Source organism: Manacus candei, unplaced genomic scaffold, assembly GCF_025592945.1.
Source record: "Manacus candei isolate 608988 ecotype Guabito, Panama unplaced genomic scaffold, ASM2559294v1 h1tg000011l, whole genome shotgun sequence".
In the NCBI taxonomy this organism is placed as follows: Eukaryota; Metazoa; Chordata; class Aves; order Passeriformes; family Pipridae; genus Manacus; species Manacus candei.
In genome coordinates, this window is record NW_026138059.1 from 23,222,414 (window position 1) to 23,342,704 (window position 120,291).

At 40.1% G+C, this 120,291-nt stretch overlaps 2 protein-coding genes and 2 long non-coding RNA genes across 5 annotated transcripts; 2 read left to right on the forward strand and 2 right to left on the reverse strand.

Moving 5' to 3' along the window:
* Positions 1-25,082: 25,082 nt before the first annotated feature.
* On the forward strand, positions 25,083-70,066 carry TTK (TTK protein kinase). Its single transcript, XM_051778070.1, has 24 exons — positions 25,083-25,110; positions 27,863-27,954; positions 29,228-29,306; positions 42,185-42,329; positions 42,564-42,789; positions 47,478-47,584; positions 51,224-51,367; positions 52,790-52,898; positions 53,023-53,098; positions 53,180-53,280; positions 53,817-53,916; positions 54,603-54,726; positions 57,407-57,570; positions 57,662-57,798; positions 59,308-59,434; positions 60,556-60,648; positions 62,406-62,563; positions 62,654-62,805; positions 64,013-64,137; positions 64,454-64,534; positions 66,467-66,643; positions 67,206-67,296; positions 67,512-67,609; positions 68,084-70,066. Exons 4-24 carry the CDS (start codon positions 42,185-42,187, stop codon positions 68,171-68,173), a joined length of 2,625 nt encoding a protein of 874 aa, XP_051634030.1. The 5' UTR covers positions 25,083-25,110; positions 27,863-27,954; positions 29,228-29,306; the 3' UTR covers positions 68,174-70,066.
* Positions 70,067-71,296: 1,230 nt separating this feature from the next.
* Positions 71,297-75,467, reverse strand: LOC127466797 (uncharacterized). 2 transcript variants are annotated; one of them, XR_007902860.1, is made up of 3 exons: positions 75,401-75,467; positions 73,194-73,291; positions 71,297-71,393 (listed from the first exon to the last, which is right to left on the reverse strand). It is a non-coding gene; the product is annotated as an uncharacterized LOC127466797 (long non-coding RNA). The 2 variants fall into 2 exon arrangements; XR_007902861.1 differs by having other exon boundaries at positions 73,194-73,351; positions 75,401-75,464.
* Positions 75,468-100,127: 24,660 nt separating this feature from the next.
* On the forward strand, positions 100,128-105,612 carry LOC127466786 (nuclear receptor subfamily 0 group B member 2-like). The gene is made up of 2 exons (XM_051778064.1): positions 100,128-100,751; positions 105,264-105,612. Exons 1-2 carry the CDS (start codon positions 100,145-100,147, stop codon positions 105,515-105,517), a joined length of 861 nt encoding a protein of 286 aa, XP_051634024.1. The 5' UTR covers positions 100,128-100,144; the 3' UTR covers positions 105,518-105,612.
* On the reverse strand, positions 105,431-107,967 carry LOC127466799 (uncharacterized). Its single transcript, XR_007902863.1, has 3 exons — positions 107,859-107,967; positions 106,330-106,544; positions 105,431-105,546 (listed from the first exon to the last, which is right to left on the reverse strand). It is a non-coding gene; the product is annotated as an uncharacterized LOC127466799 (long non-coding RNA).
* Positions 107,968-120,291: the final 12,324 nt, after the last annotated feature.

Sequence of the window (120,291 nt, forward strand, 5' to 3'; positions counted from 1 at the left end):
CACTTTATGTATGGTAAAACCAAGCCTAGAGAAAAGTGATACCAGTTCCAGCTCTTTGGAATGGAAGAGAGCAAAAATTTTGGGATCTCCCCCAGGTTAGCTAAGTCTTGGCCACTCAATGGTATAAACCTGTGGTTCACTGGTCTTTCCAATGCCGTATTCAGACATGATCGATTAGAGCATGAGCCTATTTGGAATGAACCTGAAAATCCACTAGGTAGTTATAGGCAAGAGAGATACATATAAAACGTAGCATTTCCTACGCTGTATAGTGAAATTCTAAATTTCTTACAAAGCGTATGAGAATTTTCTTGTAAGTTTTCATGCAGCGACTGCTTTAAAGCTTTCAGTTGGCAGGGTTCTCAATAGAAAATTTTATAGCAGTAATGTGTATGTATGTGTGTATAACGCGATGATATTTGAAGAGAACGAAAAAGAAAGGAGCAGAAAATGATAACACAACATATGAATATTTAGTTGTTGAAATCAGAAAAAGAGTCATTGCTTTGTAAAGGACCTTGCTAGTATCATCTATAACCTCCTGTCCACACTTGGCCCAAGTTGCCATGCATCCATTTCTCCCTCCTGTATATAGGCAGGGAAATCCCCAGGGAGGACTGCTGTGTAGGCGTACTATGCTTCCTGCTGGGATTTGCGCTGCCCATTACAGGGTGTTGTGGCACTGGGCCTGGTGTTAGCTGCTGAGCCATCCATTCTTAGCTCAAGAGGCAATTAATACTCAGGAAGATTTTACCAGGATTACAAAGCTCTGGTGGGAATGAAGTCACCTGTCCCCAAGGTAAGAGTTGCAGCTCTACACGGCAGCTAAATGGACTCCCAAAAGGGAAGGTGAGACCTTAAACTGTCATGTTTTTTAAAAGACCGCTATTGGATAAGAGTAGGTGCACAAACTATGCTCATTTTATTCTGTGTGCACATTTTATCAACTCCGCGTCTAGCCACAAATTTTTATTTTGCCTGAGGTCTTGTCTCAAAATCTTATGTCTTACCTATGTAATAGAGCAAAATGCGTAAAACCAAAACCTGGGAAGCCTGACACTGGAAGATGATCTATCTGTTAGATGCAGAATTAAAGTATGCCTAAATGACAAAGACCATCCAAATAGTGTAATACCTGCCCCAAACTCACAGGAACAGAGGTGCTCATGGACAGAGAAGAATAACTCTGTATCTAAATTACTTCAAGAATTCACGAACCAACAGTTGGAACAGATCCTCAGCTTGTACAAATGAACAGGACTCTCTGGAATTCAGCGAGTCTTTACAAACAACTATGTTGTGTTGTTTACGTCAACAGAAATATACTACTCGCCTTTTCACTGAGAAAGTGGCAAATGTGAGGGAGGCCAAAGATGTTGCCCTAAAAAAACACAGTATAATAGTTCTATTAACATATTCTGAGAATCAATTTAATAATAAATGTCAAGATAATTTTTTTTAAAATTAGCTTGCTGAATAATAAAATTTGGTTTTATTTCTGCCTAGCTTATTCTAATAACAAAAGCACTGGGCTTTTTTGGTCTAGACATAGTTAGTGATCGGATTTGAAGATGGAAAGCAAAAGAGAGGAGTAGCGATATCAACTCTGAACTGCAAAAGAGAGGACTTCAGAGGGATTCTTGGTGTGCTAGTTCCCAGGAGCTCCTTCTTTGAAAGACAAAGGAGCCCAGGAGAGTGAGTCTCAAAGCACAAGAAGAATCACAGGACACAGTGCATGGGTAAGGAGGCCAGACTAGCTAAATGGGGAACTCCTGCAGGGCTTAGATGGAAAAAGGAAGCCTATGGGAGATGGAAGAACAGATAGGCTGCTCAGAAGGAATACAGAAGGAATGCCCAAGTCTGCAGTGATTGAATTAGGAAATCCAAAGTTTAGCGAGAGTAAAAATTGGTGAAGGAAGGGCTTCTCTTGGAAGGAAAGTAGAAAGAGGAAGACTAAGGCCAAGTGGACAGGAAAGCTAGTGATGAAGGAGACAGAAAGGCTGAGGTTTTTATTCCCCAGTTTTTACTAGCAACATCTGTTCTCAGGCTTCCCATGTGTTTGGTGGAATGCAACCAGTGTCAGGGGAAGACTGAGTTAGGGATTTCTTAAGCAACTTAAATACAGAGCCAAGCAGGATGCATGGCTGATATCACTGCAAGGCTGTTCTCTATCTCTTCAAGAGGTTGCAGTGATCAGAAGTTCCCAATGACTGCAGAAGCAAATGCCACACCCATCTTCCAGAAGGACAAGGTGGAAGAGCTGGGGAGATAGAGACCAACTGGCTTTACTTTCATTCTTGTGAAGGTTATGGAGCAATTATCTGTAATGGTATAGCAACTAGAAACTACCCTTATGCCTAGAAATCACTTACACCTACAGCAGAACACAGCCCTTGCCATAAAGGCCTTGCAACATAGGCTTGGATAAAAATATTTTATAGGCAAGTGAGATTTTGGCAGTTTCAAAACACTCTGACATGCCTGTATGAAAAATGCTTCGGCCATGGGAGGGAAGGCTAGGGAAAATGACCTCTGGGCCATGCTCTGGGTAGAGGCTGCCATGAAATTATTCCTGTATAGGTATAGTGAGCTATAACAAAGAATCACTGATCTTACTGATGTTTAAATAGGTACCTGAGGTGATGCTACCTCCTTCAGCTCTTCCTACTCCTCCTCTCCTTTTTCCAAACGTGAGCTCAGCTTTGATGTTAAGTTTAAATAGATTCTTGCTGCGTATTCAGTTTCTGGGTTTAGGGCTTGCCATGCATTCAATGAAGAAACCTGAGCTCATGCCTGCAGGACTTGGAGTTTCCAGAGTTTCCAGGTGATTCTCCTGCGTCTTGTCTGTACACTTAATAGCACAGTGTAGCAACAACCCACATGTACAATGATAAAGCTGGATACACACTTGTATGACTTTTATGAGGCTGTCCAACTTGATTTAAAGGGTATGGTAGGTGCAGAAGAGGTGATATTTTAGCCCTATCATTCTTATGAATAAGTAATAAATAGTAGCAGTTGATTGATCAAAGTGGTAAGTCTGTGCTTAATGTCCCTTTCCTTTGCACACCTGCATATTTTCTATGAACTACTCCAGGTTTCATAGCCAGTGGGGAGAAACAGACACTTGCAGAGGAAGATGTGTTCTACTGCCCTAGATAAGGAAGATGTATTCTACCACCCTTAGATAAAAAAAGTAATTGCCTAAGGTTTTCTGTGTCTATCAATAATATATAGAGTCTAGAACAGTGACTAGAAGGTGTTAGGTGACTACTCTTATGTATCATTTAAGTACACTTCACCCATTCTGAGATGGTTTATTCTCTATGTACATACAAGCAGAATGTGCTGTCCCAATATGAATAATAGGAATATTTTTCATGTATCTATCTCATTCACCCCAGGATATCCTCTGTTTATAAACATCAATTAGTGTGGCTTTATAACAATCTCATGAGGAAAGAATTGCCCCCAATTTAGAGATGAAGAAATGCAGCCATAGCATGTTTAAATAAGTTGTCCCAGGTTGCACAGAAAACCAGTGGCATAAATGTAAATACCAGAGGATGTCTCACAATCATAGCCCAAAGATAAGGTAATCATAAGGTGTGGTTTCCAAATCAATACAAACATATGCTCGCTTCCGCCCTATTCACAGTAAATAGGTTGAGGTGTGGTGTGCACAAGGTAATTCCTGATGAGTTCACATCAGTCATACACTAAGCTTGGTATAGATATAGCCAGACCAAGGACAGAACGACAGGGCAAGGGTCAAATACCTGTTCCACATACTTGACATATTTTTGTGTCTGTATGATTCATTTATTTTGATTCTGCAGAATCCAATCTTTCAGCAAAGACACACAATTTGACAGCAGCTCTGACGAGAAGGACTAGGGAGTACTGGTGGATGAGAGGCTGGACATGAGTTGACAAGGTGCACTTGCAGCCTAGGAAACCAACCGTATCCTGGGTTGCATCAAAAAAGTGTTACCAACTGGTCAAGGGAGGTGATTCTGTCCCTCTACTTCCTTCTCAAGAGCCCCCACCTGTGTCTAGCCCTGAGGTCCTTAGCACAGGAGCGGGTCCAGAGGAGAGCCATAAGAATGATTAAAGGGATGGAGCACCTCTCCTATAAAGACAGGCTGAGAGTGTTTGGGTTACAGTCCCTTGGCAAGGTTTCAGAACAGCTGGGAACAAAACTAGTTGGTTCAGGCTGAAAGCAGGACTGGGAGTATTTTAGGAGTTTGCTAGTGTAGCTGATTTCATTTCAGGAACATGAACATTCCCTGCTGCCAACTTATTATTGGGAACATAGGTATCTACTGATGCGAGGTTTTGTTCACACCTTCAGTGGGCTTCATGTTACTACTCCTGAGCTTGTCTTCAATACAGATTTGCTGTATATTTTTCCCCACACCACTCCTCTCCCCTCCTAGCTTCATTCCCCTACTGCCATTCTTGTCCAGCACTTATTTGCCTGTATGAACCTACTGTCATCAGTGTGTTTATCACCAGAGCTGCAGGACAAATCCTGTGCAGTTAACTCTCTGCTTTGCCATATGGAAGCAGCAAACACATGGGTACTTCAAATGTTGCTAAATTAGTCTCAAAATATTATTCACACATGTTTTTATTCTCCCTGCTTTTTTTAGCCTGTCACTCTTCTATGTACTGGATAACTTCCTAATGAGTTGACATTTGCACAATGTTTCACTTTCTATTTCCATCTGTCCCTCTCCATTTGCTACACAGTTCATCAGTTATGCCATGCAACAAAATGCCAAGTCACCTTTCCTGCTGCTATCCGGGTCATGAACTAGAAGGTGTTCTGCTGAACGCTACAAGTGCTGGACTAAGTAAGAGCTGTGGAAATGTCTTAGAGAATGTATGGCTGGAAAAAGGTCCACTGATCGTTTTTGCTGTTGTCATGGGTGAGTTGTAATAGAACAGCAAGACACTCCTGAATTTCGTTGCAGTATCCAGCTTTACACACTGGATTTACTACTGTTTTACAGCTATGGATTGTATTTATCTTTGTGTAAAGATGGAAGAAGGAGCATCTCTCTTGCACCACTTCTCTTTTTTTCCCTATCCCTGGGAAACTATGTAGGATGGAAGAGAAGTGATTTAAACATACAAGTAGAGGCTCTTTTAATCTGTCAATTAGTTAGCTCAGTTGGTTAAAGCATGGTGCTAATAATGCCAAGGTTGTGGGTTCAATCCATATATGGGCCATTTACTTAAGAGTTGATCTTGATGATCCTTGTGGGTCCCTTCCAACTCAGCGTATTCTGTGAAGATCCGTCTTTGTAATCAGCAGAAATATAAGAGATATAGCTATACTAAGGAAGAGTACCCACCTCTTCTGATATTTTTGTAGCTCTAACCTAGCAGCAGACTGAGACAGATTAACTAACACTGAAAAATTGTCCCAAATGGATAGACTGTGGAACCCAGTACAGTTACAGTCTTTGGCTTTTGCCATTTCTCAGCAAGCTTTTTCTGACTGAGAGGGGTGTGGAAAGACATGTGAAACAATTTGTTTTTTGGAATTCCTGTCATAGTTCAGTTTCTTTTCATGCTTGTCTAAATTTTCCCTGTAGCTGTCAAGGGACACCTCAGACTACTTCATACTGGGGGAATTGCAGTGGTCAACCAGGGGCTAGTGACTGCTTGTTTTCAATGGCAACCTCCCTAACACATGTTGCAGTTCATAATACACTATTGAGTCACAACAGTGACTAATGAAGAAATCTCCTTTGCATTAACAGATGGAATTATGCTTATCTTTCCATAGTTTGCTTGTTTTCAGTTTCCGTTACTAATGTGTTCCAGGGCCTACTGAGTGTGAAGCAATAGTGAAACCATTTCTGGTAACACAATCATGATGCCATACTATGTTTTATTATTATTTTCCCTAGCAAATCCTCCTTACATTTTCCCAGTTATTAAAGGTCTTTACTAACTAATAGAGAAAAATAAATTCTTAACAGAGAACTGTTTGTTTATTTTGGCCCAGACTGCTTCAGAGCAGACTTCCAAATGCATATTATTCCAAATAGGAATAGATGCATGTCATGTTGATAACAAATCCTAACTAGGCTTTATTTGCCTAGAAAAGAAGAAGACATTTTCTACTACTTCTCTTAAAAATATTTTCTGTTGTTCAGCATATACTTCTGGTTTTGCATATATATTTGATTTTGTTGATATATTGGCTAGCTACTCTTAAACTCTGATAATGTGCTTGGAAATTTAAGGACAAACATGTTGTTCCACCCCAAACTTTTCTTATAGGTACAGTCTATAAAACCAGAAGTCTCTGATGCACAACATCAAATCAGTCCTTAACAGAAGAGTGGATATCCATACCACACACGACCCACGGTTGCCTGGCATTCCTTCATTCCTAAGCCACGTCACCCTGCAATAAGGGATGTGGGAGCAGGATGCATCCCTCATTTTCCCTGATTGCCTCCCCTTAGCCTTAGAGGGAGGAGATAGGATTTCTGTTTCTGTGTGCCAGATTTACAAGCTGAGTATGTATGGAGATAACGTATGCAATCAGAGCCTGCCATTATCTTCTCAGATAATGAGAAGATAACATGGGTAGTGTGTAAATGCTTGCTATGTAAGCTGCAGAATACTGCAAAGACATGGCCAGGATGGAACCCAGGTATTTCCCTCCACATTGACATTTTCACTTCACCCTGCACATTCTTCCATCATCCTGCAGTCACCAGGCACCATGCTAGGAGCAGGTCAATGGGATTCCTTGCAGCAACTGTAAAATCACATGCTTTATGATTACCTTGTCAGTAAGGGAGTAAAGTTTCTGTTGTCCCAAAAAGCAAACATCATACTTCTTTAACAATGTGACAATATATACCTTTGCTGATACTTCTTATATCCCTGGAGGTGTTCAGGTTGGATGGGGCTCTGAGAAACCTGGTCTAGTGGAATGTGTCCCTGCCCATGGCAGGGAGTTGGAATTAGATGATCTTCCAAGTCCCCGTCCAAGCCAAACCATTATATTATTCTGTGATTCTATGATATGTACACATACTCATGTTGAGTACCACTTGAGAATGATGGAATAGCAGCCTCAGCACTTCACTTTCCATGTGTTCATTTGATGGGCAAATAACATGTGGTTGAGTACCACCAATAACCTTATTGACTCTTGGAAAGTCCTATTCCAGACAGCTGCTATTTCAGGGATATTTGAAGAATTTTCCCATAACCAGAAGTATAATTTCAAGGCCTGACTTTGTATGTGTGGCATCTGACCCCTAGGGAAAGGGAGCACACCACATTTGTAGATCCTCATGATCAGAAAGGAAAAACAAAAGTCAGAGAGTCTACAAAAACTTACCTCCCAGACTTCATGGTGGTACATTTTTACAGAGAAGTTTCCCTGCCCTGGAACTAAGTTTCTCACTTCCTATGCAAATTAGTTATCATGAACAGTTCATTTTTCCAGACTTTTCTGGAAATGGTTCAGAGGGGTTTGGGGGAATCTTTGGTGGTCTTAATCCCCGCGTTCCACTGGCCTTTGGTCAACAGTCCATGCCTGCTTCTGGACCTCATTCCTGTGCTTCTGTTGGACTGTGTTGTGCTTAACTCCAAGAGCCAGAAGAAGGATGTTTGTCCCAGAAAAGTGCTGCCCTACCTCCATATGGCCCCTTGTCCAGCCACATCCCATTCTTTCTCACAGAATGTTCTTATCAACAACCCTTGGCTCGCTCCATAGCTATCTGGTTATCAGTATTTGAGACATACACATTAGCCCCTTATCTTCTTAGGCTTTTACAGTACAGTGCTACTCTAACAAAGTCATTTAAAAAAGAACAGGAGTGAAACATGTGGCAGTAGAGCTGCACCTGTATGCAAATAAGAAGACAAATGCAGGTAAGGAAATGGATGGATGTTTCTGTTTGGGAAAAATGATAAGAAGTCAGAGAGAATAAGAGTATAATTTTATAACGTGGACTTGGGAAGGAATTCTCTCAAAGAGGATGGGATTGTTTGAGAAGACATGAATATAGTACTTCCAAAATAATGCCAAGTGATAGAGGCCTCAGATATGTGTGTCATGGAAAGCTGATGAGAATTCAGTGTGGAAAAAGGAAAAAAAGATGAACTAATGGTGAAGTTATTGGACCAGGCCTCAGGATTCCACGTGTTATTATAGGCGTCTATATATTTTTTACCTTAAGGACAAGGTGTGCTATTACAGTTCCATTATGATGACTTTCAGAATCTTGTTAAATCACCAAAACGTTTGCATATGGGGTCTCATTGATGTTGAGTCTTTTCAGCATTATTCAACTGTGACGGGAGCTCGGCCTTTTTGAACTGTTCCACCATCTGAGAGGAAGTGCACAGGTAAATCTAATTGTAGCTTCTCTTATGAGTGCACTACAACCACCTTTCTTAGAAGTATGTTAAAAAGGGACCATAGGTGAATATTCAGTTTATTGCTTTGGAACTGTTCTGGAGTTCTGGAATTCTACAGTTCTGTAATGTAGCTTACTTTCTTCTTCCTTATTGCTTCTTATGAAAAAAAATTTTGATAAATACGTTATTCCACAAAAAGCTGTGTAAGTCTTGCAACTATTATGTATTTTCTGTTCGACAGAAAGGTCATATCTGAGAGAACTACCTCTCAGAAGTCTCATTTTAAAGCTATCTTTAGCAAATTCACCATTTAAACAGATGGACCAGAGAAGACATGAGACTAAGATGCATAGTGGTGAAAACGGGTTGTGATGCAAAAAAGAGTTCCCCAAAATACTCGTGTCATATGAATTACACCTCCTATACAGCAATGCAACTCAGTCACTCAGCATATGGCAAGTCATTTAGGAAGCAAAATGTAACTAATAAACATGACAATGCATTTTATAGTTCTGGGAAGTTTATTTACAACAAAATTAATCCCATAGTCCATGTTGCATTTTTTAAAATGTAGAGCAATGTACATACACAAATAATTATTCCAAGATGACAAAAAATGGATGTAATTTCATGGTAACTTCATTTGTACAAAAATTATATTGAAACACTGATGAGTAGGAGTTTCAAAATGTTCAGTGTTTAGTGGGATCTCTTCTCCTTCTGATGAAATGAACTCATGTTTTACTAGATTGCTTTTTCTGATCTATCTTTCATGCACGACATGTTTTTAGTTTCCATCTAATTGTGCTGTTCGTGCCTTGACAGCAACCAGAGATAATACCTCCGCCTGACTGGTATTCTTCAGAGGTACAGCATCAACCATGCCCATCAGCACAGACAGTACTTTTTGAAGTCTGACATTGGTTTTGGCCTCAAACTCAGTCAGGACCTTTGTAATTAATTATTTCATAGTTTTAAGTCAGACAGGACTGTGAAATTTACATCTGTGCTGATATATCACCACTAATGCATTTCATTGGATCACCTTTGTATTGAGACAAATAAACTTTTGACAAAAACATTCTTTCAGAGTAAATTTGATTCAAAGATGATTATTCACAAATCCTCTTGAAAGCTTTACTTCAGTGCTTGTGCTCAGTGCTGTGCTTTGTCTCCAGTTCCATCTTCCAGACACTAGTTCCTTGGAACTTTTTCCTACTAGAGACCACTGTAACAGCCACTTTTTGCTCCCAGCAACAATAGAAACAGCAACCAAGCTATCTCTCAAACATATTTTCCCCCTCTTTAAATAACTAGAAAGGAATTTCGTTCAGGTGTGAGATATTTTTGTGACTTTTTTTAAAATTAAAGACTCATTTTTTGAGATGAGGATTCTTTGCTCTTGACTAATATGAGACTCACCAGCACCATGTGAAAGTAAAATCATGTCTGAGCTCCTACTCACTAACCACCTGATTTTTATACATGAGAATTGAATAATTTGCTTTTGCAATACCATCATAGTTTTAAGTTTTCTGTCCTGAAAATCCATATAAATCTCAGAGTTTTCCAAGATACATCAAGGTTCTGTAGCAAAGAAGACTTTCTCTTGGTGGAGGAGGATCCTGTTAGGGACTATTTAAATAAACTGGAGAGATGCATTGGACCTGATGGGATGCACCCACAAATACTGGCCAATGTCACTGCAAAGACACTATTAGTCTTTGGAAGGTAATGGCAATGGAGCAGGTTACTGAGGACTGTAAGCAAGCAAATGTCAATCCAATCTTCAAAAGGGTTGTGATCCTGCTTTTTCCTTGTTCCTTGGGTCTGGAACTTCATCATCCCGTGGACGCTGCAGCCAAGCCTACCCTCAACCTTCCCACACCCTTGTTTGTAACTATCAGATCCAGCAGAGCATGTCCCTTCATTGGCTCTTTGACCAACTATACCAGGAAATTGAAATCAGTGCACTCCAGAAATCTCCCGGATTGCCTTCTCCCTCCAGTAGGTATTGTGGTGGTTCAAGAACAGAACAGCAAGTTTGACAACAGATGGCCAGCAGTAATCTAGAGATCTGAAGTTCCCATATGTCAGCTACTCATCAGTATCTCCCTATGTGTCTACTCTCACCTTGTGGTAAAAGTGAGCTCACTAAGAAGTGATCTATTTACCATGTTCTTTGGAGATTAAACCAGACAGTAATGCATGGTAACACAGGCAATTATGCTAAATTCAGATCCTACCTTAACCCACAGTAACTAGCTGATACATTCATCTCTTCAATTTACCTTCGTGGTATTAATGTGACCACATATGGATTCTTATCAAAAGACATGCAAGATAAAGACTAGGGCAAACCCAAATCTGATGTTATTGGTTGCCCTGCCAGTCTTCTGGACAGCTAGTATAAAGCATTGTGGTATTTTTAGACATGGGAATTCAGATTCCAATTAAACAATCAACATGGAGTATAATGTTTCATATGTGAGAAAATTTTGCTATGTCTGTCTAATGTTGAGTGAGAACTAGGCACATTTTTTTAAGGTGGTTGTGGTTTTTTTGGTGAAGAAATGCAATAAATCAGGAACTCAGATGCCATGCACTTTCCTTTGTATCACTCATTGATAGGTCAGATTAATTGCTAATTCTAACATATCTCAGTTACTTCCTCTGCACATTTTTCCTCTAGCTCTGTCCTTTATCTCTGCTGCTACCTTGTTGAACACTCAGGCAATCTTCAATGGGTTCAGTACTTTCTAAACATCCACTGGGATTAAAGATATTAATAGCTTAAAGTTTCCAACATAATTCTTCAAACAGTGTTAAACTTGAAGGGTTCCTGACTGGATTCTCTATTTGGAAGACAGACCTTGCATTGCTTCTTGGCTTTATGGGATCTTCCTTTTTGACAATCAAGATATTTCATTTCATCATAATTAAATTCCCTTCTTGCTACTGCAGTCAGGAACAAGCTTTTCAAACTAGTTTTCATGCAGAGTCTACATAAACATACACTGGAGTACCACATAGCTACAGCGGCATAAGGAACCTCTTCAGCAAGAGTGAGGCTAGAGTGCCAATGTCCTACTAAGTGATTACTGTAGTCAATAATCAAGTTTAGGCCCACACAGGTAGGGTCTAAATGTGACTGTACTCCAGTTTTGAAGGATTTAGTATCAGCTGTGTTAAGACAATGGTCTTAAGGTCTGTAAGTGCCTATGGTCTTCAAGTGCCATGATCTTGAATTTCAACTTCTCAGGGCATAAAGTAATAAACTGGACAACTGTTTCTCCACTAGACAGCATCAGAAATGTGCAGTGCCATGATGATCCCTCTTCCATTACTCTTGCATTTTTCTCCCTGGGGACAAATCCTCTTGTGATGTACTCTTAAGGATGGAATAACTGTTTATTCACGTCTTTGCTTTTAAAAATAAGTTTTGTTTTGTCTTGTCTTACCTCTGGGTATTTATTTCATGCACAATGAAAACAAGTGTTGCTGCAAGATTACCAGAAGTAGGTCAGCCCTTGCACTGAGCCTGGGGTTACCTTGGCAAGTAACCACAGGAAACCTCTTGGTAGCATAATCCACTGCCTCCACTGGCCTGTCCACATGTTTACCCACAAAAGGGGTGGACAGCAGCATTGGTAAGTACCACTGTGTGGGCTGTCCTCTGGCTAGATCAGTTAACCACAGCGCTGATAATCATAACATCAGCAGTAGTCAGGGTTATACAGTGAATACAAAATACACTGGTTACTGGCCCACACTGTACTGCCATGTCTTGACTGCTATGTTACCTCTGCTTACTGGATTAAACCTAACTCGTACATGTCTATTCATGCTACTCACACACACAGTGGAAAGCAGGGGGGACAAAGCCTTCTAATAGTTTGTTGGGTTTTTTTATCAGTATTGTGTGTCTGGACATTTGCTAATTGATAATTTCAACTCTCATACCTTTGATTAAATCACTCTTGGTGGTTGGTTCCTTTGTGCCGTTAATCTATGGGTTAATTTTTGAGTAACCTCCTTCCTGAAGAAACCTTGGGAGGAGATGTTGCTGCAGTGAGTTAACAAAAGTACTGTCTGCTACTGAAACCATGGTTCCTTCCCTAATTTTCTGCTTCATCCCATCAATTAGAGAAGTGCACAGCTCAGCCTGCAAGATCTGATTCCCAGGGAAATAACCTGATTTTTCATTATCAACCACCTTTCAAACCTGTCAGGACACAAAAGAGGAACTGGCTCTGTACAAAATTATCATCATCTCTTAAATTAGTCAGATTCTTATGGAGAAAGCAACACCTTCTATCAAGCAGTAGTCTGTACCATGCTATATATCATAGGTATTCCTTAAAAAGATGCTATTTGGGTACCAGAAGTAACAGTGACAGCATGGAGAACCATGCAGGATAGTGCATGGCTTCTCAGCGCAACAGTTCTCAGTGTGGGAGCCCATGTTGTTCTCTGTTCCTGCTCTTGGACTGCTTTCAATAACCAGGTTAGCTCATTTAACATGAGTTAAATTAAGAGCTCTAACAAGGATGTCCTGAGGTGGATCTTTTGGCACTCATGCTGGTATTTACAGCTGTGATAAAAATCAGTTACATATTTATTTCTAGTAATAAGATCTTAAAATGTACCTCATGTTTGGCAGGCTTAGATCCGTTTTTTCTCTTCTAAATATCTCCCGAGGCTCCGTCCTGGGCGATCTGCCTAGTAACAACTTTCACTCGCTTTGCTTTGCTGTGTCATCTTGAATCACATTTTCAGCTAAAAAAGTCAGTTCTTTTTGTGGGACAACATCACAATTTTAGCCCTTTTTAATAACTTAGTACTGAGGACTAGACTGGCAGTGCTGCTAAGTCCTTAAAACCATTGCTTTGGAAAGACACCTAGAAACTCGCATTCAGCAGTACATCCTGAGAACTGGATGTCAGATCACAGTCACAGATAATTTAAACAATCAGTGACTGAGTAATATTCTGTGGTAAAACTGTGCTCATAGCAGGAAGCTGCATTGCAAATACCATAAATTGATGCCTTTAATGAGAGCAATTATAAGAAAATTTAATCAAATTCATAATTTCAAAGAAGGGACAGATTGAAGAAAGGGACTGAAATGCGTATCTCTTGGAGTGTCACAGAGAAGACCACCCATAGCCCTCTCAAGAGAGGAGGATACCTTCCTGTTCTTTCTCTTACTTAGTATTCAGCCTCTTCTCCCAATTAACAAGTGATAGGACAATAGGAAACAGTCTCAAATTGCACCAGGGAGGTTTACATTGGATACTGATGAAAATTTCTTTACCAAAAGGGTGGTCAGGCATTGGAACAGACTGCCAGGGAAGTAGTAGTGTCACCATCCCTGGACGTATTTGAAAGGCATGTAGATATGGTATTTAGGGACATGGTTTAATGGTGGACTTGGCAGTGCTGGTAATGGTTGGACTCAATGATCTTAAAGGTCTTTTCCAACCTAAACAATCTACGATTCTATGACATTTTCCTTCAGCTTCAATTTTGATTTCCTTCATGCTTTACAGAAACAACATTTCAATCAATTTTGAGTCTGTTCTAAAACTTCAGTTTGCTTCTCTTTTGCTGAAGTTTAAAAACGGTTTTTTAATTCCATCAATGGAAACAATTCCTCATATTTCAAATCATACCATTCTTCACTGTTTACATGGTCTCATGAAAATAAAAAAGCTCTTTACTTCTGTGTACTGGAAGGTATCTCAAAAACAGCCAAAGAAACATTCACTTCCGTTAAACACTTATCTTCAGTTGACCAAAGTTTTCTTTTTTCATTAAAAAGAAAAGAAGCCTTAATTTAAAACCTATCACATTTTAAAAACTTGCAGAGGAAATATTAGTGATTTTCTTGAAACATTAAAAATCAAACCACAAAATTCAGCTCCAGGGAATTACTGACTCTTTTGAAGAAAATAAATTGAGGGAAATAATTTCATAGCAGAGACAATGAAAGAAAAGAGTTTCTACACTGTGCCTTTTGTGGAGAGTGTTGATGAGATTATTTGTCTGTATTAGTGATTAAAAAACTATCTATGTAACTTTAGCCTAAGTAGTATCCACAAGCAGGTATTTTTCTAAGACTGCAACAGACAGTTTGTATCTCGGGTTCTGTCTTTCTCCCTGGCAAAGTCTGATTAATCCCTATTTCCTATATGGTTGGAAACAACAGGCTTCTCTTTCTCAACACTACTGATGGATAGTAATTACAATGTACATCCAAAGAGTGCTCAAGACAATTAACGACATGATGCAACACAAAGTTGACCTATCTATCGTACGAGAATCTGTTGCTACTGCATGTAATTTTAAATATCAGTCCATCTGAATGTTATGGTAGGATACATTCTTACTTCTTGTCTGGTTTCATAAATAAAATTAGTTGAATTTTGTCCCTATGCAATTTTTTACTAACTGCCTACATTTTTAAATGTTTTTCTAAACTCTTTCCAATTTGTAAGTAAGTTTGTGATAACATAATAACTTTGTGATGAGGTGGTGATCAGGAGCTGCCATATGCTTTTGACGCAATCTGTCCAGGGCTGCAAAGAAAAAGAAGATCAGAAAATCTGAATCTGATCTCTCTGCTAATTCTGGCAGCAAAGATATTTGAAATCATGTCCCTGCCATCCTGGCTGAAATGTCAGGCTTCTTCATTAGCAGGTCATTAATTTCTTGTATCGTTGTGGTTTGTGCATGCTCAGAGTTCATCTAACATAGGAAAATCTCCTGGTGAAATAAGCAGATGAATGCTTTGTGTCATTGGAGTCTTCCACTAATGCTGAGTGTGAGACAAATGTCAAGTGCTGCATGTTATTATAATTTGAGTTGTTTTCTCATTATTATCAGCAAAAACAGTGAAAACTGTCAAGGTAGAAAACAATTTACCCATTTCCAGGGATAGGAGATGATTTTGAGAGTAATTGGCCTTGAACATTTTGGTCATGCTTCTAGAAAAGGGGTGAATCAGTCTGAAATACTCCATCCCACTGCCTCAAAAAGAACATGTATTTGAGGTGCATTACCTCAGTGGAGCATCCTGCTTTCACTGGGATTAAAGAAGTGCACTGCATTCTTTATCTGCATTATGAAAGTGATGACCACCAACAAAAGAGGGAGAAATCAGGTAAGGGGCGAAAAGCAAGATTCATGAGAACTCTGTCAGAGTTCAATTGCTTAAAATGGCAATTGCTTTGGGGGGCAGTTATGACATATTAAGCTCTTGTGTAACATCACCTATACTTCCCTTGCAGCCTTACTGATTGCCCACTTAGTTCTTAGTTCTTTTTGAATGCTTACAGGTTTGTTGTTGTGTTTTTTTTTTGTTTGTTTTTTTTTTGTTTTGTTTTTGTTTTTGTTTTTGTTTTTTTTTATAATTTTGTTTTCCATTCTGGTTTTATTTTGTATTTTTCTAAGGTTGTTTTATTTTACTTATATTCCAACTCCTCCCATTCACTTACCAATTTCACTACTATTTTATTTACTTCCGTCTTAAGGTCATTAATGAAGATAGGTCAGAAGTGCAATCTCCGTGGCATAATGATACATTGTTTGGATGCATTGATAATTCAGAGGGTGGAGTATTAATGATTGGATACTTAAATAGATTTTGAACCCTACTTCTTCTAGTCATGAGGTGACACTTTGTTCCAGTACAAATATATTATTATTATTATATATGCAACAATAACAGTAACTGAATTTACATATTTATAATACTATCTTTCACATGAGGAACTGCAATGATTACAAATCCATTATTATCATCACTTTTCATAGATGAAGAAGAAGAAAAAAAAGCAAAGTTCTAAACCCTAGCTACATGTCAGTAACACAGTGGAAGACATAAAGAAAACACAAGCCTTTTCCCTACTAGCTTTTTGTCAGGTCAGTTTTCATAAAATTGTTGAAAAGGAATGCTAGGAAAAGAAGCAGCTGGCAAGTAACAGGTGGCATAGAAATAGGGTCATAATTACCCCTGAGGGGCAGAGCAAATATTTCTATATGTTGGATTTGTTGTCTGAAGACTCTGTTTAAGCTTGTTAAGGACCTTGACTGTGCCTTCTCGGATGTAGTTATCCTCAAAGACTTTCCAGTTCTCTAATTCTCTAATTCTACTCTTTTTCCCAGTAGATGATTTTGGAAAAATCAACCCTTCTGTTTTTGTTGGTTTTGTTTATTTGTTTTAGAATTTTTTTCTGTTACTAAATATCACAGTAACATTGGCTTATGAAGCTGCATATGAAACTAGCCTGATAAGAAATGACTTCTTGGCTAAATATTTAGAAGTCACTTCATGTCCTTCTGGATAAGAGTATCATTTAGGTTACCCAAATCTAGATCTTGACATCACTTTTTCAGGACAAAATTCACAATTATATGCAGTATCTTTTCTTGCTTTCACTGGTTGTGGTAGTTACCAAAGGAGACTTTTAACAGTTTCAGTGATCTCAGGAGTTAACAAAGTCTGTGGAGCACCACGACCAACATTTTATAGATCTCCCAGCCTTCTGAAGACCCCACACAGCCACATGGACTCAGGAATTAGCAGATACAAATCTTTACCCTATTTTCTCTGCAGAGTCCTACGATCTGGCAATAAACAAAAGTGGTTTGGTATTAGTCTTTTTTTTTTAGATGCTGAAACAAGAAGTGTCTGATATCATAACATGTGGGTCATATTACAGCTATAATGTTGATTGCTGTTTAGGTGTCTATTACAGCTCTTTTGAAAGGTACATGTTAAAATGACTGATACACATTATTGCGTTATGGCCACCTGCTCACTGAAACACTCTAATAATGCAGTGAACAATGGTAATATGTTGTAATAATAACTTTAAGCCCTGATCTGGTATTGCAAACAAATGCATCTTTCACTCATGCACATACTTAAATTTACTACTTCGAGCTGCCCAAATAAAACTACTTTTACTCGGTCTTTCTGATATTTTAAGCATTTTCTCCAAAACCTAACAACAGCAAAGTCTCAATTCAGTCATTTATGAGGAATGATGTTAAGAACAGATGTTGAACGAACTCAAGTCTCGGATTTCTTAAACTGGATGGCATTCACAGGTTATATCTCCCTGACCACACCCCTTATTTTCATTAAAAAGTAAATTGCAGAGCTTTCTAAGGGAGAGGCAAAAATAGGTTCAAGTTTCTCTGGTTGCACTTAAGCTAATCACATAGAAACCACATGCAGTCTAAAGGCTGGGCAGAGGAACTCTGTGCACTTTCCAGGCAGGTGTCAGAGGACTTTCCCAGTACAACTGTGTCTTTTCTGAACTGGATTCCTTCCATGTCCAACTGGACCAGAATGTAGGCAGAAAAGATTCTAATTTGTGACTATCTGATAATTGGCCTAAACTGACTGCTTTTGCCAAAGTTTTAATCACAGAAGTAGTAGTCAGTTTTAGACGTCAAAAGTCTGATTTAAAGTTTCACTAAGGAACTGAGTACCAGCCAGTGTAGCAAGTTTAAAAGGTTTTATTAATAGTTAATACATACTAGCTAACATTTTTAGAAATATTCAAGAATGCACTGATATAAAGTGTAGTGCAGTAGATATGGGAACTGTACTATGCTTAGCTGCATAAAATAGACTCTCAAAAGGAAATTTCTGACAGATATATATAAAAAATATGTTGTCTTCTGTTCTTTTTACATGGACATCCAACAGAACCTATGGAGCCAGCATGACCCAAAGCTGTGAACCTGCACAAGTGCCTTTTTACAATTTCTCAACTCTGTTCTTTTCCAGTTATTTCCAGCCCACATAAATTTGTAACTCAGTTTGGTCATATATGAAATAAGCTGCTGAACAACACCAGCTGGATCTGATGAAATCAAATCAATGTGTACAGCTGGGTATTATCCTCCTACTGGAGGTACCACAACTCTCATATCATCACGGATTTCCTGTGTGGCCTCCTACATATATTGTACTGGCCAGATAACAGAAACAAAGCACAGGGGAACTCCAGCTGAAAAGTTGTCCATGGCAGATTAGTAATTATCCAGTATGCAGATGAGCAATCATCTACTGTTTGTTGTACTCTGTGCCAATCTGTAGAAGCTGACACTATAATACGTCTACAATTATCACTGCTTGAAGTGGCTATATCTAATAATACGCTTTTCCTCAAAGATTAGTGCAGCTATTGAGTACTAAGGAAATCCTCAAATGAGAAAGTTCATAGTGTGCTTGAATTGCTATTGAGATCTCTGGGGTTGATCAACAGATGTGTTTTGGGCATCCTGTATGATGTAAGGTATGCCACTTACTTTCCCGCAACTTAGTTTTACAATATAAGATGTGAATAATACTTCTCAGCCTTACATATGTGCCAAATACAAAATTCTCAGATGCTTTCAAGGCATTCTGATGAGATGGCGATGCACAGGAAAGCATCTGAAAATGAACAGGCACTGATAGGATGAAAATGGATATCTGGACTGCATTAGCAATTCATCATTGAGATGTACAGGCTGCCTTGTTACTTCCCAGGGGTGTAAGTTAAAAACCTGGAAAGCAGGTGATCAACTGAATTAAAGACATCTAGTTTTTAACTTAAATGAAATACAGATCACTCAGTGAAAAAGTGTATCCATGAAAGCAGGAATCTAGTAACAAATTTGGTTAGGAGATACAGCAGAGGACAGAATGAGGACAAATGGTACTGCCTGTGGAATGAAGCAGTTTAGAAAGAATTCATTTTACCTTATTTAATTGAGTGCAAGTTACACATTTAGACAAAGACGGCTGTAGATATTCTCTCAATAGTCAGCTGAAAGGAAGAAAGATACCTCCAGAGAGTCTCTCACCTCATCTGCAGTTTGAAAGGTTGCAGGGTTAGACAGTCTCCCCTGTGCTGGCTGCAAAGGGAACACGGATCACCAGCTTTGCCTAGTTATCCACCTTTCAGATAGTTCAGAGGAAAAATTAACCGTACCCTACTTTTTTCTTAAGTAATAGCTAGAAGCCTAATGCTAGCAGTTATCTTTTAATAATGAACAATCAGACACGCACCACTACATGAGTGAAAATGTGTCTTTATTATGAAAGAATATATACATATATATATATATATAATACATATAAAAAAGAAGTATAACTAACCCTATTTTTCAATTTTTGTAGAAGTAAGGGGGTCAGCATAATGGCTACCTTGGACATCCAAAGGGCAGACTTCGGCCTGTTTAGGAGCCTGGTTGACGGGCTTGGGAGCAATCCTGAGGGCAAAGGAGTCCAGGAAGGCTGGACATTCTTCAAGCAGGAACAAATAGGAGCAGGCCATCTCCAAGTGCTGAAAGATGAGCCAGCAGGGAAGTCTGGCCAGGCCAAACAGAGACCTTTGGCTGGAAATCAGGGTAAAAAAGAGAGTGTATCACCTTTGGAAGAAGGGGCAGGCAGTTTTGGAAGACTACAGAGATGTCATGAGGTTATGCAGGGAGAAAATTAGAAGCCCAAAGCCCAACTAGAACTTAATATGGTTATTGACATAAAAGACAATAAAAATGTTTCCATAAATTCATCAACAAAAGGAGGGCTGAGGAAAATCTCACAGAATCTCACAGAATAGGTAAGGCTGGAAGAGACCACAGTAGATCATCTGGATCAGCCTCCCTGCTCAAGCAGGGTTGTCATAGAGCACATTGCACTGGATTGCATCGACTGTTCCTGAATATCTTCACTGAGGGAGACTCCACAACCTCTCTGGGCAATCTGTTCCAGTGGTAGTCACCTGCACAGTACAGAAGTTCTTCCTCATATTCTCCATTCTTTACTGGATGAGGTGGGAACATAGTGACAAGGGATAAAGAAAAGGCTGAGGTACTTAATGCCTCCTTTGCTTCAGTCTTCAATAGTAAAACCAGTTGTTCTCCAGGTACCCAGCCTCCCAAGCTAGAACACAGCGACCAGGAGCAGAATGAAGCCCCCATAATCCAAGGGGAAACAGCAACTGCTACACCAATTAGACATGCACAAGTCTATGGGGCTGGATGGGATCCACATGAGGATACTGAGGGAGCTGGAAGAGGTGCTCACCAAGCCACTTTCCATAATTTCAATTATTTATCATCATGTATTGTAGGTGTTCTGGAGCTTTGCCCTGTTCCAGTGCAGCCTGGATCAGTCCATGGCAGATGGTAGGGCTGTGTTTCCACTCCTGGGGCAGTTGAGTCCAGGTGTACTGGACGCCCCTGCAAGTGAAAATTAACTGTGTCCTGCACTCTGCTGACAGGGGACTGAGAAAAATGCATTAGTTGTGACATACCTGTTGGCTGCCTTGGACTCTGGTTCATATTGAAGTTCCAGCATGTCCAGTATAGCAGCATTCAGTGGTGGTATGACTTCATTCAGGCCACAATAGTCTATTCTTAGTCTCCATTCTCTGTTAGACTTTCACACTGGCCACATGGGGCTATTAAAGGGTGAGTCCTGCTGACCACTCCTTGGCTCTCCAGCTGACAAATCAGCTTATGGATGGGAATCAGGGAGTCTCGGTGCAATATTGCTGCAGATACACTGCAATGGTACTGATCAGCACCTGCTGTTCTTCAGCCTTCAGCAACACCACAACAGAAGGGTCCTCTAAGAGACCTGGTAAGGTAGACAGCTGCTTCCTTACCCTCTAACTCTAGACCATTGAACCCATTATCCCAGCATCAGAGCAGCCAGGTGACAATGTGCTCATCTGGATGACAGCTGAAATCTTTGCATACATCACTCAGGGATAGGGATCAAGTGGTTACCTCTCGTTCTTCCTTTTCCTCCTGTTCTTGTGGTAACTCTGCTTTGTCCTTCTTTACTAAGTGAGCTTTCATGTTCATTTCTTCTTGTGTATAGGGGCAGCTGATACCAGCATGGGTTGGTTCTCAGGTTCAGCTGCAGTGGCAGTCACAGGGGTTGGATTGGCCGCAGTGTCTGTCATTGGGGTTGGGGTAACGATGGTGTCTGTTATTTTTTTTTTCTGATCCAGAGACTTTCTCTTCCCCTGAAGGGTACTGAATAGGGATGAACAGGGCTTGGTAGGCATGGGCCCTCCAAGGAAAGGTAAAAGGTTATAGTTATTAATAGCTTCCAATAGATGGCTCTCAAAGTACAGTGATGACAGCAATGCTGAGAACAAATACCAGATTAATTTCACAACCAGCAATTCTATCATATCATAAGCCAGCATTACAGAGTACAGCAACATGATAATCATAGCCTGGTTCCTATGGGTGATATACTGCAAGTAAAGTATTACAAAATGCAACTTTGAGAACAAGCACACCAACTTTGAGAGCAAATAAATCAATATTGTGATCAGAGACTATTAAACTAACATAACAAATGCTTATAATGAAATTATTCTAATGCATTCTAGTCAGATTTGTCATTATCTCAAGACATCATGCCTCATGTTGGGAGCCAAAAAGAACTGTTAAGGACAGTCAGGGTTTAACCCTGGATAGCAACCAAGCACCTCACAGCTGTTGCTCATCACCACCCCCCACCCCAGCCTCAGTGGTACGAGTAGAACTGGGGAAAAAAAAATAAAACCCATGGGTTGGGATAAGAGCAGTTTATTAATTGAAATATAATAAAATAATAATAATAATTGTAATGAAAACAAGAGATATGACAATAAAATAGAAATAAAATCTAAGAGAACCAATTGATGCAAAATATGGTTGCTCACCACCTGCTGACCAATGCCCATCCCATCCCTGAGCACTGATCCAGCCCTCCCAGCCAACTCCTCCCACTTTATATACTGGGCATGATGCTCTCAGGTGTGGAATATCCCTTTGGGCAGTTCAGCTCAGCTGTCCTGGCCATGCTCCCTCCCAGCTTCTTGTGCACCTGCTCACTAGCAGAGCATTGGAAACTGCAAAGTTCTTAACTTAGGGTAAGCATTACTGAGCAACAGCTGAAACATCAGTGTGTTATCAACATGATTCTCCTACTAAATCCAAAACACAGCACTGTACTAGCTACTAGGAAGAGAATTAACACTTCCCCAGCCAAAACCGGGACAATGTGGCACTTAGGGACATGGTTTAGTGGTGAACTTGGCAGTGCTTGGTTACCGGTTGGACTTGATCTTAAAGGTCTTTTCCAACCTAAATGATTCTATGATCTTCTCCATATCTCTCTCCTGTGCAACTGCTAGCTGTCTTTTGACAACCGCAGACGTTTATATCCAGTTAAAGCAACTCGTCTGATAGATTTTGAACATTATTTGAGAGCAAGATTTCTTAAGCAGCAAAGAGAAAGAGAAGAACAAAAAAAGAACAGAAAATGTGAGAACAAGAAATAGTTATACCAGGGTTAAGAAGATTCTGATTCCCCAGGAAGAAGATGTTGTTAAGAAACTCTGCGAGACCCATACATTCCAACTGATAAAGAATGTTGATCAATTCTTGAACACCAGAGATACATCTCTCCTGAGTCCCCTGGATTCCACAGTGCTCAAGGTAGAAAGTATCATTGGATTACCCAGCTCGATCTCTTCTTAGCACAGTTTATAAATTTTCATTTAGTAGCTCTACTAATAATCAGAGTAAGTTATGCTAAATGTAACATACTGTACCACAAGTCTTAGCTTAACTGTGAAAAAAAAAAGTATGCATTTCTTTCCAGAGCTTATCACCTGTCATTGTTTAAGAATGGCACAAATCAGGACATCACCGCTTTTCCTATTTCTCAGCTTTTTGCATTGTCCTTGCACCTCCTTTTCTCTGTCCCAGTCTCCTCCAAATACAGAACGTGCTTCTAATTCCTTCTTCTCCACTGGTCCCAGTTTTGATAAATTTACATTCAAATCATGTGATCTCATACTTCAGTGGCGGTGGTATTCTTGATGTGGTTATATAGGTGCTCTTCTTGTTGTATGTACTTCACAAAAGATGACTTTTTCAAAATATTCCACTTCAAATACTTTCAAGTTTAGCTGTCCCTCACACAATTTCTCCATAACCACATGTGAGATCCAGCCAATTTTCACAGTGTGATCTGTCGCTTTGATCAGCTGCTCACAGTGTTGTGTTCAGCAATTTCTCATTAAATTCTCTGGATTTCCATCTCCTCTCAGTCTACCTAACCTCCAACCAGGACCTGGTCAACAGCCCAATTATTTGCCTGCAGCCTTAACACCATCTTTGTATCAAGTTTAAGGAAAACATTTTAAACCACCAATATAATACGTCATGGATAGAGCCAATCCCTGAGGTATCCTTCTGACATGAACAGCTTAAACACTTCTTATTGACACTTCTCATTTGGAATCTGTTGATTGGCCAGTTTCTACATGAGTACTTTGTGTGCATGCAAATCTGTTCATTTTGCAGACTTTCAGCAAAAGAATTTTATCAGACAACACAGAGAAACACAGGTACAATGCTTCTCTTTATTTTATGGATTGAATGTGTCCATCAATACAGAAGAAAAGTTTACTTCCCAAGACCAGTCACAAAACATGCATCAGTAATCAAAGAAACGCCATGGGAGAAGATCCTCTGATAAAACTATTGTTCTATATTTCTTACTAAAACCCCCCAAAAACCGACCAAAAATGTGCATATGCAAGGAGGGGTAAGGCAATGCTGAAAAAATATCTCAAGCAACCTCAGATGAAAGTAAGAATTACTCTAGGCTTAGTATAGAAACACTGCATTCCATGGGATCCTCCATTACATTCTAAATTAGGTGTTTGGACTCAATTTCTCTGCTGAAAAGTCTCTTTTTGTTGACTGTAGAGTGATCTTATATCACTAGATTAGACAAGATACTTAAAATCTAGATAAATAAAGAGGAATAAGATAAACTTCAGTTAAATACCAGTGTAGGTATCACATTATCAATACATCATATGTGGTGTTTATGGAAAGCTAATGATTAGCAACCAATCGAATCAATAAAGCATAAACACACATTTCACTGGTTTTTATAGTGTACTATCAATCTTGAAAATATTATAAGTGTAATATTGAAAATACTGTAAGCATCAGAGGACCCACGTAAAGAATACAATAATTATTGTGTACAACCAGAATGCAAACCAGAGAGGCCGAATTGTTCTACTTAGTGCGTCTGCATTACTATAATCCAAGAAGAACGGGACAGCTCAGAGAAGGAGCTGCTTTTAGCACCCTTAGGCACACTGCAGATACGGGATCGGCTTATGAAGGATTCCTCGGAGGAAAAGGTAGAGACGTCACCTTAAGGAGCTGGTCAGGACACACAACGCCGCTGTTCTGTTACAGCTAATGAAGCTTCAAAATATAACCTGCCATCGCTAAAAGAGGAAAGCTTTCTCAGACACATAGTTCAATACGCTCCAGCTAACTCCTTTCCGTGCCCTGCGCTTTGCACCCAAAACCTCTCCGTCCCTAACGCGCCTGCGCACGAACCTCTCCCGCTCGGACCCCACAAGGCGCCGGGGCGGGCGGGGGCGCGCGGCCTCTCTCCTCCAATGGGGGAGCGTGTTTCCCTCCCGTGGCCAATCAGCGCTCGCTTCCCCCCGCTCTGACCAATGGGAAGAGCGCTCTAGGGGCGGTGGTCACATTCGAACGGAGAGCGGCGCGCGCAACTCTCGGCCGCGGGGAAGGACGGCCGGGCTGGGCCGAGCAGAGCAGGGCACAGCAGAGCAAAGCACAGCAGAGCAAAGCAAGGTATGACCGGCCGGGCCGGGCAGTGGGGGGGTAAGAGCAGACAAGCCGGCGGAGAGGTATAAGAGCCGGGCCGGGCCGGGCCGGGGAGCGCAGCAGGGGGCTGAGGGCGGCCGGGCCGCGGGACAGCGGCGGTGCTGATATATCGGTGGGGCTGCAGAGGCACCGGGCAGGGCCGGGCTCCGCGGCACACCCTGGGGCTGCGGCCCTGCGGGCAAGGAAATCTGGTGTGTCTGTTCCCTTCCCGCATCGCTTCTGCCCGCGGCCTTTGTTTATACCGCGGGGCATCACCTGCCGCGCTGCTGCTAAGCCTCTCCCTGACCAGCCCTGTTTTGCATATTCGAGTTTTATGTTTTCTGTGTCCGACGTTAGAATTTAATGCTTTCCTATTTCTTTTCATAGGTAGTGTTACTAATTTTTTTTAAATCGATGGTGTTTTCTCTTAGCATTGGGTGGTTTTGTTTTCCTTTTAAGAAAATCCTTATTTAGGACTTGCAAACAAAATCAAAGATAGACTATATACTTGTGTAGGTTTTTTTTTTTAAAGCCTGAGTAGATGCTTCAGAAACACCACGATTCTGTGTATTTTGGGAAATAGTTGCTGAATTAAGGAGAGGCTTCTTGTAGTGGTTGCAGTAGAAGTGAGTTATCAACGCTATCTAGGTGGGGAGCTAATTAATACCTTGTAGAATCCAGTCTTGGGATCAGGGTGGTATGTGGGATCATGGTATATATGTGGTATGAGGGAAGTTGAAGTTGGAGAGGATTTGGAGGGCTTTTCTGCTCATTTGAAGTCATGTTTTGGTGACTGCTTATGGAAGAATTTAGCTTGTCTCTTTCTTATAACCAGTTTTTAACATCTGTCTGAAGCAAGGAAAAGTTGAAGGATTTCTTTCATATGCTTACCATTTTAATTTGCTCTTTAGAATTTAGCCTAAAAGCTTGTATGGTTTAACAAGGTCTTCTGCTTTCGTGGCTCCCATGGGTTTTTTAAAGACATTCAGCAGTGTAAAGACTGCTCCTTCACATCATTAATAAATACTAGCTTCTGATGTAATATCCACAGAACACTATTTGATAACTGGATGGATGCTGTGTGTTTCTGGAGATGGTTGTATGTTGTTCTAGCATGTTCCCATTCTTGCTTTGAACCAAGGTGATAAGATCCTGGAGGCAGGAACTTCTAAACACTGAAATGTCCATATAATAGACCCTGATGTTCAGGAAGGGTCCTTGATAATACTGTAGTGTATTTATGTGATGTTGTTGTAACTGCACTTGGAGATAGTTCTGCTTCCTGTAACAGACAGGATTTCCTGTACTACATGCAGGAATATGTACCTTTGCTTAAGTGATGAGCACTAGTAAATGATTACTGGAATATGCAAACAGAATAATGGAAATACTGTAGAAAAAGGTGGCCACGGTGAGTTTTCTCTTGTTTGTTTGTGATAGGAAGGGAAGGATAGTGGGGGGGGGGGGGGGAGAGGGTGTCAGAAAACATATGCATGGCTAAAGTTCCTGATTTTGAGGAAAAGGTGTCATTTCACCTCCTCTACATAGAGGACTTAAGTCCTTGAAGTTCTTCATCATGTAGTATCTTGACAATAGTAGATGTTTTAATCAGGCCATATGAACAAAGCTAAACAAATACTTAAGGTAGTGGTGTAGCTACAATGCTGTGAACATATAAAGAAAATATAAGTAATAGGATAATGTTAATTTCTTTTACTAGGCTGATCAGTTCACTTGGAGGATAAAAGCCAGGTAAATAAACTCTTGGACACTTGGTTAAAATTCTTACTGCCCTCTATACTTCCTTGGATAGACAAATGCAAAATATCAGTGGATTCCAGGGGTAAGAACAGTGTACCTTTTTGTTCAATAACTAAAAAGTGTTTTTGTACTTTCTTAAAATTTGCATTTGGTGAGAAACTGCATTTGGAGCTTCATTTGGAAACTGAACAAATAGTGAAACTGTTTCAAGACTGGATGCTATTACTTCTTTTTTTTACTCAATAAATATTTTTGAGTGTGTTACACATGAAATCATATGACTAACCTGTACTACCACTTCATCCATTTGCAATGTATATGGCTTTTTAGTATGTCTTTTGGCTCCTTGTTTAGTGGGTCTGTGTGAGGGGTTGAAACTACTACACTGTATTTAGAGGTAGTTCTGTATCTTCCTGATCTTTACATACATATTCTCCATTTCTTGGTTCCCTGTCCCTAACTTTGTCTCTGGATCTTGGGTGTGCTGCAGTGTAGTTGTTGCAGTTGGAAGCTCAGTTCCTGTTGAGTGTGTGTGTAACAGCCTGTGGCTGTTTTAGGTCTTTGCTGTCTTTCAGATTTTGAACACACAGCCCAGTGAAATTGATGGCAAATGCTTTCTTTAAAGGTAGTTGTGCAACAGATTAAGAAAAAAAGGAAACTCTGAATACTTGCTTGTGGTTGAACTTTGGCATGAGTAGAAAGACTACTGGCAAATCATGACAATACACAGGCAAATATGCCATTAGTGTATTTTTTTAATCTCCAAACATCATAACAAGCTGATACATTTAGAAGTGCTTGCCCTCATTCACAAAGTAATCTTCAAGCTTTTTTGTTCTGTTTTTATTGCTATATAGGAATATTTTTACTGATTTAATGAAAACTCTGTTTCTGGGATGTCATAAGCATGAGGCAAGATTACAGGGTGTACTGATTCATTTACTTTTCAATGTCTAACTATTCAATTTCTGAAACACAGGCACTTCTTCAGGATTGGAGAGCTGCCTTTCTTGGGTCTCATGGGATCATCTGAGGTAGTCTGACCCTCATCCACCTTACCTTTTTGACAAGGTGTCATGGTTTGAGATAGCCCCGAAATCCAATTCCCTAGCTCTATTCCCCCTCCCACATCTCAACCTAATGTGAGATGGGTTTTTCCAGACAAAAAGTGGGGGAAAGGGAATATATTACAATGACTGTACAAATAAATACCATATCCCATAATACACACAATCACAACTATCTCTACCATGACATATGTATTTACAATGGATCAGATCTCTTCTCTCCTCCAAATAAAAGTCCAGGAGGGAAAGAAGGACAGATCCCTTCCAGTCCTTAAGCAGCAGCATCTTCTAAGGCAGCGATCTGTCTGTCCTCTCCACATGCAGCAGCTGATAGCTGGATTTCTGCCAGCACTCATGAGGGAGGTATCCAAGCTCCCTCGGCCCCCTTGACGCAGGCAAAGGGGTCTTCCGTGGGCTTCGTAACCCCAGACAAGGTCGTTTCACCACGTCATATCACAAAGACACAGGGGGGTCTCCGTGACGGTCTGGTATCTCCAGGAGATTCAAACTTGCAGGACCTCTGTGCCCTGTCTCTCAGGCTGCCACCGTGGCAGCAGTGCGAGGCGGGGGGGAGCCAAGGTCAACTCCCCCTGCATTCCATCTGGCCATCCCGGTCCAGCTCCAGGATGTCTTTTGAGCTTCTTAGCTCCTCTCTCTCTCTCTCTCTCCGGTGCTGCATGTCTAAAACTCTTCTCCTTAATAGGAGTCCATCTCCCTCTTCTCCAAGAGGGTCTCCAAGGGAGTTTTGGGAAATCTGGTATCAGTCTTACCCCCAGAACTCTGTCTCTCAGCTGCTGGCTCTCTTTCTCCTCGGCTCTCCTTCCAGGAGTCTTCTCTGTGGTGCTGCATGTTGTTCCTGCTGCTCCTCTGGTTCAGGTTCTTATCTGTCCTGGCTCTTAGCCAGTCTCTGGACGCTGCATCTCTGCTTTCTGCTCTGTCTCCACTGCCCAGGGTGGAGAGAAACATCTCCCAACAAACTACAAACACTTAGCCCAGTCTAACACTGTTCCAAGTCTCTGAAGTCCCCCCATCTGGGGCTGGGGGGGACCCCAGAGGGCCCAAGGGGCTCAGAGCCCCTACCTCGTGGCTCTACAACATGGCCACCTCTCCAACAACCAAACTACAACTCATCTCTTCCGGTGAGCTTGTGATATGTTTACATTTTTGCAGGAGCGCCCATTGGACAGAACTTCAAAACTTCCAGGGGTTTCCACCCCTTGGGGTCTACCACTTTTCTTAGCCTCTGGGGGAAAACAAAGTCCAAACCACTACACAAGGCATATCCATTCTTCAGGAAAGATTTTCTCCATAGTAGTGCACATTGAACCTTGAGCAGTTAAGCAGCACACTGGAAATGTAAGTTTGATGCATACTGTTGCGACTTTAAATCAAATTTATGTGGAAATTTATTTTTCTTTTTGTCTACTGTATTTGGCAAGCTATAACTGCAGGAATAATGAACCTTTGACATTGGTGAGTGTGCAAGTTTCGAGCTGGCTTCCCACCAAACCCCCGAAACTCGACAACAGGGACCTGCTTCCCAGAGAGGGAAGAGAAAAGAAAACGACCCAAACAGCCAAAGCTATAGCAAAAATATATACATATATATATTTTACATATGAGACAGATACACACAACGAGAATACCACACACCACAACTCCAGAAATCCCAAACAACTCCCCAAAAAGGGAAGAGGGGGAGGGAGAAGGGAGGAGGACAAAAAGGGGCAAAGACCGAGCAAGTCAACCAGCCAACTGAAGGCAAACTAGCAAAAATCTCACCACTTCCCTTCGAACAGGCAGGATGGCTGGACACGGCCCAGCGCTCTCCCGTCATGCGTGGTAGATAACAGCAGTCGCTGTAGGCCTCGGCTCCAGATAAGCCAGACCGAGACAGGGACGCACGGTTCTCGAACCTCGCCGGAAAGGAAGAGAGCGAGGTCCCTCCTGCTGGCTTTATTTATACCTCAAGTTACGTAAAGGAATAGCATGGAATACTTCCGTGATCACTTTCCTAGTTCCTTCCTGGTTATAAGCTGGTCTCCAGGAAGGCCTAGAGTGAAACCACCACATTCTCCACCCCTTATTCCATACTATTCCTTTACGTAACACCTGTATATTGTGTTCATCTATATCCTGCGCATATAAATATATACACATATACATATATATATATATAGTTCTTGTTGGTCTCTCGGCGCAGTTGTCTCGTCGTTGGAAAATCAATACCGATGTCAGTTCAGTTCAGTCCAGATCTTTGGTCTCCTCAATCACAATTACAGTTCTGATTTATGGCTGTTTCATCACTGGATACCAGCATCAGCTTAGTTCAGGTCTCTCTCTCTCATCTGGTGACTGGCTTCCTGTAAAAACACAACTCAGGACATACAATTAGTTTTTCCCCAAGGCTAAATTTCCTTGAGGCACACTGGATGACTCCATCCTTCCTCATTATCCACCACGTATATCCTGGCCCTTGAGCAAAGACAATCCCACGAATGGGTTTGTCTTGGTCTGAGGCAGGGGGAACCCAAACAGCTTTTCCTAGCATTCCCCTCAAATGGATTGCTGGAACTTTATCTCCATCAACAATATGAAGGGATTCTGCCTGTGCAGGGCCAGCTCGATTGACAGAAGCCCTGGTGTTAACTAGCCAGGTAGCCTTGGCTAAGTTTTTGTCCCAGTTTTTATAAGTTCCTTCACCTAGCGACTTTAGAGTCATCTTCAACAGTCCGTTATATCTCTCAACCTTCCCAGCAGCTGGTGCGTGATAGGGAATGTGGTACACCCATTCGATACCATGTTCCCTCGCCCAAGTGGTGACTAATTCATTTTTGAAATGAGTCCCATTGTCCGACTCAATACATTCTGGGGTCCCATGTCTCCACAGGACTTGCTTTTCAAGGCCCAAAATGGTATTCTGGGCCGTTGTGTGGGACACTGAAAAAGTCTCTAACCATCCCATTGTTCCTTCCACCATGGTAAGTACATAGCACTTACCTTGGCGGGTCTGTGGCAGTTTGATATAATCAACCTGCCATGCCTCTCCATACTTATACTTATCCCATCGTCCACCATACCACAGGGGCTTCAGTCTTTTCACCTGCTTAATAGCGGCACAAGTCTCACAATCATGGATAACTTCAGAAATGATATCCATGGTTAAATCCACCCCTCGGTCTTGTGCCCATCTGTGGGTGGCATCTCGGCCCTGATGACCACAAGCATCATGGGCCCATCGAGCCAGAAACAGCTCTCCCTTCTGCTGCCAGTCTAGGTCTACTTGTGACACCCCTATCTGTGCAGCTCGGTCCGCTTCTCTGTTGTTATTGTGTTCTTCATTAGCTCGCTTCTTGGACACATGGGCATCTACATGGTGGACTCTCACATTCAGACTCTTCACTCTGGCAGCAATGTCCTGCCACAAGTCAGCAGCCCAGATGGGTTTTCCTCCACACCTCCAGTTCATCTTCTTTCATTGGTCTAACCATCCCCATAGGGCATTGGCTATCATCCACGAGTCTGTGTAGAGGTAGAGTCTCGGCCAACCTTCTCGTTCAGCAATGTCCAGGGCCAATTGGACGGCTTTGAGTTCTGCAAATTGACTCGACTCGCCTTGACCCTTGGTGGCTTCTGCCACTCATCGGGTGGGATTCCAAAGGATACTTTCCACTTCCAGTTCCTTCCTACAATACGGCAAGAACCATCAGTGAAAAGGGCATATCGCCTTTCTTCATCTGGCAGCTGATCAAATGGCGGAGCTTCTTCAGCTCGGCTCACTGGCTCTTCTTCTGCCAGACTGAAGTTCCCACCTTCAGGCCAATTGGTTATGATTTCCAAAATGCCAGGGCGATTCGAGTTCCCGATTCGGACACGTTGCGTAATCAAAGCGATCCACTTGCTCCACGTGGCATCGGTGGCGTGATGTGTAGGGGGCACCTTCCCTTTGAACATCCAGCTCAAGACGGGTAATCGGGGTGCCAGGAAGAGCTGTGCTTTGGTGCCAATTACCTCTGAAACTGCTCGTATACCTTCATATGCTGCTAAGATTTCCTTTTCCACAGGGGTGTAATTGACCTCAGAACCCCTGTAGCTTCGGCTCCAGAAACCCAGTGGTCGCCCTCGCATCTCGCCAGGCACCTTTTGCCAGAGGCTCCAGGAGGGACCTTTATCTCCAGCTGCAGTGTAGAGTACATTCTTTACATCTGGTCCCGTTCTGACTAGTCCAAGAGCCATGGCATGTGCAATTTCTTGCTTGATCTGCCTGAAAGCTTGTTGTTGCTCAGGACCCCACTAGAAATTGTTCTTTTTACGGGTCACAAAGTAAAGAGGGCTCACAATCTGACTGTATTCTGGGATATGCATCCTCCAGAAACCTGTTGCTCCCAGAAAAGCTTGGGTTTCTTTCTTGTTTGTGGGTGGAGCCATTGCTACAATCTTGTTGATTATGTCTGTTGGTATCTGGCGTCGTCCATCTTGCCATTTCACCCCTAGGAATTGGATCTCTCGGGCAGGTCCCTTGACTTTGCTCTTCTTGATAGCGAAACCGGCCTCGAGGAGAATCTGGATGATCTTCTGTCCTTTTTTGAAAACTTCTTCTGCTGTATCCCCCTATACAATGATGTCATCAATGTACTGGATGTGTTGGGGAGCCTTACCCTTCTCTAGTGTGACCTGGATCAGTCCATGACAGATGGTTGGACGGTGTTTCCACCCCTGGGGCAGTCGATTCCAGGTGTATTGAATGCCCCTCCAGGTGAAAGCAAACTGTGGCCTGCACTCTGCCGCTAAAGGAATGGAGAAAAACGCGTTGGCAATGTCGATGGTGGCGTACCACTTTGCTGTCTTGGACTCCAACTCGTACTGGAGCTCCAACATATCTGGCACGGCAGCACTCAACGGTGGCGTAACTTCATTTAAGCCATGATAGTCTACAGTCAGTCTCCACTCTCCATCAGACTTACACACAGGCCAGATGGGGCTGTTGAAGGGTGAATGGGTTCTGCTGACCACCCCTTGGCTCTCCAACTTTCGGATCATTTTGTGGATAGGGATCACAGCATCTCGGTTTGTCCGATACTGTCGTCTGTGTACAGTTGTTGTGGCTATTGGCACTTCCTGATCTTTAACTCGCAGTAATCCTACAATGGAAGGGTCTTCTGAAAGGCCAGGAAGGGCAGACAATTGCTTGGACTCCTCTTCAATCACCGTGGCTATACCAAAAGCCCACCGGTACCCTTTCGGGTCCTTGAAGTATCCTCTTCTTAGGTAGTCCATACCAAGGATGCAAGGGGCTTCTGACCCCGTCACAATGGGATGCTTTTCCCGTTGGTCTCCCGTCAAGCTCATGTCCACCTCTACTACTGACAATTCTTGAGACCCTCCTGTCACTCCAGAAACAGAAACAGTCTCGGTACTCTTATGCTCCGAAGGCATTAAAGTATACTGGGCTCCAGTATCTATCAAGGCCTGGTATCTCTGAGGATCCAATGTGCCAGGCCATCGAACCCACACAGCCCAGTAAACTTGGTTATCTTCTTGGTCCCTTTCCTTCTCCTGGCAGAAGGCAGGGCCCCTCTATTGGTCTTGATCAGAGCATTCGTCGTCAGAGTCTGACTTTGACTTCTTAGACTTTTTGCCGTTGTCGAAGTGGACCTCCATCTCCTTGTGCCTCAGCGATCGCAGTTTCTCTTCTAAGAAGTCTCCATCTACTACATAGACAACTTTCTTGTCAGTGTCCTTTCGCTTCAACTCCCTCACTCTGGCTTCAAGCTTAGAAGTGGGTTCACCATCCCACTTCTTCATGTTTTGTCCTTTACTACGAAGGTATGCCCATAGTTGGTTACGTGACCGACGCTTAGAGTTCTCTTTCCTTCGACGTGTGAATGACAGGGATCGTGAGCGAGATCGAGACCAGGATTGAGGTCTAAGCCGAGGTCGTCTTTGTTGATCCCGCCGTGATCTTCCCATTGGCCTTTCTCTGTAATCTCTATACCTTCTGTCCTCTCTGTCTCTAAGGTCGTCTTCATATCTGGAATATTCATAATCTCTCTCCATTCTTTCCCTATCGTAGGTGCGTCGGTACAGGGGATCGAAGGAGTCTTCCATATTTTCCTCTATGGTTCTTATCCAAGCACACATAGTGTCCACGCTTGGTTCCTCCATCTTTGGATTATATACGGGTATCAAGCAGGAAATATATGGTTTAGGGGCACCTTGAATTACCTTTTTCCACATTGGTTGCGTGCAGGGAACATTCTCAGGAACTTGGATGTCATAATAATCTGGATCAGAATAGATGATCTCCAGCATGGCCAATTCCCGTAGGTATTGGATACCTTCTTCTTCAGTCCTCCACCTTCTTGAAGAACTCTTCAGGGACTCCTTAAATGGGTATTTCACTCTCACCGTGTGGAGGATTCGGAGCCAAAGACTGGACGCCATTTTCTCCCTTCCCATTTCTTGCTCTATCACAGGGTCTCGAGCAATGGATCCCAATTGTTGTGCTTCATCACCTTCAATTATATGACTATCAGCTCCCTCGTCCCAACATCGCATCAGCCAGGTGAGGGCTTCTTCACCAGGCAAACGCATATAATCTCTCCGTAAATCTCGAAGCTCTCTTGTGGTCAGTGATTGTGTAATTTCACTTTCTTGCATTATTTCTTGTCCATCTCTCCCACGTAGAATCTTTTCCACCTCTCTCTTTACTCTTCCGCTCCTACGTGGGACTGCTCCCACCTCCTCCCTATATCTCTCATGTGGAGGTGGGGACTGGGCATGCCGTGGGGATAAGCTTCTATATCGTTCGTGGCATGGAGATGGACTTCTACGCCATTCACGCCGCGGAGTTGGACTTCTACACTGTTCATACCGTGGGGATGGACTCCTACGCCGTTCGTGATACCCAGCGGGTGGAGGTAGTGAGTAATCTTTCGTGTGCTGAGATAAGGGCTTCCTCCTCCAATCATTCACACCTCCAGGAGAAGGTTGGGTCTGAAGGGGTAGGAATAATTCTCCCTCTGATTGAGGGGGATGCTTTGGCTCCTTCTTTGCATCTTTTGTAACACTGAATGTGTAGTCAGGATATAAATCATCAAGCAACAATATACCACCGGCCGTTTGTACTGTTGCTTTCTTTTCTCTTGATACTGCTCTATATTCCTTTGGGCGTGCCCCTAGTTCTTTTGGACGTACTCCTTCCCGTGTAACCGTTTCTTCCTCTCTGGCAGCTGCTTCTTCTCCTCCAATCGCTCCTTCCTCAGTCACAGCCACTTCTTCCTCTCTCGCCGTCGCGCCTTCATCTCTTGCTGTTGCTCCTTCTCCCATTGCTGCCGCTCCTTCGTCCATTGCGTCTTGTGTGGATTGGATAGGTTCTTCTGTTCCTTTTTCTTCTTCTTCTTCTCTTTCTTCTGTGCGTTCTGGTTGCGGAGATGGGTCCGTAAGTTCCTTGATCTCCCTTACCCACGTCTTCTTCTTCTTAATACGGGCAATGATGACTTTCCTGTTCTTAGCTTGAGTCCCGGTTCTAGTGGATTTAGTAGAAACGGCATTGACTTCAAGTTGTGTTTGGACCCCAACTTCTGTGGACCTAATAGGACATCACTGGTTTCAAGTGGCGTGGTTTGGGTTTCTGTGTCGACCTTAACCTTTTGAAGGTGGTCTATGGCAGCTCGATAAGCATTAGCCAGGCCCCAGCACAAAGCGGAGAATTGCATATTCGGATCTTTGTAGGAAAAACACCCTTCTGCCAAACAGTGGGCCATCTCACCAGAATCAAACATTTGTTCTGGTGTGAACTCCCAATTAATGGGGGGTGACACATGTCCTACTAATCTACCGAAATCTCCCCAATCTCCATGCCACCCGGGGACTGGCCTGTCTGCAGCCCTTTCCAAAGTTCCAGCGAGTCCCTTTGAGGCGTGATCTTTCCTACAAGAGGGAAAGCAATACAACACCATTCTTCCAAGTTTAAGGAGCACTTCCAGTACCTTTATCAATGACAGTACTGTTGCAACAAAATTTATATAGTAATTAGAGCCGATTCTAACCATGGGGATCCCCTTTACCAAACCTTTGATGTCAAAATTAAAGAATGGAAGCAATTCGTTCCATCCATCCTCAAGGTCTGGACGTCTCCCTATAGGGTAGCCTAAAACAGGTATAAAGATGGCTAGAATAATAAGGCAAATTAATGAAACAGCTATTGTTTTTGTTATTATTTCTTCTTGATCCCAAAATAACCCTTTGTTTATATAAACAAAGTTTTCTTGGCTGCTTTCCCAGACTCTGGCAGTGTTCCCAGACCTGTTCCCAAAACAATAGATTGGTTTGCAACACAACACCGAGCTTGGCTGTCTTCCCGGAAAACGTTTATCAAAACAAGCCAAACTTGACCAAAATATCCCACTTCTGACACCAAAAATGTTGTGCAAGTTTCAAGCTGGCTTCCTGCCAAGCCCCCTGAAACTGGACAATAGGGACCTGCTTCCCAGAGAGGGAAGAGAAAAGAAAACGACCCAAGCAGCCAAAGCTATAGCAAAAATATATACATATATATATTTTACATATGAGACAGATATACACAACGAGAATACCACACACCACAACTCCAGAAATCCCAAACAGCTCCCCAAAAAGGGAAGAGGGGGAGGGAGAAGGGAGAAGGACAAAAAGGGGCAAAGACCGAGCAAGTCAACCAACCAGCTGAAGGCAAACTAGCAAAAATCTCACCACTTCCCTTCGAACAGGCAGGATGGCTGGACACGGCCCAGCGCTCTCCCCTCACGCGTGGCAGATAACAGCAGTCACTGTAGGCCTCGGCTCCAGATAAGCCAGACCGAGACAGGGACCCACGGTTCTCAAACCTCGCCGGAAAGGAAGAGAGCGAGGTCCCTCCTGCTGGCTTTATTTATACCTCAAGTTACGTAAAGGAATAGCATGGAATACTTCCGTGATCACTTTCCTAGTTCCTTCCTGGTTATAAGCTGGTCTCCAGGAAGGCCTAGAGTGAAACCATCACAGTGAGGAAAATATAGTCTGTTTAAAAAAACAAAATCCATCTGGGTATTGTTAGCAATTACAGTTGTAATGAGAGGTTGAGGTATTACTGAACATGAAGTAACTTTCTTTTGGTTATCTTGGTGCTTCAGGTTATGGAGAATCTGACTTCACCTATACTTGGAGGGAATGGGTAGTGTTCAAGGACAGATCTCTAAGGATATTCTCACCCACAAAGAGGAGATTGGAGTATCTGATTCCCCGTAGTCCTTTCTACTGTATTTTCAAAAGGCAAAACTGCAGTGTGTGCCAAAATTTTCCTTATGAAATGAATAATTGTCATCTTTAGAATGGCACGTGGACAGTCTTTGCTATAGTAATCACGTACATAATTTTTAGCAGCATGATCTCCAGAAGATGGGGCAGTCTACAGACCCACTCTCAGAACAGCCTAAGTTGACTCTTAGGGAGAAACAGATATTAAAGGAAGTTCCAAACAAGTATTGAAAATTACATTGAATAATTAATAATGAATTAATAATTTCTTTTTGAAGATAAATGAGGAGAGCTTTTTTTTTGTCTCAGCTCAGAGAAATAAAAATTGTATTTCAGATACTACTATTTAGCATATAGTCTCTAGCTTTCATAATTATTTTTTTCTGTACAGGTCTTACTTGCAGCTATATTTGGGGGGATGCTTGCTTCTGCTTTACTTAGACCACTGAAAATATTTCATTTTGTAAAGGAAGGGACCATTTTCAGAACTTAGTGCATTTTTTACTTTTCTGCAAAAATATTCAAGTTAGGTCTTAAATGTCTCTCCAGACTCTTAAGGTGCTAAGACATCTTCATAGATCGTGCTTTTGCCAGATTAAGTCTTGGAGTTCACACAAAGAAACTGTACTTTGAACCTGCAAAACTTCTATATAGACAAGAGCAGGCTTAATATTCTTGGTGTGCCATTTCTAGTACAGGATGAACATGAAATATGGCTACTATTGCTAGATAAGCAAGCTCTATAAGCACAATAATCTTTCTGATTTATGATCTCTGCTTGTGGAAAGCTGAGTGGTGCTCTTAAAATAATGCCATCTTGTAGTGACTAATGCTCTAAAAATTAATTGTCAGAATTCCTGAGAGTGGTGCCTGGTTTCTTTTTTAAATAGTGGGGTCAGAGGTGAATGAACTTAATTTATCCCATTCAATTCTTTCTCTATCAATAATTCGTCTAAAAGTAGATCTAATGTTTCTGAGCCTTCCGGCAACTTTTCGTCGACCTTTTATACCCGAGTACCAAAGGAACAATGACCAACAATTCACTGTAAAACTAAACTTACTCTTTCTTTGAACCTATTTAATTTGTCCCAAGTGCATTACCTTCCCTGTTTCTGGGCCCAGCTTCCCAGTAATCAGAAAGTCAAATCCCCTGGATATGCACTTCATTCACCAGTTTTTAATATTACAGTTCTCGTGATCATTAGGGGCATGGAATGTTGATGTTGGAAAAGCTGTGATCAGTGTAAAAAATTTTGATTGTAACCAAAAAGGGAAGTAACTGCATCTCTGTAATAGATTGCCAGATGTGCATAGATGGTAAGGAATATAGAAACTTATGTTAATGGTTTTTAGAATATAAATATATTATTGTGACTGGAAGGGGATGTAAACTGGGAAGGTGTTTAAATTATGAAAAAGCTTGATTGTGCTGCATCTGTTTAAATTACTGAATTTTTTTTTTCCTTTCACTAGCTGTGCAGAAAAAAACCTGCAAACTTTCCATGTATCCCCAACAGGTGTTTTACTGTAACAGTGGTTTTCAGCATTTATTGATTGGTGGAGCTCTCAAGTCTTCTAATGTAGTGTTGGACAATTATAATTTCAGTATAGTTTAATTTGCTGTGTCTTTGCTAGTCCGTGTTGATCTGAATCTGTCACCCTTATAGTCAACAGATCCCTCCTGAGTACCACTGCACTATGATATATTAATTGAGACTTGAGAGTGAGGAGCATAACACTTCTTACATTTTAGACATGTTACAAACTGCAAATCTAGATTTAAATTACCATATGATAGCTAAGTTACTCTTTCAAAAGACTCAGAAAAAATCTTCTAATTTTTCCAAAATACCAAGTTCAATGATACTCACTGTTACCTTAACTTTGTTTTTTCATCTTTTTGCCAACATTCTTTCTTTTTCAATGCGCCACAAGAAACCTGTGTGCATCCCACCCTGTTTTGTAATTAGGTAGGAACTTCTAAGCTCTTACCTAGTTAGTTTGTTCTTTAGAAAGAATCCTGTGTCTGGCAGACATTCCTTTTTTGTCGTAATATCTTTTCACACTTCTGTTACACTTTCAAGATCGTGACTCTCCATCCTTGTGGTGAGACAATCCCTAGGTCCTCTTACTGTCACAAACTGTGCAAACTAAGGCTGTAGATGAACAGGTTATCTTTCAAGGTATGTATTTGTTTTCTTACTGATAAAATTTATTTATCCTGAAATGTCTTCAAGCAGAGATGTGTAGTTCATCCCTGTCTCATCACAGCCTTAATGAATAATTCTGGGTAAGCCTAAGCAGAATCGTTTCCTTTACTTCATATGTAAAAACAGTGGTAACTTTCAAATATTTGTCTGTCTTCACTGCTAACCATGAGAGCAGAGGTTTGGAGTTGAGTATTCATCTTTGACTTTGCCCATTCCCAGCCAATTTTGTTCACACTGCTCCAACACAATTTTAACTGCACTGAAGCTTTCTAAGTTAGTGTTCAGATTAATTATAGTGAACAAATTTGGGAGTCAAAAGTAGGCATACAGAGAGGTTTGTATAGCATACCTATCAGTGAGGAAAACTATCTTTTTTTGTTAGCAAGCTGCCACCCATGTCAGCGATGCTATTGTGACTTTTGAAAACGTAATATAACTTATTCTTTTGGAAATATGCACAAGAGTGCTCTTCCTGAACAGAGACACTATAGGAAAGTTAACCATACATAGTTTTGTCTTAATGTTCCTATTATTTCCTTTTGTAAGCCTCAAATTATTCCAATTACGTGTACACACTTTATACTAGTTGACAAAGTTCATGTTTGCCTTAGAGTTCTCCCAGCCTGCACATATATCTATCTGCACAGGCTTTTCACAGGCTTTTTATATCTTTGTTTCATAGAATCATAGAATGGTTTGAGTTGGAAGGGGGGATGCCATGGGCAGGGACACCTTCCACTAGACCAGGTTGCTCAGAGCCCAATTTCACCTGGCCTTGAACACTTCCAGGGATGGGGCATCCACAACATGTGGATGAACAACATGTTCTAGTATCTCACCACTCTCATAGTAAAGAATTTCTTCCTAATATCTAATCTAAACTACCATCTCTCTTTGAAGCCATTCCCCTTTATCCTGCCACTACAGGCTCTTGTAAAAGGTCCTTCTCCAACTTTCTTGTAGGCCCTTTTAGGTACTGGAAAGCTGCAATAAGGTCTCTCCAGAGACTTCTGTTCTTCAGGCTGAACAACCCAGCTCTTTCCTACTGTTTTCATAGCAGAGGTGCTCCAGCCCTCTGATCATAGTGCATTCTGATCAAAGGTATTCTGAGATCATAGTGTGGCCTGGGAAGGGGGATGCACCACCACATCGTCTTCAGTGCCCTCCTCTGGATCTGCTCCAGTAAGTTTATGTCCTTCTTATGTTGGGGTCCCAGAGCTGCTGGCCACAGTATTTCAGGTGGGGGTCTCATGAGAGCAGAGTAGAGGGAGAGAATCATCTTCCTCAGCCTGCCAGCCAAACTTCTTGTGATGCAGCCCAGCATACAGTTGACTTTCTGGGCTGCAAGTGCACCCTGCTGGGTCACATTGAGCTTCTTGACCACCAACACTCCCAAGTCCTTTTTTTCAGGGCTGATCTCAACCCATTCTCCACCCAACTTTTCTCATCTTCTGATTACTGTCTTCTGGCTAGCTCTCCCCTCCATCATCAGTTTTAGTTTCTGAGTGAATTATATTTCTTAATATAAAGCAGACATTTCAGCTGTCTGTCAGAATTAATAAAAAAGTTGAATATTATTTATTACAAGCAATGTGGTATAGTAATTTGTTATATATCCCTACTGGTTCACTTGTTTTCAGCGATTTGTCTTTATTTGTGTAATCTCTTAGAATGAATCATTTTGGATAGACATCTAGGTGGTAAAATTTTGCAACAGCAAAAGAGAACTAGGACAAGGAACGATTTAAAAATGCTTGATTTAGGAGCTAAGTGGCATAAATAAGTGTACCACACGTCAATAAGTGCTGCTTCAGAGATGGATAATGTTAAAATTGAGATATAACAAGAATGAACTGATATTCTTTATATCAGTTATACATTTATTATGCTAAATAAAAAATATCATGTCTGTTACTGAGCGAAACTAATACTAAAATGAGTGGTAAGTATCTCTTATGTCTTGAAAGTTATTTCTACGTAAGTTATATCTGTGATGGAAAAAAATAATATTGTTAAAATTTCAATTTTATAGTGTTGAATTTTCTTTCCCTATGAAAAATGCTTCTTTAAGGGAGGTGTGTGTGTGAGAGGTGACACATCTAAGGTACTCTAACCCAGCCTTATGGATGCCATCAAATGAAAGTCTGTCCTTCTTGCCTTTCCTTCCCCTTGTCCATATGCTGACACAGTTGAGAAAGCAGAAGAAACATCAAGCAAAATGGTAAAAGCTCTTCCCGCTTTTTATGTAGTTTTCTGTTGGGATTTGTCCCTGAACCAGGTCACTGTGAAGTCTGAAGTGCTCATTCTGTTGCAGTTTATTCAAGTGAGGTAGTAGGAGTGTATAGCTGGGAGGAGGACTGTCCCTTAGCCAGCCTAATCTACAGGTTCAGGATGTACTTTAATGCAATAGACTCAAAACTATTTCAGGCAATCCATCCTACCCCCCATTTTGTTCAAACACTGAATGTACCTTACTGGTAAGGGCTACTGTGTAACATGGACTAGGATTTGGGTGGATCAGTTAAGAACCAATTCTTTTTGTTCATCAAAGTTGTCTTCTGTGAAGGGGTTTACTCTTAAAACTACCATGACAAAAGGCTTAATAGATAGAATATTTGTGACATAATGTACTTGAGTCTCAAGCTGCAAATTATACAGGAGAGGCTTTCCCATGGTAATTCCAGTGAAGGTGAGCTACAATAGGGTTCTTTAGTAACTTCCCTGTTTTTTTTAACCTTGTGTCTGCAGATGGAGGAGGCGGACCTAAGTGAAAGAGGATTGCCGCAAATTGCATCAATCATGAATAGAGTTAGAAACTTGAAAAACAAATACAGAAATGAAGACAATATCACAGATGAGCTTAACTGTACTAAAATCTCAGCTGATACAACAGGTATTTGGTTTTGTTATTCTTTTGTCATTCTGGCAACAGATCTTAACTTAGACTGAGTGAAAAGATTTAGCATTCAGTATTAAGGACCACAGAGTAAATTTTGTTCCTCTTTGTTTCTTAACTGCGTTGCTCTAATCTTGTTTAAAAAATAAAATCAGTAATTGTCTTGTGGGATAGTATTTTCTTCCATTCATATTTGCCTTTTTAATCAATCATTTTTTGTTTTTATGTCAGATAACTCTGGAACTGTTAATCAAATAATGATGACAGCAAATAATCCAGAAGATTGGCTGTGTTTTTTGCTTAGACTAGAGAAAAAGGGTGTTCCTCAGATGGATGTTAGCCTACTGAATAGACTCATTGGTCGTTACAGTCAAGCGGTGACTGCATTGCCTGCAGAAAAGTACAGTGAAGATGAGAGCTATGCTCGCATCCTTGTGAGATTTGCTGAGTTGAAAGCGTAAGTATAAATTTTCAATATAAGAACTCATTGTTCTGTGCTTGAATTATGACAAAAATACCTTGTTTTGTAAGTGGTTTCTGCAACAAATTATCTTTGAGTGTGTATGTCTTCTTATTGGCTGTTTGAAACTGAGCAGCTTTGGTGAGTCAGCTTATCAGTTGTCTCCACAGTGCTTGCATTTTTTGTATATGCTAATAAGCATATACAAAGATTGTTTGGAGCTGTTTGATTTAGAGGTGTTAATACTTTCTTTTTTCTTGGTTCTATATGTAAGGTACATGGGAAAAAGCAGGAGACTATGTTTTTTCAGTTTTATACTACTATGCTTTCTCCCTTGCTAGTACTCAGCGCAGTTAAATTAAATTAGCTAGGTTAGGATAGGAAGAATGTCTCAGAACATTGTTCTGTACTTCCATACTTGGAAAATTAATTTTGATTGTAGTCATTTATTGCTTTATTCAGTCCAGACTTGAACAGTGTGGTTGTTCAGATGTGTTCAGACGTAATTTAGGGCAGGGTTATAATGTGATTTTTTTCCATAAGGGGTTCTTCTGAAATATCTTGAAATATCATTACAGCAAATGTTTTGATGAAGAACTGTAGTTGAATATTGCAGCAATATAACAATTATTGCTTAGCAGGTAGTCTTCCAGTGAACATGGCTAGTCTTTTTCTTGTATGTCCTTCCTCTATTTGACTTTTTGGCATGTGGCTTTGTCTTCCTGTATAATTTCTACTCTTTGTACTGTCATTTACATGGGTCTTGCTGCATCACTGTTTACTAAAAGCGTACAGTGGAAGTAATCTGTTGAATCCCCTGTTGAGAAACAAACAGAACTGAATAGTGGCCTTCTTGTGAAACCTTAGTATCTTGAAGAAGTAAGGTGTTTATGTGTAATTGGAATAAGGAATCTCTTCCAGAAAGACTCCAAAGATACTGAGAGATAGCATTCTTGTTTAAATGTTAATTACTTTTCCTCAGAACAGAAACTGTGTAACATAGACTTCTGGATCATACTTTGTGGAATTTCTTTTCCAGAATAGAAATTGGAAGCTCTTATCCAGTCACATCTTTTATCTCGTTATAGGAGAGTTTAAGTTCAGAAAGATTATTTCCCTAGTCACTTGGATCTATTTCCACTTGATCCTTAGAACATGGCTGAAAAGCAAATACTTCTAAGGTGTACATAAGAGTTCAGTATTCTGTGTGTTGTATTGCAGAAAGTAAAACTGAAGGTGCTGTCAGATAATATGTCCAGTTAATATGTATGTTAATGTGTCAGTTTGTCTAGCACTATGTATTTTGTCTGTGCTTGGTTTTAGCTCCTGTCAAAGAAAATCCTGTCATCTCATGACTTCCTAGAGTGCTTCTGGTTTATTTTTTTAGCTATTGCAAATAAAGCAACACTAATAGGTGCTCTGATGATGCTGCCCTTGGTGGGAGAAGAAATATGCTTTTCAATAGAGTTCTGCTTGCTGTTCCCCCACATGTTCCATCTAAACAAGGTGGAAAAGAAAGTCAGCATCAGTGGCAGTAGTTTGAGATTTTGGTGTCTATTGCTATCAACATTTTCTTTGATCATAGAATCATAGAATGTTAAGGGTTGGAAGGGATGTTAAAGATCACTTAGTTCCAACCCCTTCTGTCATGGGCAGGGACGCCTCCCACTAGACCATGTTGCTTAAGGTGTCATTCGACCTGGCTTTGAACACTTCCAGGGTTGGGGCATCCACAACCTCCTTGGGCAACCTGTTCCAGTATCTTACCCACCCTCATAGTACAGAATTTCTTCCCAATATGTAGCCTAAATTTCCCCTCTTTCAGTTTGTACCCATTATTCCTTGTGCTATCACTACAGTTCCTGGTGAAGTGCCCCTCTTCGACTGCTCTATAGCCCCCCTCCAGATACTGAAAGGTTGCTATGAGGTCTCCATGCAACCTTCTCTTCTCCAGGCTGAACAGCCCCGATGTTCTCAGCCTCTCTTGAGAGGAGAGGTGCTCCAGCTGTCTAATTGTCTTTCTGGCCTTCTGGATCCCTTTCCCCACCCACGACGTGGGGGAGCCCAGTTCTAGTTCCATCTCCATCTGAAGAACCATTCTGACGTCTTGAGGGATGGGGAAAGGGAACTCCAGCGCCAGGGGTTTCTCAGGCCCCAAGCCTGGAGGGGAGAGGTGCCCTCTCCTCCCCCCAGCACCCACGTAGTTCCATGGCAGGCACAGAGACAGCACACCGGCATGGAGAGGAGGCAAGAGAGAGTTTATTGTTGGGGATGTTACATTTATAGGGTTTAGGAGGATTCACAAAGTAACCAATTAGAAGTTTCAAGGGGTTTACAGAAACACCCAATCACAGGAAGGGGTTAACAAGGTCCAATGGGAAACACCTTAGGACACCTTCCCAGGACATTCCTGCATGGGAGATAACAGTTGCTGTGGGGGGTGTTGGGAAGAAGAAACACGTGTTTGCAAAGAGACTACCAAAAGCCATTTTAAGACATGTTTAAACAAGTTTCTCATCAGATTTAGTGCTGCACTGACCCTTGTCTGGACTCTTGCCAACAGATCCATATCCTTATGCTGGGGGTCCCGAAGCTGAACACATTGTTTAAGGTGGGGTCTCACAAGAGTGGAGTAGATGGGGAGAATCACCTCTTTTGACCTGCTGGCCACACTGCTTTTGATGTAGCCCAGGATACATTTGGCTTTCTAGGCTGTGAGTGAACGTTGCCAGCTCATGCTGAGTTTTTCATCAACCATCACCCCCAAGTCTTTCTCCACCCAATGAGTAGGTGTGAAATTGGATTATTCCATTCTTGGCACTGGACCTTTATTGTCCTGGTATCTTCTCTAGCTGCAGTCTGCTTTGCCAGTACCTTTTGACCAATTATGATAGTAAGGTTGTCTGAAGAACCTTTGAATGTACTCTGAAATAGTCAAAGGCAAACAGTGCATCTGTGTCTCATCTGTATTGTACATTAATCATGCCAGGCCTGCTCTCACATAATGCTTCTGACTATAGCACAGTGCCACCAAGTGTGTGGCACTTGATGCCTATTGCTAGTGCATTGGGTCTTGTTCTTTGTATTGCTATCCAAACTGTTACTGCTTTCTATTGGAACTTAAATTTTAACATAATCTTGGAAAGTGAATGTAATTCATGTTACAGCCTTATTTCTTTGGCTCAGACTGCCTGTAGATGGGTTGTTCCATGCCTGTCTTATTGCTTTGGGTGATCAGAGATGAGTTCACTAAACTTACTGGAGTCTGGTAACATGCCTAAACTATGATAGATTATCTCATTCTTAATTCCACAGAATTCTGCTGAAAATACGTTCTCTTTTGTTTTTCATGTTGTATTTTTCTGTACTTTTATTTTGAATCATTATCATAAATCTTTTCCTCTTCCCACTTTTAAGTGGTACCTTTGCTTACCTGTTGAGGCAGGTGGAATTTTGAAAAGAATTCCTTTATCTCTTGATTATGGATGTTGCTAGTAAAAGTGTTATGCTCTTTTTTTTAATAATATTAAAAAGGGAGAGTGAGTTTGTTGAAACATAAGGTTAATTTGTTATTTCATAGTGAGGTAGGTTTAGGCCTTTTGTATCTTGATTAGTATTAACGTAGGCTGTAGTTCTTCTAGAATATTTAAATGTTGGTGTACTGTGTGTGAGCACTATCCTACTTAGCAATCTATAGCTGAATGTAAAACTAGGATTAAAATTTGGTGAAAATGAACAAACTATGCAGTGTGAAATATCTTATCTGGACTTTGTGGCTTAGTCTCTACATTTTGAAGTATACCATGCTTGCCACTGCTTCTTCTGGCATGTCTGCAGAAAATAGACTTAATCCACATTGTGCTACCGAATTTCACTGATGAGACTGTGTTGTCTAGGAGTAGGGGGAAAACTGAGTTACCTACATCTGGTAAGGAGTTGGTGTTCCCACAGAACCCTTAATAGAGGTGGTTATTGGATAAATGCTCTCATTGTGTCCTGGTTTTCTGGTCCTATGGTATTTTAGATGTACCTGCAGAAATAACTTCTTTCAATGACCTACATCTCTGCTAAGGGAATCTGACTGTTTGGGTACAGTTGCAGAGGCTCTTCATTGTAGAACAGCTCAACCTCTAGCAGAAGTTTGTAGTTCAATATTGATTTTATGTAAGGAATTGCTGCAGGCTATAACTAGTAGTGTATATAATGTTTCTTCTGACTTGATTAATATGATACATTTTTGCATTCTTGGTATTCCTAAAGCAATCTCCTTGTCCTCTGCCTTGCAACCTCCTTGTATAGGAGTAGTTGTGTCTACAAGAATGGTGATGTTTCTCTGGAAGGGCTACAGGTGGGTGTTCTGTACTGGTTAGTGGGTGCTCCAAGGGAAAATATCAGCATATTTTGAGGCATTATATAAGCAGTAACAAGGAATGAGTCCTTCAGCTTTCTCTTCTGGGTTTGAACATTTTCTGGATTTTTTGAAAGGTTCAGCTTTATGTATTTCAATTATTAGCTTTCTAAGGTTTGTTGTGTATTTGTAGTACGCTGATTGTTCTAAAGGAGAGGAAAATCTTTAGCTATAGATGGTTTGTTTTTCCAGAGTTATCTAAAGCCATTATTCAGCACATGGAACTTGTTTCTCAAGCTCTTCACCTTTTATAACTATTAATATGCTGTCTTTACAGTCTTCAGGATCCAGAGGAGGCACGGGACCAATTTCATCTGGCCAGACTGAACTGCAAGAAATTTGCTTTTGTGCACGTGGCTTTTGCACAGTTTGAGCTATCACAAGGTGTGTAAAAAAACTTGTTTGGTGTTGCTGTTCTGTGTTATTCTAGGTTTTGTTGTCATCAACTTCTTCTCTGTTACATTATTTGGAAGGAAACTGGTAAGTATTAAATCAGAAAGGAAAAAAAGTTGGATTTTCTTTTTTTGAATGAAATTTATTGAGAATGTGGGTTCATTTTTGAATGAAAATATGCACACTGTTCATGATAGTGTTTTCTCCTTTTTAGAAATAACTTTCAAACAAGACGAAAACTGTCAGTATTTTCTCTTTTTTTAGCTTAGATCTTGCAGTGGAAGGTTTTTGAATAAGGCTGTTGCTGCATTGAAGAGCGATGCTCAAATTTGGGTGATGATTTCCCTTTAGATACTTTGTTTGCTTATGGAACAAATTCTGTCTTCTTCCAAACAGCAACTGTAGATTCTTGATATGTTTTTTATTAAACCAGAATACACTATCAATGTGCAGTTTGGTTGCCTGGTACTTGGTAGCAAGGCTGTGTTGCCTGCCGGTAGGGTATTTTTGGGTTTCTTTTCCTTCCATGGGTGATTTGAACAGTGATCTCTGTCACCCTGTTTATTTCTTCCTTTAACATCTTGCTCTATACAGAAAGACAAGCACATCCCATTAAAACTGTTTTCTTATTTGAAAAGAAAAGGCTTGGTGGATATATCTTAATTTTTTTTTTTGTGATTTGTTTTTCTTTGTTTGTTTGGTTTTTTTTTGTTTTTTTTTTTTTTGTATCATGCAAGCTGTTGTATACTGCCTAGTATGAGAACTCCCCAAACTTAGCTACAATAAATAATTAAATGAAATTAATCTGCCTATTCTACACACTGGATTCTGAATACATTTTACATTTTTATTTCTCTTCATTTACTTCTGTTTATTTTCCACTGGTAGTGGTTTTCTCTATAAATTTTTCACTCCAGTACTATTTTTTAACTGTATTTTAGGATACAATTTAGATGTTCAAAGGTGTCCCATGACACAGAACCATTTTGTTAAAATCAATAATAGATACTCATTTATCCTCTCACATCTTCCAGTTTTTCTTAACTGATAAGTTTATTTGTAATGGAGCAGGACAGTCTGTGGAAACCCTCCTCAAATACATGCTATGTAAAATAATTGATGGAGGAAGTTTACTGAATATGACTCTACAGGATGGGGAGAAGACAAAAATTTGCATATTGTGACTTGAAATTACAGTCTCTCTGTTTCACATAAATCAGTTATCTGACCAGTCTTGTTCTAATATAATCTTGTGGTATTGAACTTCTAAACAGTATTAAATAAGCTAATTGTTGCTTAGTGTAGCTAATAATTTGCTTAGTGAGCACTGTATGTTTATTTAAACAGATAATAAGACACTAATACTGCAATAATAAAGATATTGTTAAATAAGTGTAATAAAACCTATTGTGTAATTTAAGTGTAGAAATATTGCTACAGGTTACCAGTGACTAAATTCATCCTGTAGCTGTGGGATGTTTTCATGCAATAGTTTATCTTACTTTGACAGCAAGTAGTTAACGTAAAATGAAGTCCTAATCCCAAAGGAAATAAACCAGTTATGATTGGCTTTGTATCTCCAGTGTGCTCTCTGATTTGTATCTGTTACCCTTGAGCTGATCTAGGTGTCACTTGGAAATGTGTATGAAGCTGTAGTGTCCCTGCTGGGTGCTTCAAAGAGGATTAACGGAACATGTGATTTGTACAGTGTTACTTAAGAGGGCCCTTCCTTTTTCACTGAGTGTGTCCAGCTTAGGCCAGAGGGAAAGGAGGAGAGTAGTGCTTTGTTGCCTCCTCATCCCAGTCATTTCAGCAGTGCTTTGGCACACCTGTCAGTATTTCCCTTTGCATTAAGAATGAAAAGTTAGTTGTACATTCACTTCCTTGGCTCACAGTTTTGCTCCAGATAAAGCTCAAGTTGTTATGAAATCAGAGTTGGCAAATTGATGTCGATTTCTTAATAATTGAATATTGATGGTCCGAAAATGGAGTGCCATTTTGGTTTGGGGGTTTTTTTGTTACTTAAATACTAACTACCATTTCATTTAAATAGGTCAGATGATGATCTGTCTTGTCCTTACTTGGGTGACTTGGGTAGTATACTTGAAGCAAAATTTGCTGTGAATTGGTCAGAACTCGTAACCGTAGATAAAACTCTGCTTTTGGCTATGTAAAATGTTATGCTAAGGTGGATGAATCAGGCTTTTGGTATGTGGCAAAGTGGACTGATTGAAACTCAGAAATACTTCTGACTTTACTTTTGTGCTTTGGATCCTCATCTGTTAAGGGGGATGAAGCAGTTAATTTTTCACACGGGTGTTGGTGTCACGCTCTTTCTTACTCAATGAGACATATAATAATAGGAGGAATTACTTTCGAGTAGCAGGTCTTGTTGAAGCAATGTGTGGTTACTAAATATAGCCAAAGGTAGAACCACAGAATGCTGGTTAAGGATTCTTAAAGCCCATGCACTTGCTAATGATTTGCGAGAAAAAACAGTGTTTGACTATATGGTTAAAAACCAAGTTACAACAAATAAGCACAAAATAGATTTAAATGGAAGCATAGCCAATCTAATTTTGGTGTTTCCTTGTTTTGGTGTCTGACATCACCCATTTAGTATTCTTAAAATAGGTTACTTAAAGCATGAGTTCTTAATACATACACTGCAGTTCCCCCAACCTGAACTGCAGGCAGCATTGACATCTAACTTGAGTTACTGGTGGGGTTTTGAGTGCTGGAGACATGGTGCTCTTAAATATGCTACTATATAATATTAGAAATAATTAAGTATAAATGTATGTGGTACCGGTAAGAACAAAGTGGCTGATGTTCTGCTGCTTTGAGATTGAGGAAGAACAGCATTTGAGATTTCAGGGGCATTGACAGCTGTAACAAAATATTGCATCATTTTGCACTGATGCTCTTTAAACCAGGGAACATATTATGGTTGCACTACTCTTCTTTCCTTATTTGACTTTTACTTTTTTTAATGGTTGTATGCATACGTGTAAATTGACGGCTTCTGATATGTTTTATTAAAACACTCCCTTTTCCCTCCCAGCTCTCTTCAATGTTATCTGCTTATGGCATTTAGTAATGTCTAAAATTGTAATGAAACCGTATCTTTGGTTTTTCACTCCTCTTTTCTTAACTGTAGTGCTGCCTGGAGTAGTGATGTTTTATTTAATAGCTGCTTTTAAATTTGGTTTCTATTAAGTGCACTAAAGATGTTTTATATATGTAATAAAATTTTTGTGTGGTCAGATCTAAATGGGAGTTCATAAAAGTTGTATTTCCTTGCCGATACTACAGAAAAAGTGGATTTTAGAATATTTTGTACTTCCTTACAGTTCCTGTAACACTAAAAAGTACTGAAAATGCATATTTTGTGACGTGGTGTTCAACTTAATGTGAAAAATTGACTTACATGATTCACTTTTAACTTGTTCCAGGCAGTATCCTTAAAGTGAATATGTAAGGGGAGAAGTGCCTCATGAACAATGGCTTCATAGAATGATGTATATATAAGATAGCATGAATATAACCAGCTCATTAAAAAACAACATTGCCCTGGTGTAATTGTTTTTCACTTACTTGATTTCTAACTCTGTGTTTCTTACTACTTAGAAAATGAGAAGAAGTGTAAGCAGATCCTTCAGAAAGCTGTGGAGTACTCTGCTGTTCCACTAGAAATGTTGGAAACCGCTCTGCAAAACTTTCATTTGAAAAAAAAGCAGTTACTTTCAGATGAGGACAAGGAGAATTTAGCAGGTAACTGCAGTTTCTTAAAATATTAGTTGAGTTTATACCTATTGTAATATTAGATTGGAAAAAAATCTGTAGTGTTTTTCCCTTCCAGATAAGAACTCAGAATCTGCTATTGTCTAATAAACAGATATATTTATTTATCTTATCAATCTTACTCCATCAGTACTCTTTTTTATCTTCAGTGCAGTGATAGTAGTTCCCAGTGGCCATGGGATAGTGGGTTCTGTAATTCTGCAGAGGGTGTTCCTCTGACTGTCATTACATATTTGTAGTTTGTAATAGAGGCTTACAGCTGGAAGTGTGAAATAAGAGCTGCTCTTGGTAGAGAAGAAATAGAACTGAAGCATACAGACTGAACCATACAGATAGATTACTTGGAGGTGTATCTTCTGACACACTGAGGAAGTGCTGGTGGTCATTTCAGTGAAGTCAAATCTGGGAAAAATAATCCATTTCAACTTTATTTTACATACGGACAAAACCTATGTGTTTATCAGTACTAAAGTGCTTGGCTATATCGTAAAACATAACTGATCCTGATTGCTGGGTATATAATTCAATAAGGGAATAGTTATCTATTGAAGTTTTCAGGAGATAAATTTGTTTGGAGTGGAATTGAACAAAACACGTGGTTTGACTTAAATACTGAAGTGTGTGTAGCTAACTCTTCCAAGAGTGTTGTCAAACACTTCCATGTTTTTGCATTGTATAAGGACAGAATGTAATTTCCTTAGGGATATATTTTCACAAGTGTGGTTTGAGATTTGCCTGTCTCCTATTGAACCAACCTCTGAGTGAAATGCTAGTTGGGCACAGGGAGAAACTCAAACATTTAGGAACAGTTGTAATATTCAGATATAGTACTAGTTTTTAATCAATTTTATTTTCTGTCCTGTTCCATTTTAGCTGAGGGAATGCCTCTGAGAGAACACATGGCAAAACCCTGTGTGCCAATTAGGAAGCAGTGAACTTTGGGGCAAGTGTAGGCTTATTTAGTTTTTCACCTACATGAGCTTGTAACATTAGGTATTTTTGTAAAATGCTAAATCGTAGCTGAGTTATTTAGAGATAAAAATTCAGTATATGTTTTATTTTCACAAAACTCATTAGTAATGTAAGCAGGAGTTGAATTGACACTTCATTATAAGATTAATGTGCAATTTCATATAACTTTTGCCAGAACTTCAATAACCAAGCAAGATTTTCTACTGGATTAACATGGGGCTGGTGAATGAGCTGAATGCTTGATATTCCCTGACCTCACACAGCTCATAAAACCACTCTCAAATTTGCTATCAATGAAATCAACTGATTTAATTTAACCCAAATAATTGCTTAGAACAATTCAGTTGAATTTACCTGATATGAATTAGGGATTATTCTCAAGTGTCTTAATCTGAACGATTCTAACTATTTTCCTTACAGTATCAAGCACACAGGAGTCTGGGCTTCAGAATATAGTTGGAAATCACAGAAGCATAAAAAGGAATGATTCTGGTGAAAATTCTTCTACTCTTAACAAACTTTTTTCTGGGTAATGTCTTGATTTCTTATTTAATTTCTTAAAACGTAATTTAAACCAAAACCAAACATGCACACTACAGTGTTGTTTGTTTGGTTTTGTGTTTATTTTGTGTGATTTTTTTTTTTTTCTTCAGGGAAGAAAAGTCCCAGGAACTTGGTGCTCTAGTTAATTATCACAATCCATTGAGACCACTAAACAAATCTAACCAGGTAGAACATGTAATGTTTTCTTAAAAATCTTCAACTCTTCATTCTGCTTTACGCACCTGATAGCATTCCATTTGCTCTTAGACTTGCCCATTTGGGAGGGTTCCTGTTCAACTGCTGTGTGATGATGGTGATGATGTGGAGAATTCAGATGTCATCCCACTTACAGCTAGTGTTATGAAGAGGTATGGTTGTTTGGTTTACTACAGCACAACAGATTTTAATACTCCTTATCAAGATTGGTTTATTGGTTAATGGAAATGTCAAATGCTAAGAAGGTTAAAATTGACCTGAAGATACTAGTCAAATAGTCATTATAGTTGCAAGAGATATGGCAGTATAACCTACTTCTGATCTTACTACTCAGATTCCTTGTATGAAAGCATACAAAGATAAATTACTTGTTCCAACTAATCAGCAGGGTCAAAAGAAATGGAGATTCAGGCAAAAATAAATTTTGTTCAAAATATCTTCATCTTTGCATATTCCAGTTTTTAAAATTAGATAAAAGATAGTCTTGTAACTTTCAAAATATTTTTAAATCCTCATTTTTAACAGACTTCTTTGTATTGTTTCTCACTTCTGTATTAGAGTAGACCTGCTTTTCTGTATATTTGAAGCTTGTAGCCAAATGTCTTCACACAACTGCCTTTTTCATCTAGTTCACAAAAAGGCCACTGTATGCTGGCGTGTGTTGTAATTAACAATGTTACTTCAATAGGCAGACGTCCAGCTCCAAATGTACCGCCTTTGTTGCGCCTCTTCCACCATCGGAACCAAAATCTGATGGGTGTGATTCATATGACCTGGGAGACTTACAGGTAACTTAAATATCTTTAAAATATGTATAAGGAACTCATTCTGGCTGTCCTGTGGTATTAGAAAGAAAGATACAACAACACCTTTTTCAATTCAAGAAAGAAAGAAGGTATAACTTCCTTTGTTGAGTAATGAGTAGTAGATAGAAACCTTCATTTTGGCTTTTAAATTTGAAAACTATTATGCCTAATCAGGCATTAAGAAAGAGCTTTCTCTAAACAGTACCTCTGATGGGATAGTGTTAGAAATCATTATATGATTTGTGAAGAGGGGATAAGCAGATTTTAACTTGACTATGGGAGCTCTTTCAGATGTTGTCACAAGTTTTAGCATGAGAAGTACTCCATGTAATGAATTCCATTTAACTGAGTTTTTAAGTGCTTTGTGGAGCTGTAAATTATGGCTTTTGATAGAGGTTAGTTTTCAGCTATAACCTTGCATTTTCATGTCCCATATCCTCATTTCCCAGAAGAAAATTCCAGAATAGAAAGCATTTGGGCCTTCATTACAGAAACTGGATTATGGAAATTCAGAGGGTTGATGTATTTCAAAGTAGCATCAGTGTTTTCTGAAGCATATTTAAAGATGCTTTGTGACGCATCTCTCATTTAATTACCATAAGAAAACGTCTTTTGGATACTACTCTTGAGTTCTTTGATGCTTTTAAGATGCTTTTTATGTTCTTCAGTCCTTACAAGAAAAAGCTTCCTTACAGTTGCAGCTGTTGAATGAGGACAGCTTAGAAACTGCTAACAATTCAACTGTAACTCTCAAACCCGAAGTGGATACCAGTCTTGTGAGGAAAAGAGAAGGTAACTATTAATGAGATGTGTGAGTAGTTTGAAATAGAAGAAGCATTGAGAATATGCTGTCCTGTATTTTTTAAAAAAATTCTAAATAAAATTAATAAATAAATTGCTAAATAAAATGTTTTTCAAAAAGCAGAAGTTGATCTGATTGGAATTAGATTATTTAATTAAAATTTGGCTTTTGCATGGTATCTGTGATAGTTTTGGGAAAAATATAACCCCAAAGCCCACAAAAATCCCAGCTGTGACACTGTCTAAAACTGGAGTGCTGGGCTTCATGTAAAATGCCAATGTATAGTGCTAATTCACTATTTCCTTACCTCTTGCAATACATATAAGAAATAGGCATCAAAATAGCAACAGTGCAAGCTTAAGATTTGCCAACCTGAGAGTGGTGTCAGGAGTGTCAAATTACAGTGCTAATTTATATTACAAAGAAAAAAGTTAGAAAAATTCAAATGAAGGACTATAAAATCCTTGAAAGGTCTGTTTAGTTTTTAATTTTGGTGGGTTTTTTTGGAGACAGGTTTGCTTTTCCTATGACTTTTCTTGTGTATGCTCCTAGTTTACCCTATAGATGCTATAGATCTAACTTGGTTTGTTGAAGCTTAATCTTGAGATGGTTTTGGCTAAAGTAAGCTTAAAAAGGTGAGACATTGTCTTTCACTTAAGAAGGTGCAAAACTCCTACAATTCTCTATGAATGCAGAATATCTGCACTATCTGTTGTTTTCAGCACTCTTCTTTCTGTCTGTGAAACTCTAGGTAGCTTTTTCTGCTGCTGTTTATGTATTGGAGACTATTTTCTTATTTTAGGATTGTTCATGTATTTGAGTTACTTATTTCTACTTTAGTCAGCCCTTTCTTGTGTTTTTCTTGGTTTCATCTGTTAAGTGTCTGTTGTCTTTGGTCAGCTTCACTGCCCCATGCACATTTACTTATAAATTTTAAATTTATGTCACTTTGAGCATTAACTTGTGTAATACTGTGTTTTCCTCACCTGAGTTTTATCACAACATAGGCATACATCTTAATCTTTGGGCTAAGTGTACATTAAGTAATTTAATGTCATAGTTACTTTCTTATGAGGATTCTCAAAAGTATTAAAGCACTTTGTCAAAAGGCAAATTGCCCTTTTTTTTCCTATATCCTGCAAAAAATCCTGAATTATTTTCACCTTTTTTTTTCCTTATACTCAGTGCAATCCAGTTTGTTAAATTATATTGCAGGAGTCCATTTGTTTGAAAGAATGACACTTGTACTAAAAAAATGTGTACTCTTTAGAGGCTTATTAAATTTCAGTGTCAATCAAATGTACTATTAACATTTTTAATTACTGTAAATGCTTTTGCTTTAAACAGGTTGATTCAACCTTAACTGTACTATCATTTTTAGAATTTTAATCCTTTAAAGAAATCTAAGTTCTACTATCATTTGAATGACTGAGATATTTACTGCATTATTAACATACTTTTGGGGAATTATTTTAAAGTTCTTTTAAAAAGAGGCAGTTTGGTTTATTGTGGAAATGAATACTTCAGTAGATGTTGGGTTATCTAATGCATAGATTTGGATTATTGTGTGAAGTCACCTTATGACATACAAATACGGTTGGCAAAGAGACCACCTTACATTGTGATCTTTCTGGGAAATTTTATGACCAACTCAGATTTATAGCAAGTATTTCAGGGCTAGAAAAGTTCAGAAGGTTGCTGCTAATGATTTTCCACCAGCACCATGCAATATGGAATGCTTGTACTGATCTTTTACAGTTACTTGCTACTTCAGCGTTTCATCAGAAATCTAGTTCCCTAAAGTGGCTTTCTGATCCTGCTGAAGAAATTAGGTGAAAATGTCTAATGTTGTAAGAGTTGGATTTAGGATTATGTATATGTACGTATGTATTGTAGGAAAAAAAAAATATTTCATTTGAAAAATAGTGATCTTCAAGTTCAGTGTCCCCTCAACCTCCTATTGAAATATTTCTAACTGACTTGGATTGGGAACAGTTTTCGGGTTCAGGTCATACTTTCTCTGTTTGTGCTTCATTCAAGCTTCCAGCTGAAGTGCACTCAACTGCTCATCATGGGGTGCTGTTTTCTAGTCATTTGAAAATAAAACTGAACAAGCCTGTGAAGGGACACGCTTAGGCTGTGCTGTTTGCAGCTTGCCCTGTAATCTCCCACCAATGCAATGTCCTGTTACCTCTGCAAAAAGAATCATGAGGTGGAGCATGCCACGTCCCTTTAGGCTTCTGGCTTCAGTCATTGCACTGTGTTATAGGCTGCCTATTGTCACAAGTAACAGACTTCTATCTGGAAATGTTGCAATAAGCTTATCTTCAGTGCTTTATAAACCTGCTCAGTGCTCCAGGATGTTGTGGTACAAATTGTTAACATAATCATATTCTGTGTGTTGGTGAAGGAAACAGTGGTATCTGGTACTGTCACAGTAGTATCTTAAGGTTTTGAAGAAAGTTGCCAGGTTTGTACACTGAACTGAATATGAATCCTGAAGATTATAATAATATTTTTTAGTGTCTGATTCCAGTAAATCATCTGTTTATTTTGATCTAGAAAATGGGGTAAAATTGTTCTAGAAACTGTGGGATAAATCTGTTAGAATCTGTTTCAAGTATGAAATATCTAGTCTTTTTAATAATCTATTGTGGTTTTTCTTTCCAGAAAATAAAGTTCAGTGTCAGGAGCAGAAAATACTAGAGTCCAAGAGACTGGAAAGTCAACAGCAAGAATCTAGAAAGCAGTTAGATCAGATTAAACTAAACTGTGTTAGCACCAGAAAAAAATGGCCAGTTCAAGAAGCGTCACAGAAAAGCTGCTATAGAGAGGTAAAGTAACAGGAATATGTCGTGCATGTAGCACCAACCTTCACGTGTTGAAGAAATTAAAGAAATTAAAAGCTTGCTTTGTCCTTTGTAGAGAAAACCAATGAACCTTGAACAGTCTGGTCATCCCATTTCAAAAGGATTATCACCACCAGATCCTGTTTCTAAGAGAAGTGATCCATCACATGTTCGGGGAACACCAAGCACCACGTCTCATGACTATATGGCCTGGTAAGCCATGTCTCTGAGCTCCATGCTCATGAAGGGTAGGTGGTCTCTCGAAAGACTTAAGCAGGTTTTAATGGGGTTTCTTAAGTTTTTCTGTTCAGATAGCAAACATTCCATGTGCTTCTGTGAAGTGCCTGACTTTGAGATTCAGGTCGTATTTAGGGACCTTTGCCTTCTCTGTCAGCTTCTCAGTATTTGTATGTACACCATCACATCTGTGAGTAGAGCATTTACCTTTCTCTGACCCCTACTATGTAATGCTTTCTTTTAGATGACTTTTTTTTTGACTGACAAGCCTTCTAGCTTGATAGCTCTGTATCAGTCTAGTTCCCATGATGCAAGTGTCTGAGGGTTTTTAAAAATACTGTAAGGAATCTAGAGGCTTGCAGAATTAAGCACTTAAACAAATGCTAGTATTTCCTAACTTATCTATGTGATCTTAAATTGTGCATAAACCCCTATGCCTATGTTGGCAAATCTTTATAATTATATGATTACTTACTATTTTCATAAGTCTCTGGGATGAATCATTTAGGTCAAAGTTGTATGCTGAGTAAGCACTGTTCTTGTTGGTAGGACCTGTCTCTGTAGCTGTAGAATTTAGAATATATGTAGGGAATGAAGTACATCATCTCATGAAGGAACTTGATAAAAGTAGCCCTTGAATAGTTTGGTTTTGCTTCTTTCAAACTTTAATAATACAGAAATTTTAAAAATTCTCATTACATGCAGTATGTATACACATGGTAAATATGCAGAATGGCTGAGTGCTTCTGTGTTCAATGAGAACCATCCTTTTGACTGGTTTTGTCCTTTTTTTTTATTTTAACTTTTGGGATTTTACTCTACAAAAAAATTCTAGGCATATATATTCTTTTCCAGTTCTGTTCTTGGCATCACTTTCAGTAAATACTGTGGGGAAAAATAAAGTATATTTGGTAATATAAGTAAATAGATGTCAGACACATTGAGGGAACAAATGAAAAACCCATAGGATTTCTTTTGATCTTTCATTTTCTTAAATACATAATCTTTCTGCTCACATGCAGTATGAGCTAAAGTTCTTAAGGAAATCATGTGAGGATTTTTGAAGTTGTCTGTCTCAATATGCTTACCTAAAAAAAAGGTAATCTAAAAAGGTTTTAAATAAAAAACAATATGCTGGAGAGAACTATGTGTGGCTCAAACTGTCTTGTGGTCAGCTCTTCTAGTCTTAGAGTGCTTTCATGTTTCAGTTGCTGGGAAGTGCCAGCTAGTGTCTGAAGATGGGGATTTAGTTAGTGTTTTAAAAAGTATTTTCTAAGTGTGTTATAGTTTCAGTTTACTTCTAAAGAACTTCTTGATTTGAAGGTGATGTGGTCTTAATGCTAATTATTGTATGTAGTGGAGGCTTGTGCTCTTGCTAGTCAATAGGGTTTAACTTGCAAGAAGCACTGAAGATTTCAACTTTGTTGTTAAAATAATCTTTAAAAAATAAAACTAAGTGCAGATATTGTTCATAATTTTCTTTAGTTTCAGCACACCAGTTGTAAAGAACAATTTTCTACCAGGAAGTCAAATTTCTACTCCCTACAGCCAGTTTCCTTATTATCTACCACATACTCCATCAACTCCGTTTCAAAATCAAACTGGCTTGCAGGTAACAATTTTAGACTGTCTTCTGTCTTTTTTAAATACATATTTTCATTGGGGACTACTTTAAGTAAAATGTATATATATATTTTTTTAATCTAAAATTACTACTCATCTTTCTGGATGTGTAATGGGAAGTAATCTGTATTACTTATTCTCAAAATAACTTTCTTCATGTGTATGTCTGAATCTAGATGAAATAAGTCAGCTCTTGAAAAATCAGTTCAGTTGTGTCAAAATCCTGAAGCCTTTATGTCTGCAACCTAAGCCTTTTCAGATCCTACTTAATGACAGAGACAAGAACTAGAGTCTCTATTTTTGTTCCGCTGTGCTTTTGTAGTGCTACTACCCACTACAGTGCAGTACCAATAAAGAGAAGCAATGTGTGTTGAAAACCATGAGTCTGAGGGAGGTAAAAAACCCAAAGACGTGCATGTCTCCTCCATTTTGTTAGATTTCACGAATTTGGATGCATTTGTTGTGGCCTGAGATCATGTAAAAATGGGTTACCTTACATGTGCTGCACATTCAGGTAGGAATCTTCCCAGCTGTAGATAAAACTAGGGGATAGGTTTAAGCTTTCTACTGGAGGATAAGTATTAATAAATTAATAAACAAAACTTGAGACCTTTCTATGGCTTGGTATAGCAGATATGGGCAAGACAGGCTGTTTCAGCTTCACAACACTGAAATCTCCTGGCTAGTAGTTACTTTAAAATAAAATAGTAGATGGTTTGAGTACAGCTCTCAATTGCATGCAGGAACTGAAAGTCTCTTAGATAATCTAGTTTCTGACAATATATGTGAAGAGGGAGGTGTTTCTAATGGTCTGGGAAGCCTTGTTAAAGAACATCCTTTCCTTGATTTCTGTTGTGAAGAGCATTGGTATCTTTTGCAAGAGTTCAGTGGTGTTATGTTCCAAGTGATGATCATTATATAAATACTTTTGTTTTAGGGATCTTTTAGCTTTCATTTAAAGTTTAGCTTTACTGCTTGCAAGCAGTTTTATCCTGTTCAGAAAGACCAAGACAACTTAAAGCATTTTAACTTAATAAACAATAGAACCTCTACTAAGTTCTGTTGCATGTACACCAGTAGTTATTTCTAACCTTTTCTGTATGTACACAGGTTCCAGCTTCTTTACCTTCACACGAATGTCTTGCCATCAAAGGAAAAGTTTATACAGTGTTAAAGCAAATAGGTAGTGGAGGCTCAAGTAAGGTAAGATGCTCCTTTATCCTTTTAGGCAATCACTTGTTGACACAGTAGTAGTTGTATTGTAAACTCACATAATGAGTGCATGGTACTAACATGTACAAAGTGTTTGACCCAGAGAGTCTAGAAATTTGCTGTTTTATTTAGACTTTTTGCTTTTGAAGATAATTTCTATGGTAGAGTGAGCATTAAAATTCCTAATAAAATCAGCTCTTCTGTTGTAAGATGTGCTGTAAGATTATGTATGTCCTAATGTGAGGGGCTGTAATTAAGGGCAATGTATTAACATGGTTGAGAAATGAGTGACTTGTAAGGTTGATTGAGAGTTCCTGAAGTGAAAAGATCATCTCTCACTATTTGTGTAACTTGTGTGAGAAGCAGAGTTGTAGCTATGTCTGAAGTGGTGAGTGAGCAGCTTTTTATAAGGAAATCTGGGCTCATGGGAGCTTGGGAAATAATTTTGCCAAAATCTCTTGGTTTTGTTACAATTCTTTATTTTCTTAACAACATAAGCAGTTTTGCTGTGGAGGACTGTGTCCAAGGCTTTACAGAAGTCCAGATAGATGACATCTGTAGCTCTTCCCGAGTCCACTGATGTAGTCCTTCTGTTACAGAAGACCACTGAGTTGGTCAGGCAGGACTTGCCCTTGGTAAAGCTGTACTACCTCTTTCAAATCACCTCCCTGTCCTCCATGTGCCTTTGCAGAGCTTCTGGGAAGATCTGTTCCAAAGGCATCAAATTAGTTAGAGATCTTTCCCTTTGTGAACCCATGTTAACTGTGCCTGATCATTGCATTGTCCTTTAAATGCCTTTAAGAAGTACCCAGGATGAAATTCTCTGTAACTTTTCTGGAAACTGAAGTTAGGCTAGCAGGTCTGTAGTTTCCTGGGTCTTCCCTCATGCCCTTCTTGTAAACTGGAATACTATTAGCCAGCTTCCAGTCAGCAGAGACCTCTAGAAAGAAGAGCTTTCTGTGTTGGCAGTGTACAGTTGTAGAATGGGGTAGCCTGGCAGGGGCCTCTGCGTGTCACTTTGTCTAATAGTCTGCTTAAAGCAAGGCCAAAATAGAGCAGGCTGCTCATCTCACAACCTTTGTTGGACCTCATGGTTTTTTGCATTTAAGTCTTGAGTATTGCTTAGGATGAAAATTTCACAACTTTTCTGGACAAGCTGTTTTCCTGTTGGACTACATGGCGGTGAAAAAATGTCCAGATATTTAACTGTAATTTTTCTTGTTAGCTGTGTCTGTTGCATCTCGTACTTCAGTGATTCCTGAGGAGTCTTTTTCATACCTTCCCTTTAAATACCTGAAGACAACAGTAAGATTCCTTGTACCCTTCTCATTCTAAGACTGAACAGATTTGGTGCCTGCAGCCTCTTATGTACCATGTGGTCTAACCTCTAAATGATCTTGGTATGACAAAATGAATGTGCACTGGCAGATCAAACCTGTATCTCTGGGAAGTGTAATTTTGTAATCTTCATGTTAGGAACACTTCAGACTTGTGATGTACTACATCTAGTGAAATACAATGTGGCACCAAGATGGTTTCTGGTAGAGGATTGTTTCTTTTGTAAGTGGTGCCTTCTTTATTGATTTTTTTTTCCTTCTTCCTGCTGACTTGTGTGAACTGCTTTGCATTGCTTCTTCCTTTTGAAAAGGTACACTTTTTCTTTTGATATTCTGACTGTGCTGAGATCAAGGACCATAGTAAATCAGAACTAGGAATGTATGAAGTTATTAACTGATGCTGTTTTGCAGGTGTTTCAAGTACTGAATGACAAGAAGCAGCTGTATGCTGTCAAATATGTGAATTTAGAGGAAGCTGATCAACAGACTGTTCAGAGCTATAAGAATGAAATTGCTCATTTGAGTAAACTGCAGCAACATAGTGATAAGATCATTCGCCTTTATGGCTAGTGAGTAAACACTAGTTTTGTTTAGCCAGTGTCTTTCTATAAAAAGATATTTCCTTAACTTTTAACATAAGTATATATATTTTTTTTTAGTGAAATTACTGATCAACATATCTACATGGTAATGGAGTGTGGAAATATCGATCTCAATAGCTGGCTTAAGAAGAAAAAAAACATTGATCCATTGGAACGAAAGAGCTATTGGAAAAATATGCTGGAAGCTGTTCACACAATCCATGAATATGGTATTCTTAAATAATTCTCGGTATCTGTATAGCTTATGTGGCCGAAAATATGAATGTGTTCTAATTTTGGAGGTGGTATTGTTCTTAATATTGGTATAAAGTTAGTGATGTTCAAAGATGGGTATTTACTGTATTGTGGAAAAAAAAAATCAGTGAAACAAAAGACAAAGGTAAATCTTGATGCCAGGCAGACTTCGCTAACTCAAGGGGGATCTACAAATAACACCATTTGTGTAATGCTTTTTGTTTCCTTACAACAACCAGAAAATATTTTCTGTATTGTACTACAGTGTATACTCCAAATTCTACTTGTTCTCCATTAGATTCAAATTCTAGCCACTCATTCTATCCAAAAGAAGCTTTGACATTAATGGCAGCTAATACGCAGCATTGTCATCTTTACTTTGACAATGTGTCAGCTTCTTCTTAGTTTTTCAGTCCTTCCTTTCATCTTTACCTATGTCATTGAAGTGTATACATCCGTATTCTGTTTGGCTGAATAACATAAAGGAGAGGGCAGATTTGGATCCTTTTCCTATTTAAGAAAAGAGTGAAGACTAGTGCATATAGCAGAGATCATCGCTTCTTTTCAGCACTAGAACATTCAGTGATGTGGCAAACAGCAAAACCTACTAAAATTCAGGCTACATACATACATGTGATGTCTTTGAAACAAACCGTTTTGTAAAATATCAAGATGGATTGGTTAATTATGTAGATAATAACCAAAATTCTTAAGTTATATAAGTCAGTCATTTGAGAAGTCAGTCACGTGTACTCCTCAGTGAATGGTTAGACTAAGCAATAATATTCTTTTATTTAGAGTACCTGCTTAGCTAATTATTTGAGAGAAAGCTACAGGCCACTGAATTGCTCCAGAGCAGAATTTTGGTGCAGCAGCGTGCACACAGAGCTGGAGGGCCTGTCCTGAACTGAAGGGAACTGCAACTCAAATCTCTTGGAGCAGTTTTGGAGTTCCTGCAGATTTGAATAAGTAATAATTAAAAGTGTAAACTCACAGAAGTTGTAACTGTTTAAAAAGAAATGGAAGCATTTTAAGGAATCTGCAGAGAATAATTTGGTTTTGGCTGGTTAAAGCTGATCTGCACCTTCTCTCTGTGCAAGAGTTATGGGAATTCAGAATAGAAAACGCCATTATATATCTTGGATTGACTAAACCTGGATTTACTTTAAATTTTTTTTACAGGCATTATTCACAGTGATCTGAAACCAGCAAACTTTCTGATAGTTGATGGAATGTTAAAACTAATTGACTTTGGCATTGCCAACCAAATGCAGCCAGATGTGACAAGCATCATTAAAGATTCTCAGGTGAAATACTTTTGGAAAATCCACATGCACTTTTCTGTAAAGTGCTATAGTACCTGCTGATAATTTTGATTATTGTAATAACTTCAATTAATATTGAAATTTTATGCTGAATGGTTTTATATGTGTATATAAATATTCATGTATATGGATTTTTACATGTTTTTATTGAACAGAATAACAATGGCCTTCAGCTGTAATAGAAACAAATTTTTAATATGCTCTTCAGTGTTTTGGGACAAAAATTAAGTTTTTATTAAGTGAGTTCAGTTTAATGCATGCTTCACTTAAAGGAATGGTTTTACCTTTTTATGACTAGGTTGGGACAATGAATTACATGCCACCTGAAGCAATAAAAGATATGTCTTCCTATGGAGAAAATGGGAAGTCTCGTTCTAAGGTAACATGGTCTTTTTTATCCTATTCCCTCCATGTCAAGAAGAAAGTAATTCAGTAATGTATCTTAACACTTAGTTTTCTCAAATCTTCCACTGAAACTTGAACACAAGAAAATTCTTTGTGCTGTGATGATGGTGGGCAGAGATTGAAGGCTAAAGTTAATCTCCCTAACTACTTTACATTTTGCAGATAGAGTTTAGAAAAATATAAGTACTCAATGAATAAGTAAAATTGAAAGTAAAACAGATGCACAGTCTTGGGCATTAGAGGAGCTAATAATAAAATGATAATATCTAAACTGATAATAAACACAAATATTTTAAAATCAATTTTTATGGAGAAATATAAGAGTTCCACTATGTTATCAGTGTGAATAGCATCAAACAGTAATATACAGTGAAATACTTGAGCCTTTCACGTACCAGAGGTTGTACTGATGACTTATGTTACAAATGTTTTTTGAGCATCTTAAGAGCCCACCATGCTGTGCACCTCTGAAATCACTCCAGGCTAGAGTTTTCAGGGTGTGTTTCTGGGAGGATCTTCCATGGAGTCACATGAGAGAATCAGTCCTCAATTACTTCTTGGTTCCCTGTTGTGCTGCTTATGTCCTTTTGTTTTAGCTTTGTTCTGCCAAGAATTGTGAAGCTCTTATGGTACTGTTCACTGCTACACAGCTACATTTCAGCATTCTGCATCAATAACCTTGGCTTAGAAAATTCTTTCTGAAAGCAAGAAAATTTACTTTCTGATACAGACCATTGTTAGTATGTTTGCTTAAAACAAGTTATGATGATGCTTGTGTCATCGTCATATTTTTTAGTTCTTTTGAGCGAGGGGCAGGTCTTCCAAGTAGTGAATAATACCTAATAAAGTCTTTCAAAAGATGATACAATGAAGTCTAGTATTTTAGGGCCACATGTACAAGTTCTGTGTATCCTATGAATTTTTCTATGCTACAGAATACTGTGAATTGTAGAAATTTTTGTAACATGACCAGGGCAATGGAATGTGAATGATGAGGAAAGTACTAAAGGGAAGCATTTTTACGCTGGCAGTCAAACTTCAGTTAAGGGGTACACAGTTAAGTGAAAAAGTATTTGAAAAAAAGAAATCCATATGTACGTGCATGTACACAAAGACTAACTTTTTTTTAACAGTTGAATGGAAGTTGTATTACATAGTGAAATGCAATCTTGTCTTTCTAAACACAGGATAGAATATCTTATAAGTGGATTTTGTTTAAGAATGATACTTTTTACCTTCTTTACCCTTTTAAAAATTGCATGCAAAGTGCAGGCCTGTTCTGGAGCTCAGCTCATCTAAGCAAAAATGTAACCACTGTACTGGGAGTCAGGTTCTCTGTGGTTTCCCCATGTCCTTCCTCTCCCCCACTCTGTGTGCTTTTCTTAAAGTACTTCAGCTTCAACAGGAGTAGTGGAGAGTCGTCCTGCAAAGAACATCTGGGGTGTGGTGGTTGAAATATGGATCTGAATCCTTGAAACCCCAAGGAACTGAACTGTGGCTTTCAACTTTAGGGACATAGCTGTGGTGTCTCACTGTTTTCGTGATTGAATTAATTTAGTATGCTTTTACTTGTGTTTATTTATAAATCTAAAATTAGAATTCTGCTGCTCAGCTTGTTAAGGACTAACTTTAATTTTATTTTAAGTTAGTTCTTCAAGTAAGTTGATTTTCAAAAATAATAAGAATAGCTTTCTTATGGAATATCAGTGAATGATGCCACATCACTGTCTTAGTAGATAATGGCATGCTGCCTTGGCGATTTTGTGTGATAGTTACTAAGATGTGTTATCCAATGGAAAGTGGATATGCTGTTAAATGAAATGACTGTACAATTACATGATAAATTGACTGAAAGGAGCAGTTTCTTAAGTGAGAAATAATCTTTAATTTTTTTTTTTAATATTAGATAAGTCCCAAAAGTGATGTGTGGTCATTGGGATGTATTTTGTACTGCATGACATATGGAAGGACTCCGTTTCAACACATAACAAGTCCAATAAATAAACTACATGCTATTGTTGATCCCAGTTATGAAATAGAATTCCCAGATATTCCTGAGAAGGATCTTCAAGATGTGCTGAAGGTAACTTTCCCTTAAGGTTAATTTTAATTTAAATAATGGCAATTTCTTTATTTAAAGCGTATTTTCTAAAACTAAATGAGTTGTACTTGAGAGACTTTTTTCACAAATAAATGCTCACTGCTACTTGTAGTAACAGATCTTATTCCAAAAGAAGATTTAATGAAGCTAGAGTTACTTCATCTACTTTCCATATTAAAGTCTATTTTCAGCTTAATACCAAATAAATAAATACTTAAAGTGGTCTGACTTAACTCCTTTGGCTCCAAGTAAATACAGTCGTTTTTGTACTTGCCATCCCTTTCCCTCACCCTGCATATTTGCCTGCTTTTTGCATACTTGTTTGTGCTTTTACTCGCCCTATTTGTGTTGCTCAGCAGGTAACAAACTGAAATCCAGAAACACTTATCCCCTTAACTTTCAAATTTCATTGTCATTTTGTGTAGTTTGGCAGTAAGAAGTTTTGACATGCATCTATGGGGTCTTTTAAATGTCCTGACTGTTAATTTGTAGGAAAATTCATAATTTATAGGTAAAGCATTCTTCCTCTTTTTTTCATTTCCAGCGCTGTTTAATAAGAAATCCTAAACAAAGAATATCTGTTTCGGAGTTGTTGGTGCATCCCTATGTTCAAATTCAAAGTCATTGTCAAACAGGTACATTTATTTGAAAATGCATTTTATTGAATAATATTTATATCTGCTTAAAAAAGGCTTTACTTGTATATGTACTTTACACTTGTTGTCATAACTCAGTTTTATGTGGTGCCTATGTCTGCTTCAGAAAAGACTTCAGTATATTAGTTCTTAAACCTCTTAAAAAGTGCACTGGTAACGTATACAACTTCAACATAATTATAAATTAACTGCAGATGTCCCGAGTGCAAAAGGAACAACAGAGGAAATGAAACGCATCCTTGGCCAGCTTGTTGGCTTGAATTCTCCCAACTCTATTTCTAGAGCTGCAAGGGTAAGTAAATTTTCTATTTTTTTTTTTTTAATATGAGGGTGAACAAATAATTATCCTTTTAACAATATCATGATGTTTGTAACCACTGATTTTCATATCATATAAAGCCTGCCCACCCTGAGTAGACAAATACCTCTCTCCTTCCATGCTGGTGTTTCCGTATCAGAGACAAGTAATGGAGTAAACTTGATTTTAAATCTCTGCAACTGGTTGGTTCCCTGCTGACTTGTGAAGCTCTATAACTTTGCTCGCACTGCTAATTCAACACATCTGTCTTCTCTTAGGCACTCTTTTGCATTACAACTGGTACAACTGAGCTGTCTTAAAACTGTATTTTTATTTTCTGGAGAAATTCTGGTGTGGAATACCTTAGTATGTGATTCATATCAAGTGGCAATGTTTGTTATGTGGTTTAAATCCATGTGCAATGCAACTGCGTTCACCTGAATAATTTGTGTGTTTGTTGACTTTCAGACTTTATATGAACAGTGCAACAGTGGTAAAAGTCTTGATGTATCAGCATTTGCGGAACTTGGCAGCCAAAAAACACGGACGACAAAATGATGTACTACAGTTCAGGATGCAACATGTTTGGTCTGTTTGATAAGTATTTTGTGCTGCTGGCTTTTAAAGGACACTCAGCATGAAGTTTGCATTTTTATATGTTCCTTGTGTTCTTTTGATAATGCTTGCAGGTCATTAAAAAGAATTTAATTGAATGATTTTCACCATGGACTCTTTCACTCCTTGAATACTACTTGGGTTGAACAAAGACAATGGCTACTTGGTGATTATAGTCTGTTACTTACAAAGCACTACAGTGTCTGGAGTACAAAAACTTGTATAAGAATCTGAGTTCTCTTATCCCTCTGAAGCTAAAATTAAAAAAATTCCAAAAATACCAATTGATGTATACAAAAAACATGTAAATATCTCTTGAGATCTCCTATGGCATAAACAGAGTGTTATGCTTTTCTGTCCTTTGCCAGGAAATACCTTGTGTCCAGTTTTGACTATAACTAAGGGAATAAGCACTCTGTATAAGCCATCAGTTATAATACTGAGAGAGGCATTAATGATAGATATAAATGTCACCCAGTTTTTGAGCTGTTCCTGTGGTTAAGTGGTATGATGGAAGCATCAGTGCTGTTATGAATTTATATGAATAAAATGGCTTTTGTTCTATTAAAAATGCTACTATAAATCTACTATGCTTTTCCAATTCCAAAATAATAGAAAACCCTTCAAGATTCATGATGGTCAGAAATCACTAATTTGGATTTTTAAAAGCTTTAATACTAACCACACTCTAAATTGCACTGAATGTAGCAGAACTGTTTTTTACTGTGATTCTTATTGGATTCTTTGAGGTTTGTTTTAACTCGTTTACAGCTGATGAAAATGTATGAATTTTAGATTTATTTAGATAATTGAAAGATGTTAAAATAATGACCAATAATTTTAAATTGGAACAATAACTTCAGTTTCATGACAGTTGCCATGTTGTCTCAAACACTGGAGTGCAAGTCAAGTACCTGGAGATTCTTTCTGACTCTGTGGTGGAGGTGGATGTTCATAGTAGTTCCACCATCCATAGGCTGCCTGGCAGGTCAGTTGTCTGGGGCTGGGAGAGAATCCATTCTTGCTGCCGGAATTTTACTTTAGCCAACACATCTTGCTCCCTTGGGAAGATATGGCTGGAGTTCAGAGAATTCTAATAATCTACTTTGAGCACTGTAAAATACTGAGTGGTAGTTTGATATTCTAAGGATATGGGTATTGTTCTTGAGAACTTTTGGGTTGACCCTATAAAAGGGGAACTGCTACAGCCATTGCCATGTGTATTAGCAGGGCTGAGAACTTTGTTCTCTTTGTCTAGGTAAGATTATCTTATAGGAATAGGCATATTTTGCTGTGTGCTCTCTTCTGCTTGCCATTAGTGTTTATGGAGAATCACTGTTGTCAACATCTGTTAAATGAAATGCATTACTTTTTATACTGGAATGCAGCTCTTTCTGCAGTAGTCCCGATACAGAATGGCAGCTGTGCTTTGCATGATTCTTCAGCTCACAGCATAACCATTTTCCATGCTTGCATACTGAGCAGTAATAGTTTATTAGTATCACTCAGAGCCCTATCACAATGTCTAGGTCTGGAGTTAAAGAAATTTATAGATCTGGAGCAAAGAACAGAGATATTTACAATTCACTACCTGGACAGCAATACTGGAGGAAAGACTTTATTTCAGTGTGTTCTTGCTATCTTTCCTGCCACTGATTTAACACTGTTGGATGATTTTATGGCCTGTAAGAACTGAAGAATGAAAGAGAAGAACATGAGAGAGAGCACAACATGGAACTCATAAGAATTGTATTTTTTCCCCCAAACTTTAGTAGCTTTGCTTTTCAAATGAGGTTTTCAGAGCTTGCTAATATAATAAAAGCACTGCTTGATAGAAGGGAAACTTTGTTCTTAATTATTTCATATTAAAAACAGCACAACTATTTGAAGAAGTAGCTTTTAAAAAAGTCTTTAATGAAGAATTGTATATCTGTAATTTTATCAGACCTCAGCTTAACGTCTGTGTTTCAAAACTCTATGCCCTCACCTTTATAGGCCAGTTAGGCCTATCCTCCTATGATGGAGCAAATGCTTGTAAAAGAGCTTTATTCTTTGTTCCTGTGTCTGTTCAGCACCTGCCCTCCCTTGTTTCAGGTTAAGAGTGATTTTCCACTTTACACAGAGAATATGATAAGGGGTGGGAATTATTCCTGGTAGCAGGCTGGTCTGGGAGGAGGGCTGAAGCAGGGGACACAGAGAATGTGTGGTCACCCCAGCGTTGGAGCACAGGCAGGAACAGCACATCTCCCTTGTAAGGGCAAACTTGGAATGATAAACTTAACTTTGTTGTTGATCTCATTGTCATTATATGAAACAGAGTGTGGAATCTCAGTCATCTGTTGGGGTAGAAGGTAATTATCCCATATTTCTAAGGAAAAAGACTTTTTCCCTTTAATGGTCTTGTTCTTTCTGAATTTTTTTTTTTAATCCCAGACTTTAATGCATAATGAATACAAATGCTAGTGGTACTCCAGTTGTCTGTTTAGTATTTATATAAGTTCTCAAGCTTGCAACTAATGAGGAAAAATGTTATTGTTCTACACGTTTCATATTCTAAACTGTTTGGGAGACTACTTACGGTATGGGAACTGAAACTATTTCTGGCATTCTCAGGAGAGGGAGGAGAGTATCAGTCTCTTCAGGGAAAACCTTGTGAAGAAAATCTTTACAGAAACATCTTTTTAAGTAGTTGTTATTGAAATGTTTCCCAACTACTTGTCTAGATTACAGATCTTGAAAAATTTCTGCATAATTATTCTAATGTTGTAATTGTTATCTTTTGCCAGTTTTGCTTCTCTAGTTTGTGTTGAATATTGAGAAGCAGTGCTGCATGCCTTATTTTTCTGTTGTACTGTATGGTTTATCAAACCTTTCTTTTATTGCATGACTGCTAAAGAACCCACAGGAAATATAAGTGGTGTGAGAAGGAGCTTATGAAAGAGGCCTCGGGCTGATGAGAGGCAGTGGGTTGTTATCAGTCATCCCTTTTAAATAAGTTTCTTCCATTGCAAATGAGTAATTGATTTATAGTTCTTCCCCACATCAGTGATATGCTACAAGATGTCTGTCTACGTTGGCAGCTGCCACTTACCAGTCTTCAATCTATTCCAGGGTTTTTTTCTGCTTTACAAACGTCCATCTCCCTTCTCAGATTCTCCTGGATCTGAAAAGATCCAGGAGAAGTACAGAATAGCTATGTGTGATTAGCTTTAAAGAACAGAAAATACCAGAACTACCATCTTAAATGTCAAATAACAGGTAGCTATCTGAAGCTTTCTCAAGGTTACAAAATGCCCATTGTGTATTACTGTCACCCTCAAGGCCATGTTTCAGGACATTTTGTGTGTATAAAATGGGAGGGAAGATGGCTGACTAAACTAGAGTATATATCTCTCTCTCTAAAATACTGTATCAGCTAATATTGAGTTACCACAGCTACATGAAGAGTAGAAAAGTAAATTCAGCTGACACTAAAAAAACCTAACTGCAGAAGGGTGACTTGCTTTTTTATTTATGGGTGGGTATAGCATAACTCAGTCTCCAGCTTCCTCATGAAGGGAAGAGGAGGCTGGAGGGGAAGGCACTGATCCCTTCTCTCTCGTGACCAGTGACAGGACCTGAGGACATAGCCTCAAGCTGGGTCAGGGGAGGTTTAGGTTGGATATTAGGATAAGGTTCTTCACCCAGAGGGTGGTTGAGCGCTGGAGCAGGCTCCCCAGGGAAGCAATCATGGCACCGAGCCTGAGTTCAGGTTGCATTTGGGCAAAGTTCTCAGGCACATGGTGATTCTTGGAGTGGTCTGTGCAGGGCCAGGAGTTGGATTTTGATCCTTGTTGGTCCCTTCCAACACAGGACATTTTATGATTCCATGATTCTATGATTCAACCTGACCAGCTGTATGATTAGTTGGAATTCAAACACTAAATGGAGTTCAAGTTTTGAAGGCTCTGCTCTTGTAGTCTGTCTTGGTGTGGCAACACCTAGAATTGAGTCCTTGACAAATATAAGAAAAGGAGGCTGCTTGCTTGCTGCCTCTCCCAGGACACATGACCAAGGAGCAAGACAAATCTATGCACAAATCTATCCTCATGGTGCTGGAGGAGTCAGACTCCTGCTTATCTAGCCTTGGGGAAGGAACTCTAAGGTCCTACTGCTGAACATGTGGCTAGGAAATGGTTAAATCCCAAACAATCGAAAGTGCAGAGCAGTGTATGAGTTAGTCTGAAGGAAAGTGGTCAAATTGTTGCTCTGCTTTAGTCACTCCTGTGTGTTTCTGTTCTTTCTTTAAGCCCCTGATGTTGGTTTCATGCTAAACAGTTAGCTGATTCTGGGAATGGTGATAAGTATCAAATTAAAAAATAAATAGTTGAAGTAAACTTGAGTTCTAGTACATCTCTAGAAGTCTAACTTACTCCTGAGCTCCTCAGCAAGGGTCACTGGCTAATCCTGGCAGATGCCAGTTATGGCAACTAAGTACTAAAAACTACTTGCTTCTCCCTTCTGGTTCTCTATGTTCTTATTACCTTACTGGTCCCTCAGTTTTGTGTGAGTTCTGAGCAGCAAGGCTAAAACAAATACTACTTTATCATATTTCTCTCTTTGACACTCTTATGGTTAAGACACATCCTGTTTCAGCTAATAGAGAAGTATTTTCTCTTCTTGCTGGATGCGTGTATCTCCTCCTAGTTTGGTTATCTGTGCCCACCTGCCAAGAACATGAAGCTTTGTCAGGGAGCTGGTATAGTGTACCCTTGTTTGCTTGCTGCTTCACATAAAGTAATTAAGAGAGAAATCTTGCAAGATAAAGGCCATAAAGAATGGAGCAGGCAATGCAGTGTGATTTACTCATAGGAGATAGAGGTGTGCACCTGTATGGGCACAGAAGGAGTCTTTGTACAGCCTACCCATACACTTTCATGGGAGTTGCTGAAATGAAACCTGAGATAAAAATCTGACTTCTCACCTCAATTCCTCCCCTTGGCAAGTAGAATATCCACAGCTAAACGTGATGCAATTCCAACATGCTGGCTCTAATCAGATGAGTTGCTAAAATCCAGGCAGCTTTTGCAATGAAAGATATGACTAATTTAATGTGGAATAGTGGTACTACTATTCTGAACCCTGAATAAACACAAGGAATAGGTCAGTTATTAAACAGTCTCAGTCCATTAGTCTTAACTCTTACAGTATTGTAAGGATCTCTGCCTTGTCTTATACCCACTTCATATGCAAATTATGTTATAAGTGCAGGTAAGCTTTGAATAGCTGATTGTTACATGCTCTGTCTATGTCTCAGGTTTTTTCTCTATCTTATATAGCTGTTGAAAACCAATTAAAAATACAATGAAGTAACTATATTTAAGGAGTTAGGTTGATTCTTGCTTCCTTTTTAATCTTGGATAGAATCATTTAGGACCTTTAAGATCAAGTCTAACTGAACCTAGCTCTGCCAAATCATGGCTAAAATATTTCTGTGAGTCTTATCTCTTTACATTTCTTGTCTCGTCTGTTCAGAGTTTGGCAGAAAGCTGTTCAGTGCCATGAACCCGTACAGCGCTGCTTGTGTTCAGTGACTTGGCGGGGGATAAAGCTCTTGATGCTGCTATTGCAGAGAGGCATCGTACTTCGAAATATTCTTAACAGGCATAAAATTTGTCATCCGCATGGTGCTTGGATGTTCATGCAATGGGCATGATATGCAGACACGCAGTTCTGTGCAGCAGAAGGCAGTGAAGTCTCCTCCATGGTGGCTGAGGAACACTGGGCACTGCAGCAGCTGCTGTGCGATGGAGGGAATCCTGAGCCATCCACTAGGAAGCACTGACCAAAATTTCAGTAAGGGACCTCAGTAATGAGACAAGCAGGAGTCTTATCTCTTCAGCAGGACTTGGGTGCCTGACTCAAAGGTGAGTGGTTGCCTGAATCTTTTAGTCTAATCTTGGGACTTAGCAGAGGTGCAGCAATGCAAATGTAAAGACATTTCCTAACTGGTGTGTGGGGGGCAATGCAAATGTGAACAAAGAATTGGTTTTAGGGAGATCAGATGAATATCCAAAGAAATCCTGGCTTTTGTCATGTATTTTGCCTTGAGTTAGAGGATGCTTCTGTTGCTGCTCTAGCTTCTTCTCTGGGAAGACAGAAAAGCCAAGTCACCTGTATCAACGTTCAGAGCTGAGGAACTCAGAAATTTTTGTGTAAGAGCCATGCTCTGTTAAAGGTAAGTCCAAGGAACGATTTGAAATTGATGTGCAGCTTTTTAGGACAGTTGATAAAGCTCTCTGGGCCCAGGTGGTATTGACTGCAGAAGTCTAAAGGAGTTTCCAATAGATGTTCTAGAGGTCCTGTGGGATTTTTAAATTAGCCTTAGGAACCCAGAAATAGAAGGTAGTAAATGTGATACTGGTCTTCAAGCATGTTGGAGCTTGTAAATTAGACTACTAAATATACCTTCCATAATAAGTAAAGCCTATGTTGCCAGAACATGAAGAAATTCACATGGGAGGAATGTATCTTAATATACATCTAACACAAGGGGCTTTGGAGTGGTATTTGGGGAGGGTTCTTCTGCATTATGCATAGTTCCCTGAAAATGTCTGCCAAACCCTTGTACCAAAGAACCTAATTAGGCTATTAATTAATGGGAAAGGAAGAGAACACAACAAATTATTGGTGTACTGCTACATAAATGCATTTGGTTTGAATGCTGTCTGCACTCCCTGAAAAGGAGCTAATAAAGCTAGAGAATATAGAGAGAAACAGTGAAAGGGTCCAAAGAGATGGAAATTACTTCCATACAAGACTAAAGGCTGTATGACTTCCTTAGGAAACTGTTACTCTGGCCGAGGTGGTATAGGATAGGATAGGAGGAATCAGCATTGCGTAGGGATAGGACCTGATGAAATGATCAGTCAGACTTTTAGAAATGGATGAAAGGAAGATACCAGAGTTCAGTATGCAAAATGTAAGTGCATCTGGAATTAGACTAGTGGGGGATATTGAGGAAGCCAAAAGTATCAACGTGTTCAAAAAGAGATTGAATACATTCAGGGAGGTTAGGATGATCCCTGGCACTGAATGCAAGTGGTGAGATGTAATCTCTGGCTTGGGAATTCCTTCTAAACCTCTGATCTCAAGCACCTGGGATGTTTTGCCAGAAATGGAATTGCTTACCTTCCTGAAAGGATTCATGTTGGAAAAGGATATCAGACCACACCGCCTTGTGCTCTGACCCACTGTGACAACAGATTCCTTAATTGGAGCCCTATAGTTGGGTTTCTTTGGATACCAGATACTTGATTTCAATCTCCGTGCCTGTCAACATGACAATTTTCGCAAGCAGCATTCAAATGTATTTGAATAGATACATCAGTGTCAACTGAAAAGCAGTCATGTTTTAGCAGGCATCTTGTGCACTGGCAACGGCCATATCTGTACAGCATTACCTTGCTTCCCACTCCCCTTCTTCCTGAGCCACTGCCTCAAGTAGTCATGCAGGTTTTGTAACTTTGCTGTAACTTCCTTGCTGAGATTGCATGCCATACCTCAGATGGGCACCTGGAAGCTAGGATCATGGCAAAGGCTTTTGTCTGGCTGTCAGCTTGGAGCAAAGCTACAGGAAAGCAAGTAGCAGGATGGTCAACTACAGTACTTTGTAGTAGGAACAGGGCTCAGGTCTGCTTGTCAGAGATTTTGTCTTCAGGTTTTGTCCTGCAGATGCACTTATAGGTTCTGTGTACACCCTATGGCTTTCTCTACTTGTCTTGTAGCCCGTACTGACCTAGTTGGCACTAAGTCACACTTCACACGCTGCCTGCTGATAATGCTGGCAGCAATTCCTGCCGGCAGCTTAGGTCGATGCAGGTCGTGATGTTTCAATAGCCACTTTGGCACTCTGGTGGGTTTTTTGGTACATGGGTGGGTCTACAACCAGTCCTGCAAAACTCGTTTAACTAGCCCTTCCTTTGTACAGTTCCCTGTGTGCTCAGTCTTCCCACACCACCTTGCCTCACACTTTGCTATATGCATGTCCTTACACCCTGTTTCAGGGCAATAGCTGGATGCTTTCCAGTGGTGCTTTCATGGGGAAATGCCAATTCAAGGAGTTCACGGTGTTTCTTTCAAATTCTTCTGGGTTTCACTTTAGAGTGGTGCCTGGTATCATTTGGGTAGACTCTTGCCATAATTCCAAACATAAGGCCTCTATGTCCTGGAGTTTAGGTCCTTTCAGGATCTGGAGTAAGCCTGCTGAAAAATAAGGAGCCCAGAGCATTTGCTGTTCACTTTGTGGCCTGTCATTATATTGGGGCATTAAATCTTGTCCCTTCAAACACTGGTCAAGGATGTGTTTGAATTCAGAGAGGTTCTAGTTCATGGAATACTAGTGAAAAAATAAACTTTCCTGTATATTGGACATCCTGGTTTTGATTGTTTGCAAACCTGTATGTTCCCAGAAGGGATGTGCATAAAGACTGGCTTGTAATGAGTCAGTCCATAAACATTACTAATGCATGAGTTGTGCATCCAAAGTTGGTGCGTCCAAGCACATTTTCCATAAAAGCTTATTCATCTTACCTCCTTACGGTAAACAGGAGTCACTACAAGTGCAGGCTTGCTTATTTTATTTACTGAAATATACCTCTCTTAATTTTGTTATTATAATAATAACTTGAAGTTTATATTAAGATAAGGTATCACAGAAGTTCACTGATTTTCATCCTAAGCATCTCTTAGGACATCACAGCCTAATAATGAAGAATTTCCCTAAGACAGGCAAAGCATAAAAGAAAGATGATGGTAATGAATGCAGGACTAGATGAAGCATCCACTTTCTTCTAAAGCAAAACTATGTTCTAGTTCCTGGTATGAATGGATCCAATCAAAAAAAAACCCTAAAAAACCTGAGCACAGAACAAAGCAAAAAAGCCTAACCAGAAACAGGGAGGTGCTGCATCCCCACTTGTCTGTCTGCTGAGCTGTTATGAGCCTCTGGGAGGGTGCCTGTCCGTTCTCCAGCTTTTCCCCAGCCTTCCTTCTTGGCTAAGTGAGTCAGGCTTTTCTGTAGAGCATTTTTCTGACCCAGCTACTAACCTGTCTTTGCCCTTTTGCACATCCTGATTGACCACGTTCAAAGAAGATGAATTGAAAATTGAATTATTTCAGAAGTCTCACCAGGTACCTTTTTAGAGGGAAATATTAACACTACTTTATCTTTTTAGGAAATATTTATCTGAGTACAATCCCTAGGGTGCATCTTTTTTATTGTCTCAAGCATAATTGTTGTCTCATTAGTTATGATTCATAACTAATAAAAAAAATTACTAATGAATAACTCCTCTTCCACCCTCCCTTTTTTGCTTCCAGCTGCTAAGCTCACAGCACATAGGTGAAATGCTTTGCTTTTGTTTCTAGATGCTTGACCTGATCTTTGTGTGATTGAGTTTACTGCAACCTATTTTTACCTCTACCCATGAAGATCACCACCTAGACCTGAATTACTGATCCTAAATTGAGGATGATAAAGGTAGAGAGAATGATAAATTTATTTAGAATACTGGTTTTGTCATTAATGAAAATATTGTCTGCGATCCTTAAGCTTGAAGGAGCCCCATGAGCCTCTTTTCAGCCTACTGGATCTGGTCTTGCTTTGCACTGAACTCCTCAGGCTTCTGATTTCTTTCTGACCAGCATGATAACATCCAAATTCACATGACTAGCAAGAACGTTAGTACTGTATATTGTTGTCTGTCTTAATGATTCACTTTTTCCCCATTGTAACCAGTAAGAAGTTGTTTTGCCAGAAGATGCATATGAAGAGATATCCAATGCCTCCTGATCTGCTGACTGTCATGAGGAAAGACTCTTTAGTAGGGTCTGATTTACCATTTAATAAACCCAAGCTGTATTTTGGGTCACTTTCTACATTATTACCATTATGTGCTTTTAAATTTCGACATACATTTGAGATCAGGCTAGTTAGTCTGGCATAAATCATTTTTATTAGTCTCGGTGATCTTCAAAGATGTTACATGCACTGTAAAATGAGTCCACCTAACCTTATATGCCAATCCTTTCAAAGTTACTGAAGAGCAGCTTATTGGGGCCAGAATTAAGGTCCCTATTGCCTGATACCTTGTCTCTGGCCAGTACTGGATGCTAAGGAAAGAGAGGCCTTGGGCAGTTGTGCAGTGATACTTCCGAGCTGGTGATCAGCATCTTCCCTTGGGTGCAAACACAGTTGCCCTTCCAGTTAAAAAATGGAGTTGTGCAACACCATGCTTCATTTCAGTAACCATTCTACCTTTGCTCCATGAAGACTTGATGGTTCTCACTGAAAACTGATGCAGAGAATTGGCTGATTTTGGGGTTATATGTAAATTTAGTTATCTGTATATTGCCTCATTTTTCCTCGTTGCCTTTTAGGTATGAGAATATCCTGTTTGACCTTGCAAAGGTTATCAAAACAAGATGGTGGAAAGCACTGCCATGGAAAGGGACTTGTGGGTCTTGGTCTATGGCAAGTTGAATATGAATCAACAGTGCCCTGGCAGCCAGGAGGGCCAACTGTGTCCTGGGGGGTATCAGGCAAAGCATCACCAGCCGAGCGAGGGAGGGGATTGTCCCACTCTGCTCTGCACTTGTGCGGCCTCACCTTGAATACTGTGTGCAGTTTTGGGCACTGCAATATAAGAAAGATATTAAGCTCTTGGAGAGCATCCAAAGGAGGGCAATGAAGATGGTGAAGGGCCTGAAGGGGAAGTTGTATGAGGAGTGGCTGAGGTCACTTGATCTGTTCAGTCTGGAGAAGAGGACACTGAGGGGAGACCTCATTGCAGTTACAACTTCCTTGTGAGGGAAAGAGGAGGGGCAGGCACTGATCTCTTCTCTGTGGTGACCAGTGACAGGACCTGAGGAAATGGCCTGAAGTTGTATCAGGGGAGGTTTAGATTGGATATTAGAAAAAGGTTCTTCACCCAGAAGGTGATTGGGTACAGGAACAGGCTTCCCAGGAAAGTGGTCACAGCACCAAGTCTGACAGAGTTCAAGAAGTGTTAGGATGATACAGTCAGGTACATGGTGTGACTCTTGGGGATAGTCCTGTGCAGGGCCAGGAGTTGGACTTGATAATCCTTGTGGGTCACTTTGAACTCTGCATGTTCCGTGAGTCTGTAATCTTGCCTTACCTTTTGGATTAAAAAAATTTTTTTGAAAAGTTTTTACCCTTTTTTTTTTTAAATAAAGTTGTCAAATTTTATGTCTGAAATTTATGCTTTTTCAGTTTTTAAAAATCAAAAGCTGTATTCCTAGATCTGCATTTGTTTGTTTGTCCTGCCACTTTATTTGACTCTGTGATCACTTATTATTTCTAAAAGAGACTCTTGAAATCCTTAGATCCTCTTTGCTTAACAAAATGAAACCAACTGGCTTTTGGTCTTAAAGATTTAGGAGCTACTTGGTAAAGAGAAATGTCTCTCCCTAGGTTGTGTCTTGAATGCTTGTCTCTTTTTTTGAAGCTGCCAACATCTCAAAAGGTGGCGATATGTAGTCTCTGTTTTAGCCCCTGTGTCTCTGAACAGCAGCCCTTCCCTGTAGGCAGTGCTGCTGCCCAGGGTGGCGGAGGTGGATGTCACCTGCTGATCAAAATGGTCAGAAAGGAATCACAAACCTGAGGAGCTTGGTCTGAGACAAGGCCATAAACCAGTACCGTCCTCATGCTGCTGGTATGGTGCGGCCACAGATCTGCCCTGGGAAGTTCATTTCAAGTCAGGCCGAGACTGGTGCTTGTTGAGCGCTAAGGACTAGAAGAGACTTACTCAGCAGAAGGATGTTCTGCTGCATCTTCTACACTCCAAGCTCAACTACTTGCCCTGATCATAACATTGCCTTTAATTGCTTAATATTGCATTTCTACTGTAACTGCTGCTTCCGGTTGCCCTTGTATTAATGACGGCCAGCTTTTAATGTGAATTGTGACTGTATTTAAATCAGATCTGTACCAGAGGCAGCCAGAATGCAGCTTTGCTTTCTTCAGCTTTCTTTGCAGCGTCATGGTCAGAACAGTGCTGATGTGTGGGATGGGTTTCTTTTCATGCTGTTGTCGGTGCTGTCCTGAGATGTTACCAGTGATGATGTTTCAGAGGAATATGTCACTGTCCAGTCAACGTCAAACTGATACTGCCTTTGGCATAAGAGCGGGTATGGTAACGTCAGCAGTCCCTTCTGTTCTCTGTCTGGGCCTGTATTTTTGGCATAGAACTGGTAGGTGTTGAGTGTCCTCAGTCCACCTATTAATTTCAAGCTAATATGAAATGTTTTTTAACCTTCTTGAATCTCTCTCTCTAAAAAAAAATATTAGTCAGAGTCTAGATGCCTTTAAGCAGGTTTCTACCTGTACTGAGAATTTCCTCATGTCGGTAAGAGATTATGAACAATCTTTTGTATTCATAGCTCTACTTTTTTTGGTAGGGCTTTGATTTCCAGGTCTTGTAATTGTTGTCTGAGTTGTACAATACTGACACACCACTGGTTCTGGACTATATTTTAGCTCAGTTCTGATGGATCCGCTGGGAAAAATTTCTGTATTCACCAACTCTCTCCCAGGTTGGCATTTGGTTTGTAGATTACGTATGTTGACTTCAAGCACACAGAGCTTTTGGGCAATGTCTGAAAGGTGTGTTTCTTGAGGCTGTTAATGGCAAATGCTTTTTGTCCAGTCAGACAGCACTGGTCTGTCAGTAGTGGGTCTAAAATTTGCTGTGACTATAGACTTTCAGCAAACCTGCTGTTTTAAGGAGGTTTGTATTCCTTCCTGCTCTTCTGGACAGCTGCTTCTGTTTGACACTGGTTGACCATGATTTCTCTATACACCTAGGAATGCTCTTTCTAATCAATATGGTTGCTGTAGCTTCAGTCTTGTATTGCCACTTCTTTCCACAGCTGCTCAGAAGATTAAGTCATGCTTGCCTAATCTGATTGCCTTCTGTGATGAAATGACTGGATCTGGGGATGAGGGGTGAGCAAGGGATGATATTTCCCTTACTTTAGCAAGGCTTCCAACACTGCCTCCCGTAAGACTCTTGTATCCAAGACAGGATATTAGGGACTGGGTGAATGGGTGAATGGACAGCTAGAAGAGGGCTGAAACACTGGTTGGATGATTGGTTAGAGGGCAGCTGTATTTTATAGACCCCTGCAGTTCTCTACTTGTTGCTGGGGTGTGTCCTATTTGAGCATCATCAATGGCCTGCAGGAGGCAATGCAATGCGTCGTCATCAAATTTGCAGGTGATTAACAATTGAGATGAAAGCTGCTTTTCCTGGGCAGGCTGGAGGAGTGGATCAACAAGAACCCCATAAATTCAGCAAGGACAAATGCCAAGCCTTGTTCTGGGCAGGAAGAGCCCTGGGCACCAGGACAGGCTGAGACTGCTGGGGAGTAGCTCTGCGGAAAGGGCGAAGACAGGCAGTGAGCTGAGCATGTGTGTGACTGTGGATCAGCACCTCCATTGCTCTTCTGAGCGAACCTTTACCCATGGTGTGTTTAGCTTAGGTCAGTTACCGAAGCACAGCTGTTAAGTTTTGCGTCACCAACCACGATTCAAGTTCTCTTTAGCAGTAGCATGACATGCCCTGTGACCTCTGAGCAGTAAGCTCAACCAGGCTTGTTGTGTAGTCTCAAAAATTAGGGATTTTTTTTAAATTATGTGAGCTGGGTGTCAAAATGTTTTTACTTCCACTCCAGCCTCTCAAAATCTTCCCTGTCTTCTTTCAGGGTGTCTGCTGGAGCCTGTCATGCTCCTACATCTTTCTGATATGACAAAAAGCACAGTACATGGAAACATGGGGAGGAGGAAGCCATATATGGGACCTGTGTTTTTTCGAGTATGCTGTTAATCTGTATGTCCAGTTCACTGCTGACTGTGCTAATATCTGTGTTGCTGCTTTCTGTTCATCTTTTGCTGTGACAATGACAATACTGTGAAGAGCAGTAATTGGCATCTCTTTCCAGTTAGATGTTGCCGTGTCTCTTGATGACTAGCAGCACGCTTGGCTCAGGACTCATGATGGTTTCACAGATTTGCTTTGGGCAGCGCCCAGACTGCACCTTCACCCTCATGTGACACAGACCTCCCAGAGGAGCATCCTTCCCTCTGCATCAGTGGTTGTGTCTGCTCTGGTAGATACACAAGGGCCCCCTCCCTGTTCCAGTTGTGTGGCTCACATCCATACACCTGAACTCACTTCTATCCCAGAGTATGGTCTTCTCACCCAAAATGCCTCTCCTGAGCTTGTGCCTGTCCCTTGACTCTTCTGGGAAGGAAGCAGTTGGCTCCAGCAGAACTTCAGGTGGGTAGTTTGCCACCAGTGAAGCATCAGGTGGCAAAATGGGGTATTTCACATCTGCTGGCAGTGGTGACTGGATGGCATCAGTGAGAGCTGGTGTCAGGCAATTCAGCATCAGCTGCCAATTCTATGAGGAAGACCAACAATACTGCATCTGGCATTTGGTCTGTGGTTAGACCCAAAACTATTTCTGTTTTCCGCTTACCCCTTGGAAATATCAGAAAAGTAGTGCTGCAACCAAGCTGCATTTTTCCCCCCCCAAATCAATTTCTTAAAAAATAAATGTCTCTTAAATGAGAAACTTTTGGTCTGGCAATCTTAATGTCAAAGTGCATTTATTCCTCTGGCATTGCAAAGGGCTCTTGGGATGGGCAGGTGCTGTGTTTGTATCCTGGGGTAGCAAACCAGGGAGCAGGGACCACACTCCGATGCAATGTAGCACATTTCTGAGTGTTTTGCATCCACTTGAGGGCACCACAGTATTGCTGGTAGCAGAGTTTTTGTTAACTGCATGGGGGAATGTACCCTGCACTTTAAAGGAATCTTTTAGGGGAAAAAAAGCAACTGCATAATTTATTTAAAACCACCAGCACCCTTTAAGAATGTGTATTTCTGCTCTGTTTTATCTTCCACCGGATTATGGGCATCTTGCCCTATCACACAAGACTCTCTGTGTTGGTATACATGTTATGCCGAGACCTTTCACTAGCTGCAAAGAGCGAGATGTGCTTTGTGGGTGAACAGATTGAAATGGAGAAAAAACATGGAATAATTTAGTTCATAGCTCTTGTGAGATACCGTTTTTTCTGGGAGAGCCAGGGCAGTGACAAATCATTTAGTTGAGAAGGGCCTGTGAGCCAAAGGCAAACACTGTGAGCAGCATTAGAAGTGGGCTGGGCATGCAGCCCCCCCTGCACCATCACTCCAGCAGGCAAAGGCTCTGTCACTGAGATGATGAACCTCTCCTCCCTTCCTTTTTACATCCCATGTCTGCTTCCTATCCTTTCTTTCCCTTCAAGCACGGCTTTAATCTTAGCCTCTGACATTTCCATCCACAACCAACCTAATCCAGTCATATTTCTTATTGCCCTCTGCACCATTCCTTGCAGGCACAGGAAAAGTCCAGGTTTGAGTGCAGCTGCATTCCCTCAGCAAAGTGAGTTGCTTTAAACAATAAGGTCACTTGCATGTGACTGAGCAGGTCCCCCCCATATTGCACAGCTCCCCAGAGAAGCAGAGGCTGAACAAGCCCCAGGATAAAAGCAGCCTTGGGTCACCCTGCATCCCCTCAAAGGTATGGTATGTTGGCTCGGTTGCTTGAAGGAGTGCAATGCTGGCAGTGGCTGATGGATGGTTATTTGCTGGTTTTAGGGGGGTTTCGGAATTTTCATAGAATCATTAAAGTTGATAAAGACCTCTAAGATCATTGAGTCCAACTGTTAACCCAGCCCTGCAAAGTCTACCACTAAACCGTGTCCCTGAGTGCCACATCTGCAGGCCTGTTGAACGCTTCCAGCAATAATGATTCTACCACTTCCCTGGGCAGCCTATTCCAATGCCTGACCACCCTTTCAGTGAAGCACTTTTTCCTAATATCTAATCTAACTCCCTATCCCCAGCACAACCTAAAGCCATTTCCTCTCATCCTGTCACTTGTTACCTGGGAGAAGAGACCAATCCCTACCTGGCTACAACCTCCTTTCAGGTAACTGTAGAGAGTGATAAGGTCTCTCCCAGCCCTCCTTTTCTCCAGGCTAAACAACCCCACCTCCCTCAGCTGCTCATTATAAAACTTGTGTTCCAGACCCTTCTTCACCTCTGTTGCCCTTTTCTGGACACACTCCAGCACCTCAATGTCTTTCTTGTGATGAGGGCCCCAGAACTGGACCCTGCACTCGAGGTGTGGCCTCACCAGTGCTGAGTACAGGGGGACGATCAGGGCCCTGGTCCTGCTGGCCACGCTATTGCTGACACAGGCCAGGATGCCATGGGCCTTCTTGGCCACCTAGGCACACTGCTGGCTCATATTCAGCTACTGTTGACCAGCACTCCCAGGCCCTTTTCTGCTGGGCATCTTTCCAGTCACTTCCCCTGACCTGCAGCGCTGCATGGGGTTGTTGTGATCCAAGGTGTACTTGGCCTTGTTGAACCTCATACAGTTGGCCTTGGCCCATTGATCCAGCCTGTCTAGATCCCTCTGTAGAGCCCCTTTGGCAGAGAGGTTTGACTGAGGGTTAGACTGAACCAGAAAGAACAAATGGGTGGTCTGCTCCTGCTGGGATCAATTGCTAACTGGTCAGGAGTCCTTCAAACCACTGCAGAGAGATGCCTGGGTGAACCTCCCAAGGAGTACTTTGAATTCAAGCTTATTACCTCAGAGAAATAAAAAGGAGGAGGTGTGTGCTGCTCTGGGAAGTGCTGCAGGCCCTGGAGTTGTGCCCCAAAAGTGTTTCTGTTTTTCAGAGGTTGGGCCACTTCAGGCTTGTCAGCACAAGAATAGGCTCCCAAATGCATAAAGCTTCAGTAGGAGAGATCTGTCCTACTGAAAGAGAGTGAATAGATTTAATTTGGGGCTCAGCCCAGGACTCCAAAGGGCTCTGGCTGGCAGGGCACCAGGCAAAGAAACAGGAAAAATGGTTTTGAGTCTCAAATCTAGCACAAGGTTGTGTGAAAAACTTCACTAGCTGCACACTGCACTTCATTATGCTCACGTTCAGTGACCTAAAATGTAAGGGTGACACTGTTCATTGAGAACCTTATCTTTCTCAGTGACTCATCTCTTCCAGAGCTGCTCTACAACAGATGAAATTTCACCCGATAAAAGGCTTTAGGCAGGCTCGTGTTGGTCCAAAGGATGGGAAAGATGAATGCCTCCTGTCCCTGGGTGAGCTGCTTCCTTGCCAACTATTATCTCTCTTAGCTTTGCTGAATGAGACTGGTGATCAGGCTGTGAGATTTGGGACTGCCAGTCATTCTGGTGATCTTGTGCCAGCCAGGGGTGAGGTGCAGCCTGCGCTCCCCGCAGAGGCTGAAAATTAGATGCCACCTGATTTTTACGAACTGTTTGGAGAAGAAACATTGATAGAAATAAATCCCTGGCTTTCCACGGTAGGAAGCCAGAAGTCTCCCTGTCACAGAGTTGTTGCACTGAGTGAGCTGCATGATGCCCTCCCACTGTCCTAGTCAGTTAATGGTGCTGGGTCTGTCTCTTGCTTCTCACGCTTTTGAAAGTGGGGTCTGAAAGCCCAGGGATCAACCCCACAAGTCGCTGTGTCTCCTTCCTCTGTTAGACCAGCTAACCAACCAATTTTCTGTAAAGAAGTCGGAATTGTGTTCTGTGAATGTTGATTCCAACAATGCTCCTGTCATCCTTTTTAAGCAGCTTGGTGTAGGTGTCAGAAGAGAATGGTTCCTAAGAGATGACTATTTAATAGGCACCTGCATAGTTCAAAAGGGCACTGAGAATTAGGCTGGACTATATGCTTTTATGGGGTGTTTCCATCACCTTTGGAGGCTTGAGGGCTCTTCCTCTGGTTGTCTGTGAACTCTGTACTCTCCCTTTGAGGCACTGAGTTCAGCTCTGCTTCTCAGTCTTCAGTTCCTTTTCCTTCCTGCCCACATGCTATGAGGAGTGGCTCCGTGCCAATCCCTCTTGCTCCTTGTTTTCTTTCATATAAATCCATTAGCTTGGCAGCTTTTAGTACCTTTTACACCTGCTCCAGTTTCACCCCAGTCAGCAGCCAAGCCCCTTGCAGCCGATTGCTCACTCCCCCACCAGTGGGATTGGGGAGAGAATTAGAAGGGTAAAAGCCAGAAAACTCATGGGTTGAGATAAAGACAGTTTAATAGGAAAAACAAAAGCTGTGCACACAAGCAAATCAAAACAAGGAATTAATTTGCTGCTTCCCGTGATTAGGCAGGTGTTCTGCCATCCTCAAGGGCCCCATCACGCACAGTGGTGACTTGGGAAGACAAATGCCATCACTCTAAACGTCCCCCCTTTCCTCCTTCTCCCCTCTACTTTATGTACTGAGCATGATGTCATACGGTCTGGAATATCCCTTTGGTCAGTTGGGACCACCTTTTCCAGCTCCTCCCAAATGCCCCCAACCCCCTGGCCAGCATGGAAGTATGAAGAACAGAAAAGGCCTTGGCACTTTGTAAGCCCTGCTCAGCAATACCAGAAACATCTCTATATTATTGTATTGAGCACAAGTCCAAAACATACCCCCATACCTGCCACTGTGGAAAAAAATTAACTCTACCCCAGCCAAAACCAGCACAATATCACATCTTCTCCAGTGCATGTGTTTCTTTCAAGTTCTTACTTTATCGCAGGTGGTCTTCCTGGCCACCGGCTCTGATGCAGTGAGATAGAGATTCCACCTAAGTCTCCACAGAGTGATTATCACAAACCTGTTTTGTATTTCTAGGTCTATCTTGAACTGCATCACTTCCCAAAATAAGCTTTACACCCCCTGTTTTTGTTTATGTGAAAATCCTGTTGATTCAAACTGACTGTTTGACTACAAGCAATAGAATATAGGTCTGAAGGTGTGAAGGACTTTGTCAATAAATTTAAATGGGTTTGCAGAGCTTGCTTTTTTTTATTTTTCCCTGTCCTGTTTCTCCTGTGAATATAAACTGGGAAATTAGCATTAGGATTATATACCACTGGAGAGAAGTACAACAAGAAAGGATCAGTTATGGGTGATGTTAACTGGGAAAAACTTCCTCTGGGCTTTCTCCTGATTGGCTCCAAAACACAGAAAAGCATATGAAAAAACCTGATTAAAGAGGCCTGTTTGTGTTTAAATACATGTGTGTGTAAATGATTATTTAAAAAACCCTTTGCAAAATTGACATTAAAACACTGGTTTCACAGTGTAAAGTAAAGGCAAAACCAAAGCAGTCCTACTTGAAACCTGCTGTCAAATGGTACTCTCTGCACTATGGCTTTATAGCATAGACATTGTCATATTAGACCAGAGATTAACATTTTCCACTAATTTAACTTGTTGCATAAACAAGATGAGATTATGTGTATTTTTTGCTTTTGAAACAACATATTTAGCAAGTACATGCTGCTGCTGGATCCCCATTAAAGGTTAACTAAAGTGAGCTGTCATGTTGGTCTCTTATCAGTTGTTTTCTTCCTGTGAAGTCAACCTGCATATAATTCTCTCTCCTTGGATTTTGCAATTACATCTGGGTGGTTTGGGTTACCTTTAAGATGGTTGGAGTGAACATAAATAATAAACTCATGAAGATGATTGTCAGATCAAAAGTAGCAGGTGTGTGGTCATAGTCCTTTTTGTAGCTAATCCACCTACACATTCAGGGACTCGGGAGTGTACCTGGATTTGGAGTGAGAAAAGAAAAGTCTTGGAAATAGGGTGCCACAGCAAAGCTTCGTAATACTCTATAAACAGGGAAGTATTTTTCCATCACTGCTGCTCTTGTTATTTGTATTATCATAAATAGCAACTGTTACGTGTGATAAGCATACATGAGGCTATATCCCAACAACTCTCTTAGAAGTAATGATATATGGTTATCAGGGTCAATCTGCCTTCCATCTTTACTTTCACATTTATAAATATTCTGGGCTTTGAGAGAAATGAGCTAGGATGCACCTGTAAGTTGCTAGAGCACATTTATTTCTTGTATTAATTTGGTTTGTGATGACTCCAAAGAAGGCTGAGGTCCGGCTGTTTTGCCTGCTCAAACATCCAGTGACAAAGAGGCACACAAAACAGAAAGCATGAAAGAAAGGGATAGCATAAAACATTTGTTTATAAAGTAAGTTAATGCCCATTTTGATGTGTCTTCACATGCCATTTTTTCTTTTAGCAGTTCTAAGTCGTAGTATCAGATCTGTGCTGCTAAAGCACATTCAAACACAACCACTTGTGTGGTTTCTTGTGGACATCAGTGACAGAAATGTTTTATTTGCATGAAAAAAATATTGTGGTGTTAGAAAATTAAAGGAGAAAAATTCTTCCCACATTCCTCTTTTTTATCTTCTTTGAGATTAAAACTTTCATAGTAAGCTCCTGGCTCAGATAGTGACATTTCAATTTCTTAATAATAACTAGGAAAATGAGTAACCGGTAATAATATTTTTCCCAATAATTTTATTCTATTTACTTGACAGTTTTCTTCCTCAGTTGTTCTCTTCTTCTAAATGCCTCCATCTGTTGAGATTTCAGTGTTGGGGTTTAATATGTAACAAAATGCACCAAGACCTTTTTCTTAATCTCACTCCTATCCTTTTTAGCACCAAAGTGGTTGCATGACCATGTAGCATCTGAATCATTTTCATGGGTTCACTGTAAATGGCAGAGGTGTAATAAGACAGGAACTGGAGTGCTTCAGTCCTGCTGCAACAGTTGAAGTGTCATTCACTCTGATGACATCAATAGTTGTGCACCTACACTTTTGTCAAAATGTTCCCAGTTGCATTTTTCACAAGGTTTGATCTTCCAGAGATCTCTTCCTCTCCCATTACGATGATTATTTGGTGGGATTTTCTATTGTCTATTGATTTTTTTTCTGTTGCTGCCTGAAATGACATTTTGGGTCTAGGTGTGTGTTTTCTGATGCTGTATTAACAATCTGCTAATCCTCCATGCACACTGAAACACTAGCTCAAACAGAAGGTGAGGAAGGACCAGCTAATGAAACAGCTTACTGTTTTTTCAAACCACAGCACTTGCTATGGACATGTGAATTGGAGTTGCAGGGGCTTCTTCCAAAAGTAAATATTTTTAGCTGTCCTGTACGGCATTTTTAATATATTCTGTATTGGTTGTTTTAACTTTAGATGTGTTCAAAGTGACATCTTGTTTTGACATTTCAGATAAAAACAGAATTACTTTTTCACTGATTTGTTTTCACTTAATTTTTGCTCCAGATTTTTGGGATTTAAAGGTGACACTTGAAGTCACAATAAACCAAACACCTCATGTTCATAGTTGCTGAAGAGAAAATGTGTTTGAAATTAAAATTTTCACAGGTTTGTTTTCTACTGGGTGTTCCATTCTTACATTTGTTCTGAAAAACAAATCTATTCTTTGCCATAGTTCAGAGTTTCTTAGTAATGTTAGCATGGATGACAGCAGAGCAAAGGTGAATGCTGTCCTTCCAAATGCTGCTTGCAGAAGTGCGTAGGACGGATCAGGAGCACAGGGCTCTGAAGGGGTGACCTTCTGCTGTGGGATGGGACCTGTTGGGTCAGCTTAGTACATTTTGTCCCAGAAGCCTCTCCAAACTGAGCTGAGAACTGGGCTGAGGTACTCTCCACAATACTGACACCTCCACATGTGGTTGCCGTCAACTCTAGTCTCAAATAAGATCAAGTAACGAGCTGTGTCATTTGTTCACACTTTTGAGATAGTTTAACACATGATGAGCAGGGTATTTGGTGTGGGTACAGAGTAGGAGTTCTAATATGAAACACTTATATCCTGGGATTTGGACATTTCCCAGCTCACTTCTACTTCACAATGAGCTGAAAGCTTGGTAAGTCTTGGCTCGTTATGGGAATCACTGTGACCTGTCTGAGCAAGGAGAAACCCTCCAGCTCTGTCCAAAGGAGAGTCACATCTCCACAAGATGGTATCAAGTACTGACTTAATGGAAGGAACTGCTAGACCCTTTCCCACTGGACCTAATGAACAAGAAGCATATGAGGCAGGAGGAGGGAGAAAAAGTGGGAGGGGTTTGAACCAGAATGATGAATGATCCCCACTGTTGGGTCTGAGCTATAAAAGAAAGCAAGTCCTAGAAGTATAAATGCTTCAGTCTATCTGAGTTTGTATGTGACCTCCCACAGGACTGTTGCAAATCTCTTACTGTCCTCTCACAGGAACTGGGGAGGGTGAAAGGACTCTTGAGTACTGACCTGAACACTGCACACACATGTTCGCTTGGTCTTTTGTTTCTTTTTACATTTTCACACAAGCCTCACAGTTAAACTGATCTGGATTTCTGGTTTTCAAATCTTGCCTTTATGAACACAATTTCAAGTACATGGCTGGACTCTAAGGTGTCTGTTCCCTTCAAGTTGGGAATTTCAGGTGACACACTCTTGAGGTCAGTGCTCCTCATACACTTGTTTACCAGGGTAGCTAAGGGAGAAAAGGGTATGTCTCTGCTTAATTTCAAAGGCTAGTTTGAGAAGTGACAATGGATGCATCTCTGAAGGAAAAATATCTCCCAGTAGTCTCTGCAAGCTGGGAGCAGTCACTGGCATATGGCATGATAAAATCACTTGAACTGTGGGTCCTGACAGAGAACATTACACTGAGACTAGAGAACACACTTGACTTCTTGCCCAGTTTTATAATGTGTTTGAAATCAGTACATTGGATACATTTTAATTTCCATTGCTCTAATGAGCTGATGATTTACTGAAACACTTTATTGGAGTTTCCAATGACCTTAATATTTTTTTTAAAAGTGGTTAAGTGCAGACTTTTATGAGACAAACAGAGACAGACTTCTCTTTCAAAAATGTGATTTTTGCAAATGTGCTTGGTTCTAAAAGTCTCAGAGCTGTTTTTCAGAGTGACAGAAATAAGATAAATGCCAGAGTAAGCAACAGTTGATCTCACGACGCTGAAGTTTCAACACTAAATGAGCAAAGCATTCATTTACTGCATACAGAAGCAGGTCCAGAAGGTCTGAATGTCTTTCAAACTACCCGTGAACAGCGAGGAAGTGCTTCTGTCTTGTGGCCACCTTTGACTCCATGGACAATGCACATTTTCATAGGAATATTTGCAAATAGCATTTATCCTCTCATAACCTGCACTTATTAAATATGCTTAGGCTTACCTTTTCCTCCTTTCTGTCTCTTCAGTTTTTAACCTGTACTACTTAAAACTTTCAGGATCTTCTACCCTCTCAGCATCCTAACTCTTTCTGCACAGAGACACTGTGACTACTTTACTTAGGGGTTGAGCACTTGAAATTCGTTTCCTTAGCCTTAATTTCCCAAGCCTGTTTGTTCAAAACCATACTGCTCTTTGGCAAGGTTTTCAGTCTTCCTTCTTCACTTCTGCAGGTTATCATAAAGCTAGCTCTTTCCCCAAAGTATCTTGACAACAGAGCCTCAGAGATAGAAGAATTAATTTACAATTTACAATATGTATGTATAACTCAACATCTTTTCTTCCTCCCCACTTTAGTCAGAACAACCTACTCTTAAGGAAATAATTGCCTGAAGGTTGGCAAACTCTTACCCTTACTGGTTTTCAGTGGTGCCTGTTAGGTAAATGTTTGACAGATTGACTATCAGTTATGTTTAGTACCAGAGAATTTCTAAAAATCTGAAGTAATTCAAGCTCATGCAATTGAAGATTTTCATAGACTTGGATGTACAGCTTTCACAAAGATGTTTACGCTCCAAAAATAGAATGTGTTTTGTTACTCCTCTCAGGTCCAGGGACTCCCTGATATCCTAGTTCCCGGATGTGGGAACTGCTCTGTCCTTGCCCCTTTGGGAAACAGTAAGAAATAGTAAGGAAATAGATCTGCAATAAGACCCTGCCACAAGTGTGTCTGAACTCTTCCCAACCTTACTTCAGATCAGAAGGGAAACCAGCTGTGAGAGAATGGAGCAGGTAACTCCTTGGCAGGGGTATAGTAGAACAAAGTCACAGCAATCACAGTGGGGCCATGGTCAAAGACAGATAGAAGAAACGGGGCTCTTCTGTGCAAACTGTGGTGAGGAGATATTTGATGAAGAATCTCTCTGGGATTGGGTGAACACTTGGAGATTTGTACATACAGACTCCATGGGTCATAATCAGTAACCAATTATGAAAAATCAAACCCAAACCATGTAGATTTTTCTATCAGTTTTTAAATACTCTGAGCTTTTAGAAAATCCAGATTTTGAGATAGATCTTTCTTTCTTTCTTTCTTCCTTTCTTCCTTTCTTCCTTCCTTCCTTCCTTTCTTCCTTTCTTTTCTTTCCTTCTTTCTTTCTTTCTTTTCTTTTCTTTCTTTTCTTTCCTTTCTTTCCCCCAGTCTGAATGGATAGATATTTAATTCAAGAAATATTGATAGAGAAGTTATCCTATGGCAAATAGTGAGGGAAATTTGGGCATGTTAACTTTGTCACAGAGAAAACTCAATACCTTAGTTCTATACTTCTATCAGAACTTATTATCGTTTTGCCCCTTATATATTTCAAAATAAAATGTTTCATATTTAGTGTTTGGTATTTAGTTTTGGTACTTAGTTTTTTGCACCACAGATTACTTGTTAAGACCTTGCTCATTTATTATAAATAAAATGTGTAAAGGTAAGTCTGAAGATATACACCACATATCTAATCTGCCATCTAACCTTCACTCGCTAATCTGTGGTATTTATAGAATGCTAATCACTAGATTAGGCATTTATCTTCAATGATATAAGGCAGACTTAGCTTTAACATTATCGTGGGCTCTATAATATGTTAAAAGTTTTATCATCTCAATCACTCTTTTCAGCAGGGGAGAGGGCTGAAGGGAGGAGTTGCCTTCCCAGTGTCACTCTGGAGATGACATTGCTGGCCAGGAACATTTTCTAACTTTGCTTTCAAAAACTGTGCCAATTTTCTACCTTGTTTTGCAGCACTTTCCACCTCCTGAGCAATAATAAGTGGTGTATCTGTCTACATTTAAAATGACAGATGGTGCCTGTCCCAATGCTGATAAGGGTGACTGTACAAACACCATCTCCTTGATGAGGGAGCTACAGAAAAATGGCACAATCTGGTACGAAGTCACTTCTGGTTTACATCCCACCCTCCAAGGTGTGCCCTTATAAAAATTTGCCAATTTATCCTTATAAAAATCCACCAGTTTTTCCAGTATGAAGAAAACAAAAAATTGGTGTTGGGCGGCTTAAAACCTACTCGTGTCTCCAGATTCATACCCCTTTCCACACACTACTTAAACCAATCCCTCACCTTTCACCAAGGGAGAAATGGCCCTGTAGCAGCATGTCTGCTATGGCATCCGAAGTGATGGATGCTTGGGTTTTCAGAGGAAGAAGTCTCTGACCCCATGTTAGTGAGAGGCAGGTTAGAGCTGTTAAAAAATCAGAGACAATTTACTTATCCAGCTATTTGTTTGGGTTTTTTCTTGCTTGTTTGTTTGTTTTGCTTGTTTGCTTAAACAGCATAAACTCTTTTGGGTTTATTTATGCACATTCATCCATGGAAATCTATTGCTGCTTTAGATTTATAAGAAGCTGAAGAGTTAAGAAATATGTTCCTCTCTCATCCTGCCTTCTGACTGAGGAGCATTGATGAGCTGTTATTTACTTTCTGTACTTACAATCTTGGATTTGGTTGTAGCTCCAGATGGCACATGTTTGCATTCACATTTGCAACAGCTGAGGTATGGCTGGGCAGCTTAAAATCTCTAACAAAATGTCCGTGGTTTAAAATGAAGACAAACAGTCTCCCTTCTTCAGTCAGTGAGCAGCACCTGTCAAAAAGTCACTTTAAATGCTACTCCAGTGTTTCTGAAGACAAAGAACAGCAGAACATGAGTTAAACATAGATGCCCAGGGTAGGATTTTAAGAAGGAGGCTTTTCAGAGCTCCTATTTCATGTTAAGATGTGGGGCAGAAATTCAGAGGCATTTGCCTTCACTGTAACTCAGTAACCAGAGGCAAATTTAAAACAGGCCTAGTTTCAGTGATAGACAACATTTCACTGCAGGGCCTCCTGGGGCAGCTGCTTCTCTAATAATTTGCTACTTCTGTGCAAACAGCTATCATCAAAAAAATGCTGATTTTATCAGACCTTAATCAACCAAAGTATTTTAAGCACACGCTTACCTTCTATCTCTTGAGAAGTTCACCTGCTGACCTTCAGGATAGGCTGAATGTGTTTAAATTAACTAGATTCATAATATATGTAGACTTGCTTCAGACATAGGGGCCAAATCTCACTTTGACATGGCATTACCAGAAGCTAAAGGCGCTGTTTCAGAGCTTGTTTCAAAGCTGAGCAGGCTTCAACTTGGGACTGACATTTCCCAGTCTCTACCTAGCTGAAACAGGCAGTCTGAATGGTAGCTCTTGGTTCCTCTAGCTGAGAAATGAATACCTTTATTTCTCAAGAGAGATGGTTTGCACCATGAGATGAGGGGATGGAACCCTTCTAGAAAGATAATGGTTTTATTACTGTCTCCTTTTGTCATCATTAAGGCTCTTGGAGAGGTCAACTGTCCTCAAAAGCACCAGTGACACAAAATTCACCCAGCTCCTCCTGGAAAATAAGTTGTACAAAACTTCTAGAGAATCCTGTTCTGAAGTCATATGGATGTTTATAGGCAAATTAAATGTTTTTATGAGACCAGAAAGATAAGAGATCACTCAGTCAAGGAATATGTGCATTTACCAGCCTGGTGTGATGTCAAAAAAGCTACTGTCAGCTTCCTAGGAAGGTGTTTTCTTCTTGTAGCTCATATGAAATAATAGTGGAAGATTTTTTTTCTCCAGAAATGCATCTGCTTCCAGTCTCACCTTTTAAGAAAGCAGGAGAGTTCACATCACTGCTTAGTAATAACATAGTTACTATATACATTGTGTCTATACATATACATATAAGCCATCTTGTATATATAGACACTCTACTGCAAGGGCAGCATCAGATTTTCTTCCCTATGGGTAAATTATTATAGTCTTTTAAACAACTCACAGCATTGAGTGAACTATTCTGAAGAGCAGTGCCTTCAAAGTTTCAGAATATAAATATCTGCTGATGGCACAAAATTATTGAGGTAGACTAGGACTGTCAGAAGAATTGTAGAAAGGCTTAATGAAAATCATCAGTTAGGTGTCAAATGATAATTAGCTGTGTATATATATATTTATAAATATATTTATATGGCAAAAGATGCACATACGATACAACACTCCTAACTCCACTACTGACTAACATAAGAGTCTCTGAACTGATGAACATCATTCAGGAGTAAAACTTGGGGGCTGTGACAGTTTCATGGCAACAACAGCTCAGGAGTGACTTCTGGGAAAGGCAAAATGGAAAACCTCCTCCTGTCCCTGTATAAATCCATGTTTTCCTAAGTCCTGGATACTGTGTCCTGTTCTGGTTCTTTTCACACTTCTTCTTAAAGAATATCTTAGAAAAGTGATAGGTCTGAGAAAGATTCAAAGAAGGGTAACAAGATAATCAAAGGCCTAGTGCCACTCTAAATAAAGAAGCTACATCTCTCTAGTTTCAACAAAGGATGACTGTGTGAGTCTTACTGAGATTTGGAAAATAAAGCAAACTATAGAGAGAGTGAATAGGGATTGATTGATTCCCTTTTTCTCTTCCCAGTACAAAAGCAAGAAGGTACCAGATCCAGCAAATGTCATGTTTGGTCAAGGTTTGTCTCACTTCACAGGCATCCACAGACCTTCTTGGCATAGGCTGATGTGGATGTTCATGTGGCTTCAGGAGCAGACTGCATAAGATCAGAGGTTAGAAATTAACTGAAAGTTATTAAATGCATAAAATCATTCTGGTTCAGGTTTTCCCCCAAGCTACAAATGACTGAAAGCAAGAAAAACACTCATGAGAAGAGTGGTATATATCATACACTCTTCCTGAAGTACTCATGTTTGGCTACTGCCAAGGTAAGGATAAGATGGCCATGTAAGCTCCTATATTATCTGACAAGTCTCTTAAGCCTTCCAAGTATTCTATTAGCTGAATTAATGCTATGGACTATGACCCAAAAATAATATGTCTCATACTTTTAGACCCAATAGCATATTTATTATTTTTATTCCCAGCAATGGTGTGAATATCAAAGGGCAGTCTGCAGCAATCATAGAATTGCTGAATAGTTTGAGTTGGAGGGGACCTGAAAGATCATCTAGTTCCAAGCTCCCTGCAATGGACAGGGACACCTTCCACTATAACAGGTTGCTCAAAGCCCCAGCCAACCTGGCCTTGAACACTTCCAGGGATGGGGCAGCCACAATGTCTCTGGGCAACCTGTTCCAGTACCTCACCATGCTCACAGTAAAGAATTTCTTCCTAATATCTAATCTAAACTGACCCTCTTTCAGTTCTTTTTAATTTTGTGTGTGTAGTTAGGACACATTGTGTTGTTGTCCAAATGCTGGCATTTGTGCCTGAGGAGCAATTTTGATGGTTGCAAAGAGAATGTGGTGACAGTGAATGTGGGTGTGTGTGCCTTGTAGATTGAAAAAGTATAAAAATGCAAAACAGAAAAAATAACATTGATGTGACTGTCTCTTCCTATTCTTAAACATAGTGCTAGAGACAGCTAAAATAGATAAAAATCCATAGGAAAGTTCTCATATCACAAAATTGGGGTTTGTATCGCATACTTTCTTAACATAAAGTATGAAGCATTGCTACTGTAGCAAGAAGACTTGGATGCTTTATATGTAGGTGCGTGTAGCTGCAACCGGTCTATTGGTAAGATTTAGAAAGAAAAATTAACTGTTGCCTCATTTATGTGCATAGCACTAACTTTAGCCACTGGTTCTCTATGTTTGAGAAAATTGGGTCATGCAGAATTTCAGGCAATTTTGAATCAGGACTACCAGTATAGGTTTCACCTACAATTCCATATTGGCTCATAATTCTAAATAATCATTCTCTCAGAAAAAGTTGATGACGTGTCCTTAGCACTTTCATACTGAGGCAGTAACCTTTACTCTGTATTTTTGGTAAGCAGTCATAAAGTTATTATAATATACCAGAAATTCCTGTTAGAAAAAAATATCATTTGCTTCTGCCACTTAGATATATACACGATCAAAGGAAATACATGATGACAAATAGAAATGGTATTCAACACCATAGGCTACTGACATCAGGACTCACTGCATATGACTGATGCAGATCTCATTAAAAGAAAATTAGGAAAGGAATCAATTTAATCTGGAGTAGAACTTTAATTAGCAAAATTAATAGGAACTGTGAAATAATGACCTGAACTGTGAAAGTGAAATGGTCAACTGTGAGATGGTGCTTTTTTTCCCTTGGATTACAGGAGCTGGGTTTCTCAGAAGTCACTTTCCGACCTAGATTGCTGAAACACCACCATGCTCACTGGCAGTTAGAAGACAGAGCTTCTTTTCACAAGCAAATGCTATGTAAGAATGATTTTTGCAAGCTCAGTCTCTCTGTCTAGTACATCCATCAGGCAATCTATGTAATTCATGCTGAACCTCAGATGACATTAGCCCTACAACTGGAGTTCATCCCACTGAACCTCAGGCCAGCTTGAATTTTACATCAAGAATAAGAGGGGTAGGGCTATCTGGGGACTCCTCTACTGCCATGCCATTTAACCTAAAGAACTCTTCGATACCCCAGCAATGGACAACAACAGGGAGCTATTGAATGGATGGAGAGGTGGACAAGCAAATCCCACCAGTGGTGCTCTGTGTGCCCTGACCTTCACCGCAGTTAGTGGTAGCTGTATCTCAGCAGCACTATACTCCTAGATTGCTCAGCTTTGAAGCAGTCATCTCTTCCTCCACTTTTTATCTCAGAAGGGGAAAACTTTGCAACATAAATATCATGGAAAGGTAAATAAATGAAAAGTTTAAAATGGCCCAGCGTGGAAAAAACAAAATTTGTAGCAAAACACAAATTTGTATCTATGCATCTGATTGGAGGGCCTCTAGCCAAAGACTTGGAGGTCTGGCAGATGAAGACCTTTGAGCTGTTGTTTTTTGTGGGAGTCTAGGAAACTAACATGATCCCAGTTGGAGGCAGAATCTGGAATCCTTTATTGGACATACAGGCTGATATTTTAAGGGTCTGGGGTCTACATATTCATAGGGGGGTGAGGTACTACAAACAGGGAGTTTTAAAAGGATGAAGTAAGGGAAAAACCCACGTTACACCTTTTGGGTTTAGCACTTACATCATGGGGAAAACCCACTTATCTTAGGATTACATTTTTGGAGATTTACATGGGGGAGAGATATTCAAGTTCACAGAATACACAGGATACACAGGGAGGGAGAAAACAACAATGGATTTTGTGCAGAGGTTTGCTAAAATCAGAGTACAGTCTCTCTGGGTCTGGGCAGGACATTCCAAACCGGTGATACCTTGTCTGGTCCTCAAACTGAGGTTTTTCCCCCAGCTTTCGTAGCCCAAGGCCTTTTGCTGAGACCGCTCAGACTCCATTCTGCAGGTATTTGATTTTGGGATCCTACAGTTTTTAATGCTCATTTTTTGTTAAGATGTGTTAAGAGCTCAGATGGTAGGAATACATAAACATTATGCTTGATGAAAAAAACTTAGTACCTCTTCCCCTATATAAAAGCAAGCAAGAGAGTGTGAAGTAACAAAAACTTGAAGTATCAATTTCTTCTCATCTAGGCTGAGTTCCTTTTGTTCCTGCTACTTAATGTCCCCTGATGTTTACTGAAGAGTCCTGACAATTAAATCATTCAGCTCTTGCTTTGCTACAGAAGTTCACACATGCAACAGTACAAAATGCCATTTTTAATTCATGATTTGTGTGAGGAATATTTAATTACACAGTAAGTCTGGGAGAAGTATTCTGAAGTAAAGGAGGAAACTGTACTGGATGCCTTGCATTGTCTTACTCTACATCGATGCCAGATGCCCAGGCTGCTCAGGGAAGTGGTTGGGTCACCATTCCTGGAGGTACTCAAAAGACATGTAAATGTGGTGCTCAAAGACATGATTTAGTGGTGGACTTGGCAGTGCTGGGTTAATGTTTGGACTCGATGATCTTAAAGATCTTTTCCAAACCAATTGATTCTATGATTCTAAGTCCACATGTTCTGTGTTTGAAATTATAATTTTTGAAATGCAAGAGATAACGTCATGAGCTATAGCAGCTGACCGTCTCTGAAGTTTCTCTCAAATCTCACAGAAACATGAAATAATTCCTAAACATGGGATTTCCATCCCTGGGACACAGGTGTCACACATCCTGTTAGTTACGGTGTAAAGAATGAACAATGTTAAGTGCTCTATGAAAAATAATGGTAAACATCCACAACATCTTCAGGTGGCTCCTTTAAACAAGAAACAGAAGTGCCTGGTGACACAGCATCATTTGTAAGTATAAATGCATTCCTGTGCCCTCAGGAGCATTAGTTAGTGGGCAATATCAGTGTACCAATAAAAACATAGACAACTTGCTCCTTCTTTACTTTTGGTGTCATAGTTTTTCCCAGGCTTCCCCTCAGGGGCAGGTTGTATGTGTTATAGAGCTGGCCTTTGGCAAAAGGCCACTGCCTGGTGGCAGCAGGCCAGGCACAGTCTGCCTGCACTGGGGCACCGTGGTAAGCGATGCCTGTGCCCTCGGCAGGTGTGAACCCTTCTGCTGGCCCAGGGTTATGGCAGCCCAGTGTGATACCAGCAGCTGGCAGCCCCGCCTCATTCGACACAGACTGGGGCAAATAAAGTTCAAGGTAACTTCACAGATCAGGTCATATTACTTTTCAACTGCCTGTGTATATAAAAACATGCACTGCCTCACTGTGTGGCAGAAATGCTCTCTCCTGCTGCTGATACACAGCTCCCCACATGCTGTTTCCTGTCACAGGGAACTCTGGCTCTATGGCTACCAAAATCCCAAATAAGAAATTTAGGAAATGTCAGTGTGAGACACACCATACTAAGAGCATCCTGTGTCAGATCCTTAACAAAGAACATGGAAGTGAGACCAAGTGGCACCAGCAGCATCACAGTCCCCACTGCTCCACAGGAATCAAGGACTGTTCTTGCTTGGGTAGGAGAAGAGTTGTCCTGAAAACACCAGAAGCCATGTGCAGAAGAGCTTCTGGAGTGCTCTTGAAGGCTTCAATTTTTATTAGAAACTTGCCTTCTTTTTATCACATGCCTTTGGATGATCAGCTTGTTCTCATACAGCAGAACTGGGCCCCTCTTTTTGTCCTGGACATGGCACAAGAAGGGGTGGATTTTGATCTGAGAGAGATTTCAGTCCCTAGTTTATTGAAAAAAATCCTCCTCAATCAGTCTTTGACAGCTAACAATGATCTGGGCAGCTCATCACCAGGAGTGTCTTTGACAAAAGTTCAGAAGATGAAGAATCTCTTGTGGAAATGCTGGGACCTGGACATAAGTGCAAAAGAATATGCCTATCTTAAAGGAATTATTCTTTTTAATTCTGGTAAGTCCTCCTGGAAACTACATAGATGATTATGGGCTTAGAAAGACATTTGGCATTTTCATTTGTATATAGACAAATGTTTAGTTTTACTCTTGCCTATGAATACAGCTAAATTTCTCAAAAATCCATATTCCACAATTTAATGACTTTTCTGCTTGAAGTGGTTTATTTCAGTACCTTGGCTGTGTGCAGTAGGTCACCCACTGTAAGCCAAAACAGCTTCTATTAGACAAATTTTAAGTCATAAATAATTAACAGTGCCACTTCAAACTGATTTTCAGTTCAAAGATAACACAGCAGCCTCATCTGTAGTACTGCAAAGGAGAGATGGTACATGGGTACACAATGTGAGTACTGGAAGTTTTTTAACAAAGACTTCCTCTGTAACTCTGGAGAAGATAAAATAATCCTTATCAACTGATTTTCATCAATGAGGCAAAAGGATGCTGCATTGATGTTACACAGCTTTTATTTATTTATATTATTTATTTATATAATTAATATCACTACACTCAAAGCCTGCAACAGCAATCATGGAGCAAACTAAAACTAGTGATTGCATCCTCTCATTTCAGATGCCAGGTTCAGGCTCTTTAGGAAGGAAGGTTTCCTCAGTCAGCACCACGGAGTGCATGAGTCATTAACAGCTCAGCTCTAAGTACACTAAAGTAAATGGAAAGACTTACTGACTCCAGCCTGCTCTGGCTCAGATCCTCGGCTCCTTCCACAGCAATCACTGCTGTTGGCTGCACTGTCAGCAGTGTGCTGTACTTCAGACTGCACCAAAAGGATACATGAATGCTTCAGTTATTCCATTATATTTCTTGTGGTGAATGGTTTATAGGCTGCTCAAAAGCTGTATGACTTTATATTTGTTTCCAATGGGATTCAGATTCTGACTCTTGAGGTGTAATGTCATCCAGATGTTTGGTATTACCTTGTGTGTCTGTGCTGCAGCATCGAATCAGTGGAGTTTGTTTCAGTGCAAGTTATTTTGTCGTTTTTTTCACAGTAAAATCAGGCTAAACAAAACCTCCAGTTATATCTAGGGGGATGCTAAGAAGAGAAATGCCTCATCTGCAGCAGCTTACACAGTTTAACCAGTAGGCATTTTTATTATCTCTGGGGGTAAAATGAGATTTTCACTTGAGGAGAAAGCAGCAGAAGCAGGGTTATGTTCTGGATTTCTGCCTTCTAAGGCCTGGTGCTTCTCTAGGGTGCTGCATGAGAGGGCCAGCAGCCTTGATGCTGTCTGCAGACACATTCCAGTGTTTCAGGAATGTCGCCTAGCTCATAGGTGGGATGAACCTGTTCTCTGGAATATTTCCCCACAAGCTGACGAAGGCAGCCTAGAGAACTTCTGGTAAGCCAAGACTGACTCCAGATGAAACAGTTACAGTCTAACTCTGAGCTGAAACAGGTACTCAGGGCTTATGCACAGCCCCAAACTGCCCTTTGCTGCAAACAAATCTGTACAGCTGTTATTTCACAATTACTATTTTTAAAAGCTTTTTAATACTTTCCACCAAAGTCAGAAAATATTTTCTACATACATGCAGCACATTTTCAAACTTTTCAAGTTTTGGTGTGATGTTTGGCAAAATGTTAATATTCTGCAGGCCTCAGTTCTAAGAGGATTTCAGGGAGCCACCAGCAGTGACAGTGGTAAACCCTTTCTTGGATTCTGAAGTACCTCATGAGGGCTCCCACCCTGAATGTTTTACTTCTGTTAGGACCACCAAAACTGATTGAGGCAATGGGGAAGGGCCAGGTACAGAGCAGTTCAGAGCTGGGTTATGAGTTGGAGTTCAACAGGGCATGCAGGCATGCAGCTGTAGCAGCCATCACTTGCATAAGAAGCATGACAGGTATGACAAAGCCTTGCTTGTGCTCTGGCTGATCTCTTGTGTTACAGATATTGTGCTTACTATCATTAAAAAAATTCCTCTGTTGAGACAGTGGCAGGCAGCATGATGGAATGTAGGTTCTACACTAGAATGCTTGGGGTTGGAAAAGACCTTAAAAATCATCTAGTCCAACCTCCCTGCCATAAGCAGGGCCACCTTCCACTAGATCAGGTTGCTCAAAGCTCCATCTTGACCTTCTGGTCAACTTCCAGGGTTGTGGCATTCACAACATCTCTGGGCAAGCTGTTCCAGTGCCTCACCACTCTCATAGCAAAGAATTTCTGCCTAATACCTAATCTAAACCTACCCACCTTCTTTCAGTTCAAGGCCATTGCCCCTAGTCCTATCACTCCATGCCTTGTAAAAAGTCCCTCTCCAGCTTTCTTGTAAAGCTCCTTTAGGTACAGGAAGGCTGCTATAAGGTCTTCCCGAAGCCTTCTCCTCTCCAGTATGAGTGACCCCAACTCTCTCAGCCTGTTGTCATAGGAGAGGTGCATCAGCCCTCTGATCATCTTTAGGGCCCTCCTCTGGACTTGCTCCAGCAGGTCCACATCCTTCCTATGTTGAGGGCCCCAGAGATGGAAATAAAAGCAGACTGTGCAGCACCTCTCTGCAGGAGGCTCTGGCTGGGTTACTGACTGGCCTCATGTGGGCCTGCAAGAACCTGTAAAGAAGAGAGCGTGTGTCCAGCCCCTGAGGAGAAACAGGCACATTGCATCAGTGGAAACCAGACTCTCCAGAACATATTGGCATCCCTGCTTTTCCCAGGGGAAAAGCTAAGTGGCTTCAAAGAGGTCACAGTTTCTGTGGGTGAAAGGTCCAGCTGCAAGGCTTTCTCTACTAGGACACAGGCAATAAGTCAAAGGAAGAAGCAGGTAGGACTGTTTTGCCACACAGGAACAGCTCAGAGTGAGGTGAAAATGTTCCTGTGCTTTTGCGAATTGTCTGAAAAACTATTGGAACTGCACAGTGAAAGGACAGGAACTGTGAAAAACAATGCTTCTAATTAATCAGTGCCATATATATACGTATTTTTGGAGTGTTTTCTATACATATATATATTTTAAAGCTCCATCAAGGCTGTGACAGGACTTCTATTAAAAAGGATACTCTTAAGAGGTTTATAGTTCAGCTGGAAACATGTGTTTGACTGAGTATTATTACAACAGATCTCAGAACGAGAAGTGTCTTGTTATAGGTAAATTAAACCCAGTGTTTCATTACACAGAAAAGAAGACCAAATGGGGAAATGAAGCGTATTTGAAGGGATATAAACAATTGCAATTTCATTGTGAATATACAAAGTCCTGGAAATTTCCTTTCCATGAAAAATCTAACGCTTGGAACCATCCTCACAGCTTGCAGCTGCTGGTAATCCCAGAGGAGATGACGACTTTTCCAAAGTCTCCATTTCTGGCTAGCCTTGTTTCAAGTTTGGCTGAGACTTCCTCTCCTCTGGCAGTGATATTTAGCAAGAGAGCTGCTGAAGGCCAGCAAAGCTCTTGCTCTCTCTAGCAAGAGAGCTGCTGAAGGCCAGCTGCTGAAGGCCAGTTACAGGTTGAAGAAAACTCAACCAGGCTGGTTTTGCCCTAGTAGAGGGCACCAGGCAAGGAGGCAGAACCTCCCATACTTAAATGAATGACCTTGTGTGAAACGCTCCCTGTTGTAAGCTATTCAGATCCCATCCCAGGGAGGTATGGAGTCAGTCACTGTAAAAGATGCCAAATAGGCCTAGAGTGTGTGCTACCTCTGTCCAGGCTGTAGCAATTCTAGGAAAGAAAAGATGTTGTTATCCTTAGGTGGTGAGAACAGGGGGCAACAGATCACTGAGAGCTACATGACAAGGGAATCCCTCTAGAGGCAAAGGATAAACACAGGGTGTTCTTTGAACTGAGCCCTGGCACGCACAGATGCCCTTGAGCCAGCAGGTCACATGCTATGGGAGGTATGTGATTGAGGCTCAAGACTGTGACTCCATAGGACAGAGACTTCTCTTCTTGCAGAAATGGCTGAGGAAAGGGAAAACAAAACCAGTTACCACTCCTGTGGGTCATGATGCATCTCACAGAGAATCTTTATTCTCTTTTTAGACTGCAAATGAAAGTGTCTACATAGCATGGTGAACCATAGTTTCCCAGCTTAGTCTAGTAACCAGAGGCAACAACAGGGTGGAGATGGGGCTAGGTAGACTGGAGAACCATGTTTTCAGGCTTTGAGCCTGCTCTCTGCTCCAAACCACCATCTCTATCTTCCTGATGTTACCTACCTACTGTAGATTAGAGCTGGAATTTTTCTACCTGCTCAGACTATGGGCTAAGCAGCATTTGGTGGGTAGACAACACAATAAAGCTTCTTCTCCATCTGTACTGAGTCATTTACCTGCTGGTACTATTGCAAAGCTGGATTTTAATGTAACAGGCCAGATTCCTATGTGCTTACAATGCTGCTCAATGCTCCTTCAAATTATCTTCTTTTACGAAAAAGTGTATTTAGGAACTGTTTATTTTTCTATAGAGAAAGTAATGCTATAAGCCAGAAATCCACTGAAGGGCTTAGAACAGAAATGTATACTCAAGATTTGCTATTTTACTTTTTGTTTTGACAGGATGCTGTGTCCTAAAATGTCTCCCATATGTACAAACACTGCAGCAGGAAGCTCAGCAAGCGTTGATGGAGTTTGTCTCAACAATGTTCCATGGAAACCTGGGCAGGTTTGCTTCGATTCTTCAGCTGATCACCTCTCTTCGAGACATTGATGCAGATGCTATTGAAGAGCTCTTCTTCAGGCCCATTGCAGGAGAGGCCATCCTAAACATATTACTTCTAGAAACACTACATATCAAGCCAGTCTGCCTTTGAAAACAGATGACATCTGAGCTCTCGAATACCTATTTTTGAAGAGATTAGAGGTTATTATGAACTGAATAAACACATTTCAAACAAATCATTGATGCATTTTTGTAAGCCATATTTTTTTTTGTACGAAGTATTTTTTTAACATTTCAGAATTAAAGCAGAGAAATCTAAGCATTTCATGATTCTGTGTGCTTTCAAAAATCCTTAGTTTAAAGTAATCAAAGACTGTCTAGGAGCACCAGCATACTTTCCAGTTGTGCTAGGTTCAACCATATTTTTGCTAGTGAGCATTTTTACAGCTGTTTATACTATATGCTTTTGGCTTTCCAGAAGTTTTGGCTTTCAGGAGCAGGGGCAATGGTAAATTTTATTCAGTTGATGTTGAATAGATACATAAAAGGTTGGTCAATGGTAAAATCAGTATAAATCCTTCCTTTTTTTGGTATGTCAGTCCCTGATCCTAATTCCCTTTTTGTTCCACTGAGAACTCTAGTCCCTTGGCTGTAATTGCTTGATGGACCTCCCCCTTACTAACTGCTTTTTATATGTTCCTTTCTAAGTCTTGCAGTAAACTGTGGGCATTAAATCCCTCTCCCATTATTTACAAAGTTCTTCCCCAAGTAAGAAACTGAACAACATGAATAAAAAATTTGTTGACTAGACAAAAGCTGTTGCTCAGGATTGTTTCCAGGATAGCAATAACAAAGGCTGAAAGCTAGTGTGTCATGCCATAAACAGCAAAACTAATGTAGCCTAGTTTCCTACATATTTAAGACCTTTTTCCTTTAGCCCTCCCTGCATCCTTTTATAATTACCTTCACTTCTCTTCAAACAGATGTCAGATGTTCCTTGGACAGCAGAAATGCTAAAATATGATTTCCTACAGATGTGTACAATCTGTTCCTCCACCTCTCACTGCAAGAGTTCCACGTCTCCACCTCCAAGTACAGTACAGCATTCCCCTTAACATCTGGCTGTCGCCCATCCATCTGGCTGGGGAAGAGACAGCACGTGTGTGCTGGCTTGTCATCTGTCAGGATAAAAAAACCATTAAGCTTAAACTTTAGCTGTTGTAATGGAAGGTATTTGAATCCCTTACCTGTCCCATTCCTCTGCAAATGGTTTCCATGAAACTTAGAGGAATTAATTTCTGAATTTTTTCAGTAGTAGATCCAATTTAGTTTTGTTTGGCAAGGGGTGTCAAATTCACCAAGTGGGTACTGACAGGCAGGTAGACAGACAAGAGGACCAAGAGTATGATAGCTTAATGCACACTGCCTTAGAAGGTCAAGCTAAAATCATAAGAAAGAGAACTCTATTTATATATATGTATATATATACAAATGGACATCAACAGAGATGGATGTTCAAAGAACTTTCTTTTAAAGTCAACCAAGGAAAAAAGAAGTTAAAAAAATAATAAGAGTTTACTACCTGCCAGTTTTGACAAAAGGCTACACATTTTCCCCCCACGTTGGTAATCGAGGAGTAAATTGTAGAAATAAGGGGAAAAAAGCAAACCCCAAACAATATAAACCAAGTCCCTGGGTACTTGTGATCATGGAAGTAACAACCTCTACAGTCAACAAAACTCACCTTCTTATATTACAAGCTAACCAAACCTTTCAGAAGTGAAGCTTTTTGGACAGATATTTTCCATGGAAAGCCCCCAGAGTAGAAGTTTTCAGCAGAGTTTTTTGTTAAAATGGCTCAGTAGTATTGCCACAGACCAACTGGTGCATGGTAACAGGATATTCCATGTTTAGTTATTTGTGATACTGAATTAAAACATTAGTTCCAGACATTTGATTTTTGTCTGTTCTTAAAATTTAACCAAGCAGTATACATCCAAAAGTGGTATTTGTACATTTGGTATCAACAATATCATTTGGCAGCAGACACACAAATTTCTCTCTCTCGAACACCTCCCAAGTCCTAACAGCTTCTACCTCTACAACAGATGCTCCACTTGCACAATGAAAGTGCAGTGCAGGTCCGGGTGGAAGGAGCAGGACCCAGCTAGCCTTGCACATGCAGCAGCTTCTGCAACGGGAATGGGAAGAGGATCTCTGCTCTGATCTCAGTGCTCCCATTGCTATTGTGAAGAGAGCAGAGAGGGAAAGAAATACCCTCAGCTCAGTGGGAAGAGTGAGGAATTTTAGACAGAGGTATAAAACACAGAAAACATGCAACATGAGAAACAGTCATGGGGGCTTAGAGAGAGCAACAGCAAGGGAGATCAAAAAAGGCAGGAGAGGGGGACAGAAGTAGCTTATTAATAGAGCTCATTTCTGTGTAGAGTCCAGTTTACTTTCATAAGCCAAAGTCCTGCTTAGTGACTCACCAACAACCTGAATCCAGGACAGGGTTCATGGTTCAGTAGCCAGAATTTCAGACTACTGAGAACATACCAGACAGTCTCTGTTCACAACTTTGCTTCTTATCAAAATCTACTGCAAGGTCTTTGACTTTATCTGTAAGATATACAATGGCTTCAATTCAACTCTCCTTGAATTGGAGGGCGCAATGCCAACAAGTTCCCATGGCTTGGCTCACCTGGAAGATAGTGCTGTATTTGCTGATGGCTCTTAGCCTGGTGTGTGTCTGTGTAACCAGTTGTCTGAAAAGAATGCCTAGCACTCCACAGTAAAGATCACAGTCAACAGCTTGGGTTTTCAAGATGATTTGACCTTCTACCGTGAAGGCAAACACCAGGCTTCAGAGGGAACTCCCACAAGATCTGATACTCATGGACCTCACCTCACTATTCTCTGAATACAAGATTCAGTCCTTCAACACGTCTTTAACAAATCACATCTTTAGTCCTTATGCAATGAAAAAACTCAACAACCTTGAGCTAATGCTCTATGTAGGCGAACATTCCCCATCTCACAGACCTGATCACAGAGGGAGCATGAATTGTAATAATCGTTTGCTTGGTATCCTGTTCAAAGAGGCTGAGATAGTACTGTCTTGCTGAGGACAGTAAGAATCTGTATCTACTGTAAATAAACTGCGTATGAAGGTGGAGGCTATGCAGGTACAAGAAACAGGCAGGAACAGGAGAGAAGAGGGATCATGAGCAGAGGTTAGGAGCAAAAGCAGGAGCCCTCCCTGGAAGGTGGAAAGGCACAGCACAAGATAGCCTTTAGAAGCCAATGGAAATAATGCATTGGAATGAAGAAGCAGAGACAAATGAACAGAAGGCAAAAGGAAGACAAGGGAAAATCCTTGCTTCCCCCTCTCCCCAGCAAAAAAAAAAAAAAAAAAAAAAAAAAGAGAGAAAGAGAGAGGGAGAGAGAAACAATGAGGAAAGAAAGGCTTGTCACCACTTATTTTAGCTTCTGGAATTGAAACCAAAAGCAGTTTCTCCAGCTGTGGAATCCACCAACAAAGTATGTGTATCCATCTCCCTCTAGCGCCCAGGAGACGACAGTCTCGCCATCACTTAGAGTGTGAGCTTAGCTGATGGAAACCTGCCAAATAAAGTACCTAGTGCTGTTGATGACCCAGGCAGAGCTTTCACTCAGAGACATCTTTCCTCTCCCAGTTGCTGACTTGTTCAAAATAGTGTACAATATTTGTAACTTGTCAGAAGAAATCTACATTTGCAAAATCAAGAATGAAAAAGTAAATTCAATTTACTTGTGAAATCTTACTCCATACTTCTTCTGAATATTATCATAAGCTCTTTTAGTGACCTGATTACAAACTCCGGTGGTTTTCCCTCAGGACTCCCTGCCTTACTTGGAGCAAAGGATGGCCTGTGCTGGTGGAATTTGTTATGACTGCAATGGAGGAGGCTGCTGTCGCCTAAGGCTCAGCTGCTTTTTTTGCAGCACTAACATTGCAGAATATGGATTAAAATGGATCTACAGTGACAGAAGCAATGCTCCTACAGTTAAATTGGACAAATGACACCTTATAGAGTGTGGGCCAGCCAAGTGAATTCAGGTGGCATTATTCCAGAGTGATAGTGTCCCAGAAAAAGGCTGTAACTAACAGCGTTAATTGGAGTAAAAGTTTTTTGTTTTTCACAGTGGCAAACACAAGGCCTGGGAAATGGTGGTTTGCAGAAGTCACTAGTGTCTCACAGTTGCAATCCAGGTCCCAATAGGCTGTGTCTCACACTTCCAAAATAAAGTATAGTGCTGTAAGCACTGAAAAATCAGTCTGTGCACACTCAAAGTTCGGGGAAGCTTTCAACAACTCTAATCTTGACACTTTCATTCCTCTTTTGTAAAAGGAAGTGGGTGTAATATTACCTTTTTTGTGACACATCTTTGAAGATAATAATCAATGTTTGTAAAGAGCTAACAAATACTGTACTTGAGCACATTAGAAAGTCACACTGAAAATTATTAAATTCAGTATTCTATGCTATATTCAACAGCACAGACTAAAATAATGCAGAGGCTTATGCATTACAGGGAAAGGATAAAAAGAGAAGATACTGAAGAGTAAGATTTAGTAAGCACCGAGTAAAAATAACATGTCATTTGCTATGGTGGGACCCACCTTGTGAGCAAGTCACCTGCACTCTCCCTAGAGCACAGAGAGAGGGGTATGCTCTGAGGGAGGTATGCCTCCCTTCTCTCGTACCTACCTTAATTTTGGATGAACCACATTATTAATTGCTTTACCTCTGCCTATTGATACAGCTGAGGAACCCACCTGACTACTTGTGATTCATCATCTGACTTTCAGATGGTAAAAGTGAGATTAATCCCACCTCTACAACGTATACAGAAATGATCTGGATCTGGTTTGCACCTGCAATATTAACTTCAGCATTTTCTAATTAACATTAGAAGCATGCTTGGATTTGCAGTCCTGGTCTTTAAACAATATGTTTTAGACTTGTGCTTTAACCTAAATGTGTATTTCTAATTAATGAAACCTGATATAGGCTTGGAAAGAAAAATAATTCTCTGATTTTATTCACCTGCCCAGAAATCACAAAAAAGACACATATAGGTCATTCTTAAATCTATGTCCTATCTATATCTGTATCAATATTTCTATGGTGCTTCTTTTTGTTTGTTTTTTTTGTTTGTTTTTCCAGTGGAATGCCTTTTTTACCTCTTTTGTAGAAACAAAGCTATTTCATTCAAAACCTAAAATTTCACTTTTGCTAGAAAGCACTTGTAAATCATACTCTCAGTCTTAGACACAATTTAATTTGCAGATGAGCCACTATTATAGGGTATGGGTATGTGAAAAATGCAGTTCTGTACTTCATAGTAATATAGGTACACATGGAAATAAACATATGCCCCATTTCTACCACAGGTCTGTTGATAAAAGCAACCTAACTCAGGGAAAAAATGGAGACAAGTTTCTATAATAAATTTATAGTCTAAAGAAGCTTCATTACCTTTAATGACAAAAAAAGGATCTCATTGAAGCCACTGTTACCAATTGTACAGAAATCCTCAATCTTTCCCAGTAGGCCAGGAGAGAGGAGGGTGAGTCAGTAGTTCAGTTTTGCTTGGGCTTGTTATCAGCTGTTGTCCTTATGAGGTTGTGATTTGGAAAGTACAAGTTGTCATTCTTACTGTGTTCTCTCTCTCTCTCTCTCTTTCTCTGCCTGGGGGGGTAGCAGAAATGTTGCAAGATGAAGCACTCCACACCTCAGCTAAGATAAGAACATCTTCATCAAAGGAAGACATGGCCACAGCTATCTGCTAGCAGATAATCTCAGGAGCCAAGAATGCAAAGCTTCAAGTAGCGTGGGAATGGTCCCATTTCAGTCACAGCGGAAACAGCCCGACACACGCACACTCACAAACCATAGATTTTTACTAGGAGGGCAAAGTGGAAATTTAGTGTGAAAAATAAATGTCTTGTTTATGCAAATGACCACACAGTGAAGGGTCTAATAATCTTTCCCTATCGGGATCTTATTAGCAATTAAAAATAATCTGTCATATGCCTATAATAGACAAACATTTGCTTCCAAATATACAAGCATCAGTCAGTGCATTGGAACATGATGCAGTAGATGGCTGTGATCACTGCAGCATGAGCAGGGGGTTGTACATTTGTACACTGAAGAGCAATGCAGCTTCTGGGAGCACGACGTGAAGTATGACAGACAAGGAAAGGATACTCTAATCAGAACCATCTCCACCGTGCAGTGTTGTCTAGGAACTCAGCACAGCTGAGGGGAGGGCAATCAAAGGTGTAAGAGTAAGGTACCACCACTGGTGACATGCTACACAATGTTGGTGTATCAGACTAGTCTGCCCCCAAACATCACATTGCATACAGGAGTGACCACAGAGATTTTACATGCAGCTCCTGAGCATGCTGCTGGATGGCAGATGTTGCTACTACATTTCTTCCAAGATCTTGAGTACCCTCAACCCAGCTACAGTCCCTGCACCTCTAATCTAAGTAGTTTTCACACTCCTCTGAGGCACCGAACATGTGAGCCCTGCACAGCCTTCTGAGGGTGTATGGATAGGTGGGGACTCCCTCGCCCACACCCCAAGTTAGGCAAAAGCAAGCCAGTTCAGATCTGAAAGTCATGTATTTGCACAGATTTAACAACTTGGGTACAGCCCTGGGCCACTCCAGATACACAGATTCCAGAGGTGGGTGGCATCCAATTGGCTTGGAAAGTGAGTGAGGCAAATATGTGTCTGTCTGCACCTGTCCTGGTCAATATATATGAGTCAATAGCATCATTATTAGGAAAATAAGATTAGGGCAGGGACTAGGAAGGTCCTCCTACAACATCCAATCTGGTCTCACTCATCATGGATATTGATCTTGTACATGATTGCATCCCAAAATTTATCAAGCTCCACCTGATGATAATCTAGGATGTATTTGCATAGCCTATATATAATGGGACAGAAGCTCCTGATCCGATGGTTAGGAACTTTCTAATTCCAGAACTTTCTAATTCTAATTCTACGTTATTAACAGTTATTATATGCACATTCTTTCTTGTACCAACATCAATTCAAATAGCTTTTCTCACTCAATGTGTTCATCCAACATATTTATAGACAACAGTTTTGTCCTATATCCATCTGCCTCTGTCAGCCCCTCCTGCCATCTGTACTCTGATAGTTTTCAACCTCTGGTCACATCTCATTCTCATTTTTGACTGATGATCTAATATTATGCTCACTTGGCCTGCTTGAGTCAGAGGATGAATCTCTCTGTTACAGAAGCGAATCTCAGATTTGCTCCCTTCTGTTCTCTCTGTCACCTGGAGGTCATTTTGTTTCCTGTTCTATGTCAGTATCATATAAGGCTTCATTGCTCTGTCTGAGACTCCACCTCTTAACTATCTCTACCATATCTTCCTCTCCTCTGTTGCAACTGGCTTCCCTAATTTTCTCTTTTGCCATTCCATCATCTACCTGCTTTTTCACATCACTTTCCATTAGCGAAAATTCGCAATTAGTTTCTCAAATTATTCTTCTTTATCAGTTAGTCTTTTTATTTTGTTCTGCGGCTGCATCCTTCTTCCTCTCTTACCCTTCAGGTTAGTTTGCTAAATTCCAGCCTTAAAGAAAAGATGAAAATTCTCAGACCTCCTCCTACAAATTGCTACACAAGCCACCCTAGTTGTTTGTTTTGGGCAAGTAGAGCATTGCTTGCAAGAGTAATTTTTCCTTTGGTCTTGCCTGTAACAGTCTTTCACAAGAAGCTGAATGTGTGCAGTCGTAGGCAGTAGCTTTAACAATACATATGAAACCATCAGTAGGTCTTGTACCACCTCTTGGCACATTTGAAGGAAAACAACCCTAGGCATTCTTCTACTGCAATGTAAATCTTGCAGACCAGAGCAAAACCACTCCTGTTTTCTATCTCATCCTACTTCTTGTTATCATCTTCTCAGCATGCTAGGGAAAGTGTACTAAGAAAGCATACTTCTTCCTTTCCACTAAGCTCTCTTCTGGGTGATGTGAGAAGCCTAGCAGAGAAGATAGAGTAAGATGTTAGAGAGCATGAGTCCTCACAAATTCATCAAATGCCTAGGAAATACACTTTGTTCTGTTGATCTCCTGAATGTTTAGACTTTTCCAACTCACCCGCTTCTCCTGTCCTGCTTGAGATCTCCCTTTCAAAGGAAACTGTTTTTATTCATTAATCTGAGTTAGTTCAGACCAAGGGTTTTCCTCCTATTTTACAGTGAAGTATTATCCCTTCTTTGCATTCTGAAATATATTTAAGTTACTGAGGGATCCTCAAAAGAAAGCACTGGAGAGTACAAATTTTCAGTTTATTACATAGACATTTCAAGAAAAACAAAACCAAACCATCTCCTTCTGTAAAAATAATTTTTTTTTCTGTTTGTGCTGAGGCCGATAATTTTTCAAGTTCTTGTCTTTATTACATCTACCTCAGAAATTAGATGGAAGACAGAAAATCCTGGAAAGGGTGTTGAACTTTGTCCTCGTGGACACAGCTCAGGAGAAATTAAAAAATTGTTTGTGTCCACTCTTGCAAACAACTGTAAATTCTAAGGGGGATCCAGGAAGACCGAATCTTGCTTAGGTCCTTGCATTCTTAAAATATGACAATATCTCAGAATGTGTGTATCTTCTTCTGGGGCAGACTTTCACATCTGATTGTAAAACAATGAAAGGACCAAAGGTACAAATGGAAATCTTCGGGATATGGGCTCAGCTGAGTACACAGCTCTTGACATTTCTGATAAAACTGTGAAGAACATAAGGGAAACAGACTGATAACAGATAAATAGTGTTTCCTAGCTTCAGGCATGTGGTAACCCACATTTGAATTATGCAGACTGGCAAGATCTTTCCTTTCTGAAGATCCAAATACTTCATTATACTTACCTGTGGTTTTAAAAATCTAAGGCACAATAAGTGATCATCTTTATGGTTGTTCCTTCCTTTCCCACAAAGATAAATAAATCACCTCTGCCCCAGACTGAACCAACAGCATTAACCAATATACTGTTAGGCACTGTGAAAGCACAGCAGCAGCATTAGTGTGTGCAAGCGAAGCTCATTGCATGTGCAATCCACTCCAGGGTTCACAGTGTGCTGAGGACTCCAGGGGCAAATTGTACTGTGCACACAGCTTGCATTGCATGGCACTGCATGGCACCTACCTGTTCACAGCAGAGAGCCTGCACAGCTCCACTGAACACAGTCCTCTCTGAGAAACACACTTGTTTAGTGACTCCCACTTCTCATCAAAGACAGTAATTTTTTACTTTTGAGCGTCTCAGTGCATCAGAAAAAATATTGCTTGTTTGGTTTCACACAGGATCCAAGCTCAACCTTCTAACACACTGCAGCCCCTCTCCCATGATCTCCAGGGCTATGTTGCATCTTTCCTGGGAGATCCATGATCTACACAGTTAAATGGTAGAAACAGGGTAGGGTGATCTATAGATTGATTGCTGGCTTATCCATTTGAAGATGACCTACCTTTTATACTGACAGCCATGGTGGCCATGGGACTATGATAAGCACAGGCATGGAGTATTTATATTTCAAAGGAATCTGATTTTCTGCAATCCAAGTTAATAGAATCTGTTGCTTAAGTCATCTTGCAGTACCATCATTATTATTGGGTTTGGCATTTTTAACCATAGAAGATTCATGTTCAGATACAGAGTTTCCCACAAGATTGCCTATGTCTGAACTGTGTGGATACAACACAATGACTAAAATTCAAAGATTACAATACTGAATTCTAATTCAAGCAGACATGTAGACTTCATAAATACTGGGTTTACAACCTGTGTACTTTCTGTCAGTGTTCTCAGGCAATGCAAGGACTGAACTGGGGGAACAAAGGGCTCCTTGCTTCCAGAGGCAATTGCCTAGCACCAAAGACACACAATGTAAGTGTTCTGTGAGTTGCTACCACACATTTTTCCATGAATAATGAATTTCAGTCTCTCTACTGTCACTCACGAAGTCACATTAAAACTGCATTGAGCTGAATTTCTCTGCATATCAGACTAATCAATAACAAATGAAGAAAATGTCCCTCCTGTGCTTTTCCTCCTTTCAAGTGTTAATTTAACAAGTGGAAATGGCAAACTGCAGCTGTATAATATTTTCTGGAATTGTTACTTCTTTCTTTGGCATGAGTTTATTACATAAACATATGGAAAAATCTGCTCTGGAACTTTCCATTTAAGCACATGTGACAATATGGCACTGTTCCTACTGACAACACTAGAAAAGTTTGAGGGAATATGAATAAATCTCTTAGGGGCTACTCTTCCAAGGGACTTAATTCCATGTCTCAGAAATGCTGAGCATGGGTTTCCTTATCTCCTACAGAGTAACTAGTAGTGCAATTAACTCCCCATACATCAATCATACAGTGAGTTATTAAGCAGACAAGTCTTGCCCTGTGATTCTTGCCACCAACCCTTTTACCAGTGACATTCACTGCAGTTCTAATACCAGTAACCACTTGGATTTAGAGAAACAAAAGTTGCTGGCAGTATAAATTCCCTATCTTTTTACATGAACCCATGTGTCTGTCAGACTGGGTATTTAACCCTCGTCAGTTCAATCTTGTACCTATGCTATGTAAAAAGTCTCTATTTATAGCTGGACCTAGACAAAAGCCTAGCCCTTACAACTAGTTTAGAACCAAGGCTCCCAAAAGAATAATAAACTTTCTTGCCTTCCCCCATGCCCACTAAATTGGACTAGCCTGGGGGCTAATTTCAGCAGTCAGATTTAGCCTCACCAGAAGCAGAACTAAAAGTTAGAAGTAGTGATACAACTGTGGTGATATTTAACTTTTAAAGAACTCCCAGTGAGATGAATATGCCTTGTTTTTTTTTTCTCATTTCACAAAAGGATTTCACAGAAGTGAAATCTGAAGCAGTTTGATGAAAGCTATGAGCCCTGTTGGTAAGTCATTTAATAATTAACTAAACAAAGCTCTTGACAGTTCACAGTAGGAAATCTGATTCAAAAAGGGTGGAGAGAACAATCTGATAGATCTGTATTTCAAAATATGTATCTCATCAAATAAATCTTTATTGTTCCCTGCCACCTAATGGTATACATGAAAAATTACGAATCAGTAAGACAACACCCAACTTATGCTATTTCTAATAGACTTTGATATATTTATTTAAATATGGAGAAAGATGAAGGTTAGAGATAAAAATGCAAATTACTGTTACTGGCTTTTTGTAAGATCCAGGCTGCCTAATTTAGTCTAAATCCTGGTGAAGCTGTATTTCTATATTAAATGCCCGTGCTGCCTATGGGTGCCACTGAAAACCTGTTACGAGATATTCCATTCATCTAAATTAAATTTAGGCAGAAGTTTGTCATATACTTATTTGAAACAATCTTTTATATGAAAATTACAAAATATCAATGTATAGCATTGCCACAACCTAGTTGTTTTTCTGAATGAGGCATAGAAATGTTGAATGGGTCTTGGATTTCCGCAGGGCCATATGAATTGCATGAGTATTAAGCATTCCTGCTTTTACTGGTGACCAAAAGAACTTGCAGGTACTCTGTGGAGATGAAAATCTTTAGTCAAAATAGAATACAGAAAGATACACTCTTTTTATGTTAAAATTAAAATGCACCTAGACATTTTTTGCTGGGATGAAGAAAATTGATTGGGTGAAGGAAAAGATAAGTAATAATATATAGCACAACCAACTGCTTTATTTAAAGGTGGCTGCAGGTGGGTGATTGCCTTGGTGCAAACACCAGTGCCACACTGAGAGCAGCATTAGAATCTGAATATGACCTGAAACCTTTTTAAATTAGCCTACGAAAAAATACCTAGAACATCCTCTAACTGCACAGATGGTCAAACTAAAAGAAAAGTTATGTAGAAGGAAAAACCCCTGCCATTTGGATTAAATTTAAGTGAACTGACAGCCTGAGTATGGGGTTTTTTGCTTTTAGAAAATTAGTAGCACAGGTGTCCCTAGAGTATGATCTATTTTTGGGTAGCTTTTAATATTCACACCCTGAATACAGTTGTCTTCAATCTTCTCACCTTTGACAGCAATGAAATGTGGGTCTGGATACTGCACTGACTTGTGCAATACCGCTTCTCTGGCTGTGGATACTAGTTCAACAGACGGACAGGTGAAGCAAAGGAATTGATGTCTCCATACTTAATGGCACACTTTACAATTGTATAGCAGGAATAGGACTTTCACTTGTTCACTCGCTGGTGGAGTACCAATTCTGTATGTGTAATTTACAGAAATTACTATTAACATTATAGGGTGAGATTTGTTACTTCTGTAAATAATCACAGCTCCCACTTCTATCAGCAGCTCAAGGTCAGCTTGTGGCAAGGAGAACAGAATCTCATACACTGATTGAAACCTGTCAAACATGTTGCTTGGTACATATTTATCTCTAGGGCAGCATCTGCCAGCAGCAGGCAGAACACTGTGGAAATCTGTTGGGAACTCATGAAATCCAAAGGTGACTTCTTTAAATCACATGACTGTTACTTAAAGCCACCTAAACTGAATAAAACCATATCTTCTGACAAAAGATAATTCATGGACAGTGCATTTTTCTTTTTATCTCCTTTTGTAACACATTTCTAACTGTATATGTGATAGCTTTACGGGTTATTATAATTTAAATCAGAGCTGATTCTATTAGTCAGTAAAATAACCAGATAGTGATCTAATAAAAATCATAGCAGAAAGATACGGAATTATGCTTACCTATAGAGGATGAAACAGGTAGCTCACTTAAAAAGACATGGAACTACACTGTGCTCTAGGGGAATGAATGACTATGGGGAAGCAGCAAGGTTTTGGCTCAGTATGTCCCGACATAAGTTGATCAACCACACGTTTTTAACTTCATTGAACATGGCTGTACTATAAGCAGACACCAAAATTGACCACTGTACTGTACTATATTATCAAAATATCAGGGAGATATTTTATATATGATCTGAGGAGTGGATAGGTTGTATCCTAAAAATCCTGAATACAGGACTTCTGTATATTTGCTTTTTGAACAATATATATGAAGAAACCATCACTCCACTTGTTTCTGAATCTGAATAAGATTTATTGGTGTACTTTCCTGATTGGTCAAATAGGAATTCTTGTTTGTTACTGAACAACAACAGATATTTTAGAACTGCAAGGTATTAATAAGATTATTTTAGTATGACTTCACCCAGTAGTTTTGCTATCAAGATTGTAACTTTTGTTTGAGCTACAGTACATCTCCTACAAAGAAATCTAGTTATTACTTGAAGAATGAAAGAAATGAGAATCCAGAATGCTCTCAGGTAAATTGTTCCTATGTTTAACTATCCCCAGGATAGAAATGTGAACCTTATTGCTTGTGAAAATTGGACTTCATTATCACTTTTTTTGCATTAGAATTATGAGCTGTCAAGTATTAGAAATCATTTCCCTGGACAGGTATTTCTAGATTGAGTCACAGTAGAAAATAGAGTTAAATATGCTCTGTGGTTTCAAGGCAATTAAAACTGATTGAATTAAATAGCGGAGAATGGGATTCTCTTCCCGTAATTATGAAGCACTGAAATGTCTTATTAAAAAAACTGAATAATATCTCTGTGGATAAACACTACTGTTTCTAGCCTTGATTCACTTAATTTTATGAATTTCTCATGTAATTTTAAAATAGGACTGTCTTCAACTTGAGTGTAATCATTCTGGTGCAGCGTCTAAAAATCTAAAAAGCAACTGGGGATACAAGCCACAGTTGCTATTCTAGACTGAGTGGGATGCACTCTCTTACCACAGATGTGGGTCATATGTCAGAAGTAACTGGATGATTTCTGGCCTGGCATGCAAATGAGTACAAAACTACTCCATTAAAGCTTCTTTTCCTTTTTTTTCCTGCTCTCTGCCAGACTACAGCTTGGCTGGACCAATGCTTCTGGTCTGCTTTTTATGAAAATGTAAAATAATTTCCCTGCTAAACTGCAAAAGGTTCCCTGGCATGTATAAAACCTAAGATGAAATCATTTACTTCTAAGTTCCATTGATCAAAACCATTACTGCTCTGCTCTTGTGCAGTTTGTCTTACTTGTTCTTAGGGGTAAGACAATCCTTTCTGTTCACAGGTCTAATCCGTACAGGACTGACAATAAAGCCAGCCAAGTCAAATGTTACAACTTCTTCTTTTCATGTATCCAAGAAAGAGATGACTGTCCCTAACCAGCAAAGTAATCCACTTGTCTGAGGAAGTAAGGATGGGAGAAAGCAGCTCCAAAGTACCAGTAAACTACAGAAAAAGAAGGACGAAGCAGATAATTAGTGTAGAAGCAAGATAAAGGACAGCAAACAAAGCAAGAAAACAGCTGTAGTGCCAAAACATAGGGTTAGCATGACAAGAGTGCTTACTAGCAGCTCCTATAAGAGAGGGTGAATCAGCTAATCAACTGTTGGGGTGGAAACATGCTACAAAATTCTTTTAATGATAGCATGCCAGGCAGAATTGACAGAAAACCAACTATGCTTGAAGGAATGCAACATAAATCACCTGGATGCTTCCTCATCTACAGCAATGTAATTTAAATAAAGCAACATCCAGTGGGAAATGTGACAAGTTTAAGGTTCAGCTGCAAGCTATGTAAAAATTTTGAGAGATTTTGGAACAGAATAGTAGACATGAAGCCATATGTTTATGCCAGAATCCAATACATGCGGTTTGCTCACAATTAGATTCATGTCAATCACAGGCAAAAACATGAACTTCAAAGGAGTTACATCTGATTGATGCTGGCATAAACACGGGCATAATCTGGTCCATGTCAATGCGATC

Bases quoted from the DNA above. Each gene is read 5' to 3' on its own strand.
- TTK (XM_051778070.1), top strand. From the start codon at position 42,185: ATGGAGGAGGCGGACCTAAGTGAAAGAGGATTGCCGCAAATTGCATCA. The intron at 60,649-62,405 runs GTAAGATGCTCC...GCTGTTTTGCAG, and splicing joins GTAGTGGAGGCTCAAGTAAG to GTGTTTCAAGTACTGAATGA. The intron at 62,806-64,012 runs GTATTCTTAAAT...TTTTTTTTACAG, and splicing joins TCACACAATCCATGAATATG to GCATTATTCACAGTGATCTG.
- LOC127466786 (XM_051778064.1), top strand. From the start codon at position 100,145: ATGCTGTTTCCTGTCACAGGGAACTCTGGCTCTATGGCTACCAAAATC. The intron at 100,752-105,263 runs GTAAGTCCTCCT...TTGTTTTGACAG, and splicing joins AATTATTCTTTTTAATTCTG to GATGCTGTGTCCTAAAATGT.